Source organism: Topomyia yanbarensis, chromosome 3 (assembly GCF_030247195.1).
Source record: "Topomyia yanbarensis strain Yona2022 chromosome 3, ASM3024719v1, whole genome shotgun sequence".
NCBI lineage: Eukaryota > Metazoa > Arthropoda > Insecta > Diptera > Culicidae > Topomyia > Topomyia yanbarensis.
Genome location: NC_080672.1, coordinates 151,076,251 through 151,179,633, shown reverse-complemented (window position 1 = coordinate 151,179,633; position 103,383 = coordinate 151,076,251). Strand labels below are relative to the sequence as shown.

Here is a 103,383-nt window from a genome sequence, read left to right as displayed (position 1 = left end):
AATTTACCACTTTTAGTGTAAAATACGCCTAGGGATCACATGAGAAAAGTTTCATTCCTGGAAAAATAGAGAAAGTTGAGGTATTAAAATATTGAATGAGAAAAAAAAATGCGAATTGTAAAGTTAATTTAAAAAATTTGATGCTTCTGAATTTATGGCCAACGAATCTATTTTTTATTTATTCATAAGAATTTTTCACGTCCAACAAGTTACATTTTCGAGATATATGCTCGAGAAAATGATAAAATTTAATATGAATGACAAAAGGTCCTATAACCCCAACTTCTCGTTTTCAGACAAAGGTCAAAAAGGTTCCGTTCGATTTCTGACATTTTTTCGTATTAGAAAAACTGCAAAATATGTATAATTTTCATCACGGAGTAGAAAAAATATTAAAAATAGAAGATTTTGGGGCCAAAATGACCCAGTGCCCCACTTTCCCGTATTTTTCTAGAAACAGAAATACCTCCATTCAAATGCTAAATGCCAAATGCTTATTTCCTTTGACAAGCGGTATACATTGTAATTTTCTGATCGCTACTTCAAAAGTTATGGCATTTAATATATTTTTCCTGCTTATTTTCCCATAGTACCAATTTCAAAAATTTCAAGCAAAGTGGGCGGCAGTCTAGAATTGTCCAAAAGAGGTAAAAATCGTTGCTCTCTATTAAAGAAGAAAGGTCAAGAACTTCCAAACTTCTGAGTGCAAAACATAAAAAGTTATCGTATATTGAAATTTGATTTTGGGTTATATTGACCCCAATACCCAAAGAACCTCGTCATTTTGCTCAGTAAGGGGAATGGGCGCGTTGTGCTAGTTTGGTCGAGGCACAATTCGTTTGTGAGTCAGTGAATGCCTGACGCGCAAAAGTGCCTGAGCCGATGGCAATCACTGACAGTGATCAATGGAAGATTTTGAATACATCTTTAAAATCAGTTTAGTTTACATAGTCATATTTTGCCAACAGCTTCGAGTCACTAAGGCTGTGAACCATTTGGTGAAATTTTTAACTTTTAGTTAAAATCTGACACTTCGAAAGTTATTAGCAAAATAACCCTACTATGGAGCATGGTTAAAATTGACAGAGCGATAGTTAAATTTGACAGCTCGATGGTTAAAATTTTACCCATGATGCAGAATATAAAGGTGGAAACATTTTCTGTACCTAATTGAGGTTGTCAATATTTTTTAATACAAAATTAAGGGATAAAGATGGAAACGATAACGTGTTATGTTAAGATTTGTTTGGGTTATTCCATGATGTGGATGTTTACTAATTTTAAAATATCGGCAAATGTCCACGCCTCTACCAACTTGTGGTTATCGCAACTGTCAATTCTTTTGAAATGGTTCGCTCTCTCGGTTAAATCTTTCCGTTCAAGAGAAAATAACTTCCGAGCTGTCAAATTTTAACTAAAGGTTAAAAAATCGCCAAATGGTTCACAGCCTAAACTATAATATATTTGGAAGCACTTAATATTGAAGTGTATATATCACAAAATATGACTAAGCATGTTCCTGTTTCACATCCGTTGAACCATACTGAGTGGCCAAAATATATTTATTTGTTCGTAATACTCATTATTTTCCTCTCTGTATCGTTCTTTTCTTTTCTCTCGTCATTCTATAGTGTTTTCTCGTAACAATATTAGCTTATCATTGTACAGTCCCCCACGATTTGTGCAATCGCATATGCTATGCTATGCTATATCGGCCCCAACACCTAAGGATGCTTACAGAGTGGCCGAGAGAATCTGAGCTGGGGCTGGAACTGACATTGGAATGCGAGGTGCGAGAAAACTGCTTGCAGCTTATCAAATAAGTTAGTGGTCGAGAATTGATATTGAGAGATTCACTGAAATTGTACTCCGCACCAACTGCTTCCTAAATGCCGCTGTAAGGTTGCCAGTAAGTTTTTGATGTAACTAGCACTTGTATTTGCTATTTGCGCTTGAGATTAAGTAATGCAGCGATAGTAATAAGCCTTCCATTTTGTTTTAAACGCAAGGACAGCTTTCAAAAAGCAAAATTTGATTGATTAGTTTAACTCATTTAACCAATTTTATCAATTCTGTAATTTAAAAAAAACTTTTGAATTATACTGAACGAGGTGAATTTGGCACCACTTGCACCTGGTATAATCAACCTGCTCAAAACGTTGCAAAACGCAGGGCTATTTTTTGGAACAACATCGTATCATTCAGCCCTTCGTTATGCAAAATCGCGATATTATGACAGATAGGCTAAGCGCGGTGTTTCACGGAGCGCGGCCGTTTCTTTCAATCGGGAAAGGCCGCGTGGAATTTTGAGGAAATGCGCTAATAAATCCCTCCGTCTCAGCTAGCACCGTGAGTAGTATTTCATCATACAGTCATTAAGCGTCCTCACTCCTCAGCATTCATTCCCACACGCCTACCATGTGTGAGCAGACGGCGGGTTGAATGACCATTTAGAACGCGCATCAGTAAAAGTGTCAGCGCACACGCTGTTAATATTCTTGATCTACTTAATCAACTCGTTGCTGGCTCCAACGTAATTGATACCGTTGGCCGAGCATTTTTGCGCCGGTGAACCTCGTTTGTGAACAAATCTTCTCATGGCCATGATGCACGGGTCTGTGGATAGGTAATGGGTCACCTCGAGATGAACAGCTCACGTGACTAGGCATGTGAAAACAACCACGTAATGTTTTTCCTTCCGACGTCCAACTGACACTCCAAGCGGGCCTAGGTAGTCCACACCCACATAACAGAACGGCAGGATAGATGGAGTTAAACGTTCTTTAAGGAAGGGCACCATTCACGGGTACTGTGGTTGACACTTTGCAATCTTTCTCTCATTACTTTGCCTACCGTCGCTCGCACGTGGACTCGCTGACGGACCTCGTTGACTACCGTTTCACTGTTGGCGTGACCGTACTAACAGTAGTAGTCGCTAAAGATTAGTGTGGTAATCGGTAGTATTCCTGGAAATCGAGCGTCGAATGTTGCGTAACTCGCGTTGACCGTCCGTCTTTCTACTCCGCAAAGAGAGACAAGTTGTACAGTGGACTAGATTACTCCAGGTTAGTCCATTCGTTTTATTGCGGCTCATATCGGTTGTTCAGCAAGATTCGTACTTTTTCTGAATAAGAGTCATTCTGTGCCACTCGTCACAGATGCTGTTCAGCTTTTAGGTATTCTTGCTGATGAAGAGGAACGATATCTACTGTGACTGACCGCGATAAGAAATTGTATTGGTTTTGGTGGCCCTGGTGGTCTTGATAGTGAGCCCCGTCATTTTCTGACGGTGTTACGGCACAAACCGGTTTACCAGTGCCACAGTTCGAAGTAAAACGCTCCAGCTTGAGAATCGTCCAAAACCCATCAAACTTTCGAGTACCTTGATATACAGTATCCTTACCCCACTTCGTCAAGCAATCAACTAGATTATCTTTTGAAGACACATGTCGCAAGTTCGCCAATTCGGTCAAACATAGTATTTCTCCTAATCGGTATACCACAAACTGTCTGTAGTTTCGGTGCTGTGAGCGAATCGAGGCCAAAACCACTTCGGAATCTGTATGCAAATATTCATACCATCCATCCGCGGAATGGATTGATACTTTGGCGAGGCCACTTTACTTCGAGCTCTAACTAGATAGGCAGAGCAACTATATAACAGCTCGATAGCATCAGTGAAGATATGCAGCTGAAAGTTTTCGTGATTATCGAGGCAAGCCTTTCCGAAATAGTACCGTGGGATTTCCAGACTCCTGATAGTCGGGAGCAAGTCGAGCCATTGTCGCCACTCATACTCCTTATCGTTTACTCTGGTGTCCCAGCCTAAGTTGAGCCGCCAGAAGTCTTGGATCATCAGCCGGTCATGGATTAAAAATGGTGCAAGTATTCCCAACGGGTCAAAGAGGCTCATGATGACACACAGGGCGATTCGCTTTGTTGGTCTCTGATCCCTAAATACGTATGGGACTAGATCACTGTGCCAACTTGTCGAAAACACATAAATATCTTTATCAGGATCCCAGGCTATTCCATGAACCCTGCCTTTTTCTTCTTTGCAGCAATCGATTGAAAGCAACTTTTGCTCAGACGATTCTCCTAGGCGTTACAAGACCTCGGCGCTGTTGCTGACCCAATTCCTCACGTTGAACCCACACACCAGTTTCGATGCTTCTTCTGGTTTGTCGGCGTAATCAGGTGAGGGAGTAATTTTGAGGTTATCCGGCATATCCATTAGAATAACAGTGGATTTATCATTCCTGTAAAATGTTCCTTCGCTGTCGGCCTTTTAGGGACGTGGTGTAAACTAGAGATAAAACATATATTCAGGAGAAAGGGATCTAAAAAGTAGCGACCGATAGGGGGAAAAGAAAATGAAAAGAAATACATAGCTTACATAACGGCGTGGCTATTCCACTATTCACTTCATCAGCCTAGGCACCGGCGAACAAAGACTGCTTCTAACAATGGTAGACATTCATTGGCAATGTATATATATATATATATATATATATATATATATATATATATATATATATATATATATATATATATATATATATATATATATATATATATATATATATATATATATATATATATATATATATATATATATATATATATATATATATATATATATATATATATATATATATATAAGTAATACTCTGATGTGTCAGAGTTTTATAAAAAAAATATTTATTCACTTATGATCGTTATGTTACAACTCACAGCTAAGACTAATTTAATTTTTCTATCAACTGCCTCTTATAAACTATGTTTAACCTAGTCAGCAATACCAAGTCTGCTCCAGTATCGTCCGATGTCCACGTTGTCCACGTTGGCCGCTTCCACGTTGGCATCGCGCGTGGCATTCAGCTGGCTCAGCATATCAGCGTTGCACCGATCGTTTGGATCGATTATGATCGGTCAGCGGATATGGTTGCGATGTCTGCTCTAGCTTCGGAAGGTTTCCTCGTAACGTCTCCCTCCTCAAGCATCAAGCGTCCTCGGTTGATTTTTCAGGAGTTCGAATCTCGGTATCGGAATGACTCGTGGTTTGTTTCTCTCTGTTTTCTCTTCGGTTATCTCTGCAGTTGGTTCGGTTGCTGTGTCTTCTAGTTGGGTTGTTGAAAACGATTCTGGAGACCTGTCAACTGTATGTTTTCCCGAATGTGGTTTTCTTCTATAGAGATAAGTGGAGAAACAAAGAATTGTTAGTACCAGGAGGATAGAGCCTCCTAATGTTACCCTGTTTTGTGTTTGGTGCAGTGATAGGTAGATTTCGCTGACTTCTTCCAAGTTGTGGATTCTGGTCATAACGTTTTCCTCTTCGCTGGTTATATTGCTTGCGATCTGAAGGTTTTTGCTGTATATTGGTATGAGATAATTGTCTTTATGGATTAGTTCCGGCTTCCCGTAGAATGTTAAATTGCTTATTTTGATTGTGCAATTTTCTATTTCGATTAGCGTTGTTCCTGCAATTACTTTAGGTCCTCCGCATGAGTCAGACACTTCAATGTCGATGTTGGTGTCTATTAGGATGATACCTTTTAAGATTTCTTTGATTTGTGTGGTCTCTCTGACTCGAGAGACTGTGCATTTTGGGGCTTGATGTACAAGAAGGTTGAAGATGCATTCGTCTTCTAATGGAGAATTGTTACTGCAAATATCGCATTTTGTTGTTTGCGAGTATATGTGGTTTCTGTGTTTGGCTACCAGCTGAATGTGCGTATTGATGCGTGTTCCATTGAGATTGAGCGTATGAAGTTCCAGTAGATCGTAGTGTTTGTCGTCCAGTACGGGGATTTTTGTAAGGATGGCTACTTGGTTGTTGCTAATTCCTATGCTAGCTGTACAGTAACGAAAGATTTCGTCTACGTAATTTATCTTTATTCCTTGACTTCTAAGTTTGCTATAAATGAAATTCTTTTCTTCTAAAGACAGTATGTTTTTGTTGATAAGATTGAGTTTAGAGAGTTCTATTTGATCTTCTATGTCGCCAATCAACTGGATTATCTCCTCTGTTTTCCAAATAAGATTTGTGAATTCTAAATCTGCTTTAATTCCTTGTGATGAATTAAATTCTCTGGCCATCTTTATATTAATTCTTTTCAGAATGGTTGTAATATTGTTTATTCTGTTTTGAAAAATCTCATTAATTTTAATTTGCATCATTTGATTTTTAGCGAGTTTGTTTTCTTGTTCTCCTAATATCCCTAGGCTTTGGTTTATAATATTCAAATCGTTGTTGTCTGGGTTTCCAGAGATAAATTTTATTGCTGTTCCTAGAGCGTCTACTAGTCCTCTCCTCCGTCTTCGTGGTAGAAGGCTATGAAGTTTATCTTTAGCTAACTGGATTTTGGCTTCAAGTGTGTTTTCTAAATGATCAATAATTTTAACGGATTTTCCTATTTTTTCAATATAATCGAGATTATTTTCGAGTGTTTTCAGGTCTATCTTGTGCACTATCCTATTATATCCTATTTTAATTCTGACTGAATCGATTTTTACTGCCAGTAGCCCATTACTGTTTGTTATTTCTTTATAGGTGGTAGCGTTTATCAGGTTGAGGTTGAGTGTAATTATTCTGTAAGATAAAAATAGATTTAATTTGTTTATTTTCTTAGTCGATTTTTATGGATCTTAACCTCGTTATTATCTTCGAAAGTTAGTTCATTGTCTTGTTTTACTTTTGATATTTTATACAGGTTTTTTGTCTTTTGTTAGTCGTTGGGTTATTTTAACATATTTTTCATCCCCTGGATTTAATGATTTCGGTATTTGTTTGTTCTCGTATTTTTCCTCGTATCTGGCTTTTCGTTTATCTAGTTCGATTTTGGCTTTGGACTGGAGTTTATGGAAATTTTCAGTTATTTCTCCGGTGTTTGTTGTATTTAGGGTGTTAAAGATTAATTCTCGCGGTTTAGCTTTGGTTGATTCGTGAAAACTATTGTTATAGATATCGATCGCGACGTTTACGTGTTCTTTAAGTGTGAGATGGGTGAATTTGGTTTTTGTCGTTCTAAAAATCTCAATGAGCGTAGAATGAAATCGTTCTACTATTCCGTTAGCGTTTGAGTTGCTAGCGAAGTGTATTTCGATCCCGAGATCGTTCAAAAATCCAATGAAATCGATTGACCGGAAAGAAGGTTCTTGGTCGCTGACTATAGTGTTCGGTCTTCCAAATTGGCGTATATGCTCAGTTATGGCGTTTTTCATGTCGATTATTGTTCTTGCTTGCAAATGAATTGCGTTTGCAAATTTAGAGAAGGAATCTACTATAGTTAACCACTTTTGACCTTGTAAGAAAAAGACGTCTATGTGGACTCTATCAAACGGGGTTTGGCCGAAAGTAGTTTTCCTAATTAATTTTGGCGGTGATCTGTCGTATTTTGCTTTTTTGCAAATATCACAGGTGCTTACGAAAATTTTAAGTTTTCTGTCGAGCTGTGGAAAAAAGAATTTTTGTAATATTTGGTTTTTATTTTCCTTTGTGCCTCTATGGCCATAGTAATGGGTTTCTCGGATAATTTCGTCCTGCTGGTCTTCCATCCTTATGTCTTCTAGTAGTAATTCTGAAATGAGAATCTTATGTGTTTTATTAATTGAAAAGTATTTTCTGTATGTTTCTTGAACCATTTGGATGAGTGAAATTGGCATTTTCAGACAGTTTGAACCTTTGGTGTTAAGAAAATTTTTGAAGATGTCAATTATATCTTTTTCTGTATAATCTTGTTTTGTTATTATGTGACGATGATACTTAGGAAATATTTGCTCGTAGGATGTTATGTCTTTGGGACCAATTTTTAAAATTATTTGGTTCCTAAAAGAATTAATGGATTTTTCAGTGCATGGTATAAAATAGTCGTCGCTCGTGTCTGCCGAATGAATTGTTTCCAGGTCGTCGCTTTCGCTTGAGGATGGTTCTACCTCTATGCTATCTTGAGAGTTTGCGTTTATTGTCTGGTTTTCTATTGTAGGATTTATTCTTGAAAGAGCGTCGGCAACGACGTTTTGCTTACCGGGTTTGTACATAATTTCGTAGTCAAACTCGCCTAGATCAAGTTTCCAACGAACGATCTTACTGTTTGCGTTTGTTAGAGAATAGGTCAATGGTTGATGATCCGTTACTAATTTAAATTTTCTCCCATACAGATATGGTCGAAAATGTTTCACGGCCCACACGATTGCCAATAGCTCTTTTTCAGTAGTGCAATAGTTCTCTTCTGTTTTGCTTAGAGTACGTGAGGCGTATGCAATCGGTCTATCTTTGCCAATTGGTCCCTGGGAGAGAACGGCTCCTATAGCATAGTCGCTCGCATCTGTTGTTAATGTAAATTCTTTAGTAAAATCTGGGTACATTAACACAGGGTCCATTGAAAGAATCTTTTTGCATTTATGAAAACATTCTTCGATTTCGGTCGTTATTTTGAACTCAGTATCCTTCCTCAATAGTTTGGTCATTGGTTTTACCACTTTGGCAAAATCTTTTATAAACCTCCGGTAGTAGCCTAGTGTACCGAGAAATTGTCTAACTTCTCTTTCACATTTTGGCATTGGCCAGATTTTTATGCTTTCGATTTTATCAGCGTTGGGTTTTACTCCGTCTTCTGACACGGTGTGCCCGAGAAATTGAACCTCTTTTCTGAAGAATTCGCATTTGTCTAATTGAATCTTCAGACCAGCATCTTTCAGCTTTTTCATTACTCGAATCAGATCGTTTTGGTGCTCCTGCAGTGAACTAGAGAAAATGATAATGTCGTCCATGTAGACGAAACAACACACTCCTATTAGCTCGCGCAGTATGCAGTCCATTACTCGCTGAAAGGTGGCGGGTGCGTTTTTTAAACCAAAAGGCATTCTGGTAAATTCGTATTTCCCTGAATTTACAGAAAACGCAGTTTTTTCGGTATCTTCTTCTGCTAATTGTATCTGGTGAAAACCTGACACTAAATCAATTGTTGAAAAATATCGAGCCCTACCTAATTTGTCCAGTATGTCTGTTATATCCGGAATCGGATATTTGTCGTTAATGGTTTTCTCGTTTTATTTTCGATAATCGATGACTAAACGAGATTTCTTTTGTCCGGATGCATCGGCTTTCTTCGGTACAATCCATACGGGGGAAGTGTATGGCGATATCGATTCTTTAATAATGCCGTCGTTTAGCATCTTACGCACTTGCGTTTGAATTTCTTTTTCAAAAATTTGTGGATATTTATAGGATTTCGTGTATATTGGGATGTTGTCAGCGGTCCTGATATTATGTTTGATTTTATGGGTAAATGTGAGCTTTTCAGAATCTGTGTAGAGTATTTCCTTGTTCTGGTTAATGATGTATTTCAATGCCTTCTTTTCTTCTTCATTCATGTGGTCCTCTCGAAAATGATATTTCTGATTTTCTTCCTGGCTGAGTGGTTCTTGTAGCACTTGGTATTGATCTGTCTTGATTTTTATTTCGTTTAGGTTAATTTCCAATGGTGTTTCCGAGTGGTTGTTCATTGCTAATATCGCTACTTTATTTGTGCTTCGATATAGCCCGGGTAGTATTGAAAATTTGCCTAGATGCAATTCGTTTTGAATGCAAAAGTCTCCATCTTTTATTGTCTGTACCGGAATATATTGAAAATTTTGCTCGGTTAGATTAATTTTATTTTGAAGTGGGAATCTTTTCTGCATAGTAAATTCCATTCTACCAACTTTAAGTTTGTTTTTGGAAATGTCAATTTGTGCTTTGATGTCCCGTAATGACTCGTAACCAATTAGTCCGTCAAAGAAATCGTGAAATTTGAATATGTAAAATTTTAATTTTTTCTTTATCTGAAAAATGTCAAATGAGGTTGATTTTTCAATATTGTGCGTGCCTTGTATGTTAGTTACTTGGATACCGGTTTCTGATTTGCAGTTTTCTAGATTTACGTGCATTGGCGAAATGTAATTTTTGTTCGCGCCTGTGTCGATCAAAAATTTCATTTCTCCTTTGCTAGTCATTATCGTTATATAAGGAATGAAATTGTTGTTGGCTATGGCCCTTGATTTTTTTTCCTTGAACTATTTGAAAATTTAGTTCGTCGGCTAGAAAATAGTCGTCGTCATCTGAATCTAACGTGAACTCTTCTTGTGGAGGGGTGTCATTTTCTGGCTCATGATGTTCGGTTTCTCCCTCGTGGTTGTTTATATTCTGGGTTTTTGACCTCACTGTTCGCATCGAAACGTCTTCGTCTAGGTTTTGTCTATGCGATTTAAATTTTCCTGAGGGTCCAGGCTTGTTAAAGTTTTGGGGGTACCCTGCATTATAATTTTGGTTGTCTGCCGAATTTGAGTTTTGGTACGGTTTATTTGGTTTGTTAAAAGAGTTTGGCTTAGAGGTGGGGGCTGTTGACTTATTGTCTAGCTTCATTCTGTACGCTGCATTAGCGTATTGTACAGTAATATTATATGCTTCTTCCAGCGACTCCGGCCGGTAGCTTCGCACATGCATGCTAAGCGTGTCGTTTAAACCGTCTATGAATCGGGTTACCGACATCAAACTGATTAAGCTGTTAATCGCTTTGGTGGAGGATTTATAGTCGTCCATCACGGCTGCGGTGCTTTTTATTGCTGTATCTATCGATTTGACTTTATTGTAAAATTCGCTAAGGGTCTTTTTTCCTTGGCGTACGTAAAAGAGTGACTGGATATGCGATGTTAAATCCCGTCTGTCTCCATAGGAATTAAGCAGCGCCTCTTTGATTGATTGCCAATCTTTTGGGTTGCCTGCTGCGATCAATACTTCTTTCGCTTCGCATGTTATTTTATTTTTGATCGCTCTTATTATTTGTTCGTAATACGGTGATCCCGCGTAACTCTCAAACAAGTCGAGCGTGTTCACAGTATCCTCAAGCCAAGCTTGAGTTTCTTTTTTATTCCCACTGAATGTGGCTAGATTTTTAATTGGGTCGGGAGTCCGGAAATTTAAGAATGGATCTTCCGCCCTATCGCGCATGGCATTAATTGTGTGCACTAACGCGTTTTGATTTTCCTTGAGCTCGCGGATTTGGTCCAACAGCTCTTGGGCGTTAACTTCTTGTGCCATGTTTCTATTTTTGTCAAACGTATTAGCACGTCTCATGCAATGTATCTAATTTCAATATACCGTAGTTTTTCAAATGTTCACTTTGAATCACTGATTAGTATTTGCTTAGTCACAATGTTAATTAATAAAAGGTTTTTGTTACTTACAGAAGAGCACTGTTGAGCTTCATCTGGAGTCCTAGTGTGCGTTGAGAGTTGAGGTCCGGTGGCGATCTTCAATTTGCAATCAGCGCGAATCGCTTGATATTCACTCAATGATGGCTTCTTGCCGGCTGATTGGTTGTTCTGTACACGAACTTAAATCTCTGATCTTTACGTTGAATTCTGAGAAGTCTTTTCAATTTATTTTCACTAAATTTCCACTTCACTCGCGAACCAACACCACTTTTTCCGAGACTGCGCCAGTAATACTCTGATGTGTCAGAGTTTTATAAAAAAAATATTTATTCACTTATGATCGTTATGTTACAACTCACAGCTAAGACTAATTTAATTTTTCTATCAACTGCCTCTTATAAACTATGTTTAACCTAGTCAGCAATACCAAGTCTGCTCCAGTATCATCCGATGTCCACGTTGTCCACGTTGGCCGCTTCCACGTTGGCATCGCGCGTGGCATTCAGCTGGCTCAGCATATCAGCGTTGCACCGATCGTTTGGATCGATTATGATCGGTCAGCGGATATGGTTGCGATGTCTGCTCTAGCTTCGGAAGGTTTCCTCGTAACGTATATATATATATATATATATATATATATATATATATATATATATATATATATATATATATATATATATATATATATATATATATATATATATATATATATATATATATATATATATATATATATATATATATATATATATATATATATATATATATATATATATATATATATATATATATATATATATATATATATATATATATATATATATATATATATATTCATTCCATACACGGCACAAGAAAACGATCTGCTTCGATCGAGAGCTCGGAAACGAATGAAACTGCTTGTTGGTGTTGCCAACTTAATGCTCATATGTCCGCTGCGCTGGAGCTCCAACAGAATTAATGTTACTGTCATTAGCTCCCAGCTGTCTTTGAGCCCTTTAGCCCCTCTACATACCCGGAGCCCTTTGATTCCCCTGTGTACGTTGAGTAAGCACACTATCCAATTCTCGCTAGGTAACCAGTCGACCCGAGGACCGTCGCCAACATCGGAACTCGTCGAGACGTGAACCGATCCTGAGAGCATTCCCTTCACAGCTGTTTTTAACCAATGTGAAACTACTTGTTGGTGTCACTAACTTAGTGCTAGTTTCTCTATTGCGCCTGAGCTCCGATAGAATTAGTGTAACTATCATAAGTTCCCAGATGTCCTTGATCCCGTTGGCACCTTTGCATACGAGGAGCCCTTTGGCTCCACTGAGTACGTTAAGTCAGCACGCTATCCAACCCTCGCTGCGTAATTGGTCGACCCCAGGACCGTCGCCTACGCCCGAATCTGTCGAGACGTGCACAGAACAGAAGATGTCAAAACTTGACTCGTATTCCTTCACAGCCACGCTCGCAGGATTTTTTACCAACGAGTAACTACTTGTTGATGTTGCTAATTTCTCATTTCCCACTGCATAACCAGAGTACTGACAATATTAGTTTCATTACTCTGCTGACGGCATTCCATGGGCATTCCGTCTCGACACATCTCCCACAATATTCTCTAAATAGAGCGAATGAATCTTCCTTCGCGCTGCGTCAAATCTAGGACATACGAGGACCGGAGCATGTTTCCTCGTCGTTTATGCTATCCGCACAAAAGAGTGACACAGCGTTTCCGAACCGATGTAAGTACTATTTAAAACAACCATTACCAGACAGGAATAAATAAATAAATAAATAAATAAATTCGTTATCTTCCACTAGGATGAATCCGATAGGAATCATTCCACCAATAACGCAGACTGTCTCTGATCAGATAGTTCTGCACGCGCTCGCGACCCGCGTGGCCATGGGCCTAAAAGCACTACTCAGCTGTGTCTCCAGCGCCGAAACCCAGACGGGGCCTCCGTACTTCAATATCGACGATGAAACGCTAGTCAGAAAAAGCCTTTTACTGCTGCATGACATGGCGTTGGTCGGCATAATTCTGGCTAAAGCGTTTATAGTTTTCGCCACCTTCACGCAGGAATAGTCGACATGGGCGTTAAAGTTCAGTCGATCATTTATCAAAATTACTGTGTTGGTCCTCCCAAAACTACAGTACTTGGGGTCTGCTATTATTAGTTTTGGGTGTAAATGTCTGGTTCGGCACAAGGCCTACGGCTCCTTGGAGCGCCTGCTGCATTTCATGCTGCTTGGCACTAGTTGAACTCGAGATGGCCACCTGGTCCGATACTGACGATCTCGCAAGCAATCCGCCTGCTGCTGGTATGCAGTCGTCGTTATTTTTTTGTGCTTTTTCTATTGTTTCTGTATTCGTTTTTGACCTTTTCTCTCCATGATTCTCCATTTTGTTGGCTCCCAACTCATGGCCGCTATCTCCACTCGTTGTACAAAGTCACCTCTCGTGATTCCACGATTATCTATGCAGTAGGGAGATCATGCTAGGGTTGACATTATCCTTCATGGGGGGGGTAATTTTCAGAGCCGGATCTGCGTAAGATCGGGTATGGTCCATCCGAACCTAAATAGTGACGAGTTTTGAACATATCCGGAGACCAGCCAGGGTTTTGTCGGCACAGTGGCAGCCGTGTTGTTAGCCCACACGCTATTTCAAGTCGGTGTCATTCTTCCTTACTCAGGGAGTAGAACAGCACGCCTATCAGCCTAAAGTTGCCGTCAAATTTGGGATCCGTTTTCTGTCTTAAATCGCTCTAATATGCCTAATTTCTGTGTTGACAATCGTCATGGCCAGTATGTCATATTATAGATGTTACTAGCGTCGATTCTGCTGTGCCAGTTGGTACTCCGATTGGGCTAGAGTGCTTTTATTGCTAAGATCTTAGATTACTGAAATCTTTGAATCTTATCAGAAGCGGCATCCACCCTATCCTAGCAAGACTCCCCAACTCGTAGTAGGTGGGGTGGGTCATTAAGCCCCTGGACTCCTGCGTCAAATATTTTGCTAAATTTTCTCAGGTATGGTAGAACGGATTTTTACAAACATAGTTTCAAATGAACTGTATAATGCTTCCATCAGCTGCTATTGAATTTTTAGTTGATCTGACTTTCGGTTCCGAAGTTGCGGGTTGAATAATGCTGTCACGCAGCAAATTCCTATATAAACTGGTAACACTATGATGTCCGAATGGTCTTATAAATATACAAATGGGTTCAACATTACTTCACAGAGAACAGGCATTCATGATCGAACAAAAATATTTAAAAAACGTGTGTAAACATTTAAATTAATATACGATAAACACTAGCGCCGCCACATCAACCTATCCCAACTATCCAACAAATCCATTCCGGAACCGGTTCGAAATCCTGAATGGATTCAGTATGGAATCTTGCTCAATGAAAACAACCGATTCCGACTCTATCGATTGATGCATTTGAGCTGGAATTCATGCTAGAACATGTCCGAACCGGTTCCGGACTAGTTTGAGTGGGTAGAGGAATAACCGCTGTCAATTCTGTCGAACTCAGCCACAAAAAACATGACGTCAGTAGCGCACCTGGTTTGGATATCCCAACTACCTTCGAAGCCGTTAGAGATTTTACACAAGTTGAATGCTGAAGATGGACGTCTGTTCTCTGTGATTTCTTGGATTCGCGGGTCTAGATCACTAATGACCAATTAAAGTACCTTTGACCACATTGGCCACCTATGACGGTTCTTGGTGCGCCAGGGGAACTCGTTAAAGTCACACCTATTTTACAGCCAACTCTTAACCGTTTTTAAAAAGCTTAATTCCAAAGGAGATATGGGTCATTCCATGCAAAGTGATCAAGGCACGTGTAATCGACCTCCACGGATTTGAACAAAATTTAGAGGAATTGTTCATCTAGGGCCAATATATAAAAAACCAAATTTTTGTGACAATTGAACCACCCCTCGGGTCATGGGAGCACCCCCCGTTTTGGCAAATCACAAAAACCCTTGATGTCCTTTTGATCATATCTCCGGTTCTATTTACTCTAGAATCAAACCACAAGATGGATTTTGAAGAAAATTGTTCAAGGAGTCTATAAAAAATATTATTTTTTGTCGACAGTGTTGCCAACTATGCAATTTTTTCAGTTAAACATTAAAAGGTAATTTTTCTCTCAATACGTATATTTTAATTTTGAAAATTTTAATGCCATCGCGTTCCTCAGACATTTTTACATAAAAAACACTTATCATCCCAATATAATATGAGCGCATCCTGAGATACACCGTTTTGAAGAGAAAAAACCGCAATTTCCCATATAAAATCGCAAGCGCACAACACTAAAAAACCAACTTGAGTATTCTGAGCTCAAACATAATTTTTCGTGAAGTAGACGAGAAATGATGAAAAACTACGTATTTGGTTTGCTTCTAGCAGATCAGGGTCGATTTTTATGACAGTTTGAAGATTTTTTCAATTTTGGCCAATACAAATAGATTTTTATATGAGAAAATCGGTGTTTTTCCCTTCAAAACGGTATATCTCAGGATGCGCTAATATTATATTGGGATGATAAGTGTTTTTTATGTAAAAATGTCTGAGGAACGCGATATATATAATACTCCCGTTGACTGCTATTGAATTTCATTCCGTTCTGATATGTAGTTGCCGAGATTCAGTATGTTAACATGAAGACAACATTACCTCACGCTGTGGCATTTGTGCAAATATGTACACTTACCAAGTGTAATAAGAATCAAATGAACATTTCCAAAATGTTATATTGAACGTGACGTGCTATTATATCATAGTTTGGATGAATGGGAAAAGCGCAATTGCACCAGTAGGTGGAATAAAACATGTTTTTTATTATTTAAAGTTTCATCAAAGGTTATTAGTGGATAATTAAAACAAACCGTTAAAAAGTCGGTTTTCAGAGCAATTGCAATACCTTTCTATTGAGAAAGGCAAAAAAGAATTATAACGAAATATTTATTCCAAAGCTATCGCCATACTCCCTATGCAAAAAAGGTATTTGCTAACAAACGGTAATTAAATCAAATTTGTCAAAGCCGTGTAGCAAGGTTTTATTCATCTGCATTTTCTTCCCCTAAAGAGTACACATATGGGCCGATGTTCTTTTGGCGCGCGAGTATCGACGATCGCTCTACTCGGTAATTTTCCTTTTGCCGTTTCATTCTTTACTTAGATTTTTGAGGCGGAATGTGGGTTGATCGGTTGTAGAAAAGAAAAAGTAGATACAGTCGAAATGCCGCCGAGTACACTGAGGATCCATTGGTTCAAGTGGTGGGCGGGAAGCCGACTGAATCCAAACCTCAATTATAAAAGTGATGAATGGTGTGCCAGTTCTTTCCATCGTACTGCACACGGCTTACTGTCGGTGGCAGTGTGATTCAGTTAGATGAGAAACAGATTCAGTTGTACTTTTTATAGTGCGACATACGAAAAATGGCGTTATGTATTTGTTTTATTTTGGTATGTTGGAAACCCATTGCTGGCCCACCTATTTTTAATGCAAAAATTGAGTTTTCCGTTCGTAAAACATTGAAATGATTATTCATATGCAAATATGTGTGTACACGAACTAGAGAATACAATAAGAGAAAACTGGAAAAAAAAATCAGAATGAGTCGTGAAATATCGTGGTGACCACAGAAAAGGAAACTTTTCAATAAAATACAATTCCGTGTACATTATCGAGTTTAACTGTTAGTACAGCGAGGCAACGGTTCTATATAGGGTTGGGAGTACCGGTTTTACCGTTACCGAAAACCGGTAAAACCGTCCAAATATTAAATACCGAAATACCGGTTTTGCAAGAATGAAAAACCGGTATTTTCGATATTTTTAGCGAAAACTATTTAAATAATTTTTCATTGTTATAATGTTAATATTTTCACCTACTAATGTTAGAAGTAAGATCGCCTGTTTTGGGACACTTCAATGTTTTTGTATAAGCAGTGGAATGCAGCTCGATTCATCTTCAGCACATGGCTGTATTAAATTAGTTTCCTTCCTTCGATCATTCTTGCTAATAGTAATAATGTTATTACGCGCGCGAATGTTAATTGCATAACAATCTGCATCATATTAAATCGTTTGTAGAGAGAGAAATCAACTCATATTTGTCGTTTCATTGGTTATAATAATACGATGAATATTATTTATATTTCGAAATCTTCAATTACACAGCTATTAGCATATTCAGCAGTCACATATCGCTTGAATCAACTAAACAACACTCACGACAATCAGTTGTCCGGAGCTGAAGTTGCATTTTTAACAATCTAAGAATCTGTTATAAATTTTCGGTGGCTAGCTGCCCAGAGCAATGAATACATGATAACACTTCTCCAAGTTGCATTGACTTGTGCAATTATTTACCTCACCCCACTGACAAAATTCCTGCCCGTGGCAAACGTGGAGATGCAGAGGTACACGGTCTCCATAACAAAATTTACGCCAACATTTCGTTCCTTCCCAGATGGCTGTAAGGACGCGGCAGACATCGCCATTGGCATTATACCGTACAGAACTCTCGATTGATGATGGATAGCTACTCCCAGGGTCCATTCGCAAATTTTTTGTGAAATTTTGCTTGTTCTGTTCAATTAAGGACTAGCAATTACGAGTTTTACGGTCATCCTGCTCATGCTCAATTGGAAAAGGGAGCACATAAACGCTGGTTTTCAAGACGAGGCGGAATTGAAACTTAAGCGGTTTCATATACGAAGTAGGACTGTTAAAATGGGTATTTTGAATACTGGGGACAAAATAGACAGATTAACCTGACCTATTACAAATCTAAAACGTTTTTGATGCGCTGGAGCTCAAACATTTTTTGAACATTATTTTCAGTATATGTTAAGGCATTTGTATAAGGAGAAAACAGCAATTTTAGTACAGTAATGGTTTGTCGAATCTCTTTTGTCTCTTTTTGTCTACTGCATTTAGCTAACCTGCTGTGCTTTTTGGTACAATAAGCGAGTTAGACAACATGACGACATGCACATTTTTCATGCTGCGATCATCAGTGGTTCTCAAGTAACGTCTGTTGAGCGATTACTTTGTTAATAAAGTATGAATTGGCATCAAAGCAAGTTAAATGCGACTGCTTTGTAAATTCAATTTAATTTCGATTTTTTCTTTGTGATTACCGGTTTTTAGCGGTTTTACCGGTTTTTTTCATTTTCAATACCGAAAATACCGGTTTCTCAAAATGCCTCGGTTTTCCCAACCCTAGTTCTATATATCGAACGATTCGCGCAGCCTATGAATGATCAATCATAGAATGGTAATTTTCTATGAAGAACTGTTACTAGAGGTGGTAGTGCTCAGATCTTGCTGAATATTTTGGGAGAATATTACTCAACGCATGCACTTTCAAATAAACAGTAAACACTGGTATTAATTCATTTATAAAGCCTGTTTTGCGTTATTTCTTGAGTAATAGAAGTTATTATAATTTCCTACTGTATTCTGAAAGTTGGGCATTAAAGGGTTAACATATGTTAATCCTACATACCCTACAACGGTTTCGTGACTTTTTTATACGTAAACGGTTTGTGGGGTACATTCGTACCCCGGAACTAACATCGCTCTAATATGCCTAATTTTTATTGAATTTATAATTAAATTTGTTAGTTTTATTCTAAAATCATTCGTAAAGTAACATGTTCAAAAAGATTCCCGATTTTGACCATCTATACAGCGTGAAGATTATTCAGTTGCCTTTTGAACAAATATTAAACAATTCAAAAAGTGTATTTATTCCGATGCTTTTTTGAACACCAAAGGCCAATATAATCAGTAAAACTACAGCAATATGCAATAACAAAGTTAACCGTTATGTATCCGACGCGGTACCCGGGTACCTTTTTAGGTTGCAGTTAATGAAATTCCTATGTTTTATCCATATCTGGAAATTGAAACTTTGTAACATCTTAGAACTTCACTAAGTCAAGCTTTTGGGTTAGTAATATTGTTGATATAGTAAGGGGGGAGATAGAAGGGGCTCCTGAATTTTTTTGCTACGTAACAGGCCGACTGAAATGCCAATAACTAATGTAATTTCCAACCGATTTTGATGCTTTTGGGTGTTTTGGATTCAGGAACTCATCCGCTTTTGGACTTGGAAAAAATGAAACGGGTTACTTCATTCGGTTCCCGGGAATCCGGATTTCCGGAAGCAGGTTCCAGTACTGGGATACTATTTGTGAACTTCAATGGAATACTAGCAATATGGGTATCAAAATTCTTGGAATTGCATCAGTAGGCTGTATCTCGTGGTTTTGGAACAATTTGGTGATTTTACCCCGGAACGGACATTCCGGAGCAGGTTCCCGTGTGGCCACTCCATTCCAATTCCATTTTTTAAATTGCCATAGGATCCCGTAACAATAAATAACTGACTTCCGAGACAATTGGAAGAGTTTTGATACTCGTATTGCTAGGACATTATTAAAATTTACAAATCATACCCTAGTACAGGAACATTGCCCCGGAAAATCCGGATTACCAAGCACCAGATCCATTCATCCGGTTCAATTTTACAGATCAAAAAGTGGACGAGTTCCTGAATCCAAAAAATCTAAAAGTGTCCAAATCGGATAAAGGAATCCATAGTTATGAGCATTTCAGTTTGTGGGTACCCGGGTACCCATATTGGCCTGTTAAAGGTGTTTTTTTTTGTTGGACACATAACAGTTAAACCAGGAAGGCGTCGAAGAGACATGCCATTGCATTCTACCTTTATAAATCAGGAATTGCATTTATCACTCATATGAGTAAATGAGTCCGGATTATTTACCACTCCGACAATAAAAATTCAAATTTTCACACGAAAAGTTTTTGACACTCACACAACTTCTCTGGATAAATACAACGCATTATTTCTCCGGATAAATAAAACCGCTGGAGAATGAACCAATGAGTTTATCATGGTATCCTTTTTACGCTCGCTCCCTTGCCGGTACTACTTAAAAAAAACGACAAAACAAGTCTAACATATTTCTCTGGCGGTTTTCGTTGAAATGAAGTATATATTTTAGCACTTTTATTAAATTCCACGGAAATAAAATCTTATCAGCTTCTCCGGTGAGTAGGAAGAAATTTGAAAAAAATTCTCGGAAAAAATATTCTCGCGCTGTTTGTGGAGACGGAAAATTTTGCGACTCATCTTATCCCGGAAAAGTTGAAAATCGGATGAGCTGCCTCTCGCGTGAGTGAGAATTACAGTGCCTGGTAGGGTAAAGAGCCTGTTTTCACCATACTATGCAGGGTGCCTCACTAATTCATTAATTTCTCGGCCTACAATCAATGGAATGCAAAAAAATTGACATCAACAGCTTTGCTTCGTTGTTAAGAACCAATATAACCCTCCGGAAGTCGCGCTTATGGCCCACTGAACGAGCAGCCGCTGGCGCCCTAAGACGATTTCGCTAGATGTTCAGAGTAGCGTGCACTCAGTGCACTAGCGCGACTGTCGGAAGGATAATAACATAAATGCGCTGAAAACAGTGAAATTCTCGTGTTTGAGCGCAACGAAGACTCGAATCGAGTGCCCCTATTGTTGCGCTACAATTTGACTCAATGGGTTGAACAAAGATGGCAGACACTGCTCTAACCAACGGCTTCAAATGGGTAGGGTGATAATAGAAACATGGCGAAAATGGGCTCAACACCCTATATAAAGTTTCAGAGCCTGGGCTACAGAAGATGACGAATTGAGTGGTGCGTGGTACATATTATATACAAATCATATTCACGAACGTGTTTTGCCTCTTGTATCCTGAAAAGCAAAAAATACGATAACAATTCAAGTGCATTTTCTAGTTACTTTACTATAGTCGAAAAAAGATAAAAGATATAATAAAAGGATATAATAAATATAATAAAAAAGATATAATAAATTTTCCGAATTATATAAACTTGATAAAACACTAACGTACACTTTTAAGTTGGTCAAGTTAAAAAAATAGATTTTTGCACCTGCTTTAATGGACGTTTAATAATCTAATTCAGTGATTCTCAACCTGGGGTCCGTGAAGTCTTTGCAGGGGGTCCGTGAAGAAAAATTGTATTGACATTTCAAGCCTTGTTTCCCAACAAACTGGAATTGATAGCATACAAAATTGATGTTTATCCGTGGGGGTCCACAGCAACCCAAGGTCTAAGGGGTCCGTGGTACGAAAAAGGTTGAGAGCCGCTGATCTAATTGATTTATGATATAGTTTGCTTGCAGTTAAAATAAACCGTAGCGGATTGCAAAAAGCTCTAGGGTACAAATGTACCCCCACAAAACCGTTCTAGGGTTAATGTGCTACAAAATATTAAATAATTGATGTCTGATAATGAAATTGTTCTAGTGATCTTGTTCAATAATGTTCGTAGTAGGGTACGCCATCAGGGAGACATTGGGATCAGTGCGAATAAAAAACAGTTTAACATATAAATGTGCAAAACTCAAATAATAGTGATGATATTATATTAAACAGCCATTCCGTCCAAAAAACTAATCAGCTTAGTTGAAGTTGGTTGAAATCATTATTATACGAGGAATAGTTTTAACAGATTAAAACGAAGCAGGAGAGTTGCGTCATTTTCAATTTAAATTTGTGTTTATAAAAGGTATATTAAATGTCGAAATAATCGTTGCCGATAGAACCTAATTATATTTAGAATATGATTTGTTTTCATTCGATGATTTTGTTAGAGGGAATCATCTTATTGTTCTTTACTGAAAAAGGTCTCGTTTGACCAAACTTACCCCGGTGATCAAAGATACCCCGTTTTACGGCACTACTGTATGCCCGCATCGACTGGGTACTACGGCATCGACTGGGTACGCCCATAAAACACCCCGTTACGAAGAATCAGGAAGAAAAGGCAGAACGGAACAATCGGCTAAAGCCCACGTAAAGAAAAAAGGACTACATACAAGTGGAAACTTGACATCGAGCGGTTACATTCTTCGATGGCACAACAAACGAGTTGAGAATCAGCTTCGTAGTACTGAGCAAGATGCGCCAACGCGTAATCAAGTAGCAGACGATCAGCGAAAGGATGTGTGTGGATCAAAGGCCATTTATACAACTACAGCATCGTCAACGTGCACTGCCCTCTCAATGCGAGACCCGAGAAGATGTATTTTACGCGCATTTGGAGCCCGCGACGGAATGTGAAGCTTCTCATCAGTGACATGAACGCCGCCCTTAGATCACCTGATTAACAAACTGAGGACCAAATCGGCCACGTTCTAAAATGGAAATTTCTTCTCCGACATCACAAATGTTCTCACCTCGCGCAGTGCGAATGTAGATTCGGAATCGCCTACAGGAAGATCGGGATATCGAGGTGATGGAGCATCTGTACACAGTTACAGTGTTTAAATATTAAGTTCTCAATGTAATGTTCAGATAATAAAATTCTAAAATTATAATTTAAATATTAAATAATAAATATATTTTTAAATTAAACTGATCATCACTAATAATTTTTTTTTTTTCAGTTCAATTAATTTCTGTTTGTGTAGTGTGTTATTGAAGTATCACACAGATTCCCAGACTTTTCTAATTAATCACAATATACACAGCCATCTAAACAACGTGTCGGTCTTACTCCAATCAAAGGGTGTCGCTCAAGCTCGTCGTTATTCGGTTAAAATGAAGTAGTAGCTATTCGTAAGATATACGTATAAGCTTTCTGATTATATACAAAACATTCGTCTATAATGTCAATTTTGACAGCTAATCTAAAAAAACTGCAACATGTACCTTATCTAGGCACACAATTATCGATATCTCGAAAACAAAAATAAATTAATCGCATTCTGTCTGAGTGTTAGGTCTTTCATTTGGAATTGGTTTGAATAAAATCGGATTAATCATTACTGAGAAATACGAATGAGCACGAATTTTACAGTAGAACGACAAAAGCAGTTTTTCCTCACACGTTGAGAAAAAATTAATGAATATCAATCAGTAATATTCTACCAATACCCCGATTACATTAATTCAATATCATGAATATTTTTCCAACGATTTGAGAAGAAACTGCTTTTTACGTTTTCCAAGATGGCCGCTTATTGAGGCGTTCTCAGTTGAACCTCAACTATTTAATTTCAACTAGTTTTCTGAATAGTCAGCTGTATCCTCAGAGACTAATCGAGACTACCAACTCACGAAGATGTACTCCAAATTTCATGGTACATCGTGTATTGTACGTTTCATTAGAAAAGAGTGATTCAATCATTTTGATGCGACGAATTGAATAGGCGCATTTGGTAATAAATGCTCAAAAACGTCTAAAAAAATGTATTACCCAAGTTTAATGTGTGCTAATTATTTACTTTAACTGAATTTGTCAATAAAACTAACTGAAAACTGTGCTTCTAAAGTTTCAGGTTTTCGTATGTTTTATTTACAGTAAGGTTTTTACACAAAATTTCACCATATTTTATTAAAGTGTCATTCAGCCCATAAGAAATACATTGCGACGAATCGTGCGCCGAATAGCGCTACGAATCTTGCTGCAACTAGGGTTGTGGTACCGGTAATACCGGTACCGAAAATCCCGGGAATACCGACCCATTTTTGGTACCGTAATACCGGTACTGAACAAAAGCCAGTACCGGTATTTTCGGTACCATGCAATTTTTTATGAAAAATATGTGGACTCTCTAGGGGGACCTGTCTCAAAATATCGGTCTGCAAGATGACTTTTAATTATATTAATTACCTTCTATAAGTTAAACATTACTAGTTCCCGTTGTACTGAACGGCATGTTTAAATTCCTACACTCAGGCAAAAAATACAGCAAATTTCATAGGAATATCGTATAATTTTTAGCCACAAGTAGCACGTGTGTAAATCATAAGATTATCTTATGAAACGGTATTTATTTTGTTAAATCGGTTTGCTATGATTTCATGTTCCATAAAGTATCTTTGAATTATCATACGACAATATTATACATTTCTCTTATGTTTATGAGAATCATAAGATGCTCGTATGAAATTCATGCGACTGGCATATGCAATAATTTATAAAATGTTAAGGTAATCATAAAAGTCGTATGTTTTTCATATTAATCTTATGAAAACATAGTTTTGTTATTTTTCTATTCATCATAAGATAAATCTTATGCATTTCGCTATGCGTTTTGCCTTAGTGTACTTTATTTTGTCGAAATTAAATTTTAACGATCTTGTACTAAATTTCAAAATATTCACATCTAGCGTAAGAGACGTAAAAAATTGCTATGATTTTTTTTATTAGCGATATTCTGATTTGTTTCCATTATTCACTGGGTGGCGCGTAATAAGACTATGGTCTAAGTCATGTCTTTGGTTTGAACTACTCCGAATGGGGCGATTTGTAATTATTGGTGATCGGAAAATTCAGCAAAACTCCATAGTTTACTGGAAAGCAAGGGGCCTTGGTATGCAAGACGAAATCAATTTACAGAAAATCAAGAGAAGAAATGCGAGCAACCTGGTCGGATTTACTGCCATTCTCGCTTTGTTTTACTTTTGTTAATAGTGTTTCTTACATTCACCATCTGTTGAAGTCGATAAAAGTCGCACCGCTTAGCAGTTATTGATTTCAAAGTGGCCTAGATTTCGAAATAAAAGAAGGTGCCGCATACGAAAAATATTTTCTGCCGAAATGAGTCATGCCATTCCGAATCAATTAAAAACAATAAACATGTTTTTTGATTAGCACAAATCAATCATCTGAGAATTAGGTCATCAGTTTGAGCATTCAATTTCACTTTGTAGCTTTTTTTCGAATTTTTTAAAAAAATATTCGAGAACCGGTACTTTACCGGTACTACCGGTACTGAGAGCTTCAGTACCGTAGTACCGGTTCTCGCCAGAAAGGGTCGGTACTGCGAACCCTAGCTGCAACGAAAAATAATCGTCGCGTCTCCTTCGGAAAAGTATGAACAATACTAGATCTTTTGAAGTAATAGAGGAAGAATTTTCTATCAACCTCGTAAAGTTGGTAGCAATTGTTTATTGTTCGTTGCTAAGATCGTTTCTAGGATCGTTGCTACATGCATTTGTTATTGTTTATGAGCAAAAATGTGTAAATTTTTAAATCATGCAACATCACCAAGATTGGGAGAAATCAGCTCGCTAAATAGACTAGGAAAGTTGTCCGAGCTGAAGTGTAAGGGAATTAAGTACTTAAAGGGAGATTCTACTTGGACTCGTAAAGGGCGAAGAAATGGTCGGTGTTAAGTCAGACCGGACCAAGTCGCAAAATCATAAAATATGAGATAATGATTGTACTGGATAGAGAATTTTTTCTGCTACATTCGACTATTACCAGATTTCAAATATGTTATAATAAACAAGGACTATGGTGAAAATTAATTTCTAAATATAACGTAAAGGATGCTGCGATGCAAACTTTAAACTCGTTTTTCCATGTCACTTAGTCCGGTCTGACTTAGCACCGACCAAATAGGTAGTTGTAGTTAGTATTTAAGCATTTCAATCTGAACAATTTTTCATTGCAAAAAAATTTTATGTTTCCAGATGTTTTGAGGCAGTTTGTAACATTTAAACCGATAATGAAAATTCAAGTGCGTCGTGCCAGAGACCTTATGACGCATTTAAAAAAGTCGGAAACAAATTTAAGTTGAAACTTCAATTTTTCGGATTTTATGACTCACACTCAATTTCTGTTCTTATGACACACAGTTTGTGCGCCTTAATGTTCCGGATGTTGCGTGCCATGCTAATGAATACGTAATGGCATCCGCAATTTGCAAATTTTGAAGAAAATTGTTTCTAAATAAAATGTAAATAAACAATCCATCACAACCGATGTCAAGGAATATACAGCACTCTTCAAAGAAAAGCAAAGCACCTTCGATTATAAACCCGTTTTCTGTTTGACATTTCGAGGACCCTATAGTACAGCATAAGCTAGTACCTCCTGTACCATGAGAAACTCGTCAGTCCGCCGTCTCAATCAGTCTCTGGTATCCTTCTAGGCAATTTTGTTCTCTCTCTCGAGACGTCACAACTCACAATATCGGGCCGTAAATATGCCTGCAAAACATTTGGAGCGTTATTTTTCGTTTCGACCAGCTACAATTTTGATTTTTTTTCGGAACACTATTAAATCAAACGGTAGTTGGCTTCACATACCACTTGTCAAATATGAGCTTTTTTTCGAAAACTTTAATTCACTCACAAGAGTTTTCAAGTTTGCATGTATGAAAAATGGGCAATAGAAATAATAAATTCAGTAAAAATGCCAGTATCATGTTGTGCATCCCAAAATCTGCGGATATATAGCTTAAGGTGTAACCATCAACATAGCCGAAGACTGCAAATTGATCCAATTTTGCAGTAAAAAGATATTCTCATATAAAGTTATGTGTTGCCGCTCTTTCTCGCTCATGCTTAGAATAGGAAATTTCCAAAAAATTGGTTGGTCTTCAAAGTTAAATAACATTATAGGGGAACCTCCAATCAGTATGCAATCTTCAACAAAGCTATTCGTTATAAAATAAGCTACGCGACCATAAGTTTTGAGGTGCGCAGAGTTATTATGAATTTTTTTATTGGAATTTAAGTTTGTATTTTCGAGTTTCCATATATACTACTATGGAAACTTGAAACCTCTTGGGGGTGAACTAGAGCTATCGCAAAAAGCTCATATTTTGCATTTGATTTGTGCATCCAAATACGAATTGAGTTAGTAGTATTTCGAAAAAAAGTCAAAATTATTGCCGTTCTAATACACATATTTTGATGATCAAAATTACCCTGAAAACAACGAATGGAAATTTACAACAAAGTAATTTTACTTGTGTCGTAAAACTAAATAAAATATCCCAATTTGAACATTTACAATCTATAGGTCCAGTACATGTTTGAAAAATTCTAAGAGTCTCTTGGGTCAAAGACATTCGAAAAACCAATGAAAAAGTGAACAATGTTTCCGCATATAACGGTATATCATTTATAGGTAATCACTAATCGGTCTATAGCTGTAGATGCGCCATCATAAAAGTTATTACTCCGAAGACTCTATTAATTTTGAGCACGAAAACAACGTTTTAAAACACTGTGCGCTGGGGAAATTAAACATGAAAGATCGTTAATCATCTTCTCTGCAGTACTACGGGTCACTTAAACTTTTTAAGACTGTAGACAGAAACGCCAAATTGGCGTTATAGAAAAGCTGCCATCATGTCTGACTAATTACTCTGAATGGCTGTGGTCGATCGCGTTTGACGCGGACTTTAGTGTATCGGCAACGACAACATACCGAAGATTATATGAACACACAACTGTCGTGTGAGAAAATCGTTACTAAATACAGTCGGTGCGTTTTTGCGTTCATGTAGCATGTATAAGTCAGATTCAATTAACTCTCGTTGGAAAGACGATTACTGAACCTAAGGAGCTGTTCCATTTCATGCGATACGGACGTTTGGATTTTCTGAATGATGACTGTACCAGCAAATGCAAACTGAATCCACATGGCGCTAGTAGAATACGAACACCTGCTCTGTGCTGTGTTTACTCACAAACCGTTTAAATTTCTATCTATATCATTGGTTTCATGAACAAGTGCTTTACAATATTAGTGGCAAAAACCAAAAATTATTTATAAGTAACAGTTGGTATTGATGAAGGTCAAAACGGAGCGGACATACAAGAACCTTGAACATTGTTTGAGTTGTAGCGGAAAATCAGTAGCGGATGCAAGGAGAGGGTCTTGAGTGTGATCCCTCCCCGATTTTTTTTAACGTAATAAGAAATTTTAAATTCGTTTCGATTTTGAATTAGTTTCAAACTCAAAATCATTTCAAACCAAATTTGATCACAATTGTCATTAAATTAAATTAAATGAGGTCATTACGTGTGACGTTCTTTTCAAAATCCAAATTTCAAACCCCTCCCCCCAAATTTTGTCTGGATCCACCACTGCGGAAAATGCAAAAACTGAAAAAAGTATACGTTCTAATTATTTCACACATTGTCTGAGTGATGCAGTCATAAAGCAAAAAGTCAAGCGCAATACAGCCAACTGTAGTGTACATAGGGTAAAGTGCCTATTTTCACCATACTAAGCAAGGTGCCTCACTAATTCGTTAATTTCTCGCCCTACAATCGATGGAATGCGTGAAAATTGACATCAACAGATTTGCTTCGTTGTTAAGAACCAATATAATAACACAAATGCGCTGAAAACAGTAAAATTCTCGTGTTTGAGCGCAACGAAAACTCGAATCGTGTGCCCCTATTGTTGCGCTACCCTTTGACTCAATGCGTTGAACAAAGGTGGCAGACACTGCTCTAACCAACGGCTTCAAATGGGTATGGTGATAATAGAAACATAGCGCAAATGGGCTCATCACCCTACTACGAAAAAATAAAGAGAAATGACTATAAGGGCACATTTGTATAGTTTGTTTTCAGGCAAATATAAAATCAAATCGTGATTCGTTGTTTGTATTCCTTTTAACTGCATATGGCCCGCTTTTTAATTGAATCTCTGGTAGTTTTGTCGAAAAGATAAATATATATTACAATCCAATGTCAAATTGTGGTTAGGAAAAAAGATAATAATAAACGTTTCTTAAATGCAGAAGAGCACCAGCGGGTACTATTAGGTCGATACCTGACATCTAAAAAAATAGAGGTGAATAATGTCAGGGACTAGTCGTTGAAATATTATATCGTTAGATTTGTGTAATAGGAGCACAACAGATAATTTGTGAAGTTTCATAATAAACGTTCGAAAAAGTTTTTCTGACAACAGCAAAAAGTTTTCGTAGATTATCATTTATATCTTACCAAGTAACTTCTTGAAGTGAGGAAATTTTGACTTATACCTTTATTCCATTGTTTTTTTGAGTCAAGCAAACAAATACTCGGAGGTCATTGATGAAGATGACGAAGAAAATGTTAAACAAAGCAACCACGATTTCTTTTAATGAAAGTTTTCATTCATTCATGATTATTGCAAGAGGTAAACGTACAACAAAGGAACGAATCACGCGGATTATTGAATGGATATTCATTTCACTAAGCACATTTCGCACCATTTTGCTACTCAGCAGTGTAAACAGAGTTTCTATTTTTGAAATAGAATACTTCTAACGTTTCAATAAGGGGGCCCGTTTCAAATTTTTAGGCCGCAATTTTACCCAATTTTTTAACGTAAATACCAGCCAATGTAGTGCATAAAAATAGATTTTTGCACTATCCGGATAGAAATATATTCAACAATTTTGTAGCTAATTCCGTAAAATGTACAATTACTACAAATAACTGAAATAATGTATTTTGCGAAAGTAGTTATCTGCGCCATTATAGCTCCGTGCAATTCGACCACAAACACACCAGATTAGTTTTCGTTCGTAGCACCTTTTTAACGTTGGAAATACTGTTTTCGTTCGATGGCCAACTCTTTTTGCGATGAACATAAACTGAACCAAGCACAGAACACACTGTGGGCATGGGCTAGTGTGCGAGAGACGTGAGCGTTGATTTTGATTTCGTACGATAGTCAGCCCATTTGGCTTCGAACAAAATCTGAACCGAGTACTACACCGGGGGTCGTATGCTAGTGCGGCATCATTCGTGCGTTACATTCGCGCTGGCTACACTACGCATACGCTCGCTATGTCTGAACGCAGTAAAAGAGGAAAGGTGAAAGGAAAATCAAAATCCCACTCGGCTCGTGCCTGTCTCCAGTTTACTGTCAGCCGAATCTATCGTTTACTGAGAAAGGGTCAGCCATCTATGGAAGTTGTACTTCAATGTCAGCTTGTTTCTCCATGCAGCCTAGATAAGCCGTGTAGTGACGGTAGTCGTTATTTCAACCGATATTTACACCACGGACTACTTGTTCCGGTGGTGAAAACCCTCCAAACAGGGAACCCCAATGCCATAGTGTCATGTGACCCGCGCTATGCTTAAAATTGTAAAGGGGTTAAAATATGCTTAGCAGTGAACGGAGCTTGGGATGAGCCAGGCAAACACCTCAGTATGATCGGCATTATTTTGCCGGATACTTATTGGATTAGGGTTTTGCTGAGACTTTCGGCTGATGGTTGTCTGGAAAAGTTTTACTGGGTTTCGTTATCACATTTCGATGTATACAAACGAAACTACCTAAAGCCCGTGTGACATCCGGCGAAGAACTGAATAAGTTTGACCGTAGCAACCAGTACCGCGGGTGACGTCGTGTAATCTGTCAAATACGAATTGCCAAGTGCCATAGCTTATTTTATACATGCAATAAATTATACAAAACTACTCTTGCAGGAATGATTTTCGATAAAAAAAATAGAAATTTTGGTTAAGTACGACGGGCAAGGTTGTTTGAACTATCATTATTAATCTTTTTGGTTTCCCATGAATTAGCCGCCGATTTATCCGACTTTCTGATTAAAATATCGATGATTTATAAATTTCTCAGGACTCTACAAATTCGACGTGCAATAACAGTAAATGTTACTATGTTTTAATTGCCGCAAGGTTCTACTGTATCGATTTTGTTGGCTATTTTCGGCAAATTTGAGACTAAGAGAAACGAAAGCAATGAAATTGAAAGACGGATAGGTATTCTAGAGCGAATCAGTTATAAACTTAGAACGGAAAACTAGAACTAGGCAGGCTCATATGGGCATGATCGAAAGGAAATGTGAAGAATTCTTTGCCTTATGCAGAGTAGGAGTTGGGCGTTGCACCCAAGTCTACCGCATAGTCTATGGTAGAACATAACTCATCATCATGTTTTACCGCCGACGCCGGCAAAAAATTCTTCACAAATCCTCGCCTAGAACGACCATGCGATCATTCTTCTCCCTTTCTGCTAGCATCAAGCCGTGACGTATGCATTCAATCGACACCAAGCTATCGGTGTCGCACCGATCCTATTGTGATTGAACTACTTATTGATTTTTTCGTTCCGCACACACGGATGGCTGATAGCAATTAATGACACAGCTCAGCTAGCAGAAATCGAATTTTTATCTACTTTTTTACCAACTAGTTTATATGTTACTATGTTTTAATTGCCGCAAGGTTCTACTGTATCGATTTTGTTGGCTATTTTCGGCAAATTTGAGACTAAGAGAAACGAAAGCAATGAAATTGAAAGACGGATAGGTATTCTAGAGCGAATCAGTTATAAACTTAGAACGGAAAACTAGAACTAGGCAGGCTCATATGGGCATGATCGAAAGGAAATGTGAAGAATTCTTTGCCTTATGCAGAGTAGGAGTTGTAATGGGATAAAGCGCGTCATTCGTGGAAGGCACCCAAAAAAATCATTTTTTTTCATTATAACTTTTAGCTGTTTTAGGGGCAACTAATGGAAACTATGCAAAGGTTCTTGCCTTTGATTGTCGTTTGACAGGCACTAGGTAAAGGTATTCTCGATCCAGACGAATAATATTAAAATCATGGAGGTTGAGATCTATATCGGAAGTTAACCAAGTTTCACATAATGCAAATGCATCGCATTTCAAACTATTTGTTAGAATTTTGAGAGCATAGATTTTTGGGATGATACTTTTCCAATGTCACTGTAGACCAGTGATCGCTTCCGTGACCTCTTTCGATGAATTAGCCATTGAAGGATATGATCGCTGGAAGGAGGGGCCATTTAGCAGTCAGCTGCTTCAAAAATATTCGAACTATAGGTATAGGAAAAGCTAACAGTAGACTTTTAATTGGATCCGTAATATTGAAAGCTCTTTTCCAGTCCACAACGTTAAAGAATTTAATGATTCCAGTGCAACTATCATTCTCTAACTGAAACAAAGGAACACTTGGGGTTTTTGGTGTTCCGAAAAGTGCTGAGAACTTCTTGTCCGATCTTAATCCTCCAAGACCAGGAGCTTTGGTTTTGTCACAGTGCTTCCAAGAGGTGTCACGTTTGGAGCCCCATCAAGGGAAACCTTCTGTCCTTTACTAGCAAGTATTGTTCCTTCTTTTGCTATACCTTCTAGGCGTTCCTGAGGATGTTCGCTCTTCAGGGTTATCAGTGTTGCCCTCGTTACGAGGCAAGAGAGCAAAAGGGTCTGTGGCCAAAGAGACTTTGAATGAATGTTAGTGACTTAGAACTACAAATCCAAACACTTTTCACCATTTTACATTCATCACTGTATATGTTGAAATCGGGGGTTTGCTACGTGTTCATACTGTTCACCCTGCAATTCCGGAACCAGAACTAGGATCAATTATAAATTCAACAGCAGATAATGGGAATGCTGTACTTTTCATTTGAGACCAAGTTTATAAAAATCGATTAAGAATTCGCTGAGAAATAGTTATGACATTAACGACTTGATAAGTTCACCGGGGGCCTCAAGTAATGTGGCACACATTTTAATATGTATTACATCATTTGGACATCATGGTGGTACCAGTTTATATGGAAATATGGAATAACTCCGGAACCGGAAGTCGGATCAATAAAAAATTCAATGGCGACCGATGGGAAGGTTGCATCTTTCATTTGAGACTAAGTTTGTGCAAATCGGTCCAGCCATCTCTGAGAAAAATTGGTGAGATTGTTTGACACATACACACATACATACACACAGACACACACATACAGATTTTTCCGCTTTTAAAACGTCGAAAATTCCAACCGATTGCATAACCTTTCTACATGAGAAAGGTAAAAACTGATGCCATGTGCTTTTTAATGACATCGACCAGCGATTCTCAACCTGGGCTCCGCGGACCCCTAGGGGACCGTGAAGTCGTTGCTGGGGGTCCGCGAAGAGGAAAATCTTTTCCGGACGGATATTGAATCTTAAAGTTTTTTTATCGCATCAGATTGAAAATAATATATTGACAGCATATAAATCGATGTTAAGCCGTGGGGATTCGCAACCGCCCAGGGTAATTTCGAAGGGGTCCGCGACCGCACAGGATAATTTCGAAGGGGTCCGCGATGACCCAAGGTGATTTCGAAAAAGTCGGCGGAGCAAAAAAGGTTGAGAACCGCTGACATAGGCCATTTGAAGATAATCTTTCATCCCTTTGCCTTTGTGAAAAGCAAATTGTGTATCTGACAGTAAGCTTTTTGCTTCGATCCAACTGTCGAGACTATACTGGATCATTTTCTCGAACAGCATTCGAAAGCATGAGAGTAGTGCAGTCGGTCGATATGAGTTGTGATCGGGGAATGGTTTTCCTGGTTTTTGAATGGTGATGACTCTCACTCCAATCGTATGGGCCAATGTTACCCTTAAGAAGCTTATTAAATGAACTCAACAAGCGTCTTTTGGCCGGGTTTGGAAGATTCCTTAACAAGTTAAACTTGATTTTATCAGGCCTTGGATTTTATTGTTGCTCGAAAAAAGCAAAAGTAAAAACCACCATCGGAAAGGGGTTTCGTTAGCAGTATCTCGAGGGCACATGGCACGGGTGGAATCCGGACACACCCTTTTGGCGAAATCAAAAATCCAACAGTTTGAATATTCCACGCTCTTGTTAATACTGTTTCGGTTTCGTATACGTGCCCCACAGGCTGCTCGTCGATGTTTCTCGCGTTAATCCGTCAACGAACCGGCAGCAGTAACCATGTTTCGTGGCTTCCAACAGACTCTTCATTCGCGTTTCTAACGTCGCGTGTTGTCACGGGTAACCCGTCGCTCCTGAATGCCTTATGCACAGCGGCATTATCCCCGTATAAGTTTGAATACTCTTTATTCCACCACGGATTGGCAGAACGTTTTAAGATATTCGCGGCGGGTACTAGCTTAGTATGAGCTTGATTGCCGCTGTCGATAATCAAGCCAGCCAGAATCCTGTACTCTTCCTCTGGAGGAAGCTCTTGAATGGATTCGATTTTGTCGGATATCGCGTCGGATTCGTTCTCCATTTGGCCGTTCGGAGAAGGTGCCATCGATACCGCCAACGCACGGAGTTAGCAGTAGTACCCGCACAGACGGGAAAAAGCAATAAATATGTTAAGAAATATAAAAACCACTTATCTTGAAACTAGCTTCCAATCGCGCACCGGTATAACTGGCTATAAACCTATTGACGCATGTCTTTTATCCGACCCAAAAAACTCGCAATATTTGTGCTGTCACAGTCAATATGAGTTTTGATAACATACACAAGAAATACGTCTATTGTTCGGCATATTTGCCGCATAATTTTTATTGATTCAATTTGTTTGTTTGATAAGGCACGTTTGCGGTAGCCTAACGGTGCCAATTTTGTTTTATTTTACATTTTAAATTTCTTAAAACTAGTGGATTACATATTGATATTTTTTGCAATGAAACTAAGGAGATTTTATAGCTATCTTATACATATACACGAGGGGGTAATATAATTTTCGTAAGATTAGGGAGGCCATTTAGTTTTTATGGTACGTATTACCATACGACACATAACATTTTTAGCAGAGATTATTGGAGCAAACAATTTTTAACTAAGGGGGACAATTTTCACAACCATCTTAAAACTAGGAATAACTAGAGGGCGTGATTGAATTTTGTAAAGATTCGGAGAGATTAATTAGAGCTATTTTTATGAGTAGTAGTAAAGTTGGGCATTTTCAACGATAATATGTAATATAATAGTTAAACCTAGAAGAAACAGGAAGAGCAAAATGCTTCGTGACGATATTGGGGGGGGGGGGGCTAGGTGGGTAGTGGTAATACTCCAGGGTATAAGAGTCAGGGGAGGGAGGGTGGACAAAGATGACAAGAGGAGAAAATTATTAACATTCAGTTTCAGGCAACGGGAGATCAACGGTATAAGTTACAATCTCGGGTGGCCTTCATCAGGAAGAATTATGTACTGGGACACCGGGTGGTTCTCCTCGAATCGGCAGGGGTTCCTCCAAATGATTTCGTTGTGCGGCTCAGATGCGTATTGGAAGCACTTTGAATTGCGCGTGTGAAGTTTGTGCTGTAGGCTCAACAGAGATGTTTTGTGTCGCCTTGGAGTCGCGTCAAACCATCGTAGGTGCATGGTACAGGCGGAAGAGGGCTCTCCTGAGAATGATAATAAAAATAAAAGGGGAAATTTAATCTATATATTGATGGTTTTTAGGAAGGTGTGTACGAGGGACATATAGAAGAGATCGGGTTTTGCCATAATATCTCGAACCGGGACGTCTTCCCGGAGGGTATCCATTAGCCGGGACCTGGCGGAACTGTACGCGGTGCACGCCCAGACAATGTGCTCGATATCGTGATAGCCGTCGCCACAAGCACAGATACCACTACCCACGAGCCCAATACGACGGAGATGTGCATCCAGCGTATAATGGTTTGCCATTGGTCGGGACATCACACGAATGAAGTCACGACCTACATCCATCCTCTTGAACCAAGGTTTCGTTGATACCTTAGGGACTATCGAATGTAGCCACCTTCCTAGTACACCATTACTCCACGAAGATTACCAACTTTCCTGGGTTCTCTGATGAATAATACTGAAAAATTCGCTGAAGCTTTTTGGTCTTTCATAAATGTCACCTGCTAGAGCACCCACTTTACCTAAGGAGTCCGCCTTCTCATTGCACGGAATGGAGCAATGAGAAGGGACCCACACCAAGGTAATCTGGAAAGATTTGATAGATAAAGCACTCAGTAGCTCCCGTATTTTCCCCAAAATATAAGAGGAGTGCTCTCCATGTTTCATCGAGCGAATAGCGTCAATGGAACTGAAGCTATCCGAAACAATCAAGTAAGTTCAAGCTAGTTCTGCGGCGTAAACTAAAGCAGTATCACCGAATTTGTAGGAAGCGGTGAACTTTTGATTGAAAATACCGAAGCCAGGTAACCCTTCGAGGTTTGATCCGTCAGTATAAAACATCTTAGAGCAGTCAAATTCTCGGAATTTATGTTTGGAACCACTTGCGGGCGTATGTAGTCCGGGATTCCACAAAGCTCGTCTTTCGTGGATGTGTCGAAGAAATGGAATGCCCCCTACATATTTTTTGTTTCACCTTTATTTTGATACAATATCTGAACCGAAATCAAATTACCTTGTGCATGTATTTACATTCAGGTTTTTAAGGCGGTTTTTTTGCGTTGTATTTTTACGCAGTTTTTTTACACGGATATTTGAATTTACGCGAACTTTGGAATCTACGCGGTTTTGTAATTTACGCGGTTTTCATTTACGCAGATTTTTGAATTTACGCGGTATCCATTAATGAGGTTTCCATTAACGCGTCTTCTTAAATTTACGCAGTCTTCATTTACGCGGATTTTGAAATTTACGCGGTTTTCATTTACGCGGCCTGTATCCCCCGCGTAAAAAAACCTTAGTGTACTTGTTTGGTCATTCACGGAGGGTAGCTATCAGCAGTTGATATTTTTTGCATATAGTTATGTATGGAGTGATTACTTTCACGGGTAAAAAATCTACTGGCCTAATGTAATTCATCGGTTAGCGGGTTGAGTAGTGGTTCTTGAGGAGGAAAGCCGTTCGCAAACACATGGCACGATGGACTGAACGGCGACATGATAGATTTTAGACTTTTGTTTTTCTCACACTCTCGACAGGCAGCACGGTGGAACAAGTCTGCACGGCTCAGTTGGACTCTCAGCACCGCACCCGACGGGTGGTGTCACGTTTTTTCGTGATAGAAAATTAAACTCGCGCGCGAAAAGGAAACTTTCTTCGTCACGTTGGAAAACGAATGGTCCGTTGCTTAAGTGGTTCGGATGGAGCTTCTCAATTCTCAGTCAATCTGCACCGTAATAGTTGTTGGAAATAAGAAGACTAAGGTTTAACTTGAGGCTGACACCCGTCAATAATTCAAAATGTAACAAAAGTTCGTCATTCAGCTGACATTTCAATGTCGCGTATCGGGTTTTATTTAATGAACGCAACGCGAGTTTAAATTAAAATTAGCCCGAACAGTCGGTCGGCAAAGAGTGTTGTTTGTGTGGCGGATGCGGTCTCGGGAAAGTTAATTGACTGTTTGACAGGGCATCGGAGTAAGCGGAACCTCAAATGAACGCGAGGCCGGCTAGACAAATTGCCCATTGTTTGTTTGCAACCGGGTGTCAACTTTCTGGCAAATTTGCGAATCTTGCCAACATTTGTTGTGATGCTGCGACGGCTGAAATAGGGATGCAAATGTTCTGCTCAGACTAAAATTCCTAAAATATCTATACATATTTTATAGAATCGCAAATAACGAATTTGTAGAATGCTGCATTTAACTCAATTACACATTTCGAAAAATCAAACCTATTCACAAATCAATTTTGAATTAACATTATACAAAACACTCATTTTTTTCTGGTTATCTATTCGCAACGCATCATCAGTAGCGGAAACGGTTTAAGGGTCCAAAAATCTATTTTGCAGATTGGCACACATTCGCTTTTGTGGATATATAAATATTTAAAGTAGTTTCATATGGCCCTAAATATTAATTATTAGTGAAACTACGTTCCCTTTTTTGTTATAGGCATCCTTTTAGTATGCTCATCTAACGCGAAGCGCGTTCGATCGACTAGTTATGATAAGCAAAGCCAAATTCAAACCTTTCCAATCTGATTCAGTGACGGACACTAATGTTCTTTCATATATTTTACTATCTTTACAGTTGAAAACTGTAAAATCATCACGTTGGAAGTAGTGCGCATTATAGCGCATCATTGTGCGAATAAAGCGCAACACCTCCGACGTGATTTCCTTTAAAAAAAGAAAAATTGCATAAGAAAATACGATTGTCGCTGGTTGGATTTTACAGTTACCAACTGCAACCAGAATATATGCACGCATTCACACATATCCGGCACGGTACCGTGCCGGACAAATGTCATTGGTCACATTTGAAACTAGATACGGTGGTACCATCATGTGAAAAACACATGAATTGATTAAATTGTAAAACACATGAAAAAGATGCGTCTGTCATTTCAATATCTAATTGAATGTGAATAATGTGATTTTCAAACAATGAAAGAAAAATATTACTCCTATCCTATTCGTTCCAGTGAGGCTCAGTTAATTTCATCCGGAAAATCAGTCGGAATTCTGGCTGATTCTAGTTAGTATTCCAGATCCAGTAACACAACCTATTTTAACTAGATTCGGTTGTGTCATGGGAGCCGGAATACTAACTGTAACCAGCCACAATTCCGGCTGAACTTTACTGGGTGGTTCAGTACCGTGCACGAATACCACTATTCGCGTAGAAAAAGGATGCTTATTTGAAACAAAAAAAGGTTCAGTTGAATTACAAACTTGAAAAATGTTTATTTCAAAGTGAAATATAATTGTTTTGATATTTTTTTCGTTGAATTCAATAAATACATACTTCTATTTATTTTTATACATTAGAAGCACAGCTGATGCAAACTTATATTTGATCAAACTTATATTAGATCAAACTAATCCGTTTGTTAAGGTGGCAGTTTCATTGCCACTCGAAAAAAATAACAAGTTGCTCAAAAACAGAAAAACTGAGCTACTTTACTTTCTAATTAGAAACGATTGTGTCAATGGAGCTGAAATACTATCTAAGAGAAGAGACGACAACAGGCTTCTTGCTCTTCTTAATTTTATCTACCAGGCCCTGTCGTAATTCTAAAGACAACAAGCATCCATCGTTGCCAGATTCCATTTGCATATTTTTCACAATTGCTGAAAATAATTGTTCCTCAAATATCGACCCTCTGTCAAGAATTCACAATAGTAGCTGCATTTAAAAATTGAATTTTATGTTAATTCGTCTCTCTCTTAACAATACACGTAGTTATATCCTCATTCAGGGTATTTATTCAATTTGCATGAAATGTTCATGTGTATGAAAAGTAGCCAAAATAAATTCAGCAGCACTGTTTTTCATCCCGTTTGAAAATATTATGAACGCTCTTGACTGGAAATACGACCAATCAGAAGCTGGTTCAATATTGAGGTTAGGACTGGATCAAATTGGCTACGCGACTGTCTTCTCTTCTCTTAGAAATACTATCTAGAGCCAACCAGAATTCCAGTAGTTTTCTCGCTGGAATTATTGAAGTGAATCTTCGCAAACGACATCTTCGAGCGAATCGCTAATTTAGCTTCTCGTCTGGCGCAGAGCTGAACAATTTCAGTGAAGTCAATTGATCCCTGATATCCTGTCGTTTTACGCTATTATCTTTTCGGACGAATATCAATTCAACACTAATATCATTCCACTTACTGAATGATAATCAGCTGATCAAGCAGAGAATCGAAAAAGGATGATAGTGGATATATAAAGTTGAGCCAACATCGGCCCAATATCGGGCAATGTTGGACCGACATCGCACTAATGACCAGGGTTGTGAACGTTGAATTCAACTTTACCGCCGATATCGATGAATTTAGCGCCATTATCGGCGCTGATTTTCAAATTTCATCGTCATCGTCAACGCACTTCGTTGAATTCAACATTAGCGTTATCGAAAATGTGTGCGTTGAATTCTGTTGAAAGTATTTTTTTCGTCAGAGAAATTGTATAATTTTTTCACATGGAGTTTAAATTTATATGTATTTAAAAATATTTCTGTAAGAAGGTATATTTTTAGTTTTGTTTAAAGTACTGATTCTGAGTTTAATTGTTGGAACATTCTTAAAGTAGGCATTAGACTGCCCAGAAAAATAATGAATTTCTGAAAACGCAATCGGCCCACCCCTGATTCGATTCCTAGTCCCACCAGAAGTACTTGCGCCAAATTTGAAGTAATTCGGACAAGTCTAGCTACTGGACCAACGTGCCTGAAGTTTGTATGGGATTTTTCGACATTTTACATGGAGAAAACCCACTAACTCGCAATTTTGTCGCTAGGTGGCACTGCATATATCGCATCATCACTGTAAGTGATAATAAGAAACATAATTTAATTGTTTACAACTTTGTCGAAGACTGCTAGTGAATCCGGCTTTACTAAAAGAAGTTATTAAACTTTTAACGAAATGATATCTGAGTCAGTTTTGCATGGGGCCTAGCAGTGCATGGTTGTGTAGCAGTACTCGATTCCTACGAACTATGCATTTTTGTGAAATAATCGATAGGTTTAGCCAAATAGTATGTTCAGAAGAATTATAAGACATGATACAAGTTATGTTTTGGTTGTAAAAGTTTAGTTCCAACTGTGACCGCATAGAGGGCGCCAACACTAACTTTTAATAGTAGAGAGATAGAATATCAGGATGTTCGGAAGAAATATTGGAAAATTCCTATTCTACAACTTTGTAGAAGACACCTAATTTCTATCTCTTTTCGTTGAAAAGTTAGTGTTGGCGCCCTCTATGTGGTAAAATGTGGAACTAAAATGTTGTAACCAAAACATGGCTTGTATTGTTTACTAAAATTCTTCTGAACATACTATTGAGCTAAATCTTATGGTAATTTCACAAAAATACTCAGTTCGCGCGAATCGAGTACTGATACACAACCATGCACTGCTAGGCCCCATGCAAAACTGACTCAGACATCACTTCACTAAAAGTTTAATAACTTCTTTTAACAAAGCCGAATTCACTAGAAGTCTTCCGCAAAGTTGTAGACAATTAAATTATCTTTCTTATTTTCACTTACAGTGATAATGTGATACATACAGTACCACCTAGCGGCAAACATGCGAGTTAGTGGGTTTTCTCCATGTAAATTGTCGAAAAATCCTATACAAACTTCAGGCAAGTTGGTCCGGTAGCTAGACTTGTCCGATTTGCTTCAAATTTGGTGCAAGTACTCCTGGTGGGACTAGGAATCGAATCAGGGGTGGGCCGATAGGGGTCATTTTTTTCCTGTCACTCTAGTAGGCATAGACCCAATGGAACAAAACCAAATCGCGCGATCTCGGTGGCCAGTAGAACACTATCTATTTTATACTTCAAAGTAAAAATTTACAAACGAATCTTTTCAAATACATAAAATGCACAATTCAATCATTGAAAAACGATTGAATTGTATTGTCAAATCCAATTTAAAAATGCCTCATTTCTCTCGATTCTTCTAGGCAATTGTAGAATTATTAATCGTTTCGGATAACATTTTCTCAACATTTTATTAATTAGGCTAATTACCTTATCATTCGTTCATCAACATCGTATTTCTTTTTTTTATTTCTGCGTAAATTCGCAATGAATTTTTCTGCAGTCCGTTTTATAAGACTCCTTCTCAAAAACTATTCTGCATAACTTTTTTTTCGCGTACGTCCATTGTTCGTCCAACTGGGAATATTTTTTACCAAATTAACAATTAAGGTTGCACAGAGAATGCGCAAAATTCGCAAACGAAAAAAGCAGTTTTTTTTCACACCGTATGTCAGATCTTCATAAAAATCAATCAGCGTGTGTAGAATGTTGTTACAGTACTGCTGATTGATTTTTATGAAGATCTGACATACGGTGTGGAAAAAAACTGCTTTTTTCGTTTGCGAATTTTGCGCATTCTCTGTGTAACCTTAATGTTTTGCCTTTCTCATATAAAGAAAGGCTATGCAATCACTGTAAAAATCGACTTTTTAACCGAGGCCCGGAGGACCGAGTGTCATACACAATTCGATTCAGTTCGTCGAGATCGGTAAATGTCTGTGTGTGTATGTATGTGTGTGTATGTGTGTCATTTAAACTCACACAATTTTTTCAGAGATGGCTGAACCGATTTTCGCAAACTTAGTTTCATCTGAAAGGTATAACGCTCCCATAAGCTGCTATTGAGTTTTTAGTTGATCCGACTTCCGGTTCCGGAGTTACAGGTTGAAGAGTGCGGTCACACAGCAAATTCCCATATAAACTGGTACCACCATGATATTAAAATGATGTAAAACATATTAAAATTGATGTAACATTACTCTAGTTTGCGGGTCTGGATCACTAGTGATCAATTAAAGCAGCTTTGACCATATTGGCCACCTATGACGGTTCATGACGCCCCCGGGGAACCCGCCAAGTTCCTAAGCTAATATCAGACCCATTCCCCAACGAATTCTCTACCGATTTTTACAAACTTGATTTCAAATGAAAGATACAGTAATACCATTGACTGCTGCTGAATTTCATTCGGTTCTGACTCTTGCTTCCGGAGTTACAGGGGTGTTAGTAAGGATGCACTGGAATTTCCCATATAAATCGGTACAATCGTAATACCTCAGAGGCTAAAGACTATTGAAATCGTCACCAAATTACTTCTAATCGCAGATCTAGATAACTAATTGCCAATCAAACATTCTTTGAATATATTGTTCACTATCGACGATTCTGGAAGTCCGGAATTCCGGGCATATTCCACAATTAAAGTCACATCGGTTCTTCGGTGATGACTGAACCGATTTTCTCAAACCAAATCTCAAATGGAAGGCAAAATATGCAGTTGAGTATTGCGTCGCCGCCCCTCCCCCCCGCCTTCCCCTTACACCTCCCTCCTTCATCACTCCCCTCCCCTTGGACCACCCTCACGCCCGCATTTTCTTCATCCCGTATACCGAAATAAGATGAAGGATTTCTGACCCATCCTCCACTCCCACTCTACTAACCCCACATTCCCTCCACTTTCAAACCCATTCCACCAACATTTCAAAATATAATCACATGAAGATAACATTGAACTCATGCTGATTAAGCTAATTAAATATTATTCTTTTGCCTTTCTCATATAGAAAGGTTATGCAATTGCTCCAAAAACCGACTTTCTAACCGAGGCCCGGAGGGCCGAGTCTCATATAGCATTCGACTCAGTTCGCCGAGATCGCAAAATATCTGTGTGTATGTATGTGTGTATGTATGTATGTGTGTATGTGTGTATGTATGTATGTATGTATGTATGTATGGTTGTATGTATGTATGTATGTGTGTGTATGTACAGATTTGTTAACAAAATGTCCACATCGGTTTCTCGGAGATGGCTGAACCGATTTTTACAAACTAAGATTCAAATGAAAGGTATAATATTCCCATAGGTTGCTATTGAATTTCATTTTCAACCGACATCTTGTTCTGGATTACGAGTTGAAGGGTATGGTTACAAAACAAAATTTGTTGATTTGTCCACATCGGTTTCTCGGAATTTTCTGAACCGATTTTGACAAACTTGATTTTAAATGAAAGGTCCATCAGCTGCTGTTGAATTTTGTGTGGATCCGAGTTCTGGTTCCTGAATTACAGGGTGATACGTACGATCACGCAGCAAATCCCGATTCTAACGAATTCTGCGATGAATGTAAAAAGGTGATTTTATTCCAAAATGTGAACACAACTGTTGAATTTGTAGATCTAGGTCACCAACAGTCATTCAAAGTCTCTTTGGCCACACAGGCCACCATCGACGGATCCGGAACCATCCAAATTCAGAATAACGGTTATATTGGTTTCTCGAAAATGGCTAGACCGATTTGATCAACTCAGTCTCAAAAGAAAGGAGTTGTGTCCCCGGAAACTGATATTAAATTCCATCTCCATCCGACTTCCGGCTCCGGAGTTACGGGTTGTGGAGTGCGATCACATAGAAAACTCCGATTCAAACTGATACCGCGATGAATGCAAATAGGTGCTCTTATATATATATATACTTACCAAGTGCAATAAGAATGAAAGACATTTCCATAATGTTATATTATACGAACCAGCTATTACATCATAGTTTGGAGAAAAGAAAAAGGCACAATTGCACCTCTAGCTGGATTAAAACAGGTTTTTTTTTAAATAGGAAGCGAAACTGGAATTGCTTTAATGTCTATGAAACTTGGAACTGCTCACCGAAAAATTGCATAACTTCCAACATTTGCTGAAAATGTTTTTATTTTGGGAATGCGTCGAGTTGAGACGAAAACGTTATAGAATTAATAACGAGAAAACCATCTTCCAAAAGTAGGGGACATTATGAAAAATGGCGTTTTCCGTTCCGCCAATTTCGCAAGTTTAGTATCTTCGATGAATTTTACAAACGTTAAACAGCACATCATTTCATAAAATAATTTTGGCGTTATATCTTCCAAGAAGTATTTATGGCGAATTTACTCTTCAAATTTAGTACCAGACTTAATGTCTTCAGCAAAATTTTGGGGAGTGCTTTTACAAACCAATTTTTTGAAGACATGAAGGCTCCATGTGTTCAAGGAATTAACATATTTTAGGCTGTTTCTATTTAATTTTAAATTAAATTATTATGATTTTACTGTTTATGATAAATCTCTATTGTTTATATAAAATAAAATTTACATTTTATCCAAAGCTTGAGGTTGTGAAGCTCATAATAGAAAGTTATTTTAGAAAAAAAAAACTAGATTAAGAAGCACTTCGTAAATATCATTTTATAACTCGATATACTCCATATGCGTAGTAATCATACCTACAATAAAGTTGTTTTAAATGAAAGTCTCAACAAATTCGCTAAAGACATGAACTCTTGCAATTTTTTGAAAAAATCATTCTCCATAATTTTAAAACTTCAAAGATAGCGGCTTCGTAATTATACCATTTGTGCAATAAGTTAGATTTTCACCAAATCCCCACCAAACCGAATTTCTGACTACGCCGCTGACTCCAAGTAAGCAGAAACAAAATCGTTCTAAACTCGTCCACAAGAAACTTCTTCGAATACTGCCTAATTATTATAATACATTGAAGACATGATTAAATCAGCCCCCAATTATATCAGCCTCATATGAAAAAATGTTTGATGGGCTCTAGGAGACAAACAAGGCTGAATTTGAGTTAATCCTTTCTTGACCATGTTTTCCTTATCTTAAATATGCAAATATGCAAAAAAAAATTGAGAAAAAAAAATTTTGAATTTTTGCGCTACAAGACTATCAGAAATTGTTATTAGACTACATCAAAAGATGGGAAGAATATTTTAACAGCTTCAGCCTATTATGAAGAAAAAAATGTCGCGATTTAGTCAATATCCCCATTTTGTCAGCCTAAAATACACCACGGAGATGATAAAAACGGGTCTTTACTGTATTTATTGTTCACAGTAATACTGCCGTTCTAGGCATCATTGTCCCATGTGTATATGGAAACCCATAGCACATGGGACAGTTATGCTTATAGCGGCAGAATAGGTACATCCCATTTTCTAAGGATATTTTCTTTCAATTGCATCGAACTACACCAATTTTTAGGTAGTTTGCAAGGGGTTATTTTATCGACTTCTTCCAAAATTCGGCGAACCTATTCCCATTCGTGCGATAGTTTATGTTAAACGAGTATCCTAAATTAATTGGTATACATAAGGGTTTATATGTTGCAGATAGAGAAAATTCATACATTTTCAGCTTTTCGTACACAATATTACAAAAGCTTCTTAAACAACTGTTCCTAATAAAATTATGTAAATTATAAAGTATTTGAAAATTTTTAATTGACGTGACGGAAGGTTATTGAAAAGTTTAGTCAAAAAGAAAATTCCAGTAATGATAATGATTTTCCCTAACGGGTTTCGAGAGTTTTTTATCTGTTCTTTGGCATTAGGATTAGGGATAATCATTCAGATCAAAGATACTACTAGAAAGTCATTTTTAGAAAAAGTCGACATCGAAGTAAAGTTTGAACTATGTACGCATGCACTTCAGACGTAGCGAGATATCAAGGGCTGAAATTTCAGTGCCTATTTAGTTCTCAACTGCGTTAGGAATTTGAGTAAACGCTACTGAGTATGAACTTAAAATCCATTCGAAAGTTCGTTTTTCGAAGTTTTTAACTCAGCATGACATACATAGCTCTTTCAGTAAAATTCAGTTTTCCCTACACAATGCATTGATTGAAGAATTTAATTATGTTATTAACGTAGCATTAGCAATAATTCGTTCGTATTTCTATTTTATGAGCCACTTTTTCGCTTTTCCATTAAATTGGTCTAACCTTTGGTATTTATCGCACTGATATTGTCCTATGCTAATTTGAGCGATTCTCTGAGTCCTGCCACTATCCCATGTAGTATGTGTTATCAAAAACATCGAGAAGCATCGAGTTCTATATGTTCTCAAGCGATATAATACCCGAAGAAAGCGATAAGAGTTATAAGAAATGTATCATCACACTGTTAGGTGGATTAAAAGTGCTTTTGAAGAAAAAAGGCGAATAATGTAACCACTTGTTAAACTAGGTATCCCCTAAAAGTACCTTTTCTAAAGGACCTCACCTCGCTTGAAGTTTTAGCTTACTTTGCTTCCTAATACAATGAAAGGAGTTGTATGAAACAGGATAGGTTCTTCCGAATTTTATTTTAGGCTATTAATATGTAAATAACCTGTTTAATACGCCTAGCGCTGCCATTGTGCCTTTCTCATTTATCCAAATAATGATTCATTAGCTGGTTATGTTCAATATAATTGTGGAAATGTCTATTACATTCTTATTATATTAAGAACGTATCTCGAGCAAATTGTTATGGGCTCAGATACCATCCAACCCCTTAAAATTCCATAATCATGGGGGTGAAATTGGGCCATGACCATGGAAGTATTATGGGTTTTCCATTTGCTCGGAATCCCACGACTACAACGAAAGTCGATGATGACACACCTCGAACAAAAAAGTATAATTTTTATTTAGCCTAATCAGCATGAGTTCAATATTTTTTATGGTTGTACCAGTTTATATGGGAATTTGTTGTGTGACCGCACTCTTCAACCCGTAACTCCGGAACTGGAAGTCGGATCAACTGAAAATTCAATAGCCTATGGGAGCGTTATTCATTTGAAACTAAGTTTGTGAAAACCGGTAAGCCATCTCTGAGAAATTTTGAGTTTAAACACACATGCACACACATACATACACACAGACATTTTCCGATCTCGACGAACTGAATCGAATGGTATATGACACTCGGCTCTCCGAGCCTCGGTTAAAAAGTCGATTTTTACAGTGATATGATAGCCTTTCTTTATATGAGAAAGGCAAAAGTAAATCTAACAAAATGTATTTGACACTTTGTCTGAGACTATAGTTTTTACACAATCACCTAACGAAGTTTGCTTCGTAATAAATTTCAAAAGTAAACGAGCGCAAAACAAGAATCTAACCTATGAAAATTCAAATCGTGCGCACGTAATTCTGTCGTGCGGATTTTCAAAGCAACAGGTTTCTGGTGTGAATCGGATGAGTCATTTCCAATTATCAACACCATGTGGGTCAGTAAGGCGTGCGACCGGACAAAATAGAGAGCACACATGACAAGCTGTCCTACGGCGGGTGGGGCAGCATACACGGTAACGTGAGATGGGTGTATTAAAGCAAAATACCACTCATAAATCACTCGCCCGATGCGCAAGCACGTGTGTCAGTGAGATAAGTAAACAGAATCGCTTGTAAAATTGTTTACTGATGTAAATATAACTTTTTCCGGTGGCAAAGCGACAAAGAAACGGACACAACTAACAACTATCACGTGCAGATCCTGAAAAAAACAATTTCCAGCCTGTTTTCAGTAATAATGGTTATCCTCGTTGTTCTACTTAGCAAAAATATAGACAGGCGCAAACGGAACACTTCAACGGAGTGGAACTAGGTGCGACCCCAGAATGCCATCAAACTTTAAAAAGAAGGTAAGATTTAGATGAAGAATATAGTAATTTGATGTTTGTTGAACAGTAAATACCCCATAAATTAAAACAATGTTAACTGAAATTAATGAAAGTCTCACGGTGTCTCTGGTAGAAAATGTTATCACAAAAATCAATATCACTCACTAATTGAATGCTTCGATACTGCTCTTTCATCTAAACCTACTGTACTGTACTGTACTAAATGAAAAAACTAGATTTATGCGCTTTCTGATTGGAAATATGTACAACCATTTGGTAACTAGTTCCGTAGAATGTACAAATACTAAAAATAATGAAGTAAGAATTTCTGAAAGCTGTAATTATCTGCACCATGATTAATCCGATATATTCGACCGAGCGAGCTATCATTTTATAATTGAGGTAGCGTTTTTAGGTTATTTTCAACATCCCCTCTTCATTCTTACTATGACTCTTGTATTGTGTAGACATTCTTCTTACTACATACAGGGTAACGCTAGTATAGCACAAAGCTTGCTAATCCGCTTTCGAAGTTATCTTAGGGGTGTCTCCTCATCAGTCAATCCAGCGCTAACTTAGTTCTATCACTAAGTTAGTGTTGGATTCTTATAAGACGAAGTCGAAACGCAAATTTCATAACTAATTTTGTGCTCTTCACGCACAAATATGTTTTTGAACAATTTTCTCCTTAGTGAAAGAAAAATAGTTCTACATATGTCTCTATAGGGGAGAGTGAGGACACTTGATCCTTGGGGATATTTGATTCCCTGGTCATATCTCATAATATATACGCATAAAGTTATCACTATATTAAAAGAAATCGAAATATTTGGTCGTTTACGATGTTTGAAAAAACAATCTGATGTATTACATTTGGTTTGGAAAAGTTATATAATATTTTAGAAAATATGTGTTCAAATCCCTCTCGAAGATCTTTTTAAAAAAATTTTGAGCGGTTGTATGTGATCGTCGAACTAATTATACATGAATATTTTCATGTAGTTTTTGTCTAGAAAAACACGTTTTTCGAATAAAAAGTTTCACAACACATACAAAAAAAACTAAAATTTTGTTCACCTCATACAATAGGTATCTTTGATCCCTGTAACACTGGGTATTCTTGATTCCTATTATTAGTTCTCTTAAACACCTTCGAAATGTATAGAAATAGAAAAACATCATTTCCATAAAGTACCTGGCACTATTAATTGATCTAATATGTTTTTTTCCGTGAACAAATATGGTATAAGTTATTGAAGATTGGAAAAGCAAGTTAAACAGCACTGATTTACCACTTTACTTGTCTTGACTTTCTACTGTGGTTAAAGTATGTCGTGCATCTAAAAATATAATCTTATCAATTATTTGGTCAGGATAGGTGGTTAGCTGAACTTTCGTGCCTATTAGTCATAATGTGCTTTGTTTCTTTAGCCCTAGTAGGCAGGGGATCAAGTTACCACACTTTTTTCAAAAACCTCGTTTTGACATGATTTTCAAAACTGTTCATATTACTAACAGGACATAGTATTCGGATTTAAACATTATTCATAGCTCTTACAGTTCGAATTGACTACAAGCTGGCGAACTTTGCAATTAAAATTTTTATTTCATTGAAAAGTTATGAGAAAAAAACAAAAGTGGGATCAAACGTACCCACTCTCCCCTATATTAATGTCAATGTTTGTATGTATATGATTTATGGGGAGTCCATACGGCTCAACCGATTGCCGTAAAAATTTATATACAGTAGGAATTTAGGTATTTGTTATGGAGCGTGTTTGTGTGCTATTGATTGGGGATTATCTGCCCGCCAGACGGCGCTTCGGAACAAATTAAGTTTCCTCATATTTCGTTCAAACTTTCAAGATTTTTTCCGAGGCCCGGAGGGCCGAGTATTGTATACCAATCGACTCAGCTCGTCGATTTGGGACAATGTATGTGTCTGTGTCTGTGTGTGCGTGTGTCTCTGTGTATGTAACGGACAAACTCTCATTTGTGTTTCTCAGCAATGGCTGAACCGATCTTATCCAAACCAATTTTAAATGAAAGGCCTATTAGCCCGACAGAACGCTATCAAATGGTTTTCGATTCTGATGTTTAGTTTCCAAAATATATAAATGTTTGAATGTGTAAAAATGGCGTTTTTTTTAAAATAATCTGCCGAAACTGACGACATAGATAAAGATTTTATATATCTTTTGACAACTTATACGAATACCTTTCGAACGAGCTATCGATTGTTGAAATTGGACTATTATCAAAAGAGATATTAAATACGGACAAGAAAATTTTCCCATAGCCAGAAATAAAACCAAAATCATGCAATCTATTGTTCACGCAAGAACGGCTAATTATAGGTCAATAGTATCTTGGGAGAATTTAATGGATACAATATGTCCTTTCATTTGGTATTGTGTTTTTGCTGATTATTGCCTCTAAAAGTGAAATATTTTCATAAATTTTCTTGGAAGTGATTATATTGAAATGATGCCTTCAGCAAATGTGTAGCTCTTACTTTTTCGAATAACTTTACTGAAGACATCAAATACATATTTCGAATACTTTAAAATTTATGGCTTGTTGTCTGTGGATTGCCCTTTGTCGCGAATTTATTGTTCAATATAGTAATAATCCATTTAAATAGGCCAAATATTATTTCTGTAAAACAAATTTGTATTCCATTTTTCTGTCTACAACCACTAGAAATAATTACCGAACAGTTCCAAATTTTCTGGATGGAAGTTGATCACTTATCGGTACAAAAATTTATTAAATTATTTGCGCAAACGAGGGCAAATTTTCTAACTTATAACCATCGGATCCATCTGAAAATGAAGAGCGATATAAATAACTTCAAGCAACGTCGTAACCAAGAGGAGGTCTTGGGGTTTAAGGCAACCCCCCTCTCCAAACCACAAAAAATTGGAATGAAGAGAAAAATTTATTGATGCTGACTGACTTCATTCAATATTACAATATGAATTATATAGATAACCTGTCGCTTTAAACATCATGAGAACTTTTGAAAAGTTGTAGGAATGGGATCCTGACCTGTAAGTGACCTGTTGGGCTTGATATCACAGTTGTCTAATCACATCAATATCAAATACCTGTATGAAAATATTTCTATAGAAACTCATCCCAGAATTCTGAAATCAATCATAATCCTCAGATTTCCTATCATATTCAGGTCACTTTTGAAGAGATGTACTTTAACAAGTATTAGGGTCTTTTTTAAAAGGAAGCGAAGTTGGAGTTGATTTAATATCTATGAACTGGCCACCGAAAAATTGCATAGCTTGTTGCAACATGTTATTATTTTAAGGATGCGTAGAGTTGAGCCGAAAACGTAATATGATTAATAACTAGGATAGCACTTTCAGAAAGTAGAGGGATATTTATGAAAAATTGCGTTTTCCGTTCGATTCTAGCAGGTCTTACCAATTATATGAATAGGTAAAATAAATGTTTGAAAACAGTAATTTAAGGTCAAGATCACATCATTTTGAAACCGCCAATTTCAGAGGGTTCAGAATATATTGGCTCAAATGGCACGTTCCCCGTACATAGTCGGGGATTTGTGCCTGTGCACGTCATCTGATAAAATAATTTTGGTGTTATTTGCTCCAAAAAGTATTCATGGCGAATTTACTCTTCAAATAAATTTAAATCTTGGGGAACGCGCATAGTCCTCATGATATTTCAAATAATAGGTTATCAATGTACTAATCAGATAATTATCATTGTAATATTGAATTAAATCAGTCTGCATCAAGAAATTTTTAACTTCAACTTTTTTTTTCTTTGGGTGAATAGGGGGAGGGGGGGGGGGGTGGGTTAACCCCACAGCATCCTCTTGGCTACACCACTGCTTGGAGTTATTCATTTCGCTTTTCATTTTCCGTGATATGTTTCAGATGGATCCGATGGTTATAAGTCAGAAGGTTCGCGCAAATGAAAAATTTTGCACCGATAAGTGATCAAGTTCCATCTACACAACTTGGAATTGCTCGGTGGTTATTCTAGCGGTTGTAGATGGAAAAATGAAATACGAAATTCGTTTTGTCGAAATAATATTTGGCTCATTTAAATGAATTATTACTATATTGACCAATAAATAGGCGACAAAGAGTAATCCACAAACAACAAGCCATAACTTTTAAAGTATTCGAAATATGTATTTGATGTCTTCAGTAAAGTTATTCGAAATAGTACTTCCAAGAGAATTTATGGAAATATCCCACTCTTAGGGGGATCACAACACCATAAGAAAGGGCATAGTGTATGCTTTAAATTCTCCGAAGATACTATTGACCTAAAATTAATCGTTTTGGCGCTAATAATACATTGAATGTTTCTGGTCTTATTTCTGGCTATGGAAAATGATGAAAATATTTCGTCCGCATTAAACGTTAAATATCTCTTTTGATAATAGTCTGATTTCAACAACCTATAGTTCATTCGAAAGGTATTCGTATAAGCCTTCTAAAAATATATAAATTGTTTAGTAGCTTCGTCAATTTCGGCAGCAAATTTAAAAAAAAACTGCAAAAACGCGATTTTTGCGCCTTTAAACATTCATATCTTGGAAACTGAACATCAGAATCAAAAACCATTTAATAGCGTTCTGTCTGGGTGACAGGCCTTTCATTTAAAATTGGTTTGGATAAGCTCGGTTCAGCCATTGTTGAGAAACACGAATGAGAGTTTTCCGTTACATATATACACATACACACATACACACACAGACATTGTTCCAAATCGTCGAGCTGAGTCGATTGGTATATAAGACTCGGTCCTCCGGGCCACGGACATATTTTTGAAAGTTTGAACGAATTCTATACATTTCTTTTATAAGAAATGTAAAAAGGAAAAAGGTTGACTCACTGTAAGTCGTTAAAAAAAGGAGGAAGAAAATCATAAAGTATTTGAAAAATTTTAATAGTAGTGACGGAAGGTTTTCGTAAAGTTCCGTGAAAAAGAAAATTCCAGTATTGATGATGATTTTTCCTAACAGGTTTCGAGAGTTTTTCATTTGTTCTTTGGCATTAGGACTGATAATAATTCAGATCAAAGATACTACTGAGAAGTAATGCATTGATTGAAGAATTTAGATGTGTTATTAACGGAGCATTAGAAATAATTCGTTCGTATGCCTATTTTATGGGCCATTTTTCCGCTTTTTCCTTAAATTGGTTTAGCCTTTGAGATTTCTTGCACTGATATTGTCCTATGCTAATTTAAGCGATTCTCTGAGTCCTGCCACTATCCCATGTGGTATGTGTTATCAAAAACGTCGCGAAGCATCAAGTTCTAAATGTTCTCAATCGTCATAATATCCGAAGAGAGTGATAGGTGTTATAAGAAATGTATCATCACACTGTTGAATGGATTAAAAGCGTTTTTTCACATAGCAATAATTTTGGAACAATAGAGAGATAGAATGAACAAGTTTTGCGATGAAAATAGTTTTTGAATTAAAGTAGCTCTAGACCAGGTGCTATGATGAGTTTTTCAAACTTCAGATTTGTCCACAAAATCTAAAACTGTAATACATAAAATTGGGGTAGAATTAGCTAAGGAATCTAAACATGATAGAATTTTGAATGGTAGATTTGTTGGAAAGAAACCTCGAGGAAAATATACTTTTATGAAGTTTATGATATGAAATTTCAATTCATCTCCACAGATTTACACACACAAAAAAAAAGTATTGGTGAAAATAAGAGTTTTTCATTCTTAGCAAAAAACAACCAACACATACTCTTAGTTGGAAAATAAAAGTTTTATTTTAAATACTATTCTTCATTAGATTACAAGGAAAACTTTTATTTTGATTATTATTCTTGATTATTTTAAAAGCTTTACTTTCAACCTAATAGTAGGCGTTGATAGTTTTTTGCTAAGAGCGGAACACTCTTACTTTTACCAATATTTTTTTTCTGAGTGTACCCTCAATTAGATGGTAAAATATGAATGCTTTTCAATGTATCGGTTACAAATCAAATCTTATTTTCAAGCCCTACCTAAACCCTTTCAGTAAAACGAAACACAATTATATTTCGTTAAGTTAAACCATTATCCATTATTTTCATCTTGTTTATTTTATTAAATTTAGAATTATTCTTTTTTTTTCATTTTACTTATTTTATTTAATTCATTTTATTCATCTTATTCACTTTTGTCGTTTTATTATTTTACTCGTTTTATGCGTTCTATGCATTTATTTAATTTTAAAGTTTTTAAAGTTCTTCCTGTAGCTAGTTGGGTGCGTATTTGCATCTTGAAAAAAAAGTACAAAGTAGTGATATAGAAAATGTCTCAACTCACTATTAGGATGGATTTAATAGGTTTCTCATAGGATTTTCGATTGATTGACACCAGTGTAGTGGAGTGCACTGAAACTGCACCGTTTTTGCACTTTCTAGCAGAAGTGCAGAAAACTGGGTATGTTCCATTGACACTTCTGCTAGAAAGTGCAAAACCAGTGCACTCCACTACACCGGTGTCAATCAATCGAAAACCCCATCAATTTCCGACCATTGTGTGATCCTAACAGCCTACAAAGATGCGAGCATTTTGTTGATTAAGTTGCATTTAAAGTAAGAAAATATTAAAACATCGTTTTCGGTTTCTAGAAGAACCATCGTAAACACAAGAATCACCAGTGTGCTTTGATCGACAAAGAAGATGAAGACGAAGAGGACATTGAAACCAAAAGTACCTCGACAAAGCAAATTAGCGAAGAAAGCAAAAACAAACCTTTTGTTGTGAAATACTCGAAGACTTACGGCCGGTAGGATGATACACGCATCAGTTACAATCCTTTTTTTTTCGTTGACAGTAGTTTTTCCTCTTTCTAGCTATTTAGTTGCATCGCGTGATTTGAGCGCCGGAGAGAAAGTCATCGAAGTTGAACCATTAGCTATCGGCCCGTGGGCTGAAAGTGATCCTGTCTGTCTTGGATGCCATCGACCTTTTAAAAAAGGTTACATCCCAGTTAGGTAAGTAAGCAATACTGTATTTGTCTGTTTTCCCATATTATATTAAGCGAATGGTTGGTGTACTTAAGTCTAACCCGCTTTAAAATTTTTTGCTCATATTTTACTTAAAACATGCCGAAAATTCTCAAAGTCTTCAATAATAGCCCCCTTTCATCAGTTCTCATAGAATCGTAATGTTATGAGTGATAAATTTAACGAAAATTTATCAAATATTACAAAAAAACGCTTTTAATCCACCTAACAGTGTGATGTGACATTTCTTATAACTCTTATCACTCTCTTCGGATATTATATCGTTTGAGAACATTTAGAACTTGATGCTTCGCGATGTTTTTGATAACACATACTACATGGGAAAGTGGCAGGACTCAGAGAATCGCTCAAATCAGCATAGGACAACATCAGTGCTAGAAATCTCAAATCAAATCAATGGGAAGCGAAAAAATGGCCCATAAAATAGACATAGCTACGAATTATTGTTAATGCTCTGTTAATAAAATATCTAAATTGAGGTGGGAAAACTGAATTTTCCTAAAGGGGTTATATATTGTACTGAGCCAAAAAAATCGCATTTTTTTGAATCGATTTGAAGTTTATACTTTACTCAAATTACCAACGCGACTGAGAACTAAGAAATCGCTTTTTCTTGAAAAGGGCGATACTAGCAGTGATACCATTCAAAGAAAATCAACAGTGAATATTTCCAGACTTTTATTTCCTATTTAAGAACTATTTTGTTTTTTATATCCTAGATTGCATGATTCAGTGATCGAAACCCAAAACTTCATAAAGTATTTGAAATTATTAAATTAAAATTTGTTTTTGCTATTGAAATTTACAAAATGATAGTATCGCCCCTTTGGCGATTGTTTAATTTTTCGGTCCTACCTATCAGCATTGAAGTATCGTTCTTACGTTTTTTTACAATAACTACCGTTCTACACCACCGATTTCGTCCGGGTTTTTTTCAATAGCGATCATTGTTACTATTTACAGCTGGTATCAGCTTGATAATCCTAAAAAATACGAAAATGACAGTTTCGCTTCTAAACTGCTAGCAAAAAAAAGTATCGCCCTGTTTGTTTGCATGGAGCGTGGAGGGCGAAACTTTAAATAAACAAACAAAAATACAGTTTCGCCCGTTGTATTTTTTGCTGTAGTTTAAGAAAGCAATATCGTAGAATCAACATTTTTAGGTTAATTGGTTGCGTTTCAAAGCCCTCATTCGCGTGTATGAAAAAAGCCTTATGTTTACATTTGTAAGTATCGCCATTTTCACAAAAAAGGGTTGAAATGAAATCGCAGCTCCGGATATCACGCTATCTCTGAAGTGCATGCGTGCATAGTTCCAAATTTTACTTCGACATCGACTTTTTCTAAAGGTGACTTCCCAGTAGTATCCTTGATTTGAATTATTATCGCTAATCCTAATGCTAAAGAACAAAAAAAAACCTCTCGAAAACGAACCGTTTGGGAAAGTCATGTGTGCACAGTGCTCTGAAAATCTAGCGAAATCGTCTTAGGGCACCAGCGGGTCTAATTCAGAGCTATCTGCGCGGCGAGTAAAGTAAAGAATACTAAAAATTAATTTCTATTCCATAATTTTCAGTTCAGCAATTCGAGAGATCGTGCTCACCGCAAGCCATGAAAAATAGACTACGTTGTGCAGCGATGGTCACTATTTATTAAAAAATCACGGTTAAATAAAAAAAATTATACTATTAAAAAATTTCAAATAATTTATAATTTTCACAAACTTATTAAGACAAATTGTTTAATAATCTTTCATAATATTGTGTAAGAAAAAAGCTGAAAATTTCAATATTTTCTCTATCTGCAACATATTAACCCTTAAGTATACCAATTAATTGGTATACGAATTGGAATAGGTTCGCCAAATTTTGGAAGAAGTCTGTAAAAAAAACCCCTTGAAAATTACCTAAAAATTGTTGTAGTTCGATACAATAAAAAATCTCCAAAAATGAAATGTACCTATTAATGTGAAACACAGTGAATAATACATACAATAAAGACCCATTTTTATCAGTCTCATGGTATATTTTAGGCTGACAAAATGGGGACATTGACTAAATCGGGCAATTTTTTTTCTTTATAATAAACCGAAGCTGTTAAAATATTCTTCCCGTCCCTTGATGTAGTCTGATAACTATTTCTGATTATGATGAACTTTTTATTTTTGCATATTTCCATGCATGATAAGGAAAACATGCTCAAGAAAGGATTTACTCGAATTCAGTCTTGTTCGTCTGCTAGAGCCCATCAAACATATGTTCATATTTAGCTGATAAAATCAGGGTTTCAATGTATTATAATAGATATTCAGCAATCGAAGAAGTTTCTTGTGAACGAGTGTAGAACGACTTTGTTTCTACTTACTTGAAGTCAGCGGCGTAGCCAGAAATTCGGTTTGGTGGGGGTTTGGTGAAAATCGATCATACTGTCCAAACGGCATAATTCCGAAACCGTAATTTTTGAAGTTTTAAAATTATGCAGAATTAATTTTTCAGAAAATAGTAACAGAGTTCGTGTCTAGCGAATTTGTTGAGACTTTTTTGTAGTCATGAATATTAACCTGAGAAAAATCACCATGAATACTTCTAGGACGATATACCGTCAAAATTATTTTAACAAATGATGCGCTGTTTAACGTTTGTAAAACTCATCGAAGATACTAAACCTCCGAAGTTGGCGGTTTCAAAATGATGCTATCTTGACCTTAAATTACTGATTTTAAACATTTGACCTATATATATATAATTGGTCATACAACAAAAATCAAATGCTCATCAAAATCGATCAGAACCTGCTGGAATCGAATGGAAATCGTTATTTTTCATAAATTTCTCTCTACATTCGGAAAGTGTTATCCTCGTTATTAATCATATTACGTTTTCGTCTCAACTCGACGCATTCCCAAAATAAAAACCTGTCTTAATCCACCTAGTGGTGCAATTGTGCTTGTCTCATTTGTCCAGACTACGATTCCATGGCTAGTTATGTGCAATACAATGGTGGAAATAAATATTACATGTTCAGTACGATTTGCACATACATACAATGGATCGACAGCCACGATCTTGAGATACTATGTGATACTGAAACATCGCTTGAAACCAGCGGCGGATCATGGAGAAAGGTCCGGGAGGTCCAGATCCTGCCGAAAATTTTCAACTTGTTAAGAAATTTTAAACTAGTTTTTTTGCATAACCTTTCTATATTAGAAAGACAAAAATGTACCAAAGTCCAAAAAAAGTCAATTTTTGTCAAACATCTCAATGTTTCATGCATTTTAAAGTCATTTGGCATCAAAAATACAAATTTGATTTTGAAAATTTTTCATTTCAGTTTATATGGGAATTTGCTGTGTGATTGCACTCTTCAACTCGTAACTCCGGAACCGGAAGTCCAATCAATAAAAAATTCAATAGCAGCCGATGGGAAGGTTGTACCTTTCATTTGAGACTAACTTTGTGCAAATCGGTCCAGCCATCTCTGAGAAACAGAGGTCACATTTTTTTACACATACACACACATACATACACACAGACATTTTCCGATCTCGACGAACTCAGTCGATTGGCATATGACACTCGGCCCTCCGGGTCGGGATTAGATTGACGGATTTTAGAGTGAATGAGAAAGGCAAGAACATTTTTAGCAAATGTTGAAAGTTATGCATTTTTTTTGGTGAGCAGTTCTATGTTTCATAGACATTAAATCAATTTTAACTTCTCTTCCAATTAAATAAAGACCCTAATTACAGTACATCTCTACAAAAACGAGATCAATTTGAAAATAAATCTGAGGACTATGATTGATTACAGAACTCTGTAATTTTCTATTGGAATGTTTTCAGGCAGGAATTTGATATTGATGCTATTAGACAACTGTGAAATCAAGACCAATAGATAAGTTACATATCAGGACCCCATTCCGACAATTTATCAAAAGTCCTCATGATGTTTACAACAACAGGTTATCAATCTACGGATCAGATAATTGTTATTGTAATATTGAATTAAATCAGTCTGCATCAATAAATTTTCAACTTCAATCCAATATTTTTTTAGTGTGGTGGGGGGGGGGGGGGTGTGGGGGGCGTTTTATGGTGTTAAACCCCAAAACCTTCTCTGGGCTACGCCGTTGCTTGGAGTTATTTATTTCGCTTTTCATTTTCCGGTATGTTTCAGATCGATCCGATGGTCATTAGTTAGAAAAATTGCAGTCAGAAGGTTCGCACAAATGAACATTTTTGCACTGATAAGTTATCAAGTTCCTTCCAGACAACTTGGAAGTGTTCGGTGATTATTTCTTGCGGTTGTAGATAGAAAAATGAAATACAAAATTCGATTTGTCGGAATAATGTTTGGCTTATTTCAATGGATTATTTCTATATTGAACAATAAATAGGCGACAAAGAGTAATCCACAAACAACAAGTCATAACTTTTAAAGTATTCAAAATAGATATTTGAAGTCTTCAGTAGAGTTGTTCGCAAAAGTAAGAGCTACAAATTTGTAGAAGGCATCATTTCGATATAATCACTTCCAAGAAAATTTGTGCAAATATCTCACTCATAGGGAGATTAATCAGCAAAAGCACAATACCAAAAGAAAGGGCATATTTCCTCCATTAAATTCTCCGAAGATACTATTGACCTAAAATAAGCCGTTTTGGCGTTAATAATAGATTACATGTTTTTGGTCATATTTCTGGCAATGGGAAATGATAAAAATCTTTCGTCCGCATTTAATGTTAAATATCTCTTTTGATAATAGTCCGATTTCAACAATCTATAGCTTGTTCGAAAGGTATTCGTTAAAGCTGTCCAAAAACATATAAGTTGTTAATCTATATTGTCAATTTCGGCAGATAATTCAAAAAAACTGCAAAAAACGCCATTTTTACGCATTCAAACATTCATATCTTGGAAACTAAACATCAGAATCAAAAACAAATTAATAGCGTTCATACTGTTTTTTAGTTCTTTCATTTAAAATTGGTTTGGATAAGATCGGTTCAGCCATTGCTGAGAAACACGAATGAGAATTTGTCCGTTACATACACACACACACACACACACACACACACACAGACATTGTCCCAAATCGTCGAGCTGAGTCGATTGGTATATAAGACTCGGCCCTCCGGGCCTCGGAAAAAATCTTGAAAGTTTGAGCGAATTCTATACATTTCTTTTATAAGAAATGTAAAACGTGAATTTCAGTGAAATTTTATAATAACCGCTATAACTTTGTTACTTGAAAACATAGAGCTTAACTATCTTCGACAACTTGTCGTAGTTTTGAACGTTCTAAAACTGCTAAAGACACCAAGCCTCTAGAATGCGAAATAAAAAATTAACATCGCAGCGCATCTTATGCAGTAAAAATCCAAACTAATTTACATAATCAATATAAACCGAATATGAAACCAAGATACTTTGCTGAAAAGCACTCCCGAGGTGATAGATATTTTGTTTTGTCTAATTTTTGTTCCTGCCCCACAATGCCAATAATCAATATAATTTTACTGCAATTGAAACAGAATTATTGAAATTTGTTAATCCCTTTACGGGCAGCTAGGGCGCAACGCAGATCCAAGGTCATCATTGACATGATAAGTTCTGCGTTTGTGATGCACTTCCTCCGGTAGCCAGAGGAATATCTGTAATTATTGCGTGTGGCTTTGTATGTATAAGTCTAATTGTGAGTCTTGTGGTGGGTGTGCGTGGAAGGTGTGAGTTTTAGCGTTCGAGTCCAGTGGTGCATATCTGCCTGGGTTGGCGTACGGGTTCACTAATTGCGTAATAGTGTGATCGCAAAGAGCTCGAGCGTTTGTATGTTTACGTGATTGTAGCTTTCGCTAGCGTGTATGTAGCTTTGCGTGTCGCCATTCGCATATTCGCGTGCATTCTTGAATGATCGCGCGCGGACCGTCAATCTGATGATTGATTTTTAGTGTATTGTGCAGATGCTAAAAGATAGTTTCTCTACATTACTACACTGAAAAAATTCAAACGTGAATTCTATTTGCTTCAAACCACTTAAAATCCATATGAAAAAGAAGTGCTAATGTTATCACGCGCACACATACCTTCTATGTGTCAACTGTATAAACTATGTATGCGCACACATAAGTTATATGTGCGTATTGTTATAGAGTCGGTTTTTATGTGCCTTATAGTTATGAAATATGAATGTAAGATTAATATTTCTTGTAAATACACACATTAGGTTTATGAGCCAGCAAATAATGTCTATATGCCACCGCTAATTGCAAAAATTTATGTGTAAAATCAATAGGCATAACGTTTACATTTTTAATGTAGAATACATTTAAGCTTTCAATATAGGGGTCCCGTTTCAAAATATCGGCTGCGGCGCCGCGTCAGATTTTGAACGTTAATAACTTTTATCATACTTAACAGAATGATTTGATTTTTAGGCCAATTTGTTGAAAATACGTTCCTCTATGCTGTATTAAAATTTGAAGTATGTATAACATGCACTAATAACAAAAAAATGTGTTTTGAAAAATCTTTCGAAAACGACTCGGAAAAGTGAAAATTTTCAGCCCATCCCGCACACAGCCGTCACTTTGGTAGACCAACCGAACAATAAAATAATGAAAAGTTTATATATAGGTCCACTACATGTTTGTTCCTATGATTATTCGCATTGGGTTGCTTGACGAGAGCAGTTGGTGGGGGAAAGACGGCATATTCCTTTGGTTAGGCCATTAGAAGCCGGACGGAAACGAAAGGCTCATGCACGGCACGAGAACGAGCGAGAAAGCGATAGTAGTGCATATTAGCGCGATTATAAAAATATCTGTCGGTCGGTTTTTCTCATCATTCGTATTCGTTCAAGTTCAAGCACTAGCAAGCAGCCAGTCCACCGAAGGAAAGCAGTTGGCGATGACGACGGTCGGAAAAAGTGCCCCAGCTACTGGTGACTCATCACAACCCGATCAGGAACTGTCGCCCTGCAAGAATTTCGCCCCAACTAAAGGGCAACAGAGAAACTAATCTGTGTTCTAATAAGAGTTAAACTGGCTCACCGTGTCCGCGGGGAGTGCGTCTGAATTATGCTCCCGCAATAAAACAATAAACGGTTCTTTACAGGACCAATTAATTGTGTTCTAATAAGTGTTAAACTGAAATTTACATTTTATGGTGTATAACAAATAATTTTCAGAAAGCTATATAAGAAATACGATGTGTGGAAAGAAAGAAAGAGAATTTAAATTATCCTCTCTCGCTCGTTTTCGTGCACTGCATTTCCATTCCTTTCTGCTGCTAATACCATCATAACGAAAACGAATGTGCGTATTCTCCCGCCATGGCCAGTGTTGCCACAATTGCATGTCGCTATTACAATTTGAATTATTTTATTGAACTATTTGGCAGCTTCCGTTGATTAACTACATAAATCGATTTGTTTGTGCAGCTCCTTGCTAGTAGCAAACTAAATATCCTTTATCAGCGCTAACAAATAACACAAAAGAATTTAAATTTGTGAAAATCTTTTCCTTCCTTCTTTTCAAATCTGCAACATTCTTTGAAAATATTGTTGGAATGTTGTTATTGAAAAACTGAACATACAAGTTTGCTAGCACTGGCCACTAGATTGAAGGCGATGGAAAGACAGAATATTCGTTTTGGTTATGCTAGTATTGGTAGCCGAACGGAAAGGAAAGGCACAGGAATGGCACGAAAACGAGCGAGAGAGTGATAGTCGTGCTTTCTCGTGTTTTCATATATGAATATTGGTCGGTCGGTTTCTCTCATCATTCGTATTCGTTCAAGCGCTAGCAAGCAGCCAGTCCACCGGAGGAAAACAGTTGGCAATGATGACGGTCCGCAAAAGTGCCCCAGCTACTGGTGGCCCATCGCAACCAATTACCGATCAGGAACTGTCGCCATGCCAGTATTTCGCCCCAAATAAAGGGCAACAAAGAAACTAATCCGCTGGCTAACATTCCAGCGTCTGGTTCGTAAGGTTGTGTATTACTTCAAAGTCGAGCTACGCTTACAAAACTCAGCCGTGATGAAGCCAGTGATGCCTACTTGGTCGGTTTGTTTGAGGATACAAAATAGTGCGCCAAGTACGTAACTTTCTCGCAAAAGAAATCAAACTGGCTCACAGTGTCCGCTGGGAGTGGGCGTAAATTATAATAAAAGCAACGGTTCTTTTCAGGACCAATCAATTGTGTTCTAGTGAGAGTTAAACTGAAACTTTCATTTTAAGGTGTGTAACAAATTTTCAACAATCAACATAATACGTTGTGTGGAAAGAAGCAGCTTGCACACGGAACAAAAAATTAAATTATCCTCTCGCTCGTTTCGTGCACTGTTTTTCCATTCCTTTCTACTGTTATTATCAGTATTACCAAAACGAATGTGTTGTTGCATGTGTTTAAGAGAAATGTTGAAGTCGCATGCTTCTATTCGAGCTTTTTAGCAGCCTCTGTGAACTAACTGCATTAAATAATTTTTTTGTGCAGCTCCGTGCTAGTAGCAAACAAAATGGCCCTACCAGTGTCTGATTCGTGAGATTGTGCAGGATTTCAAAGTCGAGCTAAGCTTATAAAGTTCAGCCGTAATGGTACCCGAAGAAGCCAGTCTTGTCGTTTTGTTCGAGGCTACAAAACAGTTCGCCAGGCACGTAACTATCATGCCAAAAATATCCAACGATCCAGCGCATCACCATCAACACCAACGCCGATACCAAAGGTTCTTTTCAGAACCACCATTATTATCATAGAGAATTATTTGAAAATTTCCCATTCAAACGTGGTTCTGTTGAATATTATTAGATTTAAATTAACGTCTCGAATTGAAATCACGACGCTCCGGTTATGTGACAGACATTACCCACCCATCTTTTTTTATTGTGACCACGACTAACGGTTTAATATAGACACCCCATTTCAATATTTCTGAAGGAACAGAAGGTCGAGTTTGGAAAGTTTGTAACTTTCATTGTACTTCACCAAATTACACAATGTTCGCACTAATGATTCAGAAATATGACCAGGAATCTTCTATTAGATTTGTAAGTATGTATAATTTACATGAAAAAGAAAAATTGATTTTCAGGAATCAATTATTATCTGTTCTTCCATTGGCCAGTACTACGCGACTTCCTCATGCTAACAATTAATTTCATCGTTAGCCATCTCCCTCACCAAGGCCAACAACGCCAACAAAACCGGTCCTTTTTAGGACCACCATCATTTTTGTAAAGAATAATTTGAAATATTCCTCGCCCAAATCACCTTTTGTCCGAAAATTCCAATGAGTATCAACATATTTGAAGAACGTGTTCCTTATGTATTCTACATCTCTCCGGTTATGTCGCAGACATTACCCACCCATCTTTTATCAGTGTAGGGTTCCCGGTCATTTTGCCATGACACGTGTTGCCTATTAAATACGGGCGTAATTTTTTTTGATTGGTCCAACTGAAGGCATGTGTCTAGGCTGCTATAACCGAGGGTAGAGACTTTCGGACGTTACCGATTCACGATCGCGCGAGCGGTGGGTTAATGCTCGAGACCTCGTTTGTACATTTGTAGGTGCTACAATGTTTTTATAATGATCGGAGGTGTTTAAACTTTGACGAGATCGCGAGCGTTATTATGTGTGTGATGTGATGATTGATTCTCTAACATATACACAAGATGCGCTTTAGTTGCCCACTCTGCAAATAGGGAAAAAACGAAAGGCGCAAGTCAATTTTTCGATTTTCAACTGCAACCAGAATATTGGCATGCAAACAAGAGCTGCGCAAACTAGTTTCATTTAGTTTTAACCCTAGAACGTTACACTTACTTTACTTACCTTAGAACGTTGCACTGGGGTACAAACGTACCCCACGCATTTGATCGCAATTTTCGCAGGTAAACATGCAAACAAACGAAATGTGTAATATATCATTTAATTGCGAAAACAGCTGTGCAAGTGAAAGTACGGAAATAATTAGCTCGTCCGAATGTGAATAAAGCAAGCGGGTTACATGACGTCATATTATCGTAGTCAACATAAGGACGTTCCTTGTAAGCAAATGAACATAAGCTACGTTCTAATTATGAACACGAAGTATTACATTCGAGAAAGCGCACATTTTTTCTCTTATTTGCTGATACGGCCGTTTGTTGATGACATTTCAATCGATTTGGATGTTGTCAAACTGACCCCCATCGATCGGTAGAAAAACGATGTTTCCTATTGTCACACTCTGTATGTAGAGATAGGGATGTCAGTTACCTGGAATAAATAAAAAAAGCTCGTAAAACACGTCACAAAATTATTTTATTGCATAGAAATGTAACGTATCAGAATTAGTGGACGGCAGTCTATGGTGGCGAAATATCCCATACACGGGGGTTTCAAGCAAGTTGGGGACCATTCATAAATTATGTAACGCAAAAAATGCCCAAAATTAATTCCCCCTCTCCCAATGTAACAAGTTGCCACAAATTTATCTATCCCCCCTCCCCTATTACGTAACGAATTCCTTGGAAAAAATTTTTCTTGAGTAAAAACCTGTTCCATAACGATCTTGCTTACTCCCCCTACCCCATAAGTCACAATTTGTCATATACCCCCCTCCCCCCTAAAAGCGTTACGTAATTAATAAATGATCCCTTGCGCTAAAGTTCAAGTTGCGGGAGGATTGGCTGTCACAAATACGTAGACGAACATATACACAATAGACATACCACTAGCACATAACAATATGGATCTTTAGGGGTATGTGGGTTACGGCATTTTCTGATGCAGGTTATTACTGTGAGTTAATATATCAATCCTTTTTTTATTTCTAGGGCCGAAACTATTGAAAAAACATTTTTTAAATTGTTTTCTTTTAGGACAATAACATATCCAAACCCATGGAAATAGTGCGACTTTATAGGTTGCGTCATCAGATCTACTATACACGCCGAAAAAAATTAGTAAAAATAAACAAATTTTGGTTTTAAATAACAGTTTTCCAGTTTGATATAGTGACAAACAAGATTCAGGTTTGATTCAATCAATACTGTTGGTTGAAATTACCAACTAATTCATTTATTGGCTTTTCAGAATTATTGTTTCGTTTGAAACAACAAAATCATGATAAGTTTAACCGAACAAACAAATTTGAAGAAACAAAAACAAATTTTTTGTATCAACCAAAGGAGAGAACAACTGTTACAGCAGTTACTGTGCGCAAATTAAACTTGCGAGCCTTTGAGCCAAGAGATTATAACTACTAGAGAGAGCAAAGCGCTACTTTCTCCATGTATTCACGGACTGAAACATGGGGTCTCGCTCTAGCATGTTGTATCGCATTACTTTGACATGTGTGTACCTGGGGCAATAGGTGTCAAAGTAATTGGCCTAGCGTATGTGGAAGCGAAATGATAAATTTTCAGTGTTAGCAGCGACATATGACCTCTAGTAGTTATAATCTCTTTTTTTTTGGAAAACCATAAAAAAATAAACAATAAAACAATAAAAATTAGCAAAAATGAAAACAATTTCTTTTCCTACTTCAAAATTAAATGAAATGAATAAATTATTAAAAATGATTATAGAATACAAATTGTTACCTACGTTATAAAACAACCAGTATTTAAACTGGCATTGTCACGAGTTACATTTCCACTGAAAGCACGATCTGACGAAACGCTAACGGCAACCGTACACTGGGGTACAAATGTACACCACGCCAACTTAAACACCTACTTCCACGAAGGCTATAAACAAACTGGCTATACCACCTTTTCCTACTCTTACTAGGAACTCTGAATGGAATTATGGTTAGGGTCCCAGGTTAGTAAATGCCGAATCCTCGTCTTTACATGGCTCCAAAGATGGCGTGGGGTATATTTGTACCCCAGTGCAACATTCTAGGGTTAAAAAGCACACTTTAATGTTCACATAAAGTTCTTAGCGAACTTTCAAGCTACTTAAGCTTTGATGGAATTTGAAAGCTGCTTAAGCCGTTATTAGAACATAAAACGTATTGCAAAATTACTTAAAACGGGAAGCTTATGCAGCTCCCTTATACGAATTTTGGTTGCTTGGGGTATTTAAACTGTTATTGTCACGAGTCATATTTCCACGGACAGAACGAAACACTAACTGCAACCCTATACTGGGGTACAAATGAACCTCACGCCAACTTTGACTCCTGCTTCCACGAAGGCCAAAATCAAACTGGCTTCACCATCTTTTCTTACTCTTACTATGAACTCTAAATTGAATTATTGTTCGGATCTCAGATCGGCAAATGCCGAATACACACCACTCCAAAGATGGCGTGGGATACATTTGTACGCCAATGCAACGTTCCAGGGTCATTTGTGCACGGCCCATAATCAATTACCATATATATGGTTGTTTACAAAACCGGCAAAAGTTCACTAATTTATTTTATTTGATTTCAGATGTGCCAGTTGTAATTGGGAAATATGCTCGCCAGAGTGCAGTGGCCTTGAAATCAGCAAAGCTCACAAAAGACTGGAGTGTATTCCACTTAAAGAACACAATATAGCCAAGCTGTACGATAGTAGCTCTGTTCAGCAAAAGAAACTAATGTACGAAGCAATATTTGCACTTCGGTGCTTGCTGTTGAAAAAGACTGACCCTGAAAGGTATTCCCAACTGCTAGAGATGGAACCGCTAAACGAGCTACGACAACAGATCAGCAGCCTTTGGAAACGTAATCAGGAATCGATCGTTAAACGAATCCGTAAAGAATGGAAATTTGAGGAGTTTTCCGAAAGCGAGATCCACACAGTTTGCGGCATAATTGAAGTCAATTCGTTTCAGATCGGACAAAATGATGTTCACGCAAGAGCGTTGTACCCTGAAGCTTTCTACATCATGCATGATTGTACCCCCAACACGTCGCACACTGACGATCCGGAGAGCAACATATTGTCAATACGACTTACTAAGGATCTCAAAGCAGGTGATCCACTCACTCTATCATACGCTTACACACTTCAAGGAACTTTGAAACGCAGACAGCACTTGTATAACAGCAAATTCTTCTGGTGCCGATGCGAACGTTGTTCGGATCCGACAGAGTTTGGGACAAATTGTAGCTCGTTGAAATGTCCCAAGTGCCCGGCAGGACTCGTAATTTCAACAAATCCATTAGAACAGAACGCTGAATGGGAATGTATATCCTGCAAGCATATGATTTCCTCTAAAGTCGTTGCACATCTTCTGGACAGACTATTCAAGGAGGTTGATGCAATTGATGGAAACAACATCGAACTATACGAAAAATTCATTGACAAATACAAATCAATCCTTCATTTTAATCACTACCTTTTCCTTTCGGCCAAGCATTCACTCTGTCAATTGTACGGAAAAATATCTGGTTATCTTATACCCGAAATGAGCTTGCAACAAATCAAACAGAAGGAGACTCTTTGTCGGGATCTACTCTCCGTTGTCGATTTGTATGAACCAGGACTAAGTCGCTTGAGGGGTGTCATCATGTACGAGCTCCATGTACCTATAATGATAGAAGCAAAGCACCAATTTGAAATGCGTCAGATCAGCGGTAGTAAATTGAAGCTAAAGTTGAACGAAGCTTTGCAACTGCTAAAGGAAAGTGCGAAGATTCTTTCATTTGAACCAATTGGATCCCCGGAATACGAAATGGCGATAGCAGCGCTTGAGGCTGTTCAAAAAATGGAGAAATGAAACAGATGAGCAAACTTAGTACAAGTTAGTACCAGATAATAAAATATTTTATTAAATGCCAATGTCTCGTTTAATATAATTTGGTTTTCATCACATCGTAAGATTTTTATTTATTAGAGAAAAATCATTAACAAACAATACAGATGGGTGGGTATGAAAATATTTATATTCGAACCATCCGAACCCGCCCTGAATCTAGGATCAAAATAGTACCCAAATTAGCACTAGTAGTGATGTCTTTTTTTACTCGATTAACGCAAATAATCGATTAATTTCTAAAATAATCGAAAAATAAATAATCGATTACAAGCTTTCGGTATAATCGAGCAAATCGAGTAGCTGATATCGATTAATCGAGAGCATAATTAATGAAAGGTGGCATTGAAAACGAAAGTCGCGGAGCAAAAAAATATGACCAGACTTCTCCAAATTTTTCAAAATGTGTCGAGCGACCTTTTTTTTTTTTTTTGGTTGACAAACTAGGATTTACTAAGTAATCGATTATTGATTTTAATCGATTATTTTTGTCGATTAATCGAATGAATTAATCAATCTCAAATATTATTCGATTAACGGATAATCGATTATTTGCAAAAATCAGACATCACTAAGCACTAGTTAGACACAAAAACATTCCAAACAGTTCACACGACATATATGAACGTCAAAAGCAACTGACTCGTCCCAAGTGATGCCAGACGGTTGGCTCCTTAGTTAGGGTTACCAACCGTCCTTATTTTAAAGGACATCTTTATTTTCGAGGTTTTTGGAAAGTGTCCTTATTTTAATTCAAATGTCCTTATTTTTAGTCTCAAACCTTGGCATCATGTTGAACCTTGGTGGTTCAACATGATGTTTTTTTAACAGGGCATGTCATGTTATTGTAGTTTAGTACAAAGAGAATAGGAAAAGAGACGAATAGTGTGAAGCCAAAAATACCTTATTGAGCAAACCAATCGTGCAATGTAAATAAACATTACTCATGCCTGAGTTGGAGGAGATAAGTATTGTAAATCTATCAAAAAAAATTTGAATTTTCGTCAGAATTTAGTGCAATCGTGATTGTAAGGTGCATTCTAGAGTCTATGTATGAGTAAAAACAAGTTTTAGAATTATTTCATCTCTTTGTTTCGAAATGCACATCGTTTGATAAACAAATCCAACGATCGACAAAAGGTTTGTTTTCAAAATATAATAGAAGTCATTTAAAGTGCTGCCTATGGAAACGGTTGCCAAATTCTAGTGTTGAAATCATCGTAAAGGGAGTGTTTCCGTTTTGACTGATTTTCACTCTGCGTCTCTTTCACTATTCTCTTTGGTTCAATATAGAGGTTAGGACTGGATCAAATTAGCTACGCTCTTCTCTTCTCTTCTCTTATAGGTTTTTTCGGTTTCATCAAGGAAAAATGACAACCGCACTCACACACAGAAAAAATGTGCACATCTGCCCAGTAAACTAAAAGGCGGCTAGGCGGGTTAAACTAGATACTAGCGATCGGTAGGCTATTGAAACTTTGTCAGACGGCACGAACAAAACTTACATTCATAAATCTATTCGACTCACCGTTCCGCCATCTTGCCATGTGAACGACTCGTTACAGAACAGTCTGCAGACTACGCACTTTTTATTTGAGGAGTTCAAAAGCAGAAGTTCGTAAGTCTTAGTTTTTCATCAAAAACATTTCAAATAATGCTGGATTTTTCGCCGATTCCATGTCGTTCTCGATTTAGAACTTAGACACTAACCCAGGATAGTTGCTTCAAACAAACGTTTATAATGGAACTGAGTTTGGTTCTTGCAAAACAGCGGTGGTGTGAGCGAAACCGAAATATATTTCAGGTCGGAACCCAACTCGGTTTTCAGTTCAGTGATGCATAACCTAGGTTCGAAACTGGTTTCAAACAAACGGTTTGACAGTAGTTACAACGACGTAGTTAGATCCGAAACTGAGTTAGTTTCTGCCTCAAGCAAGAACGATAATAGAAACGCAGAATCACTGGATAATGACTCGAAATCTATATATTTTGTTTTTTTTTATACGTAGGTCGGTGACAAGAATTGAAATTTGAATAATGCAAATACGCTAACAGGCTAACGTCGCAAATTCACATATAAATACAAATGTTCTTCAAAAAGAATTCGAAAAGATTTTAATTCATATGAATTCTATTGACAGACATTCGATCGGAAGGAAATTAATATATGAATGGTAAACAAATGATTAATATGTTGAGTCTTTATTCAAATATTTAGCGTTATTTAATATATTAAATATTTACGATACAGAATTGACGAATTCAAATTATATTATTAGACAACTTGCATTGATCATAATGCCAACACTGCGAAATTGGCCCTGTGGTAACGAAAACAGTATCTCATTAGTCAAATTCGAAGACGTCATTTGGGCTCCACGCTGGCCGAGGGTCTGCCCCAAAGGGAAGAAGAGCGGGTCCAGATAAGAATAAGAAGAGTGGCAGATTTGACAAGCGCAAAACAGATTCAAGATAATATGCATAAGGTGCATGCATGTGTGTACAATAATATTATTGGTGGCAAACGCCTTGAGAACCTCAAAAAGGCTGAAAGCACTAGTTTCTATTGGCGATTCTACGTTGAAACCGCTCGCAGATAGCGCTGGGAGGAAAGTGTTGTTGATTTTATTCTGTTCTGTCATAGTGCATATATTTTCTGTAAACATTGGTAAAAAATGACTTTTAAACACCAAATTACCGATCAATTTGTTGATAATTGTTTATGAAAATGGAGGAAAATCATCATTTTATCAGATGATGAGTAAACATCTTGCGAAAAGAGTGTAAAACATAGTGGTTTCTAATATTATTCGCAGAGCTATATGCGCGCTGTTTCGAAATGTAATTTGTTGAGCACCGTAGCCGCCGCAACAGCATTTCCCGTTCGTCCTAAGTTAAGCTAAACCTACATGAGATGGTGTAAATTCATGAAACTCTCCAGATCACGCGAGGAAAGAATATATCCGGCTAATAGGAAAGTGTCAGCTTTGTATCATGCACAGCCGATCTTTCTCTCCGATAGTCTTCACTGAATCTCCTACGTAGTTCAAAATATAAAGGAGTTTGACATTGGTGCTGATTGGGTCTCGGTTTCGAGTTGGAACTTTATTTATGGAACGATTTTTTATAACCACAATAATACCCCGATTACATTTCGAAGAAATGTATGAGTGAAATAGTTGCAAATTGCTGTAATTTCAGAATAATCGCAAATAAAACTAAATTTCTTACTCGTTTCATTCATATTTTGGCAGTGGTAAGCTTTTTCCGAGAAGATAGTGAAGATTTTGTTGTAAGCTACGACTCACTTACGGGTGAAAAAAAGCAAACTGTATCACTTTGCCAGTTCATGAGCTGAATCATAGGTGTCGCATGACTAATTTTGGCTTTGCCGCAAATCGCCAATATTCAAAACATTGTTTTAATTAATTTCGATTTTAACAACTTCTTTTTTCTGGAAGTAAAGCAGTATTTACGCAATATAGATGTTGCCAATTGTAAAACCAAAACTCTCGATTTACGTATGCCTATACCTTATCTGGTATCATCTTGGGTTTTCACGTCATTTGCAGTTTGACAAGACCAAAATTTGACAAGACCATAATTTGATGTTGGAACGGTCTATCCCTGAGAATCATCATAGGAAGGGCAATCCCTCGACGCTGGCTCCAGAAATCGCTTACTAGTTGTCTTGTCTTTTTCGTCCGCATTTTTTTTGACCGGGTTGTCTTAGATTGAACCGTGTGAACGACGAAAAGAAATTATAACTACCTACACGGTTAAATAAAACAACCTGCAGAATAAGTTTTTTTTAACTTACTTTTGAGTTGTGCGTCGCTTTCGCACATATTAGTGTTGTCAAAAACAAAACGAGAGATTCGACTCAGTCGAGGTCTTCCGTGGAGGAAGGTACTTTTGAGTTGTTTCGGGTATACTCAAAATTAGGTAAATTCAACTTAAATTTGAGTATAAAAAACCTATCAATGAGTTGTAATTGTTGCCGTGGTTAAATGGAAACTACCTTCAACACGGTTTACCTAATTTTAACTTCCCCCACGATACCACAAGATTGAGTCAAAGGAACTCAATTTTAGGTAGTTTTTCGTTTCCGTGTAGTAGTTATAATCTCTTTTGAACGACGTCTTTCTTTCTTTCTTCTTTCTGTTGTGGGCTGTGACTGTTGACAGTCCACTGGTGTTGAGGGCTAGTTCCCAGTTAAACTCATTCCGGAACCGGTTCGGATTTCTAAATGGAGTCATTATGGATTCCAAATCAAATGCAACAACCGATTCTGACTCAGAATCGGTTGTTGCATTTGATTTGGAATCCATAATGACTCCATTCAGGATTCCGAATCAAATTCCGAATGGTTTGACCGGGTTGCTGTGACTATATGCCCTGTGATTGCTGGATCGGACCGTTCATCGATATTATATATCGAGCTTTGCTTCTCGTGCAAATTTGCAAATCTCCTTCAGAGTGTTGATGTTTCTTCTAGCCAATAGATCCTCTAGGTTGTTGTGTGTTTGTGCAAAATTGTACTTCTGTCTGATTGCATTGAATTTGGTACAACGCATAATCAAATGTTCTGCTGTTTCTAGTTCATGGCATGTGTCACAGCTGGGGTCGCTTACTATCTTCATCTTTGCCAACCAGTATTTCGACCAGTCGTGTCCCGCCATTAATCTGTTTAATAGTCGAATTTCTTTGTTTTTTAAATCTAAACCAGTGAACCAAGGTTGTTGTGAAAAGGTATCTTGTAGCCTATAAAATTGTTTCCCTTTTTCCTTTGCATAGTTGGTATACCACTCGTTAGTTTTGTAGTGCTTCTCCTGTTTTAGTATCCAGTATACATCCTTATATGAGATAGGGTTGTCCATTTGAATCTTACCTCATCTCTGGTTCCCAATTTAGCTAATTTATCCGCTATATCGTTCCCTTTAATATCCACGTGACTAGGTATCCATTGGATTGATATGTTCCATCGTGCGGCTATTGTCAATATGTTGTCTAGGACTGTTTCTCTGTTTGGTGAGTTTCTTGCTGTTTCTAATATTTCACATGCTGAACGAGAATCTGTGAAAATGACCTGATTCTTTAATTGCTTAGTTTGGATTAGTTCCATTGCTGCTTGTACTGCTAATATCTCTGCTCCGGTGATACTGACTTCGTTTATCAATCCGATGGACATTCTTTTCTGGATGCTTTCGACGAATATTCCTATGCCGCATTTACTTCCTTCTTTGGATGCGTCAGTGAATATTCTACCTCTACTTTTGTATGTTCCATGCATAGCGAATAATGCCAATAGGGATATTTAATTTGGAAAAAATGTGCCAGTTTTTCATATGTATTGGTAGCGGGTGTCCTTACGAGTACACTCATATCATTCTTAAACCTTAATTATTCTTTTATGATTTTTAAATTTAAAAAAACCAAATTAAACTCAACCAGCAAACTGACAGTTGTCCTACTAAATGACGTATCTGCCAAAGAGAATAGGAAAAGAGACGAATAGTGTGAAGCCAAAAATACCTTATTGAGCAGACCAATCGTGCAATGTAAATAAACATTACTCATGCCTGAGTTGGAGGAGATAAGTATTGTAAATCTATCAAAAAAAAATTTGAATTTTCGTCAGAATTTAGTGCAATCGTGATTGTAAGGTGCATTCTAGAGTCTATGTATGAGTAAAAACAAGTTTTAGAATTATTTCATCTCTTTGTTTCGAAATGCACATCGTTTGATAAACAAATCCAACGATCGACAAAAGGTTTGTTTTCAAAATATAATAGGAGTCATTTAAAGTGCTGCCTTTGGAAACGGTTGCCAAATTCTAGTGTTGAAATCATCGTAAAGGGAGTGTTGCCGTTTCGACTGATTTTCACTCTGCGTCTCTTTCACTATTCTCTTTGGTATCTGCAAATATCTCGTTCGCCTCATTGTTAACCGGGACAGCACCCCACACAGCATGATCTGGTACTTTGTCAATCCGCTAGCAACCTGCCATCCCAAGTTTCATCTGCAAACTATGGTAGATCTGATAAGGCAACCTATAGGGTCGTGCAAGTCGCATGGGTTTGGATGTGTTATTGTCCTAAAAGGAAACAAACTAAAAAATGTTTTTTTCAATAGTTTCGGGCCAAAAAATTGAAAAAGGACTGAGATATTAACTCACGGTACTAATCTGCATCAGAATATGCCTTAACCCGCACACCCCTAAAGATCCCTATTGTTTTAGGTGCACTAAGCTAGTGGTATTTTTTGCCATTGTTAGTCCGTCGAGAGAGGCTTTTATACTAACGTTTAAATTGATATTGCAGTTCTTGGCTATGGGCATTACGCAATCAAACAGTTGAAAGTGTTTGTAGTACACGAGTTCCATATACGTTAGCTGTGATCTCTCCGTGTCGTTACTGATGTTGGACTCCATCATTTGTTTTCCAACCACTGTCTGTTGTGCTATATTTCTTGCGATTTCTGTACCCGTTATATATTCCTGTCTTATCGCGGGTGGTTCCAACCCAGCGATAGCTAACAGTGTATTTATTGGTGTGGTTTTGGTACACCCTGTAGCTTTCCGTATGCTGTGATTGTTGAGTACTTCCAGTTTGTATTCATTCGAAGTTGCCGCATTGTAATAAACCGTTGATCCATATTCCAATGAACTTCTAATCAAAGCCTTGTGAAAGTTTATCATTGTTTGAGGGTGTCCACCCTGTTTAGCTCCGCTTATTACTTTAATCATGTTTAAGCGATCGTTGGTTTTGTTTCTTATCTCCTTTATGTGTCCATTAAACGAAAGTGTTCGGTCCATAGTGACCCCCAAATATTTGTGGATATCTACCGTTTCGATGAGCGTGCTGTTTATCTTATATTCCATCTTTTGTCCTCCTAATTGAAAGAGTAATGTCTTCGTCTTCGTAGGGTTTGGTTTTAGATATAGCTGTTGGCATTTTTCGATGAATAAATTTAAGTACCGTTGTCCTGTTTCGTTGAGTTTTTCAATGGACTTAGCGGTCACAATGATACCGAAGTCGTCGGCAAACTGTACAAGCTCTACTCCTTCTACTACTATTTCGTGGAGCATCTTTGTATACAAATTAAATAGTGTAGGGGATAACACATCGCCCTGTGGAAGTCCATCGCAAATAATCTTAGAAATCTTTTTTCCACTGGTATTGAAAGTTATCTTTCGGTTTTTTAGAAAAGCTATTATCCAGGATATGATTTCCGACTTTATATCTTCCTTTCGCATAATTTCTTCCAGTGTTGTTGTATTTACTGTATTGAATGCGTTACTTAGATCCACGAATATGATCGCTGTTCGTAGCCCTTCTCGCTTGTTGTGTTTGATTTTGTTGACTACATAAGAAACGCATGTGTTTGTCGATAATCCTGCTCTGAATGCGAATGTCTTCTCTGGTAAGACATTTTTTTCATCCAACGTTATTTTGAGCAATTGTAGAACTGCTGTGTTTATTATTTTAGTACAGGTAGGTACCAGTGAGATTGGCCGTTTTCCTTCCAATTGGCTCTGGTCTTTTCCTGCTTTGGGGATTGCTACTACCTTTATATGTTTTAGTTGTTCATCTGGTTGGCTTCGTCTCCATTGCCTGTTTAAATCCTTTATAATGACTTCTGTAACTCTAGGGTCTAGAATTCGAAGCATTTCATATGTGATTTTGTCCTCTCCTGGTGCAGAATTTCCTTTTTTTGATTTTAGTATTTGATACCATTTTTCCTTGTTTAAAATATCATATTCTACTTCGAAACCACAAGTATAGTTATTTTCCATAGTCTTATTAGGTCCAAAATGGTAATCTAAGAATCTTTCTGCCATTGTTTCGTCGTCTTGCATCGGATTGTTTTCCTTTTTGTATACTTTTTTACCTGTTATTCTTCCTACCATTTTCCAGAGCTCTCTTGAGCTTGTTAGTGGACTTATCTGTTCTACAAATTTGTCCATTTTTTTTGTTTGCCTTGTTTTTTCAGTCGTTGGAAGACCGCCGCTGCCTTTTTCAGTCTAATCAAATTCTCCACGCTTGCGACGCGGTTAAATACTCTTCTGGCCTCTCGTTTTTCCTTCCATGCTTCTTCGACTTCTTGCGACCACCAATATTTGGGTATGAAGTTATCTCGTTTGCGACTTTTCCTAATGACTTTTTGTACCTGTACCGTCAGTTCCTTCCAACTGTGAATGTTTTCTGCATCCATCTCGGCCAGATTCTGATTTATCTGCCGGTTGTTGTATATCCATCGCCCTGTCGGTGGTGCTGTGGTATTTTCAAATGTCGTTTCTATTGCTAGGTGGTGACTTCCTACTCCATAGTCCAGTACTCTCCAATGCAATAGTCCATATATCTCGGGTGTACAAATAGTTATGTCTATCGCTGTAGATCCCTTGTTTAATTGGATTGGTATGAACGTACTGTTACCGTCATTTAGTATCATAAAACTGTAACAATTTGTTAGATCCATTACTACACATCCTTTTCTGTCACATAAGTCGTCTCCCCATGACACGTGGTGTGCATTCCAGTCTCCTCCGATGATGATTTTCTTATACTGCTTTAGCTTTTCAAATATGAGGATAATATCTTCTTCAAGTTCCTTTATTTGTATAGATGGGCTGATATAAATTGAAACTATAACAATATCCCATTTCGGTAAACTTGCTGCGACCGCTTGCGTACTGTTTGATAGGTTGGGTAGGGGTATCCGAGTAAAATTGATCGAGTTCTTCAGGTATATAGCGGTACCTCCATAACCGTCATCCCTAGAATTGTAAATTCCGTAGTACTTGGAAATTCGATACCGTGTAGTGGTTTCCTGACTATCCTGAGTCCATGTCTCCGATATTAGTGCCAACGTGTAGTCTTCTTCCATTAGTACTCTTTGTAGTTCTTCTTTATGCTTATTTAAGCTTTGTACATTACACTGCAATATTTTGAAGTCTTCACCCATATCTATTTTAAAATTTTATTTTTCTTTTGTTGCTACACTTTTCTATTTTTTTTTTCCTCTTTTTTTATATTATTGATTCAGCTAAGTTAAAATGTTTCTCTGCACACTTTCGAAATATTTCTTTCGCGTTTTCCTCTATGTTTTGTTCTTCGATGAATTCCGCATAGAAGCTCATCATTGCTGCTTTGAATTGATTTACCGCGGTTGTGGTTGCCTTCCGGGATGCTTCTTCTACAATTTGATTCCATTTCTCTGTGGTGTCCACTTTATGGGGGTTGTTCAATCCGACTCCATTTAGTGTGTTGTCCGTTTGTTTTCGATTGTTTCCTGATGGCCCTGCTGTTTGTGTTGTATGCTCCATTTCTATTTCTGTGCCTGAGCGTTTCCTTTTGTTATGTTTGCTTTTTTCCTTTTCCTGATATACTTTCACCGCTGGGGTAATTCTGTTTCTCGGCAAGTTTGTTCGTTGCCACTGCTCCTGTAAGTTGTTTTTGGTCAACCGTTCCGCTAACGTTGGAAACTCGTCAAGTTTCATCAGAGGCTCGAAGGTGTTGGAAGTGTTTATCGGTAGCAATTCTCTTGCTTCGATGTACGTAATGTTTTTCCTTGCCATCATATTCTTTGCTTTTTGCTGCATCTCGTGCTCGTTGCATTCTTTGCTACCAGTGACATGGTTGCCGGATTTACAATGCAAACACTTCAACTTGTTTTGACATTCTTCTTTGATGTTCTCATCATGTCTTTCCGTACAGCGTAGGCATCTTCTCGCACCTTTGCAGTTTGCCTCTTTGTGATTGTACCTTAGACAGCGCGTACAAAATACTACTTTCTGAATAAATGGTCTAATCCTACTCACGCAGCAGAAGAGCCAAACTTTATCCGGTAGTATGCTAGCCCGGAAGGTTACTGAGATCCTGTTTGTAGGGACTTTCCTCTCATTTTCGTATCGGTTTAAACGGTAAACCCCGACCACGGGGGCATCACTTTTGATGTCATTCAGGATGTCTTCCTCAGAAATATCCGGAGGGATCCCGGTAATTACTCCCGAGATGCAGACCAAGTGCTTCGGAATGTATGTTTTGTATATGCCTTCTTCGTTGTTGATAACATCTAATAGTTGATTAGCCCTGATGAAACTGTTGAGAATCACCATAATTTTATTGCGACCGATTTGTTTCATATCGATTATGTGTTTTTTGAACATCTCCATTCCTCTTAGTTTGGCCCCTAGCGTGTATCTATTTATCTTCACTCCTGTTTCTTCTTTCCGTAACTCAAAAAATAAACGGTATGGTGCGGTGTCCATTGTAGTGTATTTGAATTCTTCATTTTTCCTTATGCTGCTTCTCTCTTCTTCGTAAGGCTTTCCTCCACTGTCCGGTGGGTCTTCCCCTTCTGCCATGATTTCGCACAAAATGGCGTGCTTTTTCAAGTGCGATTTCCTTTTAGCTATTATTTCACTAAATGACTCAAATATCGCTTTTTTCCACTTTTAATTTAGTACTGGAATCCAATATCCGTTATTTAGCTATTGATCGCTTTTTCTTCGAGAAATATCCACCACTAACTGTACCGACAATCTATCTCCGAAAACGTTTTGAACGACGTCGACCCGCTGTGCTTCTGGATTGTTTACATATTTTTGGTTGCCAACACTAGCAAACCGTGGGTTCTGCCACATCTATATATACCTTCTTGATCTCAGTGTGCGTATTTTAAACGTCAGATATCTCAACTAATTCAAGCATGATTTTTGAAAACACCGTAACTAACAAATGTAAACAAACTGAGATTATCACTCCACCGCATTCTACGCATCTTAATGTACATGCTGACAAACATTCGTTTCATTATTCGGTAATGCAGCTGAAAAATGCGCAATCGAAATAATGACGAACAAACAACTGACACGTCAACAGTGCATAAATACAGTTTCGTCATGTTAGTTACGTTAGGTTTGGTACTGCTGTAACACTTACGTTATTTTAATTTAATCGGTTTTTGTAACTAAATTATTAAAATTTACTACAATCTTTCTACTAAAATGCTCAATATAGGTAATGTTTCCATAAGGGGAATAAGAGCACGCAGTTCCTTAATTCTAGCCAATATTTTAGAGAAAAAGAATACAACTAATGTTATTCTAAGCACCACTAATGCACATTCAGCACATTTTTATTTTTGATTAAATCTATCCTACAGTAGATCAAATCTAAATACTTGTGACAATGCGAGCAAAAATGAGACACTAAAATCGACTAATTGAAAAATGTCGAAAGTGTAAGAGTGATGCTCAGAATAACGTAACCTTTATTTGTCTTCAACACTGCTCAAAAGTGACAAACTACAAATGTTGGTTGTCCTCATTGGCATACTGCCTCGGCGGAACAGTTCAGTTATAGAATTGATTAAAAAATAATAAGATTAGTCACCACAATTGACGAAACTGGAATAACGTAAGTGCAACAAAGATACCAAACCAACGAAAGTAAAACGACGAAACTGTGAGCGTGATACAAATAACATCGTAACTATAATTTTTCTTCAATCCGCTCTTTTAAATGTCTTGATCGCGAATGTTCGTTCCATTCAATGGAAAGGCGTCTTTGGTGAGCATTTTGGACGAATAATTGGTGTAAAAATCGGTATGGTTTTTAAATAATATTTAAAACAAAACTTCGAAAATGTCATCGCCGTTTTCTCTGTTTGGGTGAAGTGCGAGTTTCGCTGTTTTCAAAAATCATGCTTGAATTAAATTTTACTGACTGAATAAAAGTAAACAAACTCTCATTGTAAGAAAAGTGTGATTATACGTTTTCAATGTGTTTTTGCATAAAATTGTTGAAAGATTATAATTAAAAACGCTGATTTTGCCAATAAATTTAAAAGTGTCAAATTTTAACCAAAAGTTAAAAATTTCGCCGTCTTGTCTACGGCCTTAGCCTTTCTATTTCCTATTTTTTATATTTCTTCCACTAAAAACTGAGTTTTTAGATTCACTTGAAAAATGTCACCACCAAAAGCAAAACTACATCGGAATACCGGAAAACTGAAGTCTATACCAAAAACATCGAGTGGATCAATTCCTGCAAGTCAAGTCTCAACCAGCGATGTTACAGAAATCTGTACAAGAGGACCTGATGAGCAATTCGAGTTGGAGCTATATTGGTGTATTCAACAGTTGGAGAATTCACTAAATATTCCTCACACACAAGAGAATAAAAAGAAAAGTCAGTCGTCTTTTGCCTAAAAAAGTTTCAACTGACTTCTACACTTTGCAAATATGATTATTTTTCTTTTTAGTGGTAGACACGACAAAATTGATTAATTTGCTCAAGTCCCCCAACCAACCGTTGGTCAAAAAACGTCAAATCATGCGAACAAACTTCGGGAATTATCGAACAAAGATGGCCGAGGAAGAGAAATCAATGGCTCTCAATCCGGAAAGTGTGAAATTCGATGTCACGAAAAATAAACCGAAATATCACTTTGTTAAGAAAGCAGCTTCCCTCAATAGTACAAATGATTTTCGGTTAAATTTCTCTAATATACTGATAACAGACGAGCAATCAGAAAGCGACGAAAAATTGAAAACGGAACCAGATTGTATATCTACACTCAAAATAGTTACAACGTCCGGAAATTCTTTCAAATTTAATTTTTCCATGGAAAACCAGTAATGTAATAATAAAAACAATCTAATATTAGTAACGACCTTTATTTACCATTACATGGCATGCCCATATTCCTTTACGTGTATTTGTGTCGGCTTTAATTAGTTACGTTATAATTTTTTAACTAATGCCAACTGTGACTTGCGTCTAATTGTATTCGACAAATCGCTTGGGAAAGACAAATCCGAAAAATATTTTTTTTTGAGAAAACAGTAGTATTACGGTCAATCACTTATCCTTTACAAAATTGTTATATCTTGTCTAAACGATATACCACTTACACGGAATATCATCCTATGTAACCTCACAAAACTGAAATTAAAATCATCCTTATCGTATCCACTCTGTTGTAATTATCCACACCGTTTAAGTTTTTTGTGAACGTCTCTATTAAACCAGTTTATATAGAAGTTACGCAGATTAAAGTCGAAATATTATCGTTACAGTTGAAACCTGGAAAACCCAACCAACGACAATCGTTTTTTCTCTTGTTTAGTGCTAATCCATGATGTCGGAAGTAGTGCGCTTCATAGCGCATAATTGTACAAATATAGCGTACTACTTCCGACGTGATTCCATTGTTTAGAGCCAAAGAAAATACGATTGTCGCTGGTTGGATTTTCCAGTTTCCAACTGCAACTAGAATAAGTCAGCCAATCGAGGACATTCAGAAATTACCACTGCACCAAAACAGGATTGTGATTTTGTTCGATTGATATCTTAACTTCCCTTTTAGCGAACTTTTAATCCATTGTATTAAACGTTTTTTAATGTTTCGCGTGGAATACTAACGAATAGTGTAGATGGTACATTAAACTTTATTTTAAAAAAATGTCGAGATGACGTGCATAAAGATATTCTTTGTACCACCGAATCACATAACATGTATGTTTAGGCTAAACAAGAATCCTACGAACCGCCCTTCGGTGCTTCTTTTGCTAAAAATAAAAAAAACGTCCTAAATCGAATCCACAGGCGTCTTTATGAAATATACCTTTTTTTTCAGCGTCACGGCGAGCGGCAGCTTCCGCTCGGTGTTGTTTTATGATGGCTAACCGCGCAAGATCTGCTTTAGCTTGAGACGTTTTACCCTCCGCGTGTCGTTTCATGTAGGCCGCATGTGCCTTCTGCTTATCCAGCTGCTCACGCTCCCTGCGTGTCAGCTGGGGTTTATCTTCTTCGTCTACATCGACAGCTTTCACGAACGCCTTTTTCTGAACGCGGTTTGGGTTTTCGATTTCAATCAATGCACTAGCCCCTTTATTATCATCCTCATCAGATTCTTCTTCGGAATCTTCACTTCCTTTCTCGCTCCCTGCTTCTTCCTCATCATCGTCGGAACATTCCTGATGCGTTTCTCTCCATCTGAAACGATTAGATACTTTCGCATATTATACGGATGGAATGAAGATATTCCACATAGCTACTTTTTCTTTAGTTCCTCATTTTTTCGCTCAGCCTCCAGTTCTTCAGGGCTAGTAAAGTGACGGTTGCGTCCCTTATGGTTCACGTATTTTCCTACAGAAAAGAAAATCACAAACAGTTCGTAAATAAAAGGTGTGGATTTTGAGTGGAACTAGACAGAAATTGGAATCAAAGCGATTGAATTTTAGAGCACTTTAATCGCTTTTTATTACTATTTATTACGCTTTTTATTACTACTTAAAGTAAAGCTGAAAATTTTTCACGTTTGAGTACGGTTTTATCGGTGTGGTATTTCACTTCCCTGACTAAGTGCCAAGAATACAAAACAACCGACTACTCTCGCTGTGGAGGATAAGTCGAACGAGCATTGCTCCCGTCCACAACTAACACACACATAATTTTTTTCTGCCACATCTCAGCTTTTTGGTATCTTTTGCCAAAATCTCAACAGCTGAGATTCAGAAAACATTATTTTTTGCTGAGTCTCAGTAAAAGTGACGTTTGAGTGCTGAGACTCGGGAACTGATCTCACTTTACTGAGATATCAGTTTCTAAATTTGCTGACTACACAGCTGTTGGGAAATTACCGAGACGAATTGAGTGTGCAGGAAAAGGAGAGCAAAGGAGGCGGGGATTCGGCATCACATGGGAAGCACTATGTGGTGTCGGTTATTCATCACCAGAGGTCGTAACAAAGAGGGTAAACTTACCTTCCTAGACGACAGTTAAGGGTCGCTGTAGGAGTGGCAACAACATCTGAAGAATTCGTTTGATGTTGATCTAGTCAGATGGATTAAAACAAATCTGCCGTACCTTGCTACAGCTGGTGATAAGCACAACTAACAGTGAAGTAATTTGGTAAAATTGCAGCAAAATAGCCTTTTTACATCATTTTGAGCGACATGGTGGGATGCAACATTTCAATTGTAACATAAAATATAAGTTTTCTAAATTTGTAGTAAATTTGCATTGTTTTTCATTTTCATTGCTTTGTGAAAGAAATCAGCAATATTTGGTGAACTCTTCTTCACCACCTTGAAACCAAGGGTCAGTCGGGCAAAATAAATCTGAAACAGAGTAAACTTGGACTTTTTAAATATTTTGTAAAGAATCAGTTAATTCCAAAAAAAAATAAAATTATGCTTCTTCCCACCAAACCCGGAGATACTGATGTAAAAACCGGAAGCCTGGAGATTGCTCCCGAAAACCAGAGTCTCTGGGTCAATCCCGGAGGGGTAGCAACCGTACCCAAGTGCTGATAAACGAGATGACGAGAATGGGTATATCAAAAAAAAAAAAACTGATATCATGGCTACACACCTACAAAAATGTCTTTTAATACCATCGAACCCAAGTAACAATTGAAGTTTTATAGCATGCTATAAAAGCAATCTAAGTTTTATGAGTGGCTATAAAACTACCATGAAACCTCAATTGTTACTAGGGAAGGGAACATAAAAAAAGAAAATAACGAAGGATTGCCCCATTATGTCCTCTATCTCTCACACTTCTCAACATCTACACAACGCATCTTCATTCTGTCGATGAAGAAGGGTGTGAGTTAATTCAGTGCGCGGAAGACTTCACACTGACCGTAACAGGAGATACACTAGAAGAAATGGAAACCAAATCCAACAGATTTCTCGAAAACTTCGCGAACAAGATACGAACTCTGCAACTGAAGATCAATCCATCAAAGTGTGCAGCAGTGCAATTCACTCTGAAACCTAAAGAAAAAAAATGCAGCCGAAAAAATTGAGATTCACAACACCCACAAACACGTAGGAATTATATTGGACAGTACCCTTATATTCAGGAAAAACATAGAAGATAGCAAGAAACAAGGTGCAAAAAAAACTCAAAATAATAAAAATTTTCAGCAGACGAATTACGAAAGCTAATACAGAGACACTAGTAAAAATAGGAAATGCCGTCATAAGAAGCAAGCTTGAATATGGAGCGCAAATATAGGGAGGAGCATTTAATTCAAATATTCGAGAGCCACAAGCAGCTCAAAAATAAGGCGTACCTGATATGTGCAATGGGCTACTTAAAAATAACGCCAATCCATGTCATTCACATAGAAACAGGACAACTCGACGTCAACATTTCATAAGGCATTATATACAATAAGCTCATGTTGAGAAAATGGCGTCTGAAAAATCACCTCGTACTTTATATTCCCATTTATGAACAGGAGCTTGATTTAAGTACCAAACAACTCAATGCCGTGTTAAATTAACCATTTTTTCCGAATAATATAACAGATTTATTAAAACAATTGTATTTTGAACGTTTTTTGTAGATAAATGTTTTGGTCCCTTTTGAAACATCGCACTGGTTTTGTGCCCTCTCCCATAATCCCTTTTCGGCGAGACGTTAGCTTATAGTGCGTGCGGGTGAGCCCTTTTGTTTACAACAAATGATTATGTGACGTTTATTTTGATCCCTTTCTTGGTGTTGCGATGTTTTTGTTCCCTTTTCAAGTATAGTCTTTTTCATTAAAAAAAGGGCCCATAAACAAATTTTTCCGTTTTGTTGTTTGGTGTTTATGAGCCGTTAATTTTTGAGGGGAAGTGAAAGGGAACATAAGCAAAACGAGTTATTTTGCTTATGTGCCTTTTCGATAATCCATTATTTCCTCAACAGCTAGGTTTCAGAATCGGCTTATTTAAGGTATGTATAAAGCTTTGTTAGTGTCCATTTGAAGTAAGTATTAACCGGAATTGTTTACGTTTTGTTTATCGGCCCATTTGAAATGTTCTCGTCGAACTATCAATCAAGGACCGGATAGAAAGGCTCAGCTCTTACCACCAAAACCAACTACAACCAATCGTCGAAGAAGCATAGAGACAAGAGGGAGTAAACGGATCGTATCTAACGTCCATAGCATCAAAACATACAGATGTAATACACCAAGTACATCAGAGAGACAGAAATATGTCATATCTAAATAAAAACCTATTTTAATCCACCTAGCGGTGCAATTGTGCCTTTCTCAATCATGAATCACGAGAATGTGTGCGTTGTTTATATTCATTAAAAGCTTTTAAATGCATATATTACATTTTATTATTGTACATCACATGACAACTATATACAGGAAAATAAATCATCATTCGAGTTCTAAAATTTTGAAAAAGAAAAAACAGCCACAGTAATATTGAACTGAAAAAAGGTGCGAAATCGGCAAAGTCCTCAAAAAGTCGATTTAAAAAAAAAAAAATTTCGTGATAACATAAAATCTCGACGTTTCATGCATTTTAAAGATGTTTGGCATCAAAAATACGAATTCGATTTCTGAAATTTCATGGGGTCCCCCCTTTGAAAAAAAATTTGAGTTCCGGCTTATATGGGAATTTCATGTGTGACCGGACCGTTCAGTCTATATTTCCGGAACCATACAAGCGGTCCGTGCGAAATTTTACAGACATCTGTGGGGATAATATAGCTATCATTTGGGACTAAGTTTGTGAAAATCGGCCCAACCATTTCCGAGAAACTGATATGAGTTTGCTAGTTATGAAAGATGGCCGCTTTTCCCGGGCACTTCCGGAACCGTCTATGGTGGTCAATGTAGTCAACGAAAGTTTGTTTGGCCGTCGGTGACCTAGAACTGCAAAGTTAAGTTATTTGAGAGACATTTTAGCGAAATTTTTACCTTTTTTGCTTCCATCGGGGTATCGGTTTGAATCACAATTTGCTATGTGATCGCACGCCACAACCCGTAACTCCGGAACCGGAAGTCGGCTGGGGATAAAATTTAATAGCCATTTACGGGGACGCAACATCTTTCATTTGAGACTAAGTTTGGTTGATTCGGTCTAGCCACCTCCGAGAAACCGATGTGACTGTTAGTCTGAATTTGGATACTTCCGCCGGGGCTCCGGAACCGATGATGGTGGCCAATGTGACCAAAGAGACTTTGAATGGCTGTTAATGACCTAGTACTACAAATCGAAGCAGTTGTGGTCATATTTTGGAAAAATTTTCACCATTATACATTCATTGCAGAATTTCTTAAAATCGACATTTTCTGCGTGATCGTACTCATCACCCTGTAATTCCGGAACCGGAAGTCGGATCCATTAGAAATTCAATAGCAGCCTATGGGAACGTTGCACCTTTCATTTGGGACTAAGCTTGTAAAAATCGGTTCATCCATCTCTGAGAAAAGTGAGTGAGATTGTGTTCGCGTACACACACACAGACGCACATACACACATACATACACACACACATACATACACACACACAGACATTTGCCGATCTCGACGAACTGAATCGATTGGTATATGTCACTCGGCCCTCCGGGCCTCCGTTAAAAAGTCGGTTTTCAGAGCAATTGCAATACCTTTCTATTGAGAAAGGCAAAAACAGTACACGAGTAGACAAATCAGCTTTCGAATTGAGCCGAAGCTAGTAGAAGACCAGCGAAGGAAAACACAGTGGAGCGCCGATTTATGGAAACAACACTTCACACAGACAAAGGAACACAAATATAAAAGCTATGCAGAGATCTACACTGATGCCTCAAAGACCGAGGCAGGGACTGCGGATAACGTAATGCACGGGAGAGATCTACAAAAAAAAGATAAAATCAGCTATAAATACTCCATAACGAACGCAGAACTATTCGCAATAGATAACGCAGTAAGAACCTTGATGAACAAAATTACACCAAGGACTTCATCTTTACGAATTCTAAAAGTGCCTGTCAAATCCTGCTAAACAGACCTACGTTAGAAGAAAACTTCATAGCCTGGGACATAATAAAGGAATTAAAACACGAAGGAAGTCCGCACATCAAAATTCAGTGGATCCCTGGGCATCAAGGAATAGAAAGGAACGAAATAACTGACATACTAGCAGTATCAACCACTCACGGAAAAAATGACTTTACAACGTTGGTCAGCACTGGCAAAAAATATGGGAAAGCTGGAAAACAAAATACACAACTAAATCTACGGAAAAAGGTATAAAATACTTTTAAATAATGGAAGTACCCGGAAGAGGAAGAAAATGACCACTGTGAAGAAAGGGAAGACCTGGAACACTTACTGTACATGTGCTCACGATATAATATCGTGAGAAACGACTTTCCAGCCTTAAAATACTGTAATCCACTGAAAACCATCCTAAAAATAACGAAGAAATGGATATGAGACAAATAGTAGGGGACGGTGGGGAGTTGCGAACCATGGGGAGTTGCGAACTAAGCAATAAATGAAAAAATGTGGCAACTACTTTTAAATGTTTCCACTGTCATAACGTCATTTTCTTATTAGCAAGCGTTTCATTAACTCATGTTTAAGTAACTAGCGAATAAATACACTAAACAAGAAGTTTTTTTGCTCGATTGTATTTGTGGTATGTGGAGTCTCGTTATGTAGTTGATTTCAAAGTAAATTAGTGCAAAACATTCCTTGGGCAGTTGGCTTTCATCGCCAAAAAAAAAAATTGAATAAAACTTTAGTGTGTCGATAGAGATACGCATTTTTCGAAGATATGTAAAGTGGGGAGTTGTGAACCATACATTTCAGCGGATAATATATTTTTTTCAAAAAGAAGCAGTATAATAATTCGAAAATCAGGGACTATATGATATAAAAAAGTTTTATGCGAAGAACAGGATTCTACCACAATTTTAATCTACCCGTGGCGCCACCGTGAATTCAGGTGGCTTGGCGCGAATCAAGCTCAGATTAAACCAGCACCCGGCGCGAGCATACAAAAACGTTCTCCTAATCCGTGGTGAGACAAAAAGTGCTCAGACGAGTATGCGGAGAAGGCCGCCGCGTATAAAACCTTCCAGGACGATGGACTACCCGCCAGCTATCGACAATAGGCGACGTTAGAAACGCGAATGAAGAGTTTGATGAAAGCCAAGAAACGTAGTTACTGGCGCCGGTTCGTTGACGGACTAACAAGAGAAGCATCGATGAGCACTCTTTGGGGCACGGCCCGGCGTTTGCGAAACCGAAACTGTACCAACGAGAGCGTGGAATATGCAAACCGTTGGATTTTCGATTTTGCCAAGAAGGTTTCTCCGGGTTCCGCTCCGGCACAGATCTACCGCGCCGCGTCCTCTCATGATAATGCGAACGAAACACCTTTTTCGATGGTGGAATTCTCACTTGCTCTCTTGTAGTGTAACAATAAAGCTCCAGGGCGAAACAGAATCACATTCAATTTGTTGAAGAATCTGCCAGACTCTGCCAAGAGAACCTATTTAATAAGTATCTTGAGGCTAACATTGTCCCACACGATTGGAGACAAGTGAAGGTCGCCATCCAAAAACCAGGAAACCCAGCCTCCGACCACAAATCGTTTCAACCGATCACAATGCTGTCCTGTATCCGGAAGTTGTTCGAGAAAATGATCCAATCCCGCCTCGACGCCTCCGGGTTGAAGCAAATGGCTTACTGTCAGATACAGAATTTGGCTTTCGCAAAGGCAAAGGGACGTATCTGACAGTAAACCATTTGCTTCAACCTTGCGTTGCTCTCAACCGAAATTCAAATGGCCTATGCTAGCACAGAGCAGATGGCATCAGTATTCCTAGATATAATGAGGGCTTTTGATTAAGTTTCTATCAACAGTCTTACGGAGAAGCTGCACAAGCATGGTCTTTCATAGGATTTTCGATTGATTGACACCGGTGTAGTGGAGTGCACTGAAAGTGCACCGTTTTTGCACTTTCTAGCAGAAGTGCAGAAAACTGGGTATGTTCCACTGACACTTCTGCTAGAAAGTTCAAAACCAGTGCACTTCACTACACCGGTGTCAATCAATTGAAAACCATCAGTGACTTTAAACAACTTTTTAATAAACTTGTTGTCGGAAAAGCACATGCCTTTTTTGCATGGTGACTTATCGACATCACGGTTTAGTTACATAGGCCTTCCCCAGGGCTCATGTCTAAGCCCTCTGTTATACAATTTCTATGTCAACGACATTGATGAATGTCTTGACAATTCCTGTACGTTAAGGCAACTTACAAACGATGGCGTGGTTTATGTAGCGGGAACAGCAGTACTGTAACAACATTCTACATACGCTGATTGATTTTTATGAAGATCTGACTTACGGTGTGGAAAAAAACTGCTTTTTTCGTTTGCGAATTTTGCGCATTCTCTGTGCAACCTTAAGCTTGTGCAAGCTGTCGTGGTTCCATTTTTCACCTATAGCGACGTTGTGTATTATCCCTAATTGTCAGCTGCTCTACGTAATCAGTTACACCGATGTTTCAAATCAGCCATTCGTTTCGTGCATAACCCTCGTCGTCGCGACACAACAGCTGCAGTGGGGAACTCCTTCCTTGGATACGACTTGCCGATTAACTACCGTCTTTGAGAAAACTGCTTCATGAAACGGGCGTATGAGAAGTCCCTACCTGGCTACATCATGCAGAACATACAACCTGGCCGACAGGAACTCTCCACTAGTTTCATTGTCCCCATCCATACGACATCCAGTAACAAAAGTGTGCTAGTGCACGGGATATCAAGCTGGAGTGCACTTCCATTAGCCAATCAACCAAGAGCATCGACAGGGCGCGTTTAAACATGCAATAATAAGGCTAAACTAAGCTTATGCTACATTCTAACTCAAATTTTATATGCTCTAATCAAGTAACTTATATCCAAAGCAAATTAAATATGAATAAGAAATTTTCCTTGTCCTGATACTAGGTGTAAACCAACACAATACCGTATTCAATAAAATTACAATAACCAGCTCCGATATGTCAACAAGATGAGGTTAAACATTTTTTTTGCAGTGCTCCATAAAATTAGCACTTTTACAACCCAGCTAATACACGTCGCTTACCTCTTGGCATTGCACAAAAATATCAATTTCACTGATTGAATTTAAAAAGCAATAATTCACACTACTAAACGAATTGTTGCACAATTTTGACTAAATTAGATCAAATTCGATTCTTTCCACAAAGAAAGAACGTGAGCAAAGCGACACAAAACGCACAAAGCTTTCTAAACGTCAAAGTGATAACAGTTGGTCACAACAAGGTCGATATAAAAGGCAGGAAACGAACCAAAAAAAATTGTTGAGCTCAATCGGCCTGATGAACGGGTCGAATAGTATAGATACAGAACACTAGAATAGGATTGTCGCTGGTGTTCCCATTGTTTTCGCCTCGGTTTTGCTTCCGGTATTGACTAATCTATGTGGAGTGGTGTCAGTGCGAGATTGAGGTTAAATCGGGTAGTTTTTTTGCCAAATGAGGTTAAATCAGATGGCGAATTGAAAACATAGCGTTATATGTATGTTGTCTATACACATTGCAACTGTGTTGGTGTCCTAGACGTCAAATAAGTCAATGGACTTATCCAGCTGCGTTGGTATTGTGCCGTTTTGACGTTTAAATTGGGAGGAAAACAAACCATTTGCACTGCGAATTGGGAGGAAAACAAACTGCTTGTTGGCCTAAGGGGAGGGCGGTAGTATAAAAATGCGAGATCTCAGTGTGCGTATTTTAAACGTCAGATATCTCAATATATCTGTCAAAGTATCGAAAATCTTTCTAGTAGAAGTCTTTGGTCCGCACTTTTGGTACACGCAGAAAAATATGGCCTGCTTGTAACCAAAAACCGTTAAGTTGAATTTCAAATTAGTGAAATGCAGAGTTTGCCTATTTTTCATTTCAGTCTCGTTTATTCTGCTGTGATTGTTACACTCAAAAAAAGTAAATGTTATGCCTATTGATTTTACACATAGATTTTTGCAATTAACGGGGGCATACCCGCATATTTGGTGACCATTCCTGTAAGATAACCGCAATGGTATTTGGACCTTAAAAACCATTCCCTGAAGTTTCCTTTTATCATTAATGAAACGATAAATCAACGCTACCGGCAATCATATTGACTACTCCACTTATGGTCAGCGCCACTTGTACCATTTGCCGAATAGGTCGTTAAGTAACGTTACCATTCAAAAATGCCGATTTCCTCGAACAAATTTTAGGGCATATTATAAGGGGAATGGTGATCTTATAATCCATTTTTGCGGTACTACCAACGACACGACCTCCCACTCTAAGAAATATGACGAAATAAAAGGGTGCGAGTAATTTACCGCCAGTTACCCATACACTGACTCACCCCTCGCGACGGATGAAAAATATATTTCTCGAGCAACACTGCTTTGGCTTTCTTCGTGTGATTTGCGTAACCTGGCAATCAATATTAATAAATAAACAAAACTTCGAGCTAATGAAAAACCTATTAGATTCTTTACTGGCACAGTTAACCTCACTTTTCTTGACAGTTCGCTTGTACTGTTTACATGGACTTAGAAAAAATTGTGGACGACTAGATTCGCTCGAAGAAAATCGTAAAGAATTTTTCTAAGTCCATGTAAACAGTACAAGCGAACTGTCAAAAATGAACACTCAGTTCATTTGTGACGTCAGCGTAAAGTATTCAATAGATCAGTTGAAATGTACTTGTACGGCTGTTTTGGTGAGTTTAAGAGAAATTATTTGGCAAAAAATACTAACATGAGGTTGACAATTAATAAGAAAATTACTTTCATTTCAGCTCTTAGTCATATGATGAATGCCACGGACAGCGATAGTATGCGACTAATCGCTGCTGGGAAGACAACGCACTTTCCCAATTTAATATCTGACTGTGTTTAGCATACAGGAAACCAAATGACAACTGGTGACGGCTCTGTTCGGATATTTTGAGTTTCCGGTAATGAGCAATTTGATGGTTTTTTGCACAGTAACCTGATCTAGAGAAGACTTCCTGAGGTACACAGCAAAAAGAATTGTAATGATAGCCGATGCGATGTTCACCGATGTGCATGGAATTTAGACGTAATGATAAAACAAACACAATATTGTACCGTTATAGCTAGAATTATACATCAATCACCTAATATCACGCGATAACTACGTGTTGAGATTATTACATCATTTTTATTGGATATTGCTTTTAAATTGACATATCGCAATAAACATGATGTACGAATCTCTTCCTTTCAAAGCCATGTAATATTAATTCACTAAAAGATTATTCATTTTTGAGTATGATATTGTACCTTGGCATACTTGTATTATTACGCGGTTTGTCACCATATCGTATTCATAAATATGCACATCACTCTTTCCATCAACTTTATTGTGATATCACACGCATTATCGCTATATTAAACAGCATGAAATAATTTTCAGTGTATTGCTGACAACTATCCAAATTCCACCCCTCGTTCGTCAGTCTTCAGTTTGTGTGTAATTCGTGTGAGCCTGTTTCTCGAAGACATTAAATATTATAAAAAAGGTAATATAATTTATATAATGTATATAATGATATTATCACGTCCCGGTTCCGCCATTAAATTGTCCTCTGGACAACAAGTTGGCTGCATTTTCTTTTCGGTGGAAAGAATAAACAACTGGTAAGTTTTGTTTTACTTTTTCCACTGCATATTCAATAACGCAGTGCGGCAAATTATCCAGGAAAGTTGAATGAAGTGCAATTAGCTCAGATCTTATTAATCTGGAAAGATGTGTGCTAGTTGCACATCATTACATTTTTTGTCCAGAATTCTGTTTGTTATTGAGTAGTTGGATAGGAAAGTGAAAATTTAATAATAAATAGAAAACATAAGTATGAACTAACTTGAGATATCCCACTCTTCGTCAAGCCGAGTCCGCCGGATGTGGTGCCGTTGGAAGTACAAGCAAATTGGGATCTACCTAGAAAAGTGGTACCAGCGTAGTACTCACAAAGCAGGTAGAAATTGCCCACTAATTGGAACCATTTTTTTTAAAATATTTATGCTTTTAGGTACAATGCATTCAAAAGCTCAGGAAAAAAATGAAAAATTCTAATTAGCAAACAGCACTTTTGTGGTTCTGAATGGCTGTGCGGGTTCCGGATTCGCGCATCGTATTTAAGGACTTTGTGACGCACCTTCCTTCGGACATTGACCTCGGACGGTATGGCACGGTGCCTCTGATTCCTAATCAACAGGTTCTGTATTTTACCTTATGTTTACTCTAAACTTTGCGGATGGAGCTAATAGGATATATTTTGTGTGCTAATTTTCGGTGAAAAGCACAATATTAACTGATTCATAAAAGCTTTGTTGTAGAGTCTGAAAACTATTTTGATTCGCCTGACGATGGGATCGAGCCATTTTGATGTTATGCCGTATGTTGTTTGCATTTGTTCTATCAATTGCCAACAACCACACGATGGTACAGGTCTCAATAGGAGGACCGTTATTTGTCCCAGAACTAATCAGGAACCATTCTTGTTGCCAGTAGAAGCGTTGTATTAGATCTGTAATTGCACAATGTTTGCTTGGAGTCACACTAGGGGGAGTCGCTCATTTACTCTTCTGGTCATCTCATTACATAATATGTATACCGTCATTGGGGGCTGCTTTTCGCCAGAATTGGAGAACGATATTTGAGCTTGGCGTTAAAATGTCACGTTGTTGAATGTTTTGCTTTTGTCAAAAAAACAACATAAACCTTGAACTACAAGCTCAAATATTGTTCTCTAATTTTGGCGTAAAGCAGAATGACGGTACTTAATAATAATATATAACTTTTAACGAGATATACTACTTGATACCTATGCTCTACACTGCCCATAATCGCAAGTCAGTCCCATGTTCTATGGGATTCCCTATCTACATGGGACTGACTTGCGATTATAGGCAGTACAGATGGCATCAAATATTATTCCGGATCGGATATCACATCACATCAGTGGCAAAGCAGTGGGTATACGGTAAAGTTTCCCCCGGCTAGTGTTAAACTGATAAGCTACTGCATATATTTTTGCTTTGCTTTGTTTAGTTTGACAAGCTAGAAACTGCCAACTGGGAGTTTAATATGCAGGGGAAATGAAATAGTTATCGTTTGGTCTAAGTTGGATGAATTTTTGGTTGAGAGGCAGTGGCGTAGCCAGGGGGGGGGGGGGTTTGGGGGTTAAACCCCCCCCCCCCCCCCAAACCAAAATTAATTGGATTGAAAAAAAATTGATGCTGACGAATTTAATTTAATATTCCACAAAATATTTTTGGAAAAATATTCTTTGATCACTACATTGAGAACTGTGTTCAACTTTTGGAAAATTATGGGAAGGGGATCTTGTAACTTATCTCTTAGCCAAAATCCCATAGTTGTCAAATTACTTCAATGTAAAATAAAATAACTGTCTGAATTATTATGAGCTCATTTTTGGAAAGATGCTTCAGAATATGGATTAGAGACAATTTTTCTAATGGGAATCTAAATTTGAATAGGTTGATTGCATATAAAATATAAGCTTGTTTACCGAAAACTTACATACATTTCAACATTTGCTGAAAATGTATTTTTTTAGATTGTGTAGAGTTTAGACAACAATTCAATATGGTTAACAACAAGAATAACATTTCAGAAACTAGTTGAAAGCTGATGTAATTTTGTCTCTAGCAGGTCAGGATTGGTTTTATGAGCATTGGATTTTTGTTGTCTTATCAACTATATGAATAGCCTCTTAGCAGGATGCAATGAATGGCGTACTAAAATTTTGTGTCCTACGTACTAGTACTGCAAGTTGTGAGGTTGACTAATAAAGAAAAGTAAAATTAATGCTCGATAAATTTTTAACGGTCACGATTACATTCATTCGAAACTGCCAAATTTCGATGTTAAGTAACATTGAAGAATTTCAAAACGTAAAACTGTTCATCTGCTGATAGAATAATTTTGACGGTTAATCCTCCTAGAAGTAATTATAGACAAGAATTACTCTTCAACCAAATTTGGGTCGAGATTTAATGTCTCCAGCAAAGTTTTCGAAAGTGCTATTTCAAACAACTTTGTCAAAGACATAAATATCCCACATATTCAGAGTATCGAAATATAGTAGTAGAAAACCTTTACAACAAGCTATTCTGAAATTACTGTATTTGATAAATCTCTTCTGCGGTAATTAAATAATAAATTCACATTGCGTTCAAGGTGCCTTTGAAGCTTACAAAAAATAAGGGAACTGGATATAAAACAAATAATGCCCAGATATTAAAAGGACTCAAAAACACAAAGAGTGATTCCATTTTCAGGAGCTAGCATCAATTCGGCGCAAGCTTAGTCCGTCCACCAAGTTAGTGTCGGATTCTGATGAGATTAAGTCGAAACGCAAGTTTCAGTTCCATCCATCCATAATTTAGTTATAGGTTTTGTGTTCTCAACTCGCAATGATTGTTTCAAACAATTTTATCCGTAGCGCAGAAAAAAATAGTTTTCACCTAAATTTTTCTTCACTAAGAAGAAATATAGCAGGCCCAGTCCATTTAAATCCCTATATGTTGAATTCATGTAGTCTTCATATTTTCAACAAAATTGTTTGAAATGACATTATCAAAAACTTTGCTGAAGGCACCATGTCTCTTAATATTTTTGAAAAATTAATTCACCATAATTACCTCTATGAGAGTTAATCACCAAAATTTCTATATCAAAGCAGGCGCTGTTTTATGTTGATAACTTCCCGAAGTTGTCAAACCTTCAAAGTCAAGGATTATTATATTAGGTGATCTTGAACGTTGAAAATTTTTTAGATCATTTATCCCACTTTAAAAGATCGCAATTTTTGACTTCATTGACATATTATACAAGAAAATAATCTATAGAGGTTTGAAAACTGTTCCATGTTGATCCTTCTTGTTTGTAGACTGGAATGACATCTGTTAGACTACTTATGTTTTTGAGTTTTCAATAATTTATCAAACTAATATTAAATTTTAACATTTTTTTCAAAAAAAAATGCGATTTTCATCAAAACCCCCTCCAAACCAAATTTCTGGCTACACCACTGTTGAGAGGTGTTGTATGCCCTCGAAATCGTGATTTGTAGCGGGAAGTTATTTGGGGCCCTTTGCACTAACAAATTGGCAGCGTTTATATTTTTGGTCTTTTTGATTTTGTAGACGTCCTGGAAGGAGGCAGGGGGATCTTTCCAACGGTGTGCTTTTTTAATAGAGATACTGTAAGTTATTGATACAATAGTGTTAGGATAGCCGTAGCTTCCTAAGTTCCCAAGCTAATATCACACCTATTTCCCAGCAAATACCTGACCTATTCCTACAAACTCGATATCAGTTAAAACCGCGCGTTTTGCTTATATTTTTAGTCGACCGCTTGAAATATCAGTATTATTCAAGTGTAACTAGATTTTGATAAAAGTTCCTATTTCATATTTGGAATAATGGAAAGTTATGCTTACGGTTTGTACATTATTTATATGTATTGAGGTCTTAAGATAGTATTTTGTTTGTCTATAGAAAACGTCAATTACCTTCACGCTTTTGTAGCAGACGGTTTCAACACACGCTTTTGCTAAATTATTGAAATACTTTTTTTGTCCACGTATGTCCAGTATGTTTCAAGGCAATTTGTGTTCCTCTAAGGATTCACCATTTGGAACACCATACAAATCTTGCCGAATTTGCCCGTTTTTGGGTAATCTTTGATTAAGTAGAGACGGTGACGGATTATAAGATTTTCAGTTTAAAATGTGGACTCGTATTTTTAATTATTGCTGCCCATCTGGTTGTCGTAGCGAGTTGCACAATACGGCACTTTGATCAGGAAGAATCGCGTAGTTAGTGGTTAAAATTTCATCGAGATTCATAAACATGTTCAAAAGTTATCAAAAGTGGAATGCAAAAGACGTAATTAATTTTGATCAAAATGATTCATTCACATTGAAAACCAACACGCAGAAAAAATTTAGTAAAAATAAACAAATATTGATTTTAAATAACAATTTTCCCGTGTGATAGAGTGACAAACAAGATTTAGCTTTGATTCAATCAATACTGTTGGTTGAAATTACCAACTAATTCATTTGTTGGCTTTTCAGTAGTTTCAACAAAATTTGTTGATAATATTAATATTTATTAATATTTCGTTTGAAACAACAAAATCATATTAAGTTTAACCGAACAAACAAGTTTGAAGGAACAAAAACAAATCTTTTGTATCAACCAAAGGAGAGACCAACTCAAATTTAGTTGTAATTAAACAAAGATTCTGTTGGTTTTTAACAAAGGGATCAGTTAGATCTAACAAATTTTATTTTGATTCAACGATGTTTCTATTTAAAATGTAAACAGAAGTATTTGTTGAACTAAACCAAATACATGCTTTTGAAAAACGCCCATTTCAGTTTGAAACAGTCATTCGCCACGTTTTAGATCCAACAAAACGTTTTGTTGATTCAAAATGGCCTGATTCTTCTGCGTGAACAAGGTTAACAGAAGTGTTCCAAATTTCAAAAATCGTTTATGAATTTCATGCTGAAACGTTACCGGAAAACTATAACGTTTGATCATGCATGGTAAAACAAATCTAAAGGTGGAAAATATGACTAGATACTACGAGCGATAATCAGTAAAGTAGTACAAAAGAATACTGGGATCTCCAGTCGTGGTTTGGCCAAATAACTCACCTTGGCGTACACTCCAGCTTGGCAAATTTGTTTGTGAGAAGGTTGTCACTCGTAGTATGTCAGCAAGCATGACAACAAGACGTGGTTCCTCAAAACTATACCAGGAAGTAGTACAAGCATGTTCTGACCAAGTATAAAATTAAATAATTAAATGAACGCTTCATCGTAGTAATGGACTTTGGACAAATCCTTGGTCAAACAATTTAAATAAAACTACGAATCTTAATGAATTTCACTTTTTTTGTGTGTTTTTGTCATATTCGTTTTTAGTTACTGCATTTTGCAAGCAAATTTGTTTGTATTCTAGACACCCAAACATATCAATGCGTGCAAATCAATATCAAAATATTCTATCATTTAACTACACACCATTTAAAAGTCAATACATTATAAACGTTATTGGCATACACTGGAACCATTAAATCTTCATTCGTGAAAATTCACTTATATTTAGATTTAAATGTCAGCCATTTTGTATCCGCCATTTTGAATATTAAAAATCTGACATCAAAATCGTAATCTGCGCCCCAAAAAACATGGTATGTACCTTATCAGGTCAATCAAAACCATTTTCGACTTTTGGCCAGGTTTTAGGGAAATCCGCCACTGTGCAATGGATGGAGGGTAAGATATACGGTTGGATGTTTCACTTGTCGTCAACAGTCTAGACTCAGTCTCAAATGAAAGGTATACTATTCCCATACATTTGTACGATGCGTTATCGAAAGCACCCTCTATGTCAAGAAATGCTACTAGAGCAATTTCTTTTTTCTCGAGAGTGCTCTCTATTTTGGTTACTAATTTATGTAGAGCTGTGACAGTAGATTTATTTGATTGGTATGCAAATTGAGATTTTCTAAGGGGATTTAGCTGTAAATATTTTGATTTTATGTGCTCATCAATTATCTTTTCCATAACTTTAAGCACGGTAGATGTTAGGCTTATTGACAACGCGAATTTGGTTCCATATTTCTGGTATGTGACCAAGTTTTAAACTTGCTTCGAAAATTGTTAAGGAATCAAGTAATGCGTCTCTTCCCTTCTGTAGAAGTGCAGGAAAAATACCATCCCTTCCAGGAGATATGAACAGTTCAAAGGAATTCACGGCCCATTCAACTTTAGATTGTGTGAATATGGTGTTAGGTAGGGATGAGTTTTTGCTCGTAGCCCTAGCTGGCCTCCGTCTTTCTTCAACCCCTACATCCGATGATGGTAGCCAATACGGCCAAAGAGACTTTGAATGGATGTTAGAGACCTAATACTACAAATCGAAGCAGTTGTGGTCATATTTTGGATTTTTTTTCACCTTTATACATTCATTGCAGAATTTATTAAAATCGACATTTTCTGCGTGATCGTGCTCACCACCCTGTAATTCCGGAACCGAAAGTCGGATCCATTAGAAATTCAATAGCAGCCTATGGGAACGTTGCACCTTTCATTTGAGACTAAGTTTGTCAAAATCGGTTCAGCCATCTCTGAGACAAATGAGTGACATTTTTGGTCACATACACACACAGACGCACATACACACATACATACACACACATGCATACACACACATACATACATACACACGCACAGACATTTGCCGAACTCGACGAACTGAATCGAATGGTATATGTCACTCGGCCCTCCGGGCCTCCGTTTAAAAATCGGTTTTCAGAGCAATACCTTTCTATTGAGAAAGGCAAAACATGCTGTATCATAACGGTAAAAATTAAATATTAGGCTAATTCAAGGAGTGACAACGCTGTAAAATTAAAAGAATGTATACCAAAAAATGAACAACAAGAATATTTAAATATTCAAATTTTCAATTGTGAAGAAAGACGCGACCACACACAGCTTATCTCAAAAAATCTGATCGACCTCGGACGGACAGACGAATCGTTAACAGTAACTATTATATTATTTCCTTTATTTTCAGTATGATGACATCGAAATTCAGTGCACGAACCCCATTTAGAAGAATTCAATTACTTCAATCAAACAGCTGCGTCCCTGAATCGACGTTTACCTGGCATTCTGACAAGTACTGCTACTAGACGACGTTCCAGGAACTACTTTGAACGACCACTTCGAAGTGCTACAACCGTCGCTTGGATCGAAACGATCATTTGACCAACAAAACGCTCCGTTACAGCATGAGCTCTCTGGGGCCATATTCTGGATTCACTGGAATGTAGTCAAATGGTCCCAAAATTAGTATTGAGCAGCTTGTTAAGCCCAGCAACATTTCTTGAACCGCCGCTTGACAAAGTTATCTTGAAAAATCACTCCCTGCAACTATGTTCACGGAACAGGCCAAATGGCCTCCAGTTTTTTATCCGTTTCATCAAAATAATGTAATTAATATTATTAAAATATAGCTAGGTTTAGTATAAAATATAGCTTACTATCAAGGTTTTTATATCACATCTCTTCTCATACTTTTGTTAGTGTCTCCATCTATTTTACACAGGTGCAAAATTAAAGCTGGCTAAAATATTGGTCTCAGAAACGCTTGATATAATCTGTAGTTTTTTGAAATCTTAATATGATTGGATTAAAAAATGACATTTTTTGCCACACATAATGAGATTTGATAAAATTTCAGACGATTTAATCAAGTGTTTTTGGGAGCAGTATTTTACTCTGCGTTTATTTTGTACCTGAGTGTACGTTGTTACCTTTTACATAGTTCGCCATTACATCATTGGCCGTTACGTCATATGCCTCTACATCATTCGACATTACGTCGTTCGTCATCACATCGTTCGCCATAGCATCGAGTACAATACATCATTCTTTAACACATCCTTTTAATTACATCATTTTACTTACATCGTTTCACATAGCACTCAGTCTGTAATATCACACTACTCTATCTAAAGAGCGATGTGCAGCGATTTTGATGTGATATCACAAGATTTTTTTTGCTGTGTAATCGAACCTTCCAGACTAAAACGCTGCACAGAAACTTCGGCTTCTTTTTGTGATTCTACCATGGATTGGGGTCTTTTTCTACAGCGAGAGTGCCATTTCGCTGGTTGGATTTACCGAGTGCTACACCAGAACCGATATACAGAATTTGATTCCGGTATTACTGGTTTCTCGAGCGAAACAGACCTGTGATAGTAAAATCGTAAACAAATTTTGTAGTTCTTTCACGAGATACCTTTGGCAGGTTCGTGATCTATCTGGTACTGGTGAAAACCGATCTGACAAAGTGGAGTGGGATGAGATCATTCTACATTGATAGGTTCCTGATAATAGAATATCTACCACCAGGCAATTGTACACTATACTACAAGGATAATATATTAGGTATGAAATGTATAGTTACTTTGAATAACAAGTTGCTCATATTTGGTACAGTTCATAAAAGTTTCTTGTAAATTTGACGATACTTGCGTTTTATTATCCATTCCTTATGAATGTTTGGTAACCTTCGTGATGACAAAGAACGTGATGAATCAACAAAAGGTTGACTTCGAAGAAAATTACACTTCTATTAGCCTGAGTAGAAAATTTTCGATAGGGTAAAGTGCCTATTTTCACCATACTAAGCAGGGTGCCTCACTAATTCATTAATTTCTCGGTCTACAATCAATGGAATGCGAAAAAATTGACATCAACAGCTTTGCTTCGTTGTTAAGAACCAATATAATAACACAAATGCGCTGAAAACAGTGAAATTCTCGTGTTTGAGCGCAACGAAAACTCGAATCGAGTGCCCCTATTGTTGCGCTACCATTTGACTCAATGCGTTGAACAAAGATGGCAGACACTGCCCTAACCAACGGCTTCAAATGGGTGGTATGATAATAGAAACATAGCGAAAATGGGTTCAACACCCTATGTCCTAAATAACGATATTTATTTTGTTCACTTTCTCAATGTTCAATAGGCTTATTGTATATTTTACCCATAATATGTAAATTTTTCTGTATAAATATTGGGGGATATTCTGACGGTCACTTTCGGTGACACAAATATCAGGTGACTATGGTGATCGGGAGCCCTATTCTCACAGTCACGTCACCTAGTGACTAGAAGAAAATTCTCTTTTAGTCACTAAGTGACGTGACTGTGAGAATAGGGCCCCGGAAATCTTCGTCACCTCACTTAAAGCACCTTAAAGTGAGAGATGTCACCCAGGTGTCAAATTTTGTCACATTAAGTGACTAAGGGAATATGGAAAGTGACTAATGAAGGTGGCTTTAGGATTGAGAAAAACGATGCAAATGAGGTGATGCGGTTGATAATCTTAATTTTGATTGTTGATTTTATTTTTAACAGTGGAAGCTCTACAAAAATGTTGTAAATCTGTTAGAATTTTGTAATGAAGTATTAGCTTCTATAATTTTATTAACCATTGAAATTAATTTAACCAGTTGTTTAATGACTCTGGTATATGAAATATTTTTGATATTGGAGAGACTAATGGAACTATCTGCTGCATGGCGATTTTTTTTTATTATTATTTGTACTAGAGGGAATGTGTTAAGGGTTTGAACGTTTTTTTGTTGTTTTTTGCTTTTTAAATTATTAACTTTAACTTAATGTGCAATGTTAAGTTCGACTGAGTCATAGCGGAGATGAATTGTTTCTCATTAAACACCATACCATTATATGTAATGCTGTAGAACAAATACAGCTAACAGTCTAGCAACTTTTCCATAAACTATCCATAGTATATATTTTAAAAACATCGCGGCGTCCAGTAATATTCATCACATCGGAGTCCTCATTGACGCGTAAACAGTAAACACGCAGTCATGGGCCCTATTCTCACAGTGACGTCACTTAGTGACTACAAGGAAATTTTCTTCTAGTCACTAGGTGACAGTATTATGAGAATATTGCCACATTTCGCTAAATTATTTTCTGCTCTAGTTTCACGTAGCACTCGTCGTTGCAAAGTGACGCATCAGCTTCCGTCTGGCCGTCGCATAGTGACAACTGAACTGGATGATAGCGAGCTTCTTGCTGCAGTCACACCGGCATCGTCCTATAGAAGTGCACATAATGGTCAATGAATTAAATTGCAAATGAATGAACACTTACACAAACACCACCGATAAACTCTTGGATCGTATCGTCCAGGATCAGACGAACGGTGTTCAGGTTATGAAACATCAGCGGCATCGCATATTTTTGCTTCCGCGGCGGTTGTAGAAGTTTCAAATCGTGCCGCTTGTTGGTTGCAGCAGTAGCTCGGTCGAGGGGAACGTCACTTCAGAATAATTGTTATATTCCGTTCGATTTTGCATAAATTTTCATTTTTTTCGGAAATTTTAAAAAATTTAAACAATTTTCTATCACATCAAGTATTGCTAAAATATTTGAAAAAAATTCAATAAATTTATCCAATCTCAATC

At 37.3% G+C, this 103,383-nt stretch overlaps 3 protein-coding genes and 1 long non-coding RNA gene across 6 annotated transcripts; 3 read left to right on the top strand and 1 right to left on the bottom strand.

Annotated features, from left to right (window-relative positions):
- The first annotated feature begins 36,739 nt into the window (after window positions 1-36,739).
- Window positions 36,740-68,522, top strand: LOC131690065 (SET domain-containing protein SmydA-8). Of its 3 annotated transcripts, none has more exons than XM_058975544.1 (5): window positions 36,740-36,875; window positions 47,624-47,709; window positions 54,327-54,484; window positions 54,552-54,692; window positions 67,155-68,522. In XM_058975544.1, the coding sequence occupies exons 2-5, from the start codon at window positions 47,686-47,688 to the stop codon at window positions 68,425-68,427; spliced, it is 1,596 nt and encodes a 531-aa protein (XP_058831527.1). In that variant the 5' UTR covers window positions 36,740-36,875; window positions 47,624-47,685; the 3' UTR covers window positions 68,428-68,522. The 3 variants fall into 3 exon arrangements, with proteins under 3 accessions (XP_058831527.1, XP_058831529.1, XP_058831528.1); XM_058975545.1 differs by having other exon boundaries at window positions 36,748-36,891; XM_058975546.1 differs by lacking the exons at window positions 54,327-54,484; window positions 54,552-54,692.
- An 11,672-nt stretch (window positions 68,523-80,194) lies between these two features.
- Window positions 80,195-81,137, top strand: LOC131689497 (UPF0488 protein CG14286). Its single transcript, XM_058974619.1, has 2 exons — window positions 80,195-80,660; window positions 80,734-81,137. Exons 1-2 carry the CDS (start codon window positions 80,438-80,440, stop codon window positions 81,108-81,110), a joined length of 600 nt encoding a protein of 199 aa, XP_058830602.1. The 5' UTR covers window positions 80,195-80,437; the 3' UTR covers window positions 81,111-81,137.
- On the bottom strand, window positions 81,133-90,532 carry LOC131689498 (28 kDa heat- and acid-stable phosphoprotein-like). The gene is made up of 4 exons (XM_058974620.1): window positions 90,363-90,532; window positions 82,532-82,622; window positions 82,099-82,469; window positions 81,133-82,042 (listed from the first exon to the last, which is right to left on the bottom strand). The coding sequence occupies exons 1-4, from the start codon at window positions 90,370-90,372 to the stop codon at window positions 82,014-82,016; spliced, it is 501 nt and encodes a 166-aa protein (XP_058830603.1). The 5' UTR covers window positions 90,373-90,532; the 3' UTR covers window positions 81,133-82,013.
- A 2,270-nt stretch (window positions 90,533-92,802) lies between these two features.
- Window positions 92,803-100,412, top strand: LOC131691731 (uncharacterized). The gene is made up of 4 exons (XR_009305845.1): window positions 92,803-92,960; window positions 93,210-93,298; window positions 93,353-93,504; window positions 99,948-100,412. It is a non-coding gene; the product is annotated as an uncharacterized LOC131691731 (long non-coding RNA).
- The last annotated feature ends 2,971 nt before the right edge of the window (window positions 100,413-103,383 follow it).

Coding starts and splice junctions, on each gene's coding strand:
- LOC131690065 (XM_058975544.1), top strand. CDS start 47,686: ATGCCATCAAACTTTAAAAAGAAG. Junction 47,710..54,326: donor CATCAAACTTTAAAAAGAAG/GTAAGATTTAGA, acceptor TTCGGTTTCTAG/AAGAACCATCGTAAACACAA. Junction 54,485..54,551: donor TACTCGAAGACTTACGGCCG/GTAGGATGATAC, acceptor TCCTCTTTCTAG/CTATTTAGTTGCATCGCGTG.
- LOC131689498 (XM_058974620.1), bottom strand. Junction 82,470..82,531: donor AATGAGGAACTAAAGAAAAA/GTAGCTATGTGG, acceptor TAATCGTTTCAG/ATGGAGAGAAACGCATCAGG. Junction 82,043..82,098: donor CCGTGACGCTGAAAAAAAAG/GTATATTTCATA, acceptor TTTTATTTTTAG/CAAAAGAAGCACCGAAGGGC.
- LOC131689497 (XM_058974619.1), top strand. CDS start 80,438: ATGTCACCACCAAAAGCAAAACTACATCGGAATACCGGAAAACTGAAG. Junction 80,661..80,733: donor ACAAGAGAATAAAAAGAAAA/GTCAGTCGTCTT, acceptor TTTTCTTTTTAG/TGGTAGACACGACAAAATTG.